This window comes from Lycium barbarum, chromosome 10, assembly GCF_019175385.1.
Source record: "Lycium barbarum isolate Lr01 chromosome 10, ASM1917538v2, whole genome shotgun sequence".
NCBI lineage: Eukaryota > Viridiplantae > Streptophyta > Magnoliopsida > Solanales > Solanaceae > Lycium > Lycium barbarum.
Genome location: NC_083346.1, coordinates 124,056,628 through 124,200,806, shown reverse-complemented (window position 1 = coordinate 124,200,806; position 144,179 = coordinate 124,056,628). Strand labels below are relative to the sequence as shown.

The 144,179-nt window shown below is 34.0% G+C and overlaps 13 protein-coding genes, 1 long non-coding RNA gene, 4 other non-coding genes and 1 pseudogene across 18 annotated transcripts; 10 read left to right on the top strand and 9 right to left on the bottom strand.

Annotated features, from left to right (window-relative positions):
- The first annotated feature begins 10,016 nt into the window (after positions 1-10,016).
- On the top strand, positions 10,017-20,522 carry LOC132614201 (ATP-dependent 6-phosphofructokinase 5, chloroplastic-like). Its single transcript, XM_060328599.1, has 13 exons — positions 10,017-10,474; positions 11,885-11,975; positions 14,948-15,021; positions 15,863-15,974; positions 16,087-16,182; positions 16,378-16,479; positions 16,592-16,666; positions 17,051-17,191; positions 17,819-17,935; positions 18,019-18,123; positions 18,915-18,995; positions 19,760-19,885; positions 19,999-20,522. The coding sequence occupies exons 1-13, from the start codon at positions 10,176-10,178 to the stop codon at positions 20,164-20,166; spliced, it is 1,587 nt and encodes a 528-aa protein (XP_060184582.1). The 5' UTR covers positions 10,017-10,175; the 3' UTR covers positions 20,167-20,522.
- A 773-nt stretch (positions 20,523-21,295) lies between these two features.
- On the bottom strand, positions 21,296-21,377 carry TRNAS-GCU (transfer RNA serine (anticodon GCU)). Its single transcript has one exon. It is a non-coding gene; the product is annotated as a tRNA-Ser (tRNA).
- Positions 21,378-22,735: 1,358 nt separating this feature from the next.
- LOC132613451 (protein PELPK2-like) lies at positions 22,736-23,062 on the bottom strand. Its single transcript, XM_060327473.1, has one exon. It carries the CDS (start codon positions 23,060-23,062, stop codon positions 22,736-22,738), a length of 327 nt encoding a protein of 108 aa, XP_060183456.1.
- Positions 23,063-24,550: 1,488 nt separating this feature from the next.
- On the bottom strand, positions 24,551-24,632 carry TRNAS-GCU (transfer RNA serine (anticodon GCU)). Its single transcript has one exon. It is a non-coding gene; the product is annotated as a tRNA-Ser (tRNA).
- Positions 24,633-28,030: 3,398 nt separating this feature from the next.
- Positions 28,031-28,375, bottom strand: LOC132613450 (protein PELPK2-like). The gene has a single exon (XM_060327472.1). The coding sequence runs from the start codon at positions 28,373-28,375 to the stop codon at positions 28,031-28,033; it is 345 nt and encodes a 114-aa protein (XP_060183455.1).
- A 9,997-nt stretch (positions 28,376-38,372) lies between these two features.
- LOC132613449 (protein PELPK1-like) lies at positions 38,373-38,762 on the bottom strand. Its single transcript, XM_060327471.1, has one exon. It carries the CDS (start codon positions 38,760-38,762, stop codon positions 38,373-38,375), a length of 390 nt encoding a protein of 129 aa, XP_060183454.1.
- Positions 38,763-43,364: 4,602 nt separating this feature from the next.
- Positions 43,365-43,754, bottom strand: LOC132613448 (protein PELPK1-like). Its single transcript, XM_060327470.1, has one exon. It carries the CDS (start codon positions 43,752-43,754, stop codon positions 43,365-43,367), a length of 390 nt encoding a protein of 129 aa, XP_060183453.1.
- A 554-nt stretch (positions 43,755-44,308) lies between these two features.
- Positions 44,309-44,698, top strand: LOC132613447 (protein PELPK1-like). The gene has a single exon (XM_060327469.1). The coding sequence runs from the start codon at positions 44,309-44,311 to the stop codon at positions 44,696-44,698; it is 390 nt and encodes a 129-aa protein (XP_060183452.1).
- Positions 44,699-48,267: 3,569 nt separating this feature from the next.
- LOC132614200 (uncharacterized) lies at positions 48,268-49,273 on the top strand. Its single transcript, XR_009572213.1, has 2 exons — positions 48,268-48,346; positions 48,963-49,273. It is a non-coding gene; the product is annotated as an uncharacterized LOC132614200 (long non-coding RNA).
- Positions 49,274-58,491: 9,218 nt separating this feature from the next.
- On the top strand, positions 58,492-58,881 carry LOC132613446 (protein PELPK1-like). The gene has a single exon (XM_060327468.1). The coding sequence runs from the start codon at positions 58,492-58,494 to the stop codon at positions 58,879-58,881; it is 390 nt and encodes a 129-aa protein (XP_060183451.1).
- Positions 58,882-67,227: 8,346 nt separating this feature from the next.
- Positions 67,228-67,554, top strand: LOC132613445 (protein PELPK2-like). Its single transcript, XM_060327467.1, has one exon. The coding sequence runs from the start codon at positions 67,228-67,230 to the stop codon at positions 67,552-67,554; it is 327 nt and encodes a 108-aa protein (XP_060183450.1).
- Positions 67,555-68,789: 1,235 nt separating this feature from the next.
- TRNAS-GCU (transfer RNA serine (anticodon GCU)) lies at positions 68,790-68,871 on the top strand. The gene has a single exon. It is a non-coding gene; the product is annotated as a tRNA-Ser (tRNA).
- Positions 68,872-70,483: 1,612 nt separating this feature from the next.
- LOC132613444 (protein PELPK2-like) lies at positions 70,484-70,750 on the top strand. Its single transcript, XM_060327465.1, has one exon. The coding sequence runs from the start codon at positions 70,484-70,486 to the stop codon at positions 70,748-70,750; it is 267 nt and encodes an 88-aa protein (XP_060183448.1).
- A 1,660-nt stretch (positions 70,751-72,410) lies between these two features.
- Positions 72,411-72,492, top strand: TRNAS-GCU (transfer RNA serine (anticodon GCU)). Its single transcript has one exon. It is a non-coding gene; the product is annotated as a tRNA-Ser (tRNA).
- Positions 72,493-73,884: 1,392 nt separating this feature from the next.
- Positions 73,885-74,169, top strand: LOC132613443 (protein PELPK2-like). The gene has a single exon (XM_060327464.1). The coding sequence runs from the start codon at positions 73,885-73,887 to the stop codon at positions 74,167-74,169; it is 285 nt and encodes a 94-aa protein (XP_060183447.1).
- Positions 74,170-74,658: 489 nt separating this feature from the next.
- LOC132615874 (transcription factor bHLH30-like) lies at positions 74,659-77,578 on the bottom strand. Its single transcript, XM_060330472.1, has 2 exons — positions 77,032-77,578; positions 74,659-75,501 (listed from the first exon to the last, which is right to left on the bottom strand). The coding sequence occupies exons 1-2, from the start codon at positions 77,287-77,289 to the stop codon at positions 74,989-74,991; spliced, it is 771 nt and encodes a 256-aa protein (XP_060186455.1). The 5' UTR covers positions 77,290-77,578; the 3' UTR covers positions 74,659-74,988.
- A 17,091-nt stretch (positions 77,579-94,669) lies between these two features.
- On the bottom strand, positions 94,670-100,943 carry LOC132614748 (very-long-chain (3R)-3-hydroxyacyl-CoA dehydratase PASTICCINO 2). The gene is made up of 10 exons (XM_060329274.1): positions 100,877-100,943; positions 100,666-100,753; positions 99,457-99,568; positions 98,278-98,296; positions 98,091-98,179; positions 97,958-98,011; positions 96,430-96,500; positions 95,721-95,802; positions 95,034-95,134; positions 94,670-94,867 (listed from the first exon to the last, which is right to left on the bottom strand). The coding sequence occupies exons 2-10, from the start codon at positions 100,734-100,736 to the stop codon at positions 94,801-94,803; spliced, it is 666 nt and encodes a 221-aa protein (XP_060185257.1). The 5' UTR covers positions 100,737-100,753; positions 100,877-100,943; the 3' UTR covers positions 94,670-94,800.
- Positions 100,944-104,175: 3,232 nt separating this feature from the next.
- On the top strand, positions 104,176-108,472 carry LOC132615632 (kinase-interacting protein 1-like). Its single transcript, XM_060330251.1, has 2 exons — positions 104,176-104,671; positions 105,678-108,472. The coding sequence occupies exons 1-2, from the start codon at positions 104,578-104,580 to the stop codon at positions 108,254-108,256; spliced, it is 2,673 nt and encodes an 890-aa protein (XP_060186234.1). The 5' UTR covers positions 104,176-104,577; the 3' UTR covers positions 108,257-108,472.
- Positions 108,473-112,748: 4,276 nt separating this feature from the next.
- LOC132615224 (cuscuta receptor 1-like) lies at positions 112,749-120,262 on the bottom strand (annotated as a pseudogene).
- Positions 120,263-144,179: the final 23,917 nt, after the last annotated feature.

The following is a 144,179-nucleotide window of genomic DNA, read 5'->3' as shown; positions in this document are numbered from 1 at the left end:
CTCGAGAATCTCCAAAATAGCCTGCAGATCTGGCCCTCTTGGGCGGCCTCCTGTCCCGATCTCTGCTGGAATAATCGGCCCTGTGTCGGTCCTCCATACCCAGGGCATAAGCCTGCAGTCGGGCAATATCCATGTATGTCTACAATGCCACCGCCATACAGCCATCAATCAAGTAGCGGTCTAACCCCATCACATATCTGTCCATCCGATCGGCCATATCTGCTACTATGGCAGGTGCGTACCGGGCCAAAGAATCAAACTCCATGTTATACTCACGGACGTTCCGACCCCTCTGCTGTAGATGCAAAAATCGGTCAACCCGCGCCCGCCGTAACTCTGGGGCAAAAAGTGGCGAGTGAAAGCAGTCACGAACTCGTCCCAAGTAGCTGGGGGAGCACCCTCACCCCTGGATAGCTCCCAGGACTCATACCAGTGAGCAGCAACATCCCGTAGCCTATGCGAAGCCAACTCCACAGACTCAGTCTTTGAAGCCCTGACCAAATCTAGTGAGCGTCGCAGCCCCCGATTAAAGTCATGGGGGTCCTCGTCGAGCTTAGACCCGAAAAACTCTGGAGGGCCACATGATAGGAACTCTCGAACCCTTAGGCTGTCACGCCTGTCGTCATCATCATCATCCCTCCGCCCGCTCCTGCGAGCCTGTCCCGCTACCAGAGTGGTCAATAACTGCACAGCCTCTCTCAGTGTCCTGTCCTCCGCCCCTGGCTGAGGAGCTGGAGGCTCGGGTGCGGGTACTCGGGCCCTTGGAGCTGCTGATAGACCTGCTCCAGGCTCCGCCGGTGGTGGTGTAGCGGATCCCTCTGAATGGGGCACAACCTCGGGCAAATCATAAACACGAGCTCGGGTAACTCGCTGTGCCTGACTAGTGCCTGCCATCCTTGCCTTGCCCTTCTGGGCCGCCGTTGCCTTCTTCGGAGGCATCACTGCAAACACAATAACGAATCAGATCAAAATCATCCTAGTAGCACAGCTCTAACGCACGATCTAAGATTCCAAAGAAAGGTAACACCCTAAATGCCCTGTAGCCTCCTGTTTATAGATGTGGTGCACAACACACCGATAAACAAGACTCTACGAGACACGGCCTGTAGACATTCCGAGGACAGACTGCTTTGATACCACTTTTGTCACGACCCAGCCCCGTGGGCCGCGACTGGCACCCTACTTGGGCACCCAGACCGATTCACATATCCCATTTATCAAATCCAAACTGAACTCGAATTTCATATTAGCCATTTTAAACATAATTTAAATCAGAACCTGTCTTAAGCGGTCGCACGTGTCATAATATCATATCAGAACAGAAAGGAGCGGCGGAATGTACATCGCCGGTCATATGTACAAATATAAACATAAGGGCCATTTTGGCCACCATAATAGACGAACCGCATTAAGACGCAAATCGGAAACAAACAAACACATATAGGACCCTCGACCCACATATATGACTACAGGCCCCTACAAATCCAAAACGAAGACATATGACGGGACAGGGCTGGTGCCACACACAGCATAACACCAGAAGGTTCAAATCTCCGTACATCCCCGAACACACATATCACTATAACGCATCACCAGCCATATCACAGCATAACTCCAAACGGAACCCGGCCCTATGGCGAGGTCTCGGGAACCGTAACACAGCATACGGCCGAATTTATCATAGTGCGCACAAATCATAACCGGCCCTGGAACCGGTGAACGAAGTCATAATAAGGGCACGAGAGGAGTCGTGAGCAAACAATGCAATTTATAAGTCGAAACACCTTTTGAAACTTGAAAATATCATATGCTAATTCATTAGTCAAATAGTTCGAATAATTTGTCAATACGGGGTTCGTTTCACAAAATATTTCCAACGTAGTATTTATGGTTCAAAATATACTTTAGAATATCGTGACAATCAAAACATTATTTTATGATAGCCAAATTCATAAACAAAAGTGTTTTGCCGACATTATACAAAAATGAGAATAATAGAGCAAACAAGGAAATCTCGATGCTAGCGGGCCCACCTCGGGTCAAGTCGAGGTGGCGAACCTAAATTACAGACATTTGGGGTCTATGGGATCATACATGGAGGATCCGAAGCGATCCGATTACATTTGCATAAGTTTCAGTCATTGATCACCTTTCAACCAAAATAAGAGCTTTAAGGTTCAATTCTACTGAATGAATAGTGCTCGCTTTCTAATTCGGATTTCAAGGAACAGAATTGCCCCCGGGGCTCCGATATCGACCTAGGATACTTAAGACATGCCAAAAGAAGGAATAGGGTAGCCTTACATACTTTATAAGCGGCTCACGCTCGCCAAAACTCAAATCCCGTTTCGCTCAGAATCTACAAATGGTCAAAGTTACCAATTAGGGATTTCAAGATTTCAAGAATTCATTTAACTATGTATTTGTCTACCGAAATTTCGGCAGCACTTCCCCTATACATATAACATCCCCGAGAATCATCTCGGCTCAAAATAGCAACAACAACAACCCAACAGCATCAACAACGTCAACAATCATCACAAAAAGGCATTATATCATCAATAGTCTACTTTCCTATATAAGGCGACAACTTCCATCCAAACTCCACAATATCAAACTAATATCAACATTATCATATTCATTTATTCATTCAAGGTTATTCAAACGTATTTCAATAGCGTTCCAAGCAATATATTCATGGATTCAAGTATGCCGCCAATTCCCACATTCTATCAGAAACTTCAACAAATGCGACAAACTACCAACTCGCATTGTTTTCATCCAAATTCATTAACAACGACCATAATTCACATTTAAAATCTTACTTCTATAATTATACAAAAATCATATGAAAATTACATAATCTCCCATATCGACATACAACCAACTTCAATGCCAATTCAACTCGTTAAACATTCATTTATGCCATAAATGCCACAACGACGCAACTAACAAACTAAACAAAATCAAATTCACCTCCCCTCCACCACACTATGGCTCACGGCCAAACACACCCTTCACACACACACACGCCATGCACAAACACACCACACTCCCATAAGCTTCATGCAACTCTAATCACCATAACATATATATTCATTCCATAACATAAAAACATAGAAATCTTACCTTTTTCTTAAAATTCCGATTTGCCGCAAACGTCGCTCTTTCGCCAAACTAATTGTATCACGTCGGAGAGCGTCTTGCACACACTACGAATACAAGAAGAACAAGATTTTTTTGATCACAATCAAAGGCTAGAGAATTATTTTTTTTCCTTCAAAAAGGGGTTCGACCGAGAGGGTTTTTTTTTAACTCCTTAAGGTTTGTGATTTTTTTCTTGAACATTCTAAGGATATAGATGAATATATAATATTGCTCCCTTAATATTTTATCACATGATTCTCACATGACTACTTAATCCATGGCTTGGGCTAGCCATGGATCATGGCCGGCCACCTTGGTGGCTTGGGCCCAAATTTTTCTCCAATTTTTCCTTGGCCCAATTCGTTGAAATCTCGTTTTGTAAATCCCGAAACTAATTTCCGAAATTCCAATTTTTGCCCTTGGACTTCCTCCATATTTCCACACCAATATTTTCATAAACGACATAGGCATATTAGCTAAAATCAAGATATTGCCTTATAACATACAAGTTCCAATTATTTTCAAGATTTCCAATTATGCGAAAACACGGGACATAACACTAAATCTGCAACATGTTCGGATATGAGGTTGTCTAGAACATGTTCAAAGAAAACAGATAAGTGGGAATCAAGAACAGATGTACGCATGTTTATTAGATATCCAAAGGGAACGAAAGGAGGTTTATTTACTGTCCTAAATGAAAATAAGGTAATTGTTAAAACAATTGCTAGATTTTGAGAAAAGGACTATTTAATAAACCAAGTTCCTAGAAGTAACTAGTTTTATAGGAACTGAGCAAAGAAATAGCAAATGAGTCATCTAAAATTCAGAAGATCAAGAACATTTAACCGACAAGCCAGGGTTGACGTTCCATTGCATTTAAGTAGTGGGAGAAACGTTAATAGACGTAAGGAAATTCACTATCTCTAAGTACTAGGAGTGATGTTGGGCAAATAACAATATATGAAGGCGTTAATATTTCAATATTGAAGGAAACATGCTTGATAGTGTGACTATAATAGTAGTAGTACTTAGTCGTAGTGGGAGAATAATAACCAAGATCGGTTCGGTGTATACTCTTGGGAGAATTTCATGATAGGATTCCTGAAAAGAAATACATTTTTTGGAGAATTTCATGATAGGATCCCTAAAGATCTTAGTATAGAACCGGTAAGTTACGACGAAGTACTACTAGACGAAGTTGCAACAGAAAACAACTTGGTAAATTATTTTTTGCAAAGAGCTTATTGGCTAAGACTTTTGGTAGTCGTGCAAAAGGAATACATATGAAAGTTGTAAATGCATGGTTAAAAGTCTAAGTGGGAGATTATTGGGGTATATACCATTAACCATGCGATTAGACATGGTATATTCTAACAATTGTCATGGTTAAAAGTCTAAGTGGGAGATTGTTGGGATATATACTATTAACCATGTGTTTGGATGTAGTATTTATTATAGAATAATTATTTATTCATTGTTTAATAAAGAATTAAATAGATCATGTACTAGTATGTGTATCCTTTACTTATATGGTAGATGATTTAGTGTATAGAGTTTAGCTTATACACGGAAGATTAAATCGTCGGTTCTTATAGGTATAAAATTTATGTTCACAATCTAAGATGGAAATTGGACAAAACCATTGGTGTGATTGTAGCACAAGATTAATATAATGTATCTTCATTATAGAAACGGTATAATTCCGTCTTCTTGTGCTAGTACATTTTGTATGTATTGAACGGACCAAGTAGAGATAAATGTTTTTGTACTGAATATATAAAACAAATTCGCTAGTTCATTAAATGTACTTATACTCTTAATCTTGATATAATTATTATGATCACTGTGATTTGTTCATTATTTTGATTTATTAAAAGGTACGACTCAATTGCGGGTCTATGTATTCCTGGTAAATTGGATAATGTCAAATTACATTTGTGAAATAATAATTAGTTGATAGAATCCATGTCTTGACTTTGAGATTGATGATACCCCTTTATGGATGCTTATAAGTCTCATGTTAAAACCCTGCAGGTGGATTTTGTATCCGTCACATGATATAAGTTTAAGCGGAAATATAAAGGATTCAATTAGTCAATGAAATAAATTGTCAGTAATTTAATTTAATTGATTGGTATCTGTAATCTTAACATGGGGAGTTAAATAAGATTTAATGAAAGATTTCGAAATTGAATTGAGAAGTGCAATTGCGATTTTTAGTGGAATAATTCGTAATTTATTATGGTAGGATTAATTCAGATTTTTTGAATTAATAGGAAGCCTCGTTAATTAAATTCGGCGGTCCCTGCTGTGCCCGAATAATAAAGAATTAAATGGAATATTATTTCTTGGTGGAAAATAAAGACCCAACAGGTTTTGAAAAAGCGAAAAGCCCTAAACTTGTAGTTATAAAATAGGGTTTTTATTCCATAAGGAGGCTAAGGGTTTTAGAAGTTTTCTTCAACTTTTTCCATAGAAATTCGCCCACACGAATTTAACAGATTCTGGTATTATTCGGGTTACACAGCAGAAGACTGCGGAACTGAAGGCTGACGATCTTGTGGATGGTGTGTGTTCGTGGTTGAAGATTCGATTCTTGGTCGCGGTCACGCTTCAAGAGATAAGTATCAATTTTATGTTTGATCAATATCTTTGATTATGTGTTGTCTATATTACATGCAAGTTCGATCCTGGCTATTTGCTTCCGCTGCTTATGCTTGTATTCCATCAATTCCTTGCATTACATACTTCGGATTAATTCAAGGAAATATTTGAATTTAGAGGGAAAATCAAAACTTTGCAATTACCTTCTATTGTATTACAGATATGCATTTTTTATTATTAATATATTATAAAATGACCGGATATTATAGATTTCCATGGAAAGGAATTGAGGGAGCACATATTCAGTAGGAATATTAGCATCTAAGGGATTTGATGAGATGATTAATATTCCTCTATTCTTCATCAATGTCTCCGGTTTGAGTCCTGAAATGGAATGATTCTTGTAGAAATGGAGTATTTTTTCATCGGAAATGCTTTAGCTCCTTAGTGAGGCTAACCGACCACAAATTCGGATTAATCAAGCATGTGAATTTCGAATCCTAGTTGGATGATTAGACAAAAAATAAAAATAAAAAATTCGTGGTTCAGTATAACTCTAATTTCACCTTAAAAAAACATAGCAAATTAAATCAATTTTCTAGTATGTAAACCTATTAAAACCAAACATATGGCAAATTTATCAGTTTATCCAGATAAACTATATATTGATTTCTCTGATGGTGTTAATTTATTATTTAATCTCCTTATCGAGAACGATATCTCTTAATGTCACATTCCTCGATTTTCTGCTTGAGTATTAAGGATAGTGCTTGGTTAATTTCTTAGCTTAAAAAGTAATTCCAGAAATCCTATTGAAGTTTTCATGAAACAACTTACCTCTTTGATAATTCAGTAGTCGCAATAGAGGAAAATTCAATGGGCTAAGTGTAAAAGTGAAAAGTTTCCCTTCTCAAATAGGAGGAAATTTCCTAAATGCATATGGCATGAAAATTAACGTAGAAAGTTTGTGACAAGAGTGTCCTTTGAAAAAAGAATAGGATAAATAAATTCTTCTTATATTAATACAGAAATTTTAGCTTTGATTTAGATTTTCTACAAATAAATTACTCATAGACAGAAAGTTGTTCTTCTGATTTACAAAACATCATTGAGTTCTATCATCAAGTTTTGAACATAAAAGTTCAATTGACCAATAAAAAGTGGACATAATTCTATAAAATAGATAATACATTTAAAAAATTATTCTACCAAACGTAAAAAAAAGACAAGCTACGAATACGATTAATGTCCCATGATCCGAGATAAAATGGCAAAGAGCTCTTATAATCGGCTATTCAGCTTCAATCGTTAATTTGAGTGTTTTTTTTTTTTTTTTTTTAGAATATAAGTTGTGACTCATGTCTGATTTTCGTTCTTTCTGCTGTAGTTGTTTAGCTACGATTAGATTAAAAAAAAAAGCATAGGCCTCGGGATTATATGCTAATTAAAAATGAATGTCACTTATAAACATTCAAGATTCTTATAATATTCGTGTATGTTAATACGTTATAACATGTCACTTACTTTATTCTTTATATAAATAATTTACACTTATCATAGGCAATTACATGTAATTATCTCTTTTCTGGCCTGATACTATAATTTTTTACACTCAGTATATAAAAGTAAAGCTTATTAAAACTTGGTTAAGAATACGAACAATAAATGGGATAAAAGAATAAACCTAACAAAAAAGGAGATTCGAATCTAAGGTTTGTGATTCCATTTGGAACACAACTATTTGGGTCAGCCACTTGTTAGTACTGTTCGACATGACATAGTGTGCAATAATAATGCAAACAGTACTGACTTGAAATAACACTATCTTTTTTTTTTTCTTTTTCGTTTGGGGTTTTAGAAAGAAATTAAGAATAAACTAATGAGGTCTAAAGCTATGAAAAGCGCATGAAATTCCGCTAATATTTTTCTAAACTAAAGTTGTCGACCTTTTCTTGATTGTGGAATTTGCTCTATTGTCCTCTCATGTTTCTTATCAAAATAAAATTAAGTTGACGAATGAAAAGTTAGAAAAGGAAGTAGAATATATAAAGTTGTTGAATATGACTTTTAAGTGGTAATAGAAAAGATTTATTATAAAAATGTTTGCTTTTACGACATCAAAAGCTATTTCTTTTAAATGATGGTGAGGAATAAGAATATGTATATCAACAATATATAGATAAGAATATTCCGGGGGCGGCTGAGCCATTGTTATAGTTACATATTCGGGAAAATTTAATTATTTTGGTTCAATCTTTATATTTATGCTAAAATAAATTTAATATGTATAAATAATTTATTCAGGACTCAGTTAATAAAATAATTATTATCCAAAACTTAAAATTTAAAAATTTTGGATTTACCTCTAAGAATAGACAAAAATGAATTTTGTATAAGCAATCCCTGCATATAATTTCTGTTTTATTAATCATTATATAACAATCTCTACAATATTGTTTAGTGTATAACAGTCCTTAAATTGCAATTATCCTATAATAATACAATTAAAATTTGCCCGCACTCGACGTTTACATCAAATCAATATATTTTACCATAGTTAAATAATAAATAAGGTGAACTGCACAATAATTAACCATACTTAGGTCATAAGCACATGTCATGTTATTATTGATTTAGTATAAACATCATCCCAAACAAATTACTCGATTACCTAATACTCTATACCTATATATTGCTCCATATTTGCCTAACCAGTTTGGAGATCTCACGAGCATCTTTCAAAAGTGAAGGAACCTTTCATCATCAACTAAAAATTAAAGTGGTAAAGTCCCATTAATTTATAGTAACCTTTTAATTTGTAGTAACTTTTTTAATGTATACTCTTTGGACGGCTGAAAGTCTGAAACCAAGAAAGGAAACAAGAAAAAAAGGTCAAACCCAAAAAAAAGAAAAAAGAAATCAAAAAAGTTGATCAGCGCTTGCGCTTTTCTCAGGATGGCTGCTAAATTCTCTACTGCTTCCGTCCATCAAGCCATAAATAAAATGTTATATCACGCCAAACTATTATAAGTGATATGTAATATCTAACTATTGAAATCAATCAACATAGGTAAATACTTATCAAATTATCTTTATCAAATTAGCGGACGTTCTTGGAGATCAAATACAACACAAGGAGGTCATCCTATTTTTGAGAAATAGACTACTAACAGCCCTTAAATTATGCAGTAAATTCAGGAGAGAAGAATTAAGGGATTAAACAGATCTTGTACCGACAATATTTATTAATAAAATCTCTGTTTCAACATAAAAAAGAAAATAAAAAATATTTTAAAAATTATGCAGCCACTAACAATTCCTTAAATTTTCAATTCTATAATTAAATATAAGTAAAATAGAAACAAAATGATATATTATCTCTTAGTTTTTCAAATTTAATAAATAAAACTAAATACCTATTCTTAATATAGAGAACAAATAAAAACGAACAAAAGAGTGTTTTAGACTAGGGGTGGGCGTTCGGTATTCGGTTCGGTATTTTTAAAGTTCGGATTCGGTAATTGACAGTAGATACCAAATACCAAACCGAAAAAGTTTGGTTCGGTCCGGTAAATCAAACTTCGATTCGGTAAATTTCGATACGGTATTCGGGATTTACCATTTAAGGAAACAAAGTATACAAAAGTTGAGGTACCATATAATTGAAACAGATTTGTATACTTCTAAACAACTCTTTACATTCCAACATATTTGAAGTTCAACGACGAAGCATATTCTACCAGAGAAACGTGCTTTTATATTCAAATTGAAGAAGCACAGTTTCGGGACAAGCAGAACGGAGGGGAAAACAAAGTGAAAAAGAAGGGCAGGGGACGGGAGGAAAAAGATAAAGATCTCCACAGCAACTGGATATGAAAATCATTCAAATGGAGGACAACACAAGGTCACAACCAGGAGTACAGAAATATAGTAAACACATTAGAGTGAATAATTCGGTATTCGGGAAATTACCGTACTAATGTCTCTTACCGATCCCGAACCCGAATACCATAATTTTTAAATTTTATTCTCGAATATCGTACCGAATATCAAATTATCGAAATTCTCGATTCAATTTGATAATTCGATTTTCGATAATTTATGTCCAGCCCTATTTTAGACCGTATTTAACTTTAGTAAGAACACGTAGGACGGCCTTTAAGAGGGTTGAAAACTGACCACCAGAAAGCCAACAAGAAAAAGGTCAAACTCCATGCACCAACCCCTCCTAAAACCCCCCAACCACCCCCCCCCCCCCCAAAAAAAAAAAAAAATGATCATTGTTTTGCTCGCAGGCTGGCTGCTACATTCTCCACTGTTCTAGTCTCTCTCTTCTTTGTTTCTCCGTCACTCTCTCCGATCTTTCCACCTCTCTCTCTATATATATATACACAGAGAAATCACACGCAGAGTTCATTTTAATGGAGTCACTTTCGCCGTCAATCGGACAGAAGGCAATTATTCTACCATCAACGACCGTTAACAGCGATAACGATTTCTTTTTCCGTTCCGTTAAGTTGAAAACTGTACGGAATTTTAACGGAATTAAAGTGCAAGCCAGTAACGGAGTATCTAAAATTGCTGAAGGAATTGATTTTAGTGATCCAGATTGGAAATTAAAATATCAAACAGAATTTGAAGCTCGTTTTAATATTCCTCATATTACTGATGTTTTTCCTGATGCCGTTTCGTATCCTTCCACTTTTTGTCTTAAAATGAGGTACTGTATTGTATACTACTGTTTTTTTTTTTTTTTTTTTTATCGTTTTTTATGTGTATTAACTGTGTGTTGTATTGCTAGTTGAATTGTTTATTTAGTGAAGACTTATAGAAAATTGTATTGCTGTCATGTCGTAAATGAGATGAGGTTGTTAGAAATAAGAGTATATTAGACCTCATATGTGGACGGCAGGGTATCTGGGGGCTCAAAGTGGATGAAGGGTATTTTTGTACTAATTCTAATAGTTCGGGGGTATTTTAGGCCCTTTTCCGGTGTAAAAATTATTGAAAAATGCTGAGGGAATTGATTTTAGTGATTCAGATTGGAAATTAAAATATCAAACAGAATTTGAAGCTCGTTTTAATATTCCTCATATTACTGATGTTTTTCCTGATTCTGTTTTATATCCTTCTACTTTTTGCCTTAAAAATAGGTACTGTATTGTATACAACTGTTTTTTTATTTTTTTATTTTTTATCGTTTTTTATGTGTATTAACTGTGTGTTGTAGGTTTATTTAGTGAAGAATTATAGAAACTTGTAGGAATTTAAATTTGATACGAGAATAATGAATTTTGTCTTCAACTTTAAAATGACAAATAGTTTGAGACAACTATTTTTAGAAATTACGACAACTAATTTGAGAAGAAGGAAGTACTCTTTTGTAAAGAGCTGTTTTTTTTTTTCTTTTGAATGTTTAGCGTAAGTTTCTCGTTTTTATGTGGATGAACTGTGTGTTGAATTACTAGTTGAACTGGAAATAGAAGTGAAATATTTAGATTTATTTACAGAAGTGTTTTTTTTTTTTTTTTTTTTTGTATGTGGATTAACTGCGTGTAATTGCTAGTTTACGTGGATCAGGAAGGTGCTATAATTGATATCCCGTTCATTTAATTTTACATTTGATTGAACATAAAGTTCAATACTTTAATTTGCTGCGGCCAGATTCACCTGATTTGGAAAGATTAAAAAAAGAGATTCCATTCAAGAGTGAAGGAACTATTTCAAAAGAAAAAGAGAAGAAAGAAAGAAAGTATTGTATATCAACGGTGAAATGTGTGTGGACCAAATATCGTATGAAAGTTTAAAATCTCGAATCATTCGATGAATTGTAAAGTTATATATAATTAGAATTGTGTCAGATATTCGGGATAGTATCATACAAATTGGAACGGAGGAGTGTCCAAGTCAGATTTGATTATTCTGCTGTTTTGTAGCATTAGTTACTTTTCTGTATTTACTACTAGTATTTGCTAGTTTAATTGCATATTTTGTTGGAATGCAGTTGGTCAGGTGGACTGGTAAATTATATGGAAAGAGATGCATTTTCTTAATAATGATGAAGATTTTGGACAGAAAAAGTTGTTTAAGGAGTAATTGTTCTAACTTTAGTGCATCATTCCTGTTACAGGACACCAGTATCTGAGGAGTTTGCAGAAGGTTACCCCTCAGATGAAAAATGGCATGGTTATATTAACAATAGTGACAGAGTACTTCTTAAAGTAAGTCCCTACTAATTTTGCATAGCTTTTGACCAATGAATTCAGTTTCCTGTTTGTTATGGTAGTAAAAAGTGTATTTTATGATGTCATATTGATCTATCGCTTCGTGCCAAAATGGGAAAATACGCCTTTCAGAAATCATGTGGGAGTTAATGAGATTCTTCTTGGAGGGGGGTGGGGGGTAGATTATGTGTACTTTGTATGGATTCTTCAAAATACACCAAATTTGCAAAAGCGCTATCCGACCATGTACTTATGAACAACCATTGGGGTATGTACAGAGATGGATCCAGGATTTGGAGGTTACGTGTGCCAACGTGCTTTGAACATAGATGTTGCTATTTACAAGGTCCAAATAGGGTAAATATTTGGTCGGTTTTATCAACTTTGGCTTCGGTTCTGGTATTTATCTTTTCAATTTATATCGACAATGGAACGAACGAAAAAGATGAAATAATTATGAAAACTTGGCGCAAAGGAAAAAACACTCAATGATATATGACATAAATATAAACAAACTAAATATAAAGAGGCCGAACAATTTCACATACATAATTTCAGTAATAGAGACAAAGTTATATGTGAAAAATCTCAATTCACAAAAACACAAAGTCTCAATTAAAGAGACCAAAGAAATCAAATGGGATTTCAGTCTAGTTTTCATGTCGTCTTAATTGCAACATGGTCTATTTTGTTAATTAAAATCTTCAACAAAATTTAAATATCATAGTTTAAACTATTTTTTTCATATGAATCCAAATGATTTAGATAATCGAACAAAGAGAAAGAAAAATTACTGCTGAGTTTCTGAAATTTTGACGCAGAGAAAAAAATCAACAAAAATAAAATTAAAAACTTTTAAAGCTAAGGTATCAGGCTGGTGTCATTTTAATAAATAAAGTATATTAATGTACTTGAAGATTATAGCTCCAGTGGCTTCATGGATGATGCTTTTGACTTTTACCAAGCGATTGTGGGTTCGAGTACGCCGGGCGTGAACCATCTTTCGCAAAAGAAACAAAAAACTCAGCATAAAAAAGTTCTTAAAATGTGTCGCCCTCTGGTATCGAACTCGCACGCGTGAGCCGAATCCTTGACCTTTCTCCAGTGGCACCAAGCGCGCTTATGTAACTGCAGGTGGCTGGAGTAACATTTAACACGTATATATATATATATATATATATATACAAATGAAATTTCAACCGAGGTGTCCGGGTGGCATGGCACTCCCAATCATCCACATAGATACGCCCCTGGGTACGTATCCTTGAATTAGTGCATGTAGCATTGGTAATCACCCCCTTATGTTTTGCTGGGGTAATGGGCTTTAGGTCAAAAGTCAGCATGCCTCCAACTACTTGATTATTGTCTTTAATTCAAAAGTGGAAAAGCTCTGGCTCGTCTTAATGTAGTTTTAAACTTGGTAGAGAAAACAAATATAGTCAAACCTCTCTATAACAGCATCATTGGGTCCGAAATTTTTGGCTGTTATACACCTATAACAACATTGACATTTAAATAATATTTTGTTATTATAGGCAAAAAAGATGCAAAAATCTAATTTTTCATTTTAATTGCCAAATTCTAAGCTTTATCACAGTTTGTATAACGAAGGAAAATCTTTTAATGATGAAAATCTCTCTCTCTCTCTCTCTCTATATATATATATATATATTCATATGATATTTTTTGTCATAAATAGTGTATTAAAGGATCAAATAGTTGGTCAAAATCTCTACACTTATTATTGGTAATCATAGAAATTCTAGTTTTATAAAGATGGTTAATTATTATATTATCAAAAAAAGAAGATAGCTGTTTTATGGGGGGTAATTTTACAAAGAGCATACTGTTATAAAGTTGGCTATTATTGTTATAGGTGAAATGCTGTTATAGAGAAGTAAAATATAACATAAAAAATCGGTTCCGAAAAAACTTGACTGTTATAGAGAGGTGCTGTTATATGCGGATGCCGTTATAGAGAGATGTGACTGCATAACCTTCTGGTAATTTGTCTCTTGTACTATGTTTTCTTTTTCTCCCTTGACATTGATAGATATATTAAATAGTCAGGCACTAGTATCCATCTTTAGTAGTCGGTACCTGTGCTAGTGGGACAGATTTACCAGGTACATGTGTTGGTAGGACAGATTTACTGGGTACATGTGCTGGTGGGAGATAGGAGGTACCTCGCGGAATTGGTCGAGGTGCACACATGATGGCCTTGACACCACAGTTATAAAAAATATATCTACCTTTAGTAGCCCTACAGTTAGGGGTGGGCGTGTTTAACTATTTGGCTCACTTTTATATCATGTCTTCGGTAGTGATTTCTCTCTTGACCGGGAAAAATACACCATGTCTCACGTGAGCTGAGGGTCTATCGGAAACAACCTCTCTACCGCACAAAGCTAGGGGTAAGGTCTGCGGACATCCTACCCTCTCCAGACCCCACTTGTGGGTATGTTATTGTTGTCGTCTCATGTGGATCAATTTTATGGAAGTAGGTAAGCAGTTCAAAAAGCTAAAAGATCTAGTTTTTAGATCACAAGTTTTTTTTTTTTCATCCGTTAGTTAAGAGTGTGAAGTATATTCCTTGCTGAAGATGATTCTATCTCACCGTTCCAGAATTGATGGCCTTTCACGTATCAATTATCAAGGATCAATTTATCTCAACTCATCTAAAATTTTGATCATTTAGATACTATTTGATAAAAAACTAAAGTGGCAACCTTTATGCGATTTCAAAATGGTAAAAAATATATTTGAATACCTTATTCAAATGTTGTTTGGCTCCCGGGAGGTGTAATAGGACTACCCTTGGAATGGACAAAGTAATTGAGAAAGTAAGCTATTTGTTTTTGTTATCTGCTGATGGAAACGTAAACTGTTGTTGTTTCTTGTTCTATTTCCTCCAAGGCCACTCATATTATTTAATTCTAGTTGACTCAAGTAAGCAATTTACATTTCAGGTAATTAATTATTCCTCCCCATCATCTGCTGGTGCTGAGTGCATTGATCCCAATTGTTCATGGGTAGAGCAATGGTAAAGTTCTTTAGCTTTTCTACATTAAAGAGTTGGAAGGATACAATTATATACCTGTTGAGGAAATGATACAAATTTAATTTTGTACTACTATCAGATTAATTTTGTACTACTATCAGTTTAACCACTCTCACCCCCTTTTATTCAGGCATAAGCCTTTCATAGTGCAATGTATGTCTATAGATTGGCAAAATGATTCTAGATTACTAAATAATCTTTCTGCATCTATGAGCTCCTGCTCCCAATTGTCACAAATTGAAGCCCTCTATCAATGTTGATTTTTCCACTATCCAGACAGTTCAACACCCAACTTGGCATTATCCATTTCCTTGCCATCTTCTAAGTTCGAGATTTCGTTTCTCATATCTGATAGAAATAAAACTAGAGAGTGCTCAAGGGTTTGGCCTAGTGCTCATGAAGTGGATTGAGAACTATGGGGTCTCAGGTTCAAATCCCAGCAAAGACAAAAACACTAGGTGATTTCTTCCCATCTGTCCAAGCCTTGGTGGACAGAATTACCTGGTACCTGCTGCGCAAGCTGGCCCCGACACCACAGTTACAAAAACTAAAAGAGTTCTTCAAATGATGAGGGGAGTGTTTGAATAAATTACAGGTTATCTATTACTGGAACTTGGGAAAGTTGTGATGTGAAACAGTGTTAGCTCCTTGTAAGTGTTTGTTTTGGTATAGAATTACTGAACATTGAGTAGACGAGTTTTGACTGCCTTATAAGAATTACGACTCAGGGTGTAGATACAATAATATTGTGCGAAGCATGATTCTTATTTTAAATTGGTAAGCCTTTAACATCTAGCATGAATATGGAACCAATTATTTTCAGGGTTCACCGTGCTGGTCCTCGAGAGAAAATATTTTTCAAGCCAGAAGAGGTGAAAGCAGCAATTGTAACTTGTGGTGGACTTTGCCCCGGGCTTAATGATGTTATTCGACAGGTATTAGCATATTGTTATTGTTTGGTTTTGATTCTTTGATTTCTGAGGGATGTAGTTATTACTGCTGCACTGGTGTTGTTCGTCATCTTCTCTTTGTTTTCACTGGTCGCAGATAGTCATAACCCTTGAGATATATGGAGTCAAGCAAATTGTGGGAATTCCTTTTGGATATCGTGGATTTTCAGAAAAAGATTTAGCTGAGATGCCAGTAAGTTACTTTAACTCTTCTTCACTGCCCAAACACTTCTTAAAATTTAAGTTCTGTTATTCAGAATGAAGTGCAAAAGCCTAACTTTAATCTCCACACGGTCATTACTGATAGGCTATTATTCTACAATGGATATATTTCTCTTTAGTGAGGTTAGGTGCTTTAGTGATTTTTGTCCACCTGCTTTATTCTTAGTTATCCAGGAAAGTGGTGCAAAATGTTCATCTTTCGGGGGGAAGCTTGCTGGGAGTATCACGTGGAGGACCTAAAGTTAGTGATATCGTGGACAGCATCCAGGTACTTAACTGATTTTCTTGTATTCAGCAAATGCATAACTTGCTTGGATCGTTGCATGACAAATGATTTTGCTAGGGTTTGTCTAAGTTTCACTTCTTTTACTAATTGTCAGGAAAGAGGAATCAACATGCTCTTTGTGCTGGGTGGAAATGGTACACATGCTGGTGCAAATGCAATTCATGATGAGGTTGTTATGCCTGACCTCTATATTCATATGGGTGCTCTTTTTAGACCAATATGCATTTTTGACTAATGTTCTCTGATTATTTGAGGTTAGGTGTATAGTTGGAGACTGTATAGCGAAGTGAATCGAGAATGTCGCTATTAGAAATGTAGAGTGAATTATTTTCAAAATAAGAAAAGTAGAGTGAATGTCCCTCTTCGATAGAAACTTATGCTTTGAATTTAAAGTTTTCCCTGTAATTGAAGAAAGAAAATGTTTCAGATGAGCATGAATATGCAACAGTCTAATAGTTTCCCCCGATGTTCTTCGTTGTTGAATGGTTAATAGCATTAAGTCTATCTGCTATTGTTCGAAAGTCTAATTTGATTTTGTCGACTGGATGTACAGTGCCGTAAAAGACGTATAAAGGTGGCTGTCGTTGGTGTGCCAAAAACTATAGACAACGATATTATGCTTATGGATAAGACATTTGGTTTTGATACTGCTGTTGAAGAAGCACAGAGAGCCATTAATTCTGCTTACATTGAGGTACTACTTTATGATCTACTACAATTTCATCCTTTCTTCCCGGATCTATTCTATGATAGGAAAAACTTTCTACTTTTATTAAATGACCTGCACCTTGCCCCTTCTTTTCCTATGCTTTGCTCCCTTCAATTTGCTGGACCTCCTTCTGACTTAATTCTCTTCTGAGAAGGAACTCCCAGACAATCTCGTATACTTCTCTTCTGTGAAGTTGTCTCAGTGTGGTTACGTTTTTCGTCATCTTCCAAATCTTGCAAGAACTCCTTGTTTGACAGAATCCTCTAACTTTTTTTTGTTCCCTTTTCTTTTTTGGGGAAGTTCCTGGTGATCAGTGACTAATGTTTGCCCTATTTTTTGGATCGAGTTTGTTTTTCAAGTATTTCTTATTTTGCCTCTATCTAAACTTACATCTTCAAAATTTTTCTCATGTTAAGGATTGATTTCCCGAAGATAAGTGCTCATTTACTTTTTCCTCAGCCGGAAACAGCCTCTCTACCCAGGTAGGGGTAAGGCTGCGTACATTAAGCCCTCCACAGACCCCACTATTGTGGGATTACACTAGGTTTGTTGTTGTTATACTTCTTCCATGCAATTTTCTTTAGATGAAGTTTCTTTTTCGCTCGTTTGCAGGCGCATAGTGCATATCATGGTATTGGAATTGTGAAGTTGATGGGCCGTAGTAGTGGGTTTATAGCTATGCAAGCATCCCTAGCTAGTGGACAAATAGACATATGCTTGATTCCAGAGGTATGACTGATATCTATCAGATGTTATGCAATGCTTTTCTGATGAGTTCCTCATTAAGATCGTATCTTATTTCCATATCTCAGGTTCCTTTTAATCTGCATGGCCCACATGGTGTATTGAGGCATCTAAAATATCTGCTCGAGACAAAGGGATCAGCTGTTATCTGTGCAGCAGAGGGAGCTGGGCAGGTTAGTTCCGTCATAATTATGTTTGTGGTGCATTGAGATGTACCATTAGATGAGATCTTTTTTAACTGAAAAGGTCCCCTAGGTTTGGGATAGGTTTATCTTCATCTCTATTATATTATGACGAGCACTTATGGTCCTTTTAAGTTTGCTAAACCTGAGATATTTTGCCCAGCTAACAGAAAATGAAAGCAATTTCTATGAAACTAACCAAGCTTGCATGTGGAAAGCGTCACAACTATATAGTCAAAGCGTGCGACAACAGTAAATAGCACTTCATAGTAACTTCCATCGGTGCTTCCTTTTCTTTCTTCACTTCTGCCTATCATCTGGAGTCTGGACCCTCTCCATAAACTGTGTGTTATAGTTGAAGGACTTCAAAGCTTCATATAATGGAGTTTTGTGGAAAAAGACCCCAGTCATGGTTGTCTTTTTACTATAGTCACACACTCTCTAGTGCAATTTGCATTTGCTTTGTAGGAATCCGTTTGCCTTTTCATTAAGAACTCAATATTAGGTGCAATAATTATTATCCTTGCCCATAAGTTATTCCCTCTGTTTTTTATTTATATTAGAAGATCTTCTTCTTCTTCTTTTTTTTTTTTAACTTTTCTTTCAGTTCAATGTTGTCACTCACTATACTAGACAACGCTCAAAAGGTTTTTAGTTGGATGTTTACAGTTTTTGGTTACTGATTGCAATTTATTGTTGCAAACTACAGTAAATGAAAGCAGATGGATTAGTTTCTGATTCTTTATAACACTTAACTGCATCTGACCCAATCTTCACTGCAGGATTTCCTTGAGAAAACCAATGCAAAAGATGCATCTGGAAATGCTGTACTCGGAGACATTGGTGTTTATTTGCAACAAGAGGTTAGTGATTGGCCAGCTTTACCTTTGTGGGATTGTTGCTTGATACACCTTAGCTATTTTTAATGCATGTTGGAGTGTACATCCTTTGTCATTCTGTGGATTTTCCTTCTGTATTGGCCTTCTTCATAAGAGAAGTTCCAGTTACTTCACCAAATCACTCGTAAGGGCTACCTGGTACTTTGTCCAATACGAGCCTTTTAGTTGGATGTAACTCCTAGTTTTACTATTTCTTGTGCGGTCCCATGTATTGCACATAAGAATCTTGAAACTCATGTTCTGGAGTTTCTAGAAAGAAAATTCTTAGCTGAATACAAATTCATCTAAGAATAACCTGTAATTGTGTATCAAACTGCTATAACTGGTGTCCTTGCTTGTTTCGATCGAAATGAGGTCATCTTCAGTCACTTTTAACTGCCGTCTCTTAGTATCTAATTTGTGGTCATCATCACTTTGTTGTTTTAAATCTGCTTATATGAGTGTCATAGCCGGTCCCAAGCTAGTATACAAGAGAAGCGTTGTGGTAGGTTGACTGCCAGTGTAAAAATAGCCAAATCAATATAAATCCGCTGGATGCTATCTGGAATAAGCTAATACAAACAGAGCATCTGTATAACCATCCCCAATTAATTTGTGAGGTTTAGTCGAGTGATTGTTTAAAGCACCGTACCTGGCAGTAGAAATTTCCTTACTCTATGAAGGCTCATGGCTCACTTTGTTATCGTTCTTATTATGAGAATTCATGATAATCTGCCTTCTTCCGACAGATTAAAAAGTACTTCAAGGAGATCGGAGGAGCTGATGTGAAATACATTGATCCTACTTACATGATCCGTGCATGCCGTGCAAATGCTTCAGATGGAATTTTGTGCACGGTACTTGGGCAAAATGCTGTAAGTCTCTCATGCTCATTTATTTATTAATTATGCTTCTGACTTGTGTTTTTTTGTGATTGAGACATTATTCAACCATTTATTTATTCGATTTGCACACTTCATTTTGACAGGTTCACGGTGCATTTGCTGGATATAGTGGTATCACAGTGGGTATATGCAATACTCATTATGTCTACTTTCCAATTCCAGAAGTCATCTCTAAACCCAGACTTGTCGACCCCAACAGCCGCATGTGGCATCGTTGCTTGACATCCACAGGCCAGCCAGATTTTCTTTGAATCAGGAGGCAACTTAATTTATACTTCAGATAGCTATCATAATGTAAATTAGAGAAGCAGGCAGCCAAATTGAAAAGGTTTACGGCTCCTGTTCCATTTGTTGAAGGAATAACACGGAAAAAAGGATTCCCCATTTTTTTGCTTGGTATACATTGTTTGATGCCATTTCAGAAAGGCGTATCTATAAACGAAGCTTTGACAGAGACTAAGGGTAGCATTATCATTTGTTCCTCACATTCTGTAAAGCTTCTCTAACGGTTAAAGAAATTCATTTTAATCCGAGCCCTTCTGTACCATTTGAACTTACTCCTGGACCAAATTAAGGTATACCATCAGTTATGTTCATTCATCTTTAATTCGCGACTTATTCTATGGAACTATTCAATAATTTATGACAGATTTGCATGTCCATTCAAGAACATAATGGGCATCGAATATGATTGTTGTATTCTTCAGATGTTGAGGTAAATTATCTGGTAACTTTTCCCGCTATACAGTAGGGATGAGTTCATTATCTTTTGGTAAATACACAATAGCATCTGAATATTATCTTAGTTTAGATTGGTCTGATGAATATTGATTCAAGTTCTAGTGCTTGCAAATTATTTGCCTTTTGGTTCGCGAAGGTGAGTTTTAGCTTTATGTTCATACTGTTCCAGGTTATGGTTTTTATACAAACATCATCCTTTCTACATGTTTCAAATTCACGTCTTGGAAGTTTCTGGCAAAGTTGCACTAGAAGTATCTTTTGGACGGGTTGGGTCGTGACACGTTCATTAACTTTATCTGTTTTAACTTGTTCAAATTTGATTGAATCCGATATATTTAAAACCACTGTTAATCCCTTAGATAGTTCTTCGATTTTCGCCTTCATTTCTCCTCCCTCCTGCATCCACTAGTAAACTAAAAGGTAACAGCAGAATGAAGGTATCACCATTAGAAAGGGCATTAAGAGTGGTCCAACACCAAGCATTTTGTTAATTGACAATGACTAATGTTGTTAATCAACATTGCCTTCGCTGAACGAAATTCCCAACGGGTTAAGAATAATAAATTTATACCAAGCATATTATGTTAAATCCGTAACAACAGACAAAGAAATCAGCTCTGATGAATGCAAAAAAGAAGTCGTCGCCTGAGAGATTCGAACTCTCGCGGGGAAACCCCATGTACTTAGCAGGCACACGCCTTAACCACTCGGCCAAAGCGACTTTGTTGATGGTAACAGGAAACAATCTCAGATAAGTCTGATATTCTTACTATTAAGTGTTTTTTTCCCATCTGATATTTGGTACCCACTTGGAGATCTGACTAATATTGATTCACCCCGGAATATTCTATGTTGGAGGTAAAATGTTCCCTACCAAAGACGATTTTATTCCAAGGCTCGAACACGAGACTTCTAGTTAAAAATGAAAGAATACCTACCATTCCATGAGAACTTTAAATTTGGTAGTAAGATACTCGTGTAGTTATCATTTCATAATTTGAAGAAATTGTTATCCAGTAAAAACGTACCCACACCGGGTGTTTACATCAAACCAATGAGTATATATAACATGTTTTTCAACTATCACTTAATCACGATTAATTAATGTATATATTCACTTCATTAAATCACTTAATCATGATAAATTGTATTAATTTGGTGTAAACACCCAATATGGATAAGTATTTACCTTGTTATTCCCTCAATCTAATTTATGTGGCACTTTGATTTTCAAGATTTAAATTTTGTAAACATGATACCAAAAATGAGTTAAAAGGCCTATACATTTCTAACGTTGAAGGGGTTTGTACATATATATTTAACTTTTTTTGTCTTTTTTTTTGCGCCGCTACAGTTTCTCTAATTATAAGCTCTCAGACCTCTATCACGTTTTACTAGAAGAAAAGGGTAAAATTATCTAATGGAGTAGTGTTTATTTGTAATGTCTGTTTTTATATCCAAAATGTTTGGCTTGCGATTGATTTTTATATCCAAAATGTTTGGCTTGCGATTGATATGCTCACCATTAATTTTTCCAAAAAGAAAAGAAAGAAACATCGTTCTGAGATACCAAACGTTGAAGACAAAATTTAAGTAGTAAAAGAGTGTTCTCTTAAGAGCTTAAATTTTAGATGAGTTAGTTGGATAATTCAATAAAGTATAGCAAGTAAAAGTTTCTGTATTCTAAGTCTCATTGTCATTCATCACCCATGATTAAAAGAATTTTCACGTGTTTGACTCATGAAAAAAATCAGATGTGTACTTGAGGGCGTGTTAAAAACTTTAATTAAACAAAAGTTTACTCTCTCTAATATTTTAAGCTTTTTCGTGAGATTGTCACACAATTTAAGAAAGAGCTTATCATCAACAAAATAGATAGAAATAATTAATAGCAACAAAGAAACTACATCAAACTCTGTTTCACAATCAAAACATAAAACACTCGGAAATTCAAAAGGCAACATATATCACTCTGAAAATAAACTCGAATACATCGGAAGAGCTGAATAGAAACGATAAATAGAACAATTAAGGTAAAACAACAACTACAAATATAGTAGGATGGAGTTGCAAGATTAATTAGTTGGATGGAGGAGGTGAAAGTGTAGGAATTGTGGGAATACTTGGAAGTGAGGGCATGTTGGGAATGGCAGGCATTGGTGGCAGTGTCATTTTTGGTACAGAGGGCAATGTAGGCAAAGATGTACCACTTGGCAATGGTGGCATTGTTGTAGGCAAGTTGGGAATATTTGGCAATTGTGGCATTGTTGGCTGAGGCAATGAGGGGATTGTAGGCAAGTTGGGAAGTTGCATTAGGCTACGAGCAGCATTACTTGTCGATATGCTTGATAAAGACAATAATGCTATGATCAAGAAAAGGATTGAGCAATTGCTGGAAGTAGCCATATTTTTTGTAATTTGCAAGATTGCTTTGTTCTCAAAGAAAAGGTGTGTTTTGACTTGAGTTGATGAGATTGATCATCACTAGAGGTTATATATAGGGGAAGTTCTAGAGGGCTACAAGGATTGGATGAGAAGTTGGGTTTGAAAGCATACGCTCTTTAATTAAATTATTGGTAGTTATAATTAAGTCAAAGAAGGTTTTTGAAAGTAGTTATGCATAGATGAAATTTGGATCAACCATATTTGTTGGAGTGGACAATTCATACAAATTGATCAAATCATTTCTTTGTATTCTTAAACTAATACTAATTCTCTATTGGTTGGTACCATGTCACTGGGATGGTACTCATGCAGGTGCAAAGCTAGCATTCTGCTTACCAGTTGGTAGAACCCAATAGCTTTGGTGCAATACCTTATAATTGTATTTTTGTTAAAAAAATCCATTTCATATATAAAAATAATTTATCAATAACCCAGTAACTTTCTCCGCCTTTGTACTCATGCCTAAAGATAGTTACAAAGAAAAGAAAAGAAAAGAAAACAACATAATGTAACGAATTGTTAACAAAAAAAGAATAGTGATCATACAGATTTTGTTCAACTAACTAAGAGATGTTTGCTTGCCTAATTATTGGTCAAATAACTAATAATCAGCTCAACTGTATTGTGCAGTCTTAACACTTTTCCGAAGAAATAATATGCTTGCTAGGGAGCTAAAAATAGTATTTCTACTGTATATACTAAACTCAAACGATCTATACCTCTTGATTAAGCAAATATTTGGGTTCTTTAACTTTTCGGAAGAAGTAAAACTGAAAATGAATGCGAATACGTCAGATTGGTACATTTGTGCTCGTGCTATACGGTCAAACCTCTCTATAACGGCATTGATTGTCCGAATATATTTTGGATACTATTGCAAAGTGCTATTATAGAGAACATTATAATATAACATAACTTAACATGAAAAATCAGTTCCAAAAAGAACTTGGCCGTTATAAAGAAATGTTGTTATAGAGAATGACCGTTACAAAAGAGGAACTATATAAATTATTTGGAGTACTTTTGCTCCTGTAAACTTCTCAGTTTAATTCCTTTCTTTAATCAATAAAAAGGGAACCAAGTTAGGGGAAGTTTTACTCCTATTTATTTACGACAACTACAAGTCTGATTATGTCCCAATGATATTCGTCTTCATTTCTCCACCCTCCTGCATCCACTAGTAAAAGTAGCAGTAGTAAGCTAAAAGGTAACATCAGAATGAAGGTATCACCATTAAAAAGGGCATTAAAACTAATCAAACATCAGGCATTGTTAACTGACAATGATTAATTAATGTTGTTAATCAACAATGCTTTCGTTGAATGATGTCCCAACGGGTTAGGTAATAATAATTTTATTAGCAAACTATGTCCTAAATTACAATCTTGCATCAGATTCCTTCCTTTTGAGCCGAGGTTCTAGCGGAATGTTATGAAAAAAAAAAAAAACCGTCGCCTGAGAGATTCGAACTCTCGCGGGGAAACCCCATGTACTTAGCAGGCACACGCCTTAACCACTCGGCCAAAGCGACTTGTTTATACATGGTAGATAAGATTCCTCAGTGTTACTTAATTCCATCCCATGCCCGGTACTTAATTTAGGATCTGACTAATCTAGTTGCTTCGGAAATTCCCAATGTGGGTAGAGGCTTCCCATCAATGACGACTCCTTTCACAGGATTCAAATTTGAGACCTTTGATTAACGAGGGAGGTGGTACTTAGCTCACCACAACCTTTGATAGTATACTCTTGTTATCATTTGAAAATTTGAATAAATTGTCGGCAAAGCTAGAAATTTTAGTTTATTAAATGAAGTTTTTAACAAAATATATATAATATTTGAGCCTAAGCTATTTGCCACAACCCGTAGTCATAATGCTGGCTCCACCCATGCTATTAAGAAGGGAAAAGAAAATAAAATCGTATGAATCATTCAAAAGCAAAGTGATAGCCGAAATGATTTAAAAGACAGCAGACGAAATAACTAGTAACAACAGAAAGTTTACATCAATTTCTGTTTTACAATCAAGGCATAAACACTCGGACAATTCAAAAGAGAGCATACATCACTCTAAAAATCAACTCGAATACATCGAAAAAGCTGAATAGCAATGATAGATAGAACAATTAAGCTAAAACAACAACTACTAATAGTAGAATAGAGCTAGGGGTGGCAAATGAACGGTTTGAGCTGAATTTGGGCGGGTCAGAATAGGCTGAATCAGCAGATGAGGCAATTTTGCCACCCCTAGATGGAGTTGCGCGAAAGATAATTAGTTGGATGGAGGAGGTGAAAGGGTAGGAATGGTTGGGATAGTTGGAATACTTGGAAGTGAAGGCATGTTAGGCAATGGTGGCAATGTTGTAGGCAAGTTTGGAATATTTGGAAATTGTGGCATTGTTGGCTGTGGCAACGACGGGATTGTAGGCAAGTTGGGAAGTTGCATTAGGCTACGAGCAGCATTACTTGTCGATATGCTTGAAAAGGACAATAATACTACGATCAAGAAAAGGATTGAGTAGTTGCTGGAAGCAGCCATTGTTATACAATTATTTGCTAGATTGCTTTGGTTTACAAGGAAATTAAGATGTGTTTTGACTTGAGTTGATGAGATTGATCATTACTAAAGGATATTTATAGGGGAAGTTCTTGAGGAACTACAAGGATTGGATAAGAAGTTGGATGTGAAAGCATACGCTCTTTAATTAAATTATTGGTAGTTATAATTAAGTGAAAGAGGTTTTCCGAAAGTACTTATGCATAGATGAAATTTGGATCAACCATATTTGGTGGACAATTCATACGATTAATTAAATCATTTCTTTGTATTTTTAAGCTAATACTATTCTCTATTGGTTGGTAGGATGACATTGGATGGTACTCATGTAGGTGGGATCTAGCATCCCGCTTACGGGTTGTCAGAACTCAATAGCTTTGGTGCAATACCTTGTAATTGTATTCTTGTTAAAAAAAATCCACTTCATATGTAAAAATAATTTATCAAAACTCCAGTAACTTTCTTTTTCTAGAATTAGAACCCATAAATTCAAAATCCTAACTCCACTTTTGTACTCATGCCTAAAGATAATTACAGAGAAAAGAAGACAACAAAATATAATGAATTGTTAAGAGAAAAAAGAATATTGATCACGCAGATTTTGTTCAACTACCTAGAAGATGTTTGCTTGCCTAATTATTAGTCAAATAACTAATAATCAGCTCAACAGTATTGTGGAGCACATTTCCATGTGTAATGTTAATGTGTCCTCTCCGAATAAATAATGTGCTGCTAGGGAGCTAAAAATAGTACTAGCATATACTAAACTCATACGAGCTATACCTCTTGATTAAGCAAATATTTGGGTTCTTTAGCTTTTAGGAAGAAGTAAAAACTGAATATGAATGAGAATATGTCAAATTGTACATTTGTGCTCATGCTATACAGTTAAACCTCTATAACGGCATCGTTTGTCGGGATAATTTTTTGAATGCTATAGCGAAATGCTGTTATAGAGAACGTTAATATAACATAACTTAACATGTAAGATTAGTTCCAAAAAGAACTTGGCTGCTATGGAAGATGACTGTTATAGAGAGGCCTAGTTGTATAAATCATTTGCTATACTTCTGCTACTGTAATCTCCTCAGTTTAACTCCTTCCTTTAAACAATCAAAAGGGAACCAAGTTAGGGGAAGTTTTACTCCTATTTATTTACAACATCTACAAGTCTGAGTATGTCCCAATGATAATTGTATCGTGAGAATTCATCAATGAATTGACTAGTTTTATGTTGGCTGCAGCCTATCCAAATTGTCCCCTTCACCCGAACTTCGGACAAGCAACACGAGCAAGCTCACCGGGAAGTTTTACTCCTATGCATGATCGTCTTTTTTTCACATGGACATAACGTTAGATTACAAGCCAAGATGATCATTCATTTTCAAGGAACGTGAATCCAATGCATGCGAAAAATGTACTGCTTTTCAATATAATTTGTAGAGGCAGAATAGAGCTGATCAGTTTCTTACTCGCCATGGCCTTATTTGGAGTTTTGTCTCATACATGATACATACATCCCAAAAATGGTTGAACAAGAATGGCTTACTTCTTTAAAGTGTCCTAGCTATAGTAAGTGAAGTAACAACAATCACTTGATGAAACTTTGTGACTGAATAATATGTCAAAAATATAGTAGCTTATTTTAGTCTAAGGAGATATCTAGGAAAAGGTGTAAGAAAGTTTGTAAATGAATGCAGTATAAGGAAAGATTAAAAATATTAGATTGGAAAGAACGTAGTTTGCATAAATATGTTATTATTTTGTATTATCTCTTTTTTAATTCTATATAATTACCTAATTAACGTGGCAATACTTCAAACGCAGATTATTTGTACGCAACTGGCAACTAAAAATTACCTTCTCAATGTATAATTTGTTTGCGGACTTCAACTGTTTTCACATATTTTTATAAGCCCTTTTGTTTTATTTCCTGTAACATATACGTCTTGAGTTTTCACTATCAACTCACTCTTATTCTCTAAATGAAATGCCAGTTGATTGCAAACAACAATAAAAATTTGGGAAGCTTTTTATACGATCTAGTTAAACAATGTGCCTTTACTCGATTGCTGTCACTGATAAGTAGATTTTCAAGGAAATTAAATTAGTGTAGTTTTTAATTAATGTATGTGATCCAATTTGTTAAAAATATGTATATCACGTTGATCTTTGCTTAATTGGAAAACATGCTGGACTAATACACATAATTCAATAATAGATGTATATAAAAATGATACAATACATTGCTAATAATCACTTAAAATATATCAAAGCGACAAAAGCAAAGAAAAAAAAAACATCACGCATGATACGTAGAGACCAATAGGGAAATCAACTAATAATACAGTGGGAACTGGGAGATATATAATTAGTTTGATGGAGGAGGTGAGAGTGTAGGCATGTTTGGAATTGTGGGAATAGTTGGAAGTGATGGCATGTTGGGCTGAGGAATATTGGTAGGCATTGGTGGCATGGTCATTTTTGGTACAGAGGGCAATGTAGGCAAAGAAGGCAATGGTGAATTAGCTGTTGGAAGTGTTGGCAAATTGGGAATATTGGGCAATTGTGGCATTGTTGGTTGAGGCAATGTTGGGATTGTAGGCAAGTTGGGAAGTTGCAGTAGGCCGCGAGCAGCATAACTTGTGGATATGCTTGATAAGGACAATAATGCTATGATCATGAAAAGAATTGAGCAGTTGCTGGAAGCAGCCATTGTGTCAATTTGCTCTAAAGTGCTTTGTTTCAGGGAAATGAAGTTTTAATGTAAGTAGGAAGTTCTGTTTTAATTTGAATGAGTTTGATCATTTACTAAGGGGTATATATAGTGAAAGTTGTTGAAAAACTAAGAAGATTGTGTGAGATGTTTGGTGTGGAAACATGAGAATTGTATTCTTGATTAGTTCACCTTCCTAAATGTTGGTTAATGAGGATGGACAAACTCTCTAAGTCAATAATATTCTGGAAGTAGTTTTTACACAGATGAAGTTTGGATCAACCATATTTGATGAAATATTAATTAATAAAACACTCAAAGAAACCAGTATTTACTAGTACTCATTATGTCCCAATATGTGTCGGAACTTTCTTTTTTAGTCTGTCAAAGGAAGATTGAAATATTTGTATATTTAGAAACAATTTGACTTCAAATTTTCAATAAGCGTAAGATGATTTATGGACATACAAATGTCTATGACTCGTTTTAGACTACATGCTCTAAATAATGTCACATAAGTTGGGACAGAACGATTAATAACTTTAGACAAAATATTCTATAGGCAAACCTCTCTATAACAACGTCGTTTGTCCATATATTTTTTATTATTATAGAGAACATATGATATAACATAATATAAAATTTTGATTCCAAAAGGCTTAATACCTAGATGGTCCCCCTAAACTTGGCATGTTTTATAAGATAAACATATAAACTTAAGAAGTGACCAAATAGACACTTAAACTTGTCAAAAGTGTACTTTTTAAATACATTTATATTGAAGACCCTGTGCGTGAGGTCGAAGTGTCATTTATGTTGCAAATAAATAAATAATAGTCCATGTAAGAAAACATAGGCCAACCACGTGTAATTTATTTCCATGTAGGCAAATAATAGTCCAAAGCCATTGTACACCTAATTTGTTCATTCCCACGATTTCCTCACTCTCTCGAACAGTGAACTGCTGCATTCCTCTTCCTTTTCATTATCAAATTCCTTGAGTTTTAACCACATCCCTCTAAATGTAAAGTCAAAACTCATCCAAACTTCAACAAAGATCGAGAGAAAATCATGATATTTGAAGACAAAGTATACTGATATTTTTTCGAGTGGTGCACACATAACATAACTGTTTTATTCATTAATAATAACATCAAACGTCTAAGAAAAAGCAAAAAATTCAAGCATATATTTCTTATTTATAAGAAAAAAAGAGAGCAACTTTTCACCCTTTTCAACATCATATTTAAATTTTATTCCTAAGAAAATCAAAAATATTTTGAACTTCTATTTCCTACGTGAGTACCTTTTAAAGACGAAATACTACAAAAAACATTTGAGAAAATTTAGAAAAAGTTTGAATAAGCTATTATATTAAATTACATTTTATTTTACCAAAATCTAATCAAGTTGAGTTAATAGTGTAGAAAGTATATCATTATACTGGATGAGATCTTACCTTATGTGTAAAGGTTAGAAACTAAGGAAACAATTACGCCCCACCCCCCCCCCCCCCCCCAAAAAAAAAAAAAAAAAACAGAAACAAGTACGCCAAAAAAAAAATTACTGTTATTTTGCTAACTCACCAATTTTGCAAAAGTTTCACGCGCTCCTTACAAAATACAAGACACGTGAATTGCCAGGATAGCAAATGTGTTTAAAAAATACATTTTGAATAAGTTTAAGTGTCTATCTAGTCACTTCATAAGTTTATATGTATATCTTACAAAACATGCCAAGTTTAGAGGGCTATCTAGGTATTAAAAAGAAATTTGGTCGTTCGATGAACTCTAGTTATAGAGGATGACTGTTATAGAGATGTCTGGCACATAATTTATGATATGATTTTCATTGGCTCGAATGCATTTATAGAGCCTATGATTCGTGGTGGAGCTCAACTTAGAGTCTATGATCTTCATTGGAGCTTATTCACCACATTTGGAGCGTTTCAAAGGGCCTCAAGTGTGTATTTCCACACTACACACTTGATGATGATCAATGATGAGAACCAAATCCCTACAAGCTTCATAGAGGTGGAATTCTACAAGGTTTGGGAGGTTGCTTGGTTAGGAGATTTAGAGCTTGAGGTCCTTGCCCGCAAGACTTGGAAGATAGCTTGGAGGGCTATTTGCGCAAAGGGCTATTTGTGCAAGTGATTACTTTGCGCAAGGAGGGTTATGCTTGCAAGAAGACCATTCATGCAAGGTCGATTAGAGAACCATCTATGCAAGGAGGGACGTGTTTGGCAATTGAAGGCCAATCCTTGATTTGAAGACTACACTAAGAAGACTAGCCAACCAAGGTCCTTAATTCATTAAGGGTAGCATTGTAATTGCTTATTAGTCTTTTTTGCTTAGCTTGTATCTATAACTTGTCTTTCATTTGATTAGGTAGATTTGGATGAATTATGTATTGAATACTCTAAATGAGTGATAGTTTGTTTGGCTTAATAACCTTTAAGATTTAGGATAGTTAATGGTGGATTCCATTGTTAGTTTTGAACCTTATTTCCCTTGATTTCATGAAGAGTTGTTCATTTGTGGATTCATTTAAACATCTCTTTCCTTGATTTCAAATAACTTATGTTCTATTGATTTAATCCAATTGAAAAAGTCTAGGTTTCATATACTTAGGTTTGTCCATAGATTCATTATCATTAGGATCTAGCTTTTATCCTCTATTTCTCATCCCCTTTTTCCTCAATTATCATCTCAATTTCTTGTTAGCCTTTAATTTCGCATTTTAGGTATTGATTTAGTGTTTTCCCTAAATCGATTCCTTATCATTTGATATCAAAGCTTAGGATAGAGTGTTCCCAATCTTAGGTTCATCTTATTTTGAAAATTTTAAAAAAAAATTGAGAAAATTTGAAAATTCCCAAAAAATTCAAAAATTTGGTTTGATGTTGGATTTGTTTGAAATTGAGTGTAGATTTGAGTTCCTTGCTATCAAATCTACTTAGATCTAAAGTTTTGGAGCATTTGGAGGTGTTTTGGGTCATTCACCATTGTTGAGTTTAAAGCTTTTGAAGAACTTAAAGAACAAGCAAATGAGTCTTCGATTTGTGGTGTTCAATTGGTCTCAATTTGGAGTGGGCTTTGTTCTCTAGGTTGAGGGGAGGCTAGATTCGATATCTGGGATCAATTGGAACTGAAATTGAAGGGGTTGATAATTTAAATGTTCATAGTGTTCTTGAGCTTCTTCATAAATTCATGAGGAAGAAGATGACAAAAGAAACCTTTTGATTCAAAATTTCAAGTACAAAAAGTGAAAAGGTATTTGTTGGGCCAAATTTAGCAAAACATATGATATAGTGGGCTCAAGGTACCTCAAATACAAGGAATATTCAGAAAAATCCGGCCCAAAGATCGAGGTACGAAATACAATACGACATCACTGAAGGATTTTTACGGACCGTAATTTATTTACGAACCGTATATTGAGGCGTAAATTGGTTCCAAAATTTAAGCTCACATACGGACCGTAAAATGCACTCATCAAATGCATTTTATGCTTCTGCTTGTACTGTCCCATTTTACGGACCGTAGATCAAAAACGTTCCGTCAATCTTGACCGTCAAATTGACCCCAAAAACTTGTCTACTGTTGCTGATTTACGGTGACAAAATACGGACCGTAAAGTGCACTCCTCAAATGTATTTTATGCTTACGCTTGTGGGACCGCGATGATCCTTTGCAAGATCATATAACATTCCATAAACAACCTGTATGCAAAGCCTCGGCCTCTAAATGTACCTGTATTTATTCGAAACTCCATTGCAAGTTTGTTCTTTAACCCGGTTTCACTTCATTTTCAGTTCTAAGTTTCATTAGGTATTTGTTCATCCTTTCTTGATCTCCAAGTCAATTATCACTAGTAATTAACCTTACTTAGTTGTTGATTAGTTCTTAAGTCCTATTTCTTTTTGTGCTAATTCTTTTTCAAGCTTTTCTCGTTTTAACCTCGTTAAAACTTCTTAGGCTTAAGTCCTTTAGTTTAATCGAGTCGTCCATCTTTCAATTAACAAGAATATATTCTTCCAAAAAGATTAGCAACCTTATGAATTGATTTGGATAAGCTATTCTTGGCCAACTTTGGAAGCAGCTTTAGGTTTGAGAGGTAAGCTTGAGTGCAAATACGAGTGACGTGAAAAACTTTACTACTAATCTTGTTTGCTCATTTTGTAGGTACAAGGAGAGAAGTCATAAGGAGGAGAATATATAAGGATGTCATCCAAAGCTTTGGAATCTTGTGGTTACAAATTGGAGAGCTATACTTCTAGCAATGGAGGGTATGACTACAATAGCGATGAAAGCTATGAAGGAGAAGATATGACTCATAGCGATGATGGTGAGCATCACTATGCTTACAATGATAGTGAAGATGATGGTGTTCATGGGTCGTGTGATGGTCTATATGATCATAACCAAGATGAAAGTGGACCTCACTACTCCGGGGGTGATTATGAGGCGAGTGATTCTCATGGATCTTATGAAGACAATGAAGGAGTAGAGAAATTTGATGACGAGTCCTATGGTGAAGACTAGAGGTATAAAGGGTCTCATGCTACACACCATGGATATGAAGGCGACTTTAGGTACATTCCTTCCTTACACTTACGTTATGAGCCAATTGATGGAGACTTGCATGAAATGGGAAGTTGTGATGAACGTGAGCCTTATGGTTATGTACTTTGTGGTGAATATGCTCGTGAGGATAGTGATTTTGAACATGAACCTTGTGAGGAATCCTCTTGTAGATATTCACATATATTGAATTGTGATACTTTCTATTGCGGGCAAAATGGTATAAGTGTGTGGGTTGAGCAAAGTTGAAATCGACCTAGGAGAAGAAAACAGTCTACATTTCCTACTTCACAAAAAACAATGAATCATTCTTCCCATCCTAATGAAAATGTGACGTGTTCCCAATATGGTTGTGATGTCGAAGATAGGAATGAAGTATTAATAGGTAGTGGAGGTAGAAGAGATGTAAGTTCTCAAGAGAGAAATGACCCGAAGAGGCGGACTCTTGAAACAAAGATGAATTTACTTGGTAGTGCGGGGTATGTCCTTGTGGTGGATGATAATAGCTATGGAAACTACCTTGCACCTTAAGTGGTTGAGACATTGGGCATTGAATGTGTAATGAGACGAGATCCTTATTATTAAGGAGGACATTTGGTTGATAGGAGTGCAAGAGTATTCTTTACCCATGGTAACTACCAAGAGGACATTTGGTATGATGTGCTCCCCCTAGATGATTTTCCCTTGTGTTTGGGAAATTCTTTTTTCTAAGAACATAAGGTTTCATATGGGAAAGAATGGTACAAATATGTAGCGAACAAACAAGGGAGACTTCTCTTTCCGCCCGTACTCCCTAATGAAGAAACAAGCGCAAGTGAATGTATCAAAGTGACGTTAGAGCATACACACCTCTTGAAGGAACGCTTACTCAAGGGGAAACGAATGAAGGAAAAGCCATCTAACCCTTGTGAAGCAAATGAGAAGATATAAGTGGAGGGTTTCCCTAACCCTTCCAAAGAAGTACTTAGCACTTGTCCCAACTCCTATGAAATTGAGAAAGAAAAGATTGAGAGGATTAAGGGAGTGAAAAGTGACAACTCTAGAGTGGAAAAAAGATAGGTTGTGAGGCATGATGTGATGGAGTTGTCACAACATCATTCTAGCTCTTGTAACTTTTCTTTATTCTCTAGTTGTTTGAAAAATGGTGCAGGTATTCTTGAAAGCAAATCGAATGATGAACCTCAAACTTTGAAAGTTCATGAGGTAGTTGAAGGCTTCCCGAAGGAGCAAATAGGCTCCAAAGTTGAATCTCATGGTAAGGGAAATACTTTGTGTGCAATTCAAGGTAAAATAGCTAAACTTAGACACTCCAAATGATGTGATTGATCATGCTGTTAAATTGAGTGTGAATAATAGCTTGTCCTTACATGAGCTTAATGAGCCTTTACCTTGTGACCATCTTAGTGAGTTTTCATTGATTGTTGACAATGTAGTTGATATGGGTGGTCCAACACTAGTTGATCCTATTGATGACCATCTTGATTCTTCTTGTGAGATCAATTTGTGTCCACCTAGTGTTGACCATTGTGATTTGCATGTTAGTACATTGTCACGTGATATGATAACTCACCCACTAGTTGATCCTAGCGATGACCGGATTGATTCTTCTAGCAAGATCAATTTGTGTCCAACTAGTGTGGATACTTGTTTTGATCGATTTGCTTGCCATGATAATCCACTATTTGAGGAACTTTGTGACGTGCTTAATGAACCTCAATTTAGTGATGGTATTGATGTAATTGATCATGCGAATAGTCATGTTAATGAAAATACTTTGGTAGATGACCTTTTCTTTTTGAGAATAAGATTGCATTCTTTGACTCTTCGTTGTTCATTGAATCTTTTTATTTTAAAGATAATGTCTTATTTGAAGTTGACATGACTTGTGGAAATGATGTACCTAGTAGGATGTATGGTAATGTTGAGCATTTAGTTCCCTTTGGAGGCTATAATGTGTTTTTTGTAACCCACTGTGGGATGACGATGAGCTTAGTCTTGATGACAAGCATGGGGTGGGTGAAGTTCTTGACACCATCCCCGATGACGAGGGATCCTTCTTGAGGGTTTGTGACCCACTTAATAGACCAATGTCGAATTTGAGAATGGCTTCCGAAAGTGAAGAGTGCTCTTTAAATAATAGGAGCAGTTTGAAGGGAAAAGAGCACCCTTCTTGGAAGGACTATGCTAGATATCCTAACCTAAGGGATGGGGAGATGCTACTTCTAGCTTGCCATAGGTTAGATAACCTTTTTCCTTGTGATGGAAGCCTTCCCTTGGAGGGAACTGACATGATAGTTGGGGAAGAATGTTTTGAAAAGAAGGTGAAACTTGTTTGCAGATTGTCACTTCTTCTATGAGTGCTCCAAATAGTAGTGGCTTGCTTGAACTTGTGCTTGAACCACATAACGAGTCTATACTTGAGGTCACTTTAGTTGAAGAAGTTGTTTTGTATGACCTATATCACCTATTTGCCTATGATAACACTCATGTTTGTATTGAGGGTGTATCCTTGATTGAGAGGGGTATTGCGGGGTGAATAGCTATTTCCTTAGCCATGTTTTTTGGATAACTTTTTCCTTCGACCCCGGTGCTAATTGTTGTGTATTGGTCATGGGACAGACTTTAGAGAGTTCTTATTTGCGAAATGAGGGTCCGATGTGTGATATGTTTTCTAGAATCACTGTAGCATTGCATGCTTATTATCTTAGGTCCATTGGTTTCCTTGTCTCACCCTTGTTTTGTGATCTTTGGAGGGGTCAAATTCTTGGTGCCCCATATGTGGAGTCTTTATTCACATTGATTATTGATGAGTGGTTATACCACAAGTTTGTGCATCTTTGGCATGTTGGTCTATTTGTTTGTGCTAACACTAACCCTTATGCTTTAAGGATCTTGCTTGTCGTTTTCTTCCCTTGGTTTTTACTAGGTTCGGATTCGAGGACGAATCCTTTTAAAGAAGGGGAGGATGATATGATTTTCATTGGCTCGAGTGCATTTATAGAGCCTATGATTCGTGGTGGAGCTCAACTTAGAGGCTATGATCTTCATTGGAGCTTATTCACCACATTTGGAGCGTTTCAAAGGGCCTCAAATGTGTATTTCCACACTACACACTTTATGATGATCAATGATGAGAGCCAAGTCTCTACAAGCTTCATAGATGTGGAATCCTACAAGGTTTGGGAGATTGCTTGGTTGGGAGATTTAGAGCTAGAGGTCTTTGCTCGCAAGACTTGGAAGATAGCTTGGGGGGACTATTTGCGCAAAGGGCTATTTGTGCAAGTGGTTACTTTGCGCAAGGAGGGTTATGCTTGCAAGAAGGTCATGCATGCAAGGTCGATTAGAGGGTCATCTATGCAAGGAGGGATGTGTTTGGTCATTGAAGGTCAATCCTTGATTTGAAGACTACACTAAGAAGACTAGCCAAACAAGGCCCTTACTTCATTAAGGATAGCATTGTAATTGCTTATTAGTCTTCTTTGCTTAGCTTGTATATATAACTTGTCTTTTATTTGATTAGGTAGATTTGGATAGATTATGTATTGAAGACTCTAAATGAGTGATAATTTTTTTGGCTTAATAACCTTTAAGATTTAGGATAGTTAATGGTGGATTCCATTGTTGGTTTTGAACCTTATTTCCCTTGATTTCATAAAGAGTTGTTTATTTGTGGATTTCAATTGAATATCTCTTGTTTTGATTTCAAATAGCTTGGGTTCTATTGATTGAATCCAATTGGAAGGATTTAGGTTTCATATATTCAGGTTTGTCCATAGATTCATTATCATTAAGTTTTAGCTTTTATCCTTTATTTCTCATCCCCTTTTTCTTCAATTCTCATTCCAATTTCTTATTATCCTTTAATTCCACGTTTTAGGTATTGGTTTGGTGTTTCCCCCAAATCTATTCGTATCATTTTATACTGGCAATGTCCTATGTTTCTGTTTCAAATTCATCTTACTAAACACATATATACACAAATGGGTCGAGTTTATTTCTCAGACAGTCACTCAAGTAACAGTTTTATTTCAAAAAGTCACTCAATTTTATTTTCTAACACAAAAGTCACTTAATTAATGGTAATTATCACATAAAGTCACTGAACTTTATTTTGTAATAAAAAAGTCACTCAACTATTGTCATTTCACCTACAAAGTCACTCACTTATTGTCATTTTACCTACAAAGTCACTCAACCAAAGCGATATTTCCAATTGCTATAGGTGACGTGAAATTCTTTTTAAGCCAAATTCTTAAAAAAATACTAGCTTAAAATAAATACATGATTTTGACCAAAGCTACTGGTTCGATCGAACCCGTAACTATACCCGCAACTATTGAAAATGAACACGGATATCATCAGATTTGCTCATTTGCTAATGCTATATCTGTATGATGAGATTCATCTACAATTAGTTAGTTTTATGCTAGCGGGCAGCCTATCAAAATCCTCCTTGTTTGTTTGGCCGACTTTGGCCAGACAATACGATCAAGCTCACCAGAGATTTTTACTCCTATGAATAGTCTTTATTTTTTCACACCTATAGTTAGATTACAAAATCAATAACGATCCTTCATTTTTTAGGAAGCTAAACTAATGCACGTGAAAATATATTGCTTTTCATTATAATTTGTAGAGGTGGAATTGAGCTGATTAGTTTCTTACTGGTCATGGTCTTACGTGGACTTTCTAGTAAAAATTAGGTGGGCTAGCCGCTTTCTGAACTAGACTAATATTTAAAATTTTGTCACCATATGTAATGGAATTGAAAAATACTCACTTTCTAATTTGGAAATAAAATTGAACAACTATAGCCTTAACTAAAACACGAAAAACTGTACGGGAGTTCGAAAACTCCCTTCATGTGAAACTCCAGGACCGTGTGATTTATTTGAACATTTAAGCTTAAATAAAATATAAACTTATTAGAGAAATAAATACGAATATATAAAATGCCATTTGATTGCGGAATAACGGTTATAAATTTTTAGGAGGCTTTATGTACGTAAACTCTAGTTAAACTTCTTTATTCGATTGCTTTCAGTTAAAGATTGAAATGATAAAGCTTATCTATTTTTCATTATTAAGTAGGACTTTCAAAGAAATTAGTTTCTACCTTGTGTATATTTATGATTCAATTTTTTCAAAATATGTATTGTATACATGGTTGATCATTTCTTATGAGTAAAATATGTCGGAGAAATACCAATAAATCAATAGTAGACATTGCATTTCGTTAACACAAATGACAATCAACGTATAGCACTCAGAAGAGTGTAAATGATACAATACATCATCAAGAGTCACATAAAAGATTAAAATGACAAAAGAAAAAATAATAAAAACCAAAAATCACGCGGTCTCTCAGTAGGGCAAGATAGGTAAAAATCTCGTGGTTGGAAGCCGCAAGATTAGTTGGATGGAGGTGGTGAAAGTGTAGGCATGTTTGGAATATTGGGAATGTTTGGAAGTGATGGCATTTTGGGCAGTGGAATATTGGCAGGCATTGGTGGCAGAGTCATCTTTGGTACAGAAGGCAATGTAGGCAAAGATGGCAATGGCGAATTAGCTGTTGGGAGTGTTGGCAAAGAAGCAGCACTTGGCAATGGTGGCAATGTGGCTGCTGTTGGCAAGTTGGGAATATTTGGCAACTGTGGCATTGTTGGTTGAGGCAATGACGGGATTGTAGGCATGTTAGGAAGTTGTAGTAGGCTACGAGCAGCATGGGTTGTAGCGATGCTTGATAAGGACAATAATCCTATGATCAAAAAGAGGGTTGAGCAATTCTTAGTAGCAGCCATTGTGTCAATTTGATAGAAAATGCTTTGCTTCAGGGAAATTAGTGAAGTTGATAATGGTAAGTTGGAAGAAGTTCTTTTTTAATTTGAGTGATTTTGATTATTTACTGAAGGGGTATATATATAGGGAAAGTTGTTGAAAAATCAGCAGGATTCTATGAGATGTTTGGTGTAGAAGCATGGCAACTTATTATTAGTTCACCTAGCTTCTTAGTCAGTTAGGAATTATATCCATGAAAACATATATAGCCAAGTCAATTAGAGTATGTAAAAATGATTTCTTTAATTAGTGCTGAAATATCGTTCACCAAATATGGTTGATCCAAACTTCATCTATGTATAACTACTTCCAGAGATCTTCTTGACTAAGAAGTTAGTTTATATTGTTCCTCAAAGCAACATTTAGGAAAGGTTAACTACCAACAAATTAATCCCTATGATTCCCTCAAAAACTTTGCCTATATATACACCTTTCAGCAATTATCAATCTCATCACAAGTACTCAATTTAAAACACAATATTCCTTGTAAAACAAAGCAATCTAGAGCAAATTGACAAAATGTCTGCTTCTAACAATTGTTCAATCCTCTTCGTTATCGTAGCATTATTGTCCTTATCAAGCATATCCACAAGTCATGCTGCTCGTAGCCTAATGCAACTTCCAACTAATTTCCTTTAAACCCTACATGATAATGAAGCTAATACAATAATTGAGCTTTATCATTTCGATCTTTAACTGAAAGCAATCAATCGAATAAAGAAGTTTAACTAGAGCTTGCGTATATAAAGCTTTCCAAAAATGTATAATTGTTGTTCCGCAATCAAATGTTACTTCGTTTAGAGAATTAAGAGTGGTTGACAGTTCAAACATGTTACAGAAAACATGAGAAAAGGGTTAAAAAGATTTAGTATGTGAACAGGGGCGGCTTAAGAAAGTTTGTGACCTAAAGCCAAACTTTAACGAAAGGCCCCAAATTCTTTTTAAAAACTTCATGTATATTTTGTATTTGAGTTCCAATAACCTTTTGAGATGAGTTTTAGTAGAATTGTAGAATAATAGAACATAATTCAAGAGCTTAAATAACTTGATATCACGCTATATATATATATATTGCTTCAATATAGTTATTACAATGCTTGAAACCTCAAAAAACATTCAAAAGAAATGTGCAGTATTTTTGTTTGACAGCTTTAATTTTTTATTTTTTTTTAGTAAATACCACTCCCGACTAAGCTTAACCGAAACTTGAACTTGGATAAATTAAGAAAGGCAGGAAGTATAAAAATCAATTGCAACACATATATCTGAAGAGAAAAGTTAAAAGGGGAACTTAAAACTCTTACCCCCTGTTTGGATGGTGGTTTCCCATGGTTCATTAATGTATGGTTTTGTATGAAACCATGTTTGTTTCCATTGTTCTTAAAATTATGTGGCATGGTGTTGTAAACCCGTGGTTCATCCCATGGTTATATAACCATGAAAAGTCCCAATTTTTGTAATCACGGACTTGGTGGTTTTTCCGTGGTTACATATTTCATTTCCCCATTATACCCCACCCTCCACCATCCACCCCCACCCTACCACTCACCCCCACCCTACCACTCACCCCCACTCCCACTCTCCACCATCCACCCCACCCCCACCCTACCACCCACCCCCACCCTTATCCCACAACCACCCATGTCACCCCACCTACCCCTCCACCACCCACTACCCCTCACCAACACCCAACCCCACCCTACCACCCACTACCCCCATCCTCATCCCACAACCAGCCACTACCCCTCACCATCACTACCCCCACCCTCAGCCCACCCACCCCTCCACCACCCCCACTCACTACCTACTTATTTTTTAAAGTTTCTATTTTATTCTCTACCTGGGTTTTATTAATATATATAAACTAATTTCTAATTAAGAGTTAAGGGCATTTTAGTAAACTTACAAGTTATTATACAGTACCATACAGTCAAACCAAATAATACAAATGTTATTAAACCACAACAAACGATACAGTCTATCCAAACATTGTGTTCATTAATACAGTACAATATAATAAAACATCATATTGTACCATACCATACTGTACATTAATGAACCACGGGAAACAACCATCCAAACAGAGGGTTAGGCGAACTAAGAAAGGAAGTTTAAGAGTTACTTTCCATTCTTTTATAAAAGAATTACTTTCCATTTTAAACACTCAATATTTCTTAAAACAAAAATTAACCTACTCCTTTTTTAACCTATAAGTAGGGGTGTACAAATCAAACCGACACACCGCACTAAACCGATAAACCGAGTCAAATCGAAAAAAAATCCGACTAGTGGTTTGGTTTGGTTTGGTTTTAGCTAAAAAAAAGTCAAACCAAACCAAACCAATCCGACATTACGTGTATTCAATCTTTAAAATATTTTATACATAAAAATATTTATTTGTAATGTAATTTGTAAATATTTCTAAAAAAAATTCATAGTTTTTTGTCTTTTATCATAATATTTTAAGCTTGAACTTAGAATTTTGAATGCCAATAAGTTTTATATCCCACGGATGTTAGTAACTCAAATAAAATTCAAATCAAAACCAACTCAACACTAATGTTAACAAAAGAAATTCAATTCTAATACTAGAAATGACAGTGATGTTGGATATCTATTCTTTAGTTTTGCATAATTGGTTTAGAGCGTAAAAATACATAGCTTAATTTTTTCTTTGTCATGTAATTAATACTTATTAGCCGTACTTATTTTAGCATAACTAGTATTTAGATTAAAGTCATTTTCTTTATGGCTTATTAATTAGCAATACTTATTTTAACTGATTTTATTATCTTTTTTGTTGAATATTTTAATACGATGTCATCACCCATCTCACATTTTGTGTTATTTTCTTAAGAAACACCTTAGTTATTTAGTTGTATCTTACTAGGACTAAAGAAATATTTGAAGTAAAAGTCATATGTTTTGTATGAAGACTTTTTCGAAAAAAAACCTGAACAACCCGAAAAAACCGAATAACCCGAGAAAACCCGAAGTTGAAAAATCCGAATTTTATTAGTTTGGTTTGGTTTATAAATTTAAAAACCCGACGCAATTGGTTTGGTTTGATATTTGAAAAATTCGAACCAACCCGATCCGTGTACACCCCTACCTATAAGTATGCTATTACCAAAATTAGGGGCCCAAAGCAGTTGCTTTATTTGCTTGGCCCATGGGCCGGCCCTGTATATGAAGATAATTGAACTCCGCAAAAACAGTTATACTTTGATAACGTCGTTGGTCGTAGACAAGTGGGGTTAATTTGACGTATCTTCACTAAATTTTACCTGGTGTAACAATAAAGTCACAATTTGTTTTTTTTTTTTTTTTAATATTAAAGTCACTAAACAATCTGCTAGTTGCCCAAAAAATTACAAACCATCGGAAATTCAAATTTCGTTTTGCCATGTGTACATGCCAATGTCATTGACATCTCTTTAGACTAATATTAGCTATAATTTGGGCATCTTTCAAGAAGTAAGAGGCCGTTTGGATTAGCCGAAAAAAGTGGTTTTTAAGCATAAGTGCTTAAAGTACTTTTAAGTGCTGAAAGTTATTTTATAAATAAACAGTTACGTGTTTGGATAAAAGTGCTTAAAGGGCTTTTAAAAGTAAGGATAGTATTGGAATTAACAGAAAATATAAGGGATAAAAGGGTAAAGTTGTTGGTCAAACCAGAATGTCTTTTGAGACAAAAAAAAAAAAAAAAGTTAGGATTGAGCAATTTCTTGATTTTGGCTTATTTTATAAATCAACAGTTGCATTGTACAGATTATTCATTGAATATACAAGGAAAATTTCTATATCTCCTCTTCAAGTTCTTTCAACTCTTGGTATCAATGACCATGAAGAAACTAATCAGGTTAACTGTGTACAAATTATATTTAAAAAGCAGTATAGTTCCATGTGCATTAGTTTACATTCCTAAAAATAAAAGTATGAATGGTCATTATTTGAACTACTATAACCTTAACTAAAACACGAAAAACTGTACCGGAGTTCGAAAACTCCCTTTATGTGAAACTTCAGGACCGTGCGACTTATTTGAACATTTAAGTTTTAAATTAAACTAAAAGTTGTTAGATAAATAAATACGAAAATATGAAATGCCATTTTATTGTGGAACATCAGTTATAAATTTTTGGGAGGCTTTATATACGTAAGCTCTAGTTAAACTTCTTTATTCGATTGCTTTCAGTTAAAGATTGAAATGATAAAGCTTATCTATTTTTCATTATTAAGTAGGACTTTCAAAGAAATTAGTTTCTGCCTTGTGTATATTTATGATTCAATTTTTTCAAAATATGTATTGTATACATGGTTGATCATTTCTTAGGAGTAAAATATGCTGGAGAAATACCAATAAATCAATAGTAGACATTGCATTTCGTTAACACAAATGACAATCAACGTATAGCACTCAGAAGAGTGTAAATGATACAATACATCATCAAGAATCACATAAAAGATTAAAATGACAAAAGAAAAAATAATAAAAACCAAAAATCACGCGGTCTCTCAGTAGGGCAAGATAGGTAAAAATCTCGTGGTTGGAAGCCGCAAGATTAGTTGGATGGAGGTGGTGAAAGTGTAGGCATGTTTGGAATATTGGGAATGTTTGGAAGTGATGGCATTTTGGGCAGTGGAATATTGGCAGGCATTGGTGGCAGAGTCATCTTTGGTACAGAAGGCAATGTAGGCAAAGATGGCAATGGCGAATTAGCTGTTGGGAGTGTTGGCAAAGAAGCAGCACTTGGCAATGGTGGCAATGTGGCTGCTGTTGGCAAGTTGGGAATATTTGGCAACTGTGGCATTGTTGGTTGAGGCAATGACGGGATTGTAGGCATGTTAGGAAGTTGTAGCAGGCTACGAGCAGCATGGGTTGTAGCGATGCTTGATAAGGACAATAATCCTATGATCAAAAAGAGGATTGAGCAATTCTTAGTAGCAGCCATTGTGTCAATTTGATAGAAAATGCTTTGCTTCAGGGAAATTAGTGAAGTTGATAATGGTAAGTTGGAAGAAGTTCTTTTTTAATTTGAGTGACTTTGATTATTTACTTAAGGGGTATATATATAGGGAAAGTTGTTGAAAAATCAGCAGGATTCTATGAGATGTTTGGTGTAGAAGCATGGCAAATTATTATTAGTTCACCTAGCTTCTTAGTCAGTTAGGAATTATATCCATGAAAACATATATAGCAGGTCAATTAGAGTATAAAAAATGATTTCTATAATTAGTGCTGAAATATTGTTCACCAAATATGGTTGATCCAAACTTCATCTATGTATAACTACTTCCAGAGATCCTCTTGACTAAGAAGGTGGTGTATATTGTTCCTCAAAGCAACATTTAGGGAAGGTTAACTACCAACAAATTAATCCCTATGATTCCCTCAAAAACTTTGCATATATATACACCCTTCAGCAATGATCAATCTCATCTCAAGTACTCAATTCGAAACACAATTTTCCTTGTAAAACAAAGCAATCTAGAGCAAATTGATACAATGGCTGCTTCTAACAATTGCTCAATCCTCTTCGTTATCGTAGCATTATTGTCCTTATCAAGCATATCAACAAGTCGTGCTGCTCGTAGCCTAATGCAACTTCCAAACTTGCCAAAAATCCCCTCATTGCCTCAACCAACAATGCCACAGTTGCCGAATATTCCAACCTTACCAATAGCAGCAACTTTGCCACCATTGCCAAGTGCAGCATCTTTGCCAACACTTCCAACCGCTAATTCGCCATTGCCATCTTTACCTACATTGCCTTCTGTACCAAAGATGACTCTGCCACCAATGCCTGCCAATATTCCACTACCCAAAATGCCATCACTTCCAAACATTCCCACACTTCCAAACATGCCTACACTTTCACCACCTCCATCCAACTAATCTTGCGTCTTCCAATCGAGTGATTTTTACCCATCGTACCCTACTGGTCTCTACCACATGTTTTTTTTTTTCCTTTTTTGTTTGTCATTTTAATCTTTTATGTGATTTTTTACAACGTATTATATCATTTATACTCTCTGAGTGCAATACATTGATTGTCATTTGTGTTAATGTAATGCAGTGTACGCTGCTATTGATTTATGTGTATTTGTCCAATACTCCATTTTATTGACAAAAAAAGAAGGATCAAAGGATATACATATTTTAAACAAATTGGTTTGTAGACATGCATGGGAAGAAACTAATCTCCTTTAAACCCCTACATGATAATGAAGCTCATATAATAATTAAGCTTTATCATTTCGATCTTTAACTGAAAGCAATCAATCGAATAAAGAAGTTTAACTAGAGCTTGCGTATATAAAGCTTTCCAAAAATGTATAATTGTTGTTCGGTAATCAAATGTCCGTTCATTTAGAGAATTAAGAGTGGTTGATAGTTCTAACATGTTAGAGAAAACATGAGAAAAGGGTTAAAAAGATTTAGTATGTGAATTTGACATATCTTAACTAAATTTTACCCTTTGTAACAATAAAGTCACAATGTTTTCTTTTTAATATTGAAGTCACTAAACTATGTGTTAGTTGGTCGGAACAAAATACAAACCATCGGAAATTCAAGTTTCCTTTTGCCATTGTGTACGTACCAATGTCATCAGCATCTCTATAGACCAATATTAGCTATAATTTGGTCATCTTTCAAGAAGTCAATCTTGTTCAACACTTTTGGTACGAATGACCATAAAGAAACTAATCAGCCCAATCGTGCCTTTACAAATTATATTTAAAAAGCAGTATATTTCATACACATACACTGACCAACCCCCATTACACCATCATTTTAACACCATAATCATCGAAGAAACCAAGACAAAAAAAAAAAAAAAAAAAACCGGTGCATTAAGTTCCCACTATGCGCAGGTTCAGGGAAGGTCGGACCACAAGGAAAGAGAAATTGGGAGAAGGCAATGGAAAAGGAATTCGTAGAGAAGTAAGAGCTCTTCCTATGGTGGTGAAAATGAGGCAGGCGGCTGTTATAGCTTCAGGGTTTAAGAGGGAGATTAATGCAGGGAGGGAAGGAATGTGGTTATTAAAATGGTTAATTTTAGTGCTGGTCGGCTAATATGTTTGAATTATATACTAAAGATTAGGGCTAATCTTTTTAAATGGGCTTGATGGGCGCTAATTATTTCATAAGACAGATGGGGAAGGTTTTAAATGCGCTAATTGTTTTGGCCATAATTTAAAGGTGACAGTCCTGCGTGGATATTTTTCTAGAAATGGGTCAAAAGTAGCTGATAGTTTAATATTAGCAATGGCGCAAGTTGGGTTGCAGGTGAGATTTGAATTGGGCTCACATTAAGTAAAACGTCAGAAATATGGCTATTTTCTCAATACTGAGTACTTTTTTTGGACGACTTACACAAATGACTATATTTTGGGGATTTTTTTCTTAGATATAGCTACATTTTTGCTAATTATATTTCGTAGTTACAGTAACATATATTCAAATTCGGCTGTATTCCAATTTGGATATATTTCGTTGTATTCATTCGTAGCTACTTTTACGCTGTATTCAACTTATTATATTTAAATTTGATTGTATTCAAATAGCAAAAATAATACAGGGATTCAGCTGTATTCAACGTATTGTATTAAAACTTTGTTGTTGTTGTTGTTGACAATGGAGAGATTTGTTGACGGAATTTTCAGAAAACACACAAGGTTTTGAGAAGGGATATGGTTGGAGATATTAGAATCGAGCTATGGCCGCCATTTTTGTGCTCCAATTTACCTGGACTGTAGCTTCGAATCTTCTCTTTTATGCATATAGCAACTGCTAATTCTACCTCTTTGAAGGATTGGGCTAAACCGAGGTTCTTTTTAGGAAAATTTACACGAGAGGAAGATGGAGGAAGAAAGACGTGGAGATGATAAAAGAGGGTGGATTTTGAATTAGTTATCTTGTGTAGTTCAAATATAATATTTAGCTAAAAGATGTAATTAAAATAAAGCGTAATTATTAAATATAAATATCTCTTATATGTTTTCTACACTATGTAAAATTCTCTACATTTATAAGTATTATCCGGTGCCAAAATGGCACGTTTTTGGACCTTGAAGACAAAAATGGTATGTCTTCTTTTTTTTTTATACCAAAAGGGGCTTTTCGTTGGTTATCCAACGAAATGTTAACCCCATTTAACATTTCCATCAAATATAAAAAAAAAATGTATTTCGTTACATCACTGGCGAAATATAATTATTTTTTTTTGTATTTCGCTAGGTTACTAGCGAAATGTAATTCATTTTTTCCTTTTTTTTTAAATCCACTTTTTCTTGTTTTTTGTTTTAATTTTCCTAAAATAAAATTATGAAAATATAAATTTTTTAGGAGACAAAAAAATCAATTTCCTAATTTATTGTTTAAGATATTTTAATTAACTAAAAAAATCCAATTTTTCATTTCTTTTCAAAAAGCAGGTTTAAAAAATGAGATTCATTTTTCCTGAATCCAAAAGAACCATTTTTCAAATTTAAAAAAAAAAAAAATTGCCAGTAATAAAATGCCATAATTTACATATTTTAAAAAAAAATGTTTGGAAACTTTAGGTTTAAGTGTTTTATTTTTTAAGGTTTTGGTTCAAGCGTGTTATTTTTTAATCAAGACATAAATTTATTTTGAATATAAATCTAATTCAATTAGATAAAAACATAGTTAAAAAATATAAGAGAAAGAGTAGTTGTAAATTGGTGAAAGAGTAGTTGTAAATTGGTGAAACTTTAAACAGTCATAACTTTGCGCTCGGATATCCGATTTATGCAATTTTTTTTTTTTTGATTTTGCATATTTTTTCGAGATCTAGCAGTGCAAACCGCCATAAGGCAGTTTGGCTGGGCCGATTTTCTAGAAAACCTCTTTTTTTCCTTTCAATTTTAATTTTCCCCCAAATTGACGAAAATTTTCAGTTTTCTTTACTCATAATATGATGATGCGCAATAGACTTCAACATAAAAATTTCGGAGTAATGTAGCTGTGAATGTCAATTTCACTTATGTGATTTTAATTTTTGAAAATAAAGCTGACTAATTTTCTCGACATATAAAGTTCTAAAATAACCTTACAAAAATATAGCACTTAAACCTAAAGTTTCCAAAACTACTGCAGTAAAATACTGCTTTATACAAAAAATAATCTGTAACGTAGTATTTTACTGTGTTATTGGACTTAACCGCGCCGTTACAGTTTAGTTTTCGAGAAAAGGATCAAAATAGTATATTACATTTAGGTTTGGACCTAAAACTATATATGTTTTCTTACAAGGAGCATTATGTTTGCATAAGTGGTATGCTTTTAGTCAACTCCCAAATATTTTGTTAAAAATTTAACAAAAAATGGTAAAAATGCTCCTGAACTATTAGAAAAGGTCTAAAAATACTCTTCATTCATCTATTTTGCTACGAATACCCCTCAATTCAACTTTTTGGCTCATTTATGCCCTTTGACTAACGGTCAATACTAAGGGATACGGATTTGTGAGTTTTTCCAACCCGTTAGACCAGGGTGCGGCACTTGAAGAAATGAATGGTAACTTAACTGTTAATCAAGTATTATGAATGTTGAGTCTCTTATTGTGCTTAAGGTACTGCAGCATAACCGATGAATTAAATGACAGAACTTGATCCTTCTCAAGAAAAGAAAAAAAAGAACTTGATGTGGTGGGTCTGTCACAGTTAAGTGATCAGCTTTTACCTACTTGAAGACCCATCACTCATAAATGACAGGGGTGGTAGCTTTCTGTTGGAACTAACAGTTTACTTGATATACCATCTGGTTGATGCCACTTTGATGTCTTTATATCAAATGATTCGGGCTGATATACAGAGTGCCCACTATTAGGTCACTTGATTTTGTATTTAAACGTGTAATCCCTGTCACCTCCCCCTCCCCTCTCCACGAAAAGGAAGGAATAGTGAAGGAAACAAGTGACAGAACTCTGTACTGAAAACAACATTTACGACTGCTTTTGAAGTCAGTTTAAGTACAGAAAAAATCAGTGAGAAAAGAACAACATCAACCAAACTTGTATGCGTGAATTTCATAAATCTGGTACATGAATGTCTGAATTGGAAGTAGTTTTATTTATTGAATTGGTGTAATATTATACCCAGATGCCTAATGTGGTAATCCATGCTCTTTGTAGGAAAGTATGTTGGAAACCGGCCGATTCAACTTCGCAAGAGTAAGTAGCAAACCAGGGATTGGTGGATGGGGAGAAACATAGTTGTTTTGGAAACTTGGGTTTTACAAGATATCTGAAGTTAACATACTGTCATTAATGTATCAGTAAATATCAAACCTAGTGTGGGTTTACTGAGGATGATTAAAGTCTAATCTTAGTTGGTGGTCCCTTTGCTTCCGTATTGTTGTGTTACCTGCTAGATTTACATGAACTTTGAAAGGTTGCGGCCATTTTGAGACAATTTCTATACATATGATGGTAGTTTTGCCTCTCATTATGTGCACTGGTTTGCGTTGAACGTAGCTAAACCTTTTCAATTGACCTTCTCTCATTGTCTTCCATGTGCACTACTTGCATTTTGCTTCTAATTTGATATTTTTAATCTTCCATATTAACATTCCTCCTATGAACATATTTTGTGGTTCCAAATTCACTTCTATTTGCTGTTGTTTCGGTCCGCTTAATGTGATGTACTCTTAATACGGAGTAAGTTGCTGTTTCCCAATATTCAATTGGGAAAGAAGTATATAATACTCCAATAAGAGTCTTTGAAATTAAAATTTGGGGTTAAATTCCCTAAATATATTGATACAATTAAATGAAAACCTTTTTAAAAGTTCATGAAGCACAAATACATTAAGCTTAAAAATTCATCCAGTGAAACTTGAAACGCCAATATTTACAATATGAATATGCTCAATCATTCCAATATGTTTTGTCTCAAATCTCAATTACTGTTAAGCACAGGTTCTTAGCAGTGCAAAGAGCCACATGAAAAAATGTCTACCCAAAAATAAATATTGTAGCTTGTGAATTATAGCATAATTTTTAAGCATTGTATTTGATGGATTATTTCTAATACTCAATCATTGAAAATTATGATGGTAAAGTATTATTAAAAAGATACTATGCAATATTTCCTGTCAAAATCATCAACAAGGATGACATTCAGCGACCTCCTCTTTTATTTAGAGGGAGGCAAGTAAGAACCTGTTTGGATGAGTTTATGGTTTTTGATTTATTTTTGTTATTTTGACTTAAAAATAAGTGTTTAAAAGCATTTTTTTTATTTTTACTCAAACACTATAAAAGTGCTTAAGAGCTATTTTGGCTTAAAAGCACCTAAAATAAGGCAATCGAAACAGGCTCTAAATTTATTAATTTTGGAACTCGGAAGATGCCTCAAGGAAATTGAGTTAATTATAGAAATAATTGCGGCCAATTACCCATAAGTGATCTAGTTTATCAAAATTAGCCCAACAATCCACTTCTTATCCTAAATATCCCTTCGCCAATCTAGTTTGCAACAAGACCACTGCTTCATACCTTTCTCTCACAGCTCGCCTCTCTTCTCTCTTCCTTTTCTTCTCTCTCTCACAACTTGATGTTAAGTTGTGTTATACTATAATGTTCTCTATAACATCCAAAAAATATCCAGACAAATGACAACGTTATAGAGAGGTTTGACTGTATTGGATGAACTCTAAATGTATCAATCTGGCAAATTCACATTCATTTTCAGTTTTTACTTCTTCCTAAAAGGTAAAGAACCCAAAACTTTGCTTAATCAAGATGTATAGTTCGTATGAGTTTAGCATGTTACTACTGTTTAGCTCCCTGGCAAGCATATTATTTCTTCGAAGATGTGTTAGACTGCACAATACAGTTGAGCTGATTATTAGTTACTTGACCAATAATTAGGCAAGCAATCATCTCCTAGTTAGTTGAACAAAATTGCATAAGTAGCCATCTCAAATCGTTTTAAGTTGAACACGTAAAGACAAATGCTGACGTGACACATAAATCTTCAAGATGTCTAGATTATCATATTGTAAGCTGGAGTGTTCAACTGACAAAGTGGAGACAAATTGAGGTGGGAACACCCAAAGTTGGAGGGTATACTTCTCAGCTGAGACAAAATTTACGGGTCTGTTTATGTATTATGCCTAATCAAATTTAAACATTTGTTCATGCTATACAGTCAAACCTCTCTATAATTGACATTCGTTATAATAATATTTCACTATAACAGCCTAATTTTCTTCGGAATCGATTTTCATGTTATATTTTACTTCTCTATAACAACTTTCTATCAATAACAGCAGTGACATTCATTAGAGCGGTACAATCTTTTTAAAATTATCTCTCTATAGCAGTCATGAAATTTTCTGACAAATGCTGCCATTATACAGAGGTTTGACAGTAGTCTCCTCAGTTTCATTTCTTTCTTTAAACAATGAAAAGGGAACCAAGTTTAGGGGTTTTTTACTCCTAGGCATAGTCTTCTTTTACATGAACCGATCCTTCGATTACAAAATCAATAATGATCATTCATACTTTATTTTTGAGGAATGTAAATCAAACCACATGGAAATATACTGCTTTTAAAATATAATGTAGAGGTAGGGTTGAGCTGGTTAGTTTATTTATGGTCATTCATACCAAAATTGTTGAACAAGATCGACTTACTTCTTGAAAGATGACCAAATTATAGCTAATATTAGTCAAAAAAGTTGCCGATGACATTGGCATGTACACAATGGCAAGTTTTTTCGGCCAACTAACACATAGTTTAGTGATTACTATTAAAAAAAAAAAAACGAACATTGTGACTTTATTGTTACAATAGGTGAAATTTAGTGAAGATATGTCAAGTTACCCCACTGGTCTACTACCAACGACATTGTCTAAGTATAACTGTTTTTGCGGAGTTTAATTATCTTCACATACTAGATCTTTTTAACCTTTTTCTCATGTTAGAACTGTCAACAACTCTTAATTCTCTAAATGAACTGCTATTTGATTGCGGAACCAACAATTATACATTTTTGGAAAGCTTTTTATACGCAAGCTCTAGAGCCCGTTTGGATTGTCTTATAAGCTGTTTTCAGCTTTTTTGAGTGTTTGGCTGGCCAGCTTAAAGCCATTTTGTGCTTAAAATAAGCCCAAAAAAATAATTGGACCTGTTTAACTTAGCTTATCTAAAGTAGCTTATAAACTGAAAATAACTTATAAGTCAAAAAAATAAAATTGGGTAACCCAATATGTTTTTATTTATTTTTTTGGCTTATAAGTTATTTCAAACTTATAAGCTGTTTTTTTTAAGCCCATCCAAACAGACTCCTAGTAAAACTTCTTTATTCTATTGATTGCTTTCAGTTAAAGATCGAAATGATAAAGCTTAATTAGCTTCATTATCACGTAGGGGTTTAAAGGATATTAGTTTCTCCCTATGCATGTCTACAAACCAATTTGTTTAAAATATGTATATCCGTTGATCCTTCTTTTTTTTTTGTCAATAAAATGGAGTATTGGACAAATACACATAAAACAATAGCAGAGTACACTGTATTACATTAACACAAATGACAATCAATGTGTTGCACTCAGAGAGTATAAATGATAAAGTAGGTCTGTCACAGTTAAGTGATCAGCTTTTACCTTCTTGAAGACCCATCACTCATAAATGACAGGGGTGGTAGCTTTCTGTTGGAACTAACAGTTTCCTTGATATACCATCTGGTTGATGCCACTTTGATGTCTTTATATCAAATGATTCGGGCTGATATACAGAGTGCCCACTATTAGGTCACTTGATTTTGTATTTAAACGTGTAATCCCTGTCATCTCCCCCTCTCCTCTCCACGAAAAAGAAGGAATAGTGAAGGAAACAAGTGACAGAAGTCTGTACTGAAAACAACATTTACGACTGCTTTTGAAGTCAGTTTAAGTACAGAAAAAATCAGTGAGAAAAGAACAACATCAACCAAACTTGTATGCGTGAATTTCATAAATCTGGTTTCTCGTGGAGTTCGCAAAGTGGGGGAATACATGAATGTCTGAAGTGGAAGTAGTTGTAGTTATTGAATTGGTGTAATATTATACCCAGATACCTAATGTGGTAATTCATGCTCTTTTCAGGGAAGGATGTTGGAAACTGGCTGATTAAACTTTGCAAGAGTAAGTAGCAAACCCTGGATTGGTGGATGGGGAGAAAGAAACTTGGGTTTTACAAGATATCTAAAGTTACATACTTTCATTAATATGTCAGTAAATATCTAACCTAGTGTGGGTTTACCGAGGATGATTAAAGTTTTAATCTTAGTTGGTGGTCCCTTTGCTTCCGTATTGTTATGTTATTTGCTAGATTTACATGAACTTTGAAAGGTTGCGGCCATTTTGAGACAATTTGTATATATAATATGATTGTAGGTTTGCGTCATTATGTGCATTGAACGAAGCTAAACCTTTTCAAAGCGACTTTATCTAATGGTCGTCCATGTGCACTACTTGCATTTTGCGTCTAATTTGATCATTTTTAATCTTCTATGGTTAGACTTCTATAGTAACATTCTTTCTATGAACATATTTTGTGGTTCCAAATCACTTCTATTTGACGTTGTTCCGGTCCGCTTTATGTGATGTACTATAAAACCATTTCTCCCTTTTAAAACTGTCTATTCGGAAAGGCCTTGCCTTTTCCAAAAATAAGAAATGACCGTTGGAATTTTTTTATTTCGTGAAATTTAATTTAAATTAATATTTTGCGCGGAAAATAATACTATTAGAAATGGAAGTGCTTTGCCTCACCTATGCGGGACAAATAGCCTGTTTGGCCAAGCTTATTTTTTTCCCAAAAGTACTTATTTTTTCAATAAGTGCTTATTTTAAAAAAAGCGAAGTGTTTGGCCAAGCTTTTAGGAGAAAATAAGTGCTTTTGGGGAGTAGCAGAAGCAGTTTTTCAGAAGCTAAAAAAAATAGCTTTTGCCCAAAAGCATTTTTTTGAAAAGTAATTTTGAGAAAAATACACTTAGAAGCACTTTTTAAAGCTTGGTCAAACACTAATTGCTTCTCAAAAGTACTTTTTAAATTAATTGGCCAAACACAAATTGCTTTTAGCCAAAAGTACTTTTTTAAAAAGTGCTTTTGAAAAAAAATACTTTTTAAAATAAGTTATTTTTATAAGCTTGGCCAAACCGGCTAAAAGTGCATTTGCACAAAGTGCCTTTGCACAAAAGAAATTCAAACAAATTTCATTTCCCTCCATTTTTATTTGGGGAAATAACAGAGATGTACATGTGAGACATCTAGTTTACCACCACCTTAGCCAAGATTTTCTATTTCACCCGCTTAGCCAGAGCTTTTGTTTAATCAAGCAAAAGAAGACCTCTTAGGTATACCGAACAACATAACAACTTTCATCTCCAGCAAGACAACAACACCGAAGCAACAACCATAATCCAAAAAAAAAAAAAAGGTTTACCCAACAACCACCACAAAACACCATAATTCACCTTCACGATTTACAATAATTAATGTGAAGAATCTCGAATAACAAGGGGAAAAAGGAAAATCCAGATATAGAAGAAGAGATAAAGAACCAATTATAAATCCATCACAAATTCATATCTATATACAATGTATAAATACATACATATAGTGTATAACTATAATATCGTATAAAGGTGCATATACACCTCTCATATATTGTTACATAGTGTATTTACGCTACCTCGTATTCTATAAAGGTGTATAAGCATTATATAAAAGATGAATATATAATGTATAATGGTGCATATATACACCTTTTATACATTTTCATACAATATATATATATATGCATCTCCCTAGAGGACTAATAAAATCCACTTTAACACCACTGTATTTCCACCCAGAGGCGAATCCAGGATTTTATGAGGATGAGTTCAGCATTGCTTTAAGATAAGATATAAATTTTTATGGGGACATCGACTTCCCGAGCAAAAGATAATTAATTACATTTTTTTAAGAAGTAAGTTGTTTTAAGAAGCAAATTTTTATGTCTCTCTTTGAATTTCCGGAGCTATATGCAAACTAACGGATGGACGGCTACTAGAACTTGGTTGTCCAATGTACAACTTAGTCACGTATTTATCCATTTTGATTCCTACAAATTTAAATAACTATTCAACTTAGTCACAAATTTATCCCTTACAAATTCATAATAAACTAGGGGAATCACACCCCTTTCACATTAAAATATAAGGTATCGCACCCTTCCAAATTTGTAATAACATAGAGGAATCACACCCCTTTCGCATTCAAAAATAAAGGAATCACACCCTTCCAAATTTGTAATAAAATAGAGGCATCACACCCCTTTCGCATTCAAAAATAAGGGAATCACACACTTCCAAATTTTTAATAAAATAGAGGAATCACACCCCTTTCGTATTCAAATATAAGGGAATCACACTCTTCCACATTTATAATAAATTAGAGGAATCACACTCCTTTCGCATTCAAAAGTATAGAGAAGTGTTCATTACCGTCCATCCAGTTCGAAATTTAGTGCAAATACGATCCAAGAGGTCCAAAACTTTACAGCCGCAGTGCAAATGGTACTTCTCCTTCGAAACAAAATGATGACTCCAACCTAAAAATGAAAATTTGTCAAATTCCTTAAAACTCATAAACCCCAAAATTCAAAAGAACCAAGAAAATAAGCTCTCAAAAGTCAAAACCCATAAACCCCAAAATTCAAAAACTCAAAAAAACCAATAAAATTCAGAAACCCAAATTCCAAAATCAATAAAAAGACCAAAAGGGTGTTCGAAATTCGAATTCAAGACTTACCGGACACCTTGTTGTTCTGAGATATTTTATTTTTGGGATTAGAGAATAATATTATAATAGAGAATAACTATGGAAATGGAGAATAGATTTTGCCTTTTGAAACTTGAGATTTTAATTTTACTTGATGGATTTTGGTGGGTTCATTGCTGGCTTGTAGCTTAGCTATCAACTATGGGTTTCTAAGTTTCTTGATTGTCATGACTCATGAGTTCATCGTTGCAGTGCAGCCATGGAGTTTTTTTTTTTTAAAAACTTTTTGGGACTTGGTATAATTAGAAATAAATGAAAGAAAAGTATATGATGCAATATGAAGTAAAAACACTTTTTTACTTGAGTAATAATATAAAAAGGAAGGAAAAAAGGTAGCTTTAGATAATAATAGCAAAAATTAAAAAAGCTGCCTGAGCTGGGGATTGAACTCGCAACCTTGAGAATACAAAGATAACCTTTAACGAACGCTCCACTCAGCCTATTATGACCATGTGTTCACTTAGTTAATATTAGATATATTTTCAAAATTATACACATAATATATCGAAATTAGTCGAGTGACCATGTGTTCACGTGATCCAAAATTTACACACAAATTCGCCCCTGTTTCCACTTGGTTATGCTAGAAACTTCAAATATTGAATGAAAGACAATAGTGAAGCAAAATTAGAACCCAATTGCATTTTTCAACTTCAGATCTCAAAACCTAAGACAATAGTGAAGATTACGGGCTTGAGATTCTAATCCTTTTAAGTTTTTGGGTTCTACATTAATAATTTGTACATATTGAATGAATTTCTTAAAATAAATCACATGTTTTTTACCAAAGCTACTGGTTCGGCCGAACTCATCACCTATACTCTAGCACCGCAGCTGCTGAAAATAAATGCGGAGATTTTCAGATTTGATCATTTCTCATGCTATATCTGTATGATGAGATTCATCTTCAAGTAGTTAGTTTTATACTAGCGGTCAGCCTATCAAAATTCTCCTTGTTTATTTGGCCAACTTCGGACAGACAATATGAGCAAGCACGAGGGAGTTTTACTCCTATGAATAGTCTTTATTTTTCACATGGGCCGATCCTTAGATTACGAAATCAATAACAATCCTCCATCTTTTAGGAAGGTAAACTAATGCACGTGAAAATATATTGCTTTTCGTTATAATTTGTAGAGGTGGAATTGAGCTGATTAGTTTCTTATTGGTGTCTTATGTTGACTTTCTAGTAAAAATTAGGTAGGCTAGCCACTTTTTGAACTAATATTTAAATTTTTATCACCAAATGAATTGTGATTAAAAAATACTCACTTCTTAATGCGGAGATAAATTTGAACTACTATAGCCTTAATTAAAACACGAGAAACTGTACTGGAGTTTGAAAACTCCCTTTATGTGAAACTCCAGGACCGTGCGATTTATTTGAACATTTAAGAATAAAATAAAATATAAACTTATTAGAGAAATAAATACGAAAATATATAAAATGTCATTTGATTGCGGAACAACGGTTATAAATTTTTGGGAGGCTTTATATACGTAAACTGTAGTTAAACTTCTTTATTCGATTGCTTTCAGTTAAAGATTGAATGATAAAGCTTATCTATTTTTCATTATTAAGTAGGACTTTCAAAGAAATTAGTTTCTCCCTTGTGTATATTTATGATTCAATTTGTTCAAAATATGCAATGTATACACGGTTGATCATTTCTTATGAGTAAAATATACTGGAGAAATACCGATAAATCAATAATAGACATTGCATTTCATTAACACAAATGACAATCAACGTATAGCACTCAAAACAGTGTAAATGATACAATACATCGTCAAGAATCACATAAAAGATTAAAATGACAAAAGAAAAAATAAGAAAACCAAAAATCGCGCGGTCTCTGAGTAGGGCAAGGTAGTAAAATAACACAGTTGGAAGCCGCAAGATTAGTTGGATGGAGGTGGTGAAAATGTAGGCATGTTTGGAATGATGGGAATTGTTGGAAGTGAAGGCATGTTGGGAAGTGGCATATTGGCAGGCATTGGTGGTAGAGTCATTTTCGGGACAACAGAGGGCAATGTAGGCAAAGAAGGCAATGGTGAATTAGCTGTTGGAAGTTTTGGCAAAGATGCAGCACTTGGCATTGGTGGCATTGTGGCTGCTGTTGGCAAGTTGGGAATATTCGGCAACTGTGGCATTGTTGGCTGAGGCAAGGACGGGATTGTAGGCAGGTTTGGAAGTTGCAGTAGGCTACGAGCAGCATGGCTCGTGGATATGCTTGACAAGGACAATAATGATATGATCAACAAAACAATTGAGCAGTTGCAGGAAGAAACCATTGTGTCAGTTTGATATAAGATGCTTTGTTTCAGGGAAATTAGTGAAGTTGATAATGGAAGTTGGAAGAAGTTCTTTTTTAATTTGAGTGACTTTAATTATTTACTTTAGGGGTATATATAGGGAAAGTTGTTGAAAAATCGCAGGATTCTATGAGATGTTTGGTGTAGAAGCATGACAACTTATTATTAGTTCACCTAGCTTCTTAGCCAGTTAGGAATTATATCCATGAAAACATATATAGCAAAGTCAATTAGAGTATAAAAAATGATTTCTATAATTAGTGCTGAAATATTGTTCACCAAATATGGTTGATCCAAACTTCATCTATGTATAACAACTTCCAGAGATCTTCTTGACTAAGAAGTTGGTGTATATTGTTCCTCAAAGCAACATTTAGGGAGGTTAACTACCAACAAATTAATCCCTATGATTCCCTCAAAAACTTTGCCTATATATACACCCTTCAGCAATGATCAATCTCATCTCAAGTACTCAATTCAAAACACAATTTTCCTTGTAAAACAAAGCAATCTAGAGCAAATTGATACAATGGCTGCTTCTAACAATTGCTCAATCCTCTTCATTATCGTAGCATTATTATCCTTATCAAGCATATCAACAAGTCGTGCTGCTCGTAGCCTAATGCAACTTCCAAACTTGCCAAAAATCCCCTCATTGCCTCAACCAACAATGCCACAGTTGCCTACTATTCCCAACTTACCAACAGCAGCAACTTTGCCACCATTGCCAAGTGCAGCATCTTTGCCAACACTTCCAACCTCTAATTCGCCATTGCCATCTTTGCCTACATTGCCTTCTGTACCAAAGATGACTCTGCCACCAATGCCTGCCAATATTCCACTCCCCAAAATGCCATCACTTCCAAACATTCCCAATATTCCAAACATGCCTACACTTTCACCACCTCCATCCAACTAATCTTGTGGCTTCCAATCGCGTGAATTTTACCCATCTTACCCTACTGGTTTCTACGGCGTGATTTTTTTTTATTTTTTTTTAAATTTGTCATTTTAATCTATTATGTGATTCTTTACAACGTATTGTATCATTTATACTCTCTGAGTGCAATACATTGATTGTCATTTGTGTTAATGTAATGGAGTGTACTCTGCTATTTATTTATGTGTATTTGTCCAATACTCCATTTTATTGACAAAAAAAGAAGGATCAACGGATATACATATTTTAAACAAATTGGTTTGTAGACATGCATAGGGAGAAACTAATATCCTTTAAACCCCTACGTAATAATGAAGTTAATATAATAATTAAGCTTTATCATTTTGATCTTTAATTGAAAGCAATCAATCGAATAAAGAAATTTAACTAGAGCTTGCATATATAAAGCTTTCCAAAAATGTATAATTGTTGTTCCACAATCAAATGGCAGTTCATTTAGAGAATTAATTAAGAGTAGGTTGACAGTTCAAACATGTCAGAAAACATGAGAAAAGGGTTAAAAAGATTTAGTATGTGAAGATAATTAAACTACGCAAAAACAATTATACTTTGACAATGTCGTTGGTAGTAGACCAATGGGGTTACTTTGACATATCTTCACTAATTTTTACCTGGTGTAACAATAAAGTCACAATTTGTTCTTTTTTTAATATTAACGTCACTAAACTAGCTGTTAGTTGCCCCAAAAAAGTACAAACCATCGGAAATTCAAATTTCGTTTTGCCATTGTGTACATGCCAATGTCATCGGCATCTCTTTAGACTAATATTAGCTATAATTTGGGCATCTTTCAAGAAGCAAGTCGATCTTGTTCTAACACTTTTGTTGGAGAAACCTCCTTCACTTTGTCTTCATCACACAAGCAACAATGGAGGATCGAAGGAAATGGTTGATGAGACAAAGAAAAAATACAAAGTCTTGGGGATTTCGTCTTTGGTTTTGTCGAAGAAGAACAATAAAGAAGAACAGATTGGGCCTTTGTCTAAACTAGCAACGGATGAAAGCATTGGGCCGTTCTCAAGTTATTGGGCCTCAACCGACACACTTCTATCATTTTTTTGCGCGGATTGCCCTTCTTTTGGGGTGGTCTTTAAATTTTGCCCCTCATATTTGTGATCTTTAAATTATGCCCCTCATATTGCTGGTCTTTAATTTTTGCCCTTCGCATTGCAACTCTGAGCGTTCACGCAGGAATCATGAGGTTCTGAGTTCGAACCCCCGCTCAAGCATAAATTAAAAAAAAAAATTGCAAGGCAAGGTTTGGGTAGCATGTATGCCTGACCCGGCATACACTTGTTAAGGAATTACCAAATTTATGTCGGACCTGGCATACTCATGCCTTATGGGTAGACTTGGCATAAGTATGCCGGGTCCGGCATAACTTTGGTAATTCCTTAACAAGTGTATGCCGGGTCAGGCATAAATTTGGTAATTCCTTAACAAGTGTATGCCGGGTCAGGCATACACGCTACCCAAACTTTGCCTTGCAATTTTTTTTTTAATTTATGCTTTAGCAGAAATATTCGGGGCAAAATTTAAAGACCACCCCAAAAGAAGGGCAATTCTGCGAATTCCCCACTCCTATCAGCAGAAATATAAAGGCCCATATGATGAGCATACATAGGATAGTTATTGTGTACATAGTTAAATGGCTTAATACATATGCGGCCCCCTAAACTTGCCTTTTTTTCATTTTGACACCTTAACTAAGCGTTGTTCCTTTTGAACCCCTGAACTCGTCCTCAAGTGTGTCTATCAAACCCCCTAAATCTGATTTTTGTTAGAATCAGAAATTAAATTGGGGAAATGAAGGTGGAGAAATATTTTAGACACGTGGTAAGCTATTCTTTAGGTCATGGATGTGTCGGTTTCTACTGGTTCTGCTTTTCCACTGCCAGCTTAATTAAGAGCTACTGTTATTTCCCCTCTCAATTACTGTTAATCTTAGCTAAAAGATGGCATAATTAAATTAGAATACATATTAGCATGTTGCTACATTGAAGATGGAATACTATGTAAGTCAAATTGTGTTTGATAGACACAATTGAGGACGAGTTCAAGAGTTTAATAGGAATAACACTTGGTTGAGGTGCCAAAATGAAAAAAAATGAGCAAGTTTAGGAGGCCGCAAATGCATTAAGCCTAGTTACATAGAAAACGACACTTTTGATTCCTTTGTGAATCGTACAAAATGATGATTATTTAGTTACATAGTATAGGAATTAGCATTTTAATCCCTAAAAATTTGTATAAATCAACAGTTGTATTGTACAGATTATTGATTGAATATACAAGGAAAATTTCTAAATCTCCTCTTTAAGTTCTTTCAACTCTATGAATGACCATGAAGAAACTAATCAGCTTAACTGTGCCTTTACAATTATATTTAAAAAAGCAGTATAGTTCCATGTGCATTAGTTTACATTCCTAAAAAATAAAGTATGAATGGTCATTATTTATTTTGTAATCGAAGGATCGGTCCATGTGAAAAGAAGACTATTCATAGGAGTAAAAAACCCTAAACTTGGTTCCCTTTTCATTGTTTAAAGAAAGGAATGAAACAGAGGAGACTACGGCAAAACCCCTCTATAATGGCAGCGTTTGTCCGAAAATTTCATGACTGCTATAGAGAGGTAATTTTATAGAGAGTGTACCGTTGTAATGAATGTCACTGCTGTTATAAAGAAGTAAACTATAACATGAAAAATCAGTTCTGGAGGAAATCAGGCCGTTATAGTAAAATGTTGTTATAACGAATGTCAATTATAGAGAGGTTTGACTGTATAGCATGTACAAATGTTTAAATTTGATTAGGCATAATATATAAACAGTGTCACACCCCTTTTTAACCCCGTAGAGTTAAATTTAGAAGTATGACGTATTGGAGATTCCTGTTTTTGTTTGTTTTGTTTAAGGAGTCGCCACCTAATTACTTATGGTGAATTAGGACACCTAAATTTATTAAAGTTATTTTTTAAAGTTAGCTTTGTTTAAGGTCTGCGAAACTTAAGATTCTGGATAAGGGTTCAATTAGTCTAAAGGGAAGGTATTAGGCACCCTTTAAGACCCATTAACAAATGGTTAACCGACCGGACTTATAATTAATTAGGCTAAGGGTAAATATAGTATTATAAATGTTTGGGAAAGTTTTTTAAAGTAAAAGGTAATAGTGTTATTAGAAATAAGACATGTAAAATAATAAGTTGTATAAAAAAATATGTCTATTGTTACTTTGTAAACACGACTTATAAATGTTATTAATTTTTAACGAAAGTGTAATAATAATGTTTAAAATAATACTTGTAGAAAACGTAGTGATTTGATAAGAGTTTAATTATACATAAACCAAAAGAAATGGGATGAGTGATGTTTATATATATATATGGAGAAAAATGACTAAAATTTAAAAGAGTTATTTAATAAAAGTTTTAAAGGTTGTTTAGACAAATATGAATTTCAAGTGTTGGAAAAAAACTAAAGTGAAAAAGTTATTCGTTGAATTAGTTTGCCTTTTATTCCTTAGATTAAGCTAATCATTAGTGTAGGATTGGTGATGTTTTAAGTTTCTAATAATAGTGAGCATAAATTATTATTCCTTTAGCCAAAGATGTAATCATGCTATCTTTAAAAAATCAATTATTCAAATAAATGTTATAGGTACTATAAATAGTTTTAAAAAATAGAAATGAATGTAATTTGTGGAATTAACTACCTATTACTAAACTGAACCCTTTAATGTCCCTAAGGTTCGATCTTAATTAACAAACAAAAATGTTAGTTATACAATACACATTAAATACACACAAAAATAAAATGGAAGAGTAGCTATAATATAAATGGGCTCAGCCCACTTTCCGAAACTGCTGTGGTTTGTTGACCATCTGTTGGGCCTCGGCCCAGACCCCTTTTTTTTTCTTCTTGTTTGGCTGTGAATTGGGTTGATAGGGAGAGAATTTCGTGTTGGGCTCTTAGCCCAATACCGAATGCGGAAGAAGGCGAGTCCCCTCGCACTCGTACGCGATATTCATGCATAAGAACAAAAGGAAAAGGATTAGCATATAATCAACGAATGAGATTTAAACATATAAAATTTAAACTCAACAAATCAAGATTATACTAGTCATCTACGACATATATATATATATATATATATATATATAATCACATGGTATATTTGCAACGGACAGCCACGTAAGATATAAAAAAAAGGTACAGGATAAGACGAGGGCATGACATGATGATAGCATGGTCTAAATTTAAACAAGGGCAGCTTATCAATCAGCCAAGTAAGGAATGATATACCCTATATAATCAGATATACCAATTTACATATTCAAACGTATGCATGACTGAATATAACCTGTATATGCAGGGGTAAATCTAAAACTTTCAACTAGTACTACTGCGTGAATTTGTATTTTTGATTCAAAATTATCATAAATATCAGGTCACAACTTCCAGGTAATGATGAACAAACGTCATCTATTTCTGTCAAACAACAATTGTCACCATATTTCACTAAGTCAAGTTTCCAAAATATCGCGACAAACAGGGGCAGGACAGAGGGGGGTTTATTCATTCAGTTAAAGGGGCTGGAAACAGAGTAATCGTGTAAGGTTCTGATGCTACTTCTATGAGGAACACACACAGAACAACAGTAAAAAAATGCTTAATCATGCATTCAATTTTTTGCAGTACTGACCCCTTAAACTCCAGTCTAGTATGGTCAGGTTTTTAGAAGCAGAATACCCACATTATATGAGTTCTAAAATAGTACATAAGTATATAAATAAAGGGACAACTGGATGTTCATGCTCACATATAAGTTCCAAGTCAATCATCCAGATTTTGATTTAAATTCTCAGGGTTAAACTCTGTCAATCACCTAATGCATACAAAGTTCATATTAACCTAAGTGGTTCCCTTTCTTCACTATTTCAGTAGAAAAGCTCAAACCTGGTACATATTAGGAGGATGTCTTAACTCCTTGAGACTTTTCCACCTTATTAGACTCAGATGCAGACACACCAAGATAAACTAATATGTTCTTTGAAACCAGTTAAGCCTTATTTAATCACATCCAAACAACCTAGTCACATTACAAGACTTTACAAGCAGGCCTCAGACTTTGCTAAATCTGGCCTAATCAAACTTTCCTTAGTCAGCTCAATAATAGTTCATACAAGTCAACATGACAAATGCAGTAGACAGATTCAGACTAAGACAATATATAAATCTCAGATCAGATTATTTAAGAACAAGAGAAGACCAAGTCTTATAAACCAAATTTCCTCATGAGCACCTCAATCTATCTAAACTGTGTCCCCAAAACTCCATGGTCAAAATACTTGAGCTGTTATGATTCTAAATAAGGTTATCACAACAGTCATCAGAGGTCTTTTAAATCATCAAGCATCACTGATCACCTTAAGAGTGCACACAAGCAAATAACATTTCACATAGACTCTTAGTTTAAGGACAGTTATGTCAAGACCTCACATGGTCTAAACCAGTACTCAAGCAATCATTCCGAGTCAATCATTTGAACAGCTAAGCCAGATTTCCACCTAAGTGTGATAGCAGACTAATCAACTTGATTTCCAGTGCATATTAAGACAAGAATTATATCTAAATATGTTAATGCCTATCATAATTCCATAACAGAACATGCTACATACATAACTAAATGTGAAATACAATTACCAGTTCAAAGCAGATTACATTCATGACAGGATATATTTTTTGAACAGATAGAGTAAAAGTGTATATCATATATATATTGAATGTATATCTTCTTCTTATCTTGATAATCCATTGTATATCCTATGTATATTCGGTTTAAATGCATCCTAAGTCCTGGAAATTTAGTCTTAAGCCATCCTAAATTACAATGTCCACCTTTCGGACTCACTTTAGCAATTACTATCCTATCCTAACAATATCCCAAAATATCAGAAAATAATGTGACGACAAAGAAACTACATAACATAAAAATAGCAGAACCAGCTAAAAAAATTTAACCAAAGCAGAAATTAAAGACTCGAAGTAATAAAGGTATCGAAGTTTACCTGTTTTGTGCGCAATGAACTGGGATGTCGAGGTCGTCGAATCTATGTTTCGAACAAGACGAACTCAAAATCAACTGAAGAAATTAAAGTTTTAAACAGAAAATGAAAGGCTAATAGAGTAATCGTTCGCTGTCTTTGTTGATTAAGATTGATGCTTTGGTAGGGATTTCGGTTCTAAATCTTCTCCGTTGATTCGGGTTTCTTGTTCCTAAAACAAATAAACCATTCAAGAGCCAAAAATCCCCCCAATCAGTGTTTTCCTCCCAAACACTGAATAATCCCCCAGAAACACTGAATTATTCTCTAAAGTTCTGAATCCCCTTTCTTTTGCGATCTTTCTTTTTTTTCAGTGGGTTTTGGTTCCAGATCCTTGTTTTTTTTCTTCTCTTCCTTTTTCGATCCCCCTTTTCTCTTCCTCCTCTCTCTTCTTATAGGTTTTGTTTCTTTTTGTGCCGAGGAAAGGGGGGAAGGAGGAGCGGGAGAGAGAGGGAACGAGGGAACAAGTGTGGGGAACAAGCGGGGAACAGGGAATAGTGGGTGAGGCGGCCAGGATTTGGTCGCGGAGGTGAGAGAAAAGAGAGAGGGGTGAGCGGCGGTGGTGGAAAGGGAAAGAGAGAGAGAGGGAGGCGGAAAAGAAGGGGAGAAAATGGAAAGGGAAAGGAAAGAAAGAGGGAGGGAATTAGGTTTTAGGGGGAATTGGACCGGGTCGGGTAAAATTGTGATGTGGGCTGGTCCGTTTATTTAGGGGTAATGGGCTGGTCCGTTTAGTATTTTAGTTGGGTTAAAATGTGGGTTGGGTATTTAAATGTGGGGTTGTTTAGTTGCGTAGGGAAATAATATTATATTTGTATTTTGGGCCATTAATTTGGCTGAAAAATATTGGTCCTTCCTCCGCTATTTAATTATTTTTTGGGATTCTAACTGGTATAATATATTATGTAATTAATAATTAATATGTAGAAGAAATAAATATTTTGCAAAAAATGTTGTCTTGTAATCAATTTAACGATTCCAAACCCGGAAAATGAAACGATGACTAACCGTTTAAAATCTGTGATAAAGTAATACTTATAATGTTAAAAGATAAAAGTAGCGAAAATAATAGTAGTGAAAATAAAGTACTTAGCTCGTCAGTAAATTTAGAAACCCCGGTTAAATTAAATAGGAGAGGGACAAAATTGGGTGTCAACAAACAGACCTCCAAATTTGGTCTCGGCTGACAAGTATGCCCTCTAACTTTGGGTGTGCACGCCTCAATTTGTCTCCACTTTGTCAGTTGAACACTCCAACTTACAAAATGATAATCTAGACACCTTCAAAATTTATGTGTCACATCAGCATTTGTGTTTACATGTTCAACTTAAAACGAGTTGAGGGGTACTTGTGCACACTCAAAGTTGGAGGATATACTTGCCAGCTGAGCCCAAATTTGAGAGCCTGCTGTTTATGTATTATGCCATTTGATTAATTCGCATTCATTTTTCAGAATTTTTTGACTTGTTCCTAAAAAGTAAAGAACCCAAGCATTTGCTTAATCAAGAGGAATATATAGTACTTATGAGTTCACTATGTTTAGCTCCCTAAGAATTAAGCATATTGTATTTCTTCCGAGGACATTAACACACACATGTAACTGTGTTAGATTAATACTGTTGAGCTGATTAGTTATTTGACAATCATATATTAGGCAAGCAAACATCGCCTAGGTAGTTGAACAACATCGGAAGGATCAATAGACAACAGTCCTATACAAGAAACTACTAGCAGATTTAAAAAGAGAAACAATAAACAATTACACGGGTGTGGTCGGATGGATGACATTCTTTCACCCGTAACCAAATGTTTCGGGCTCGAGTTCTGAAGAAGCCCTTGGTACGGAGCACTCACACTTAATGGGTCCTACGCGACATTAATTTGGATTAATTTGGTTACTGTGTTACTCAATTGTCCACAAAATATGGTTGATCCAAATTTTATCTATGCTAACTACTCTTAGAAAACTTATTGACTTAAAAGTTGGAGCATGGTCCTCAAACCAACATTCATGAAGATTAACTAACAATAGAGTAATTAGAAATTAGAGGTTATGCTTCTTCAGCCAACATCTCACCAAATCCTTCTACTCCCTCAAGAACTTTCCCTATATATACCCTTTAGTATGATCAATCTCATCAACTCAAGTCACAACATAACATTATTTCTTGTAAAAGAAAGCAATCTAGTTAATTATACAACAATGGCTGCTTCCAGCAATTGCTCAATCCTCTTCGTGATCATAGCATTATTGTCCTTATCAAGCATATCGACAAGTCATGCTGCTCGTAGCCTACTGCAACTTCCTAACTTGCCTACGATCCCATCATTGCCTCAGCCAACAATGCCACAATTGCCAAATATTCCCAACTTACCTACAGCAATGCCACCATTGCCAAGCGGTGCATCTTTGCCTACATTGCCCTCTGTACCGAAAATGACTCTGCCACCAATGCCTGCCATTCCCAACATGCCCTCACTTCCAAGTATTCCCACAATTCCTACACTTTCACCTCCTCCATCCAACTAATTATCTTTCATCTCCATTCTACTATATTAGTAGTTGTTGTTTTGCCTTAATTGGTGTAATGTTACATTTCAGCTTTTCCAATGTTTTCTAGTTTTTTTTCAGGGTGATGTATACTGTCTTTTGACTTCTCTGTGTGTTTATATCTTGATTGTGAAGCAGACTTTGATGTAATTTTTATATTGCTACTTGTTATTTCTGTCTACTGTCTTTTAAATCATTTTTCGTTATCACTTCGCTTTTGAATGATTCATACAGTTTTATTTTCATTATCCTTCTTAACAATGGGCGGAGCCAGCATCATGATTACGGGTTTAGCAAAATCCAGTAGCTTAGGCTCAAACTTTGCATTTGTGTTAAAAACTTCATTCAATATGTATAAATAATCTATTCATAACACATTATACAAAAGTTAATGTAATCCAGAACCCATAAACTAAAAATTTTGGCTTCACCAACACTTTATTCAAGTTATCAAATGATAACTATAAGATTATACTACCAAAGGTTGTGGTGGGGTAGGTACCCCTCCCTCGATACCTCCTTAATCAGAGGTCTCGAGTTTGAGCCATGTGAATGGGGTTGTTATTGATAAGAAGCACTACCCACATAGTGGAACTTTTGGGCCGAGATCCGAATTAGTCGACCCCGAATTAAGTATCGGACTGTAAACATGGTACAAAATAATACCACATATAATACTATGATTATTTTATCTAAAACCTCCTACCAAAGCTCTAAGTACTTTATGTTGAATATTCTTTTCCATTAGCTGGCTAGAAATTGCTAATACAATTAAAAATTTACTCGTGTCGGGAGCATACAATCTAGAAATGATAATAGGTAAAACAAAAACTAGGTATTTTGTTATAAAATAGATGGAAAAAAAATTAATATCACATTACTCACCAAACTTCAAATTAGATATCATTGCTTCTCGAAGATTTATCGATCATAGAAAAAGATACTCCTATGTGTTATTACCAAGGCAGAGCCAAGTGGTTATGAACCTCCTTTGACGAAAAGTTCCACTATATATGTAAGGTTAAAATCATTTTTTTTATGTATATGTAGTAGATGTTGAATCCCTTTAACTTCTTCGCGTGTTTACTTTTTTTATATTTTGAACCCTCTTAGGAAATTTTTTGACTCCGCCGATGAACACTAGATGGAGAAACGAACTTAAATGATAGTGAAGATTTAGTCAAATTATCAGAAACACCATTCAATATCATTAAGTCGCTTTGGCCGAGTGGTTAAGGCGTGTGCCTGCTAAGTACATGGGGTTTCCCCGCGAGAGTTCGAATCTCTCAGGCGACGATTTCTTTTTTCTTATTTTCATCTCTTCCTTTTGGAAGCCATACATAAAGAACGTTAAACAAATTTCTTGTTTTTTTTTTTTTTTTTTCGTTTGATTTGAAAAAGAATTCCTAAATATTAAATACTAATGAATCTTCACTTATATTACGTTTCATTCACAAATTTTATTGCAGCTTTTCCTAGACATCTCCTTAGACTAATAATCACTACTTCCTTCTTTCCAAGTTTACGTGACATAACTCTTATTCAATCTATTCTGAAAAATAACATAATTTAAAAGTTGAATAATTAGCTATCACGTTATATTGTATCTATAATTAGAAACTTTTAGAACACGCAAAATGTTATGTCATGTTTAAGACTATAACTTTCGAAAGTTGTTAGCTACCAACACAATATTATGATATAAAGATTCAAAATGCTACATTTCTTTGTGATTAAACTTCGTGTTAATTTAAATTCAAATTATGTCAAAATGATCACTATTGACTTTGTAATCTAGCAATGGGTCCCTGTGAAAAAAGACTGCATATAGGAGTAAACCTCCCCCTTAAACTTGGTTCCCTTTTGATTTTTTAAAGAAAAGAAAAAGAGGATATTAATATTACATGAACAAATATTAAAATCTGATATATATCCACATTCAAATTTCAGTTTTAACTTCTTTTTAAAAGGCGAAGAATCCAAACATTTGCTTAATATAGTAGGAATAATACTTCATATTACTGCTATGTTTAATTAGCTCCCCATGAAGCATATTGCACAATAGTGTAGCTCATTACTTATTTGACCATTCTTAATTAGGCAAGCACACATCTCCTAGGTAGTTGAACCAATTTAGAAGGATCAACTGAAAATTCTGTCCGAGAAACTATAAGCTAAAGAGCAAACCAAAGAAACAATAAACAAGTTACTCCTAGTCATTTCGTGGTTTATTAGACATGCTACCAGCACTATTAAAAAAACATATATTAGCTACGGACGAATTTTGTAAGTAGACAACAAAATTTGTCGTTAATTCTATTCGGCGATGGATTATCAAAAAATTCTATTAACTACGAGCGATTTAGGGAGAGATTAGCGACGAAGTTCGTAGGTAATTCTAAGTTTTTTTTTAGTTTTGTTAGTGACTCATGAGGACAATAGTATGAATCCTATATGTGCATGAAGACCGGTACAGGAGTACTATATCTTAATCCCATTATCACCAATCAATACAGAATAAAACTTAAAAAATACATTTAAATACAACTGATTTTATCAATTAGTGTTGTATGAATTGTCCACCAAATATGGTTGATCCACATTTCATCTGTGCATAACAACTTTCAGAATACCTCTCGACTTAAAGGTTCATACGTACATCTTCCATAAACCAACATTTAGGAAGGTGAACTAACAATAGAGTTGTCACGCCTCTACACCAATCATCTCACATCTCATACACTAATCCTGCTGGTATTTCAACAACTTTCCCTATATATATATATATATATATATATATATATATACATACACACACCCCTTTAGTAAATGATCAAACTCAAACTCAAATCAAAACACAACTTAATTTCCTTAGAATAAAGAGCAATTAATCTTGCAAATTAACACAATGGTTGCTTCCAACAATTGCTCAATCCTTTTCGTGATCATAGCATTATTGTCCTTATCAAGCATATCTACAAGTAATGCTGCTCGTAGCCTAATGCAACTTCCCAACTTGCCTACGATCCCATCATTGCCACAGCCAACAATGCCACAATTGCCAAATATTCCCAACTTGCCTACAACAATGCCACCAATGCCTGCCATTCCCAACATGCCCTCACTTCCAAATATTCCCACAGTTCCTACACTTTCACCTCCTCCATCCAACTAATTAATCTTTCATCTCCGTCCTACTATATTAGTAGTTGTTGTTTTACCTTAATTGGTGTATTGTTTCATTTCAGCTTCTCCAATGTTCTGGAGTTTATTTTTACTGTCTTTTATATTCTTTGTGTGCTTATGTCTTGATTGTGAAGCAGAGTTTGATGTAATTTTTCTATTGCTACTAGTTATTTCTGTCTACTGTCTTTTAAATCATTTTTGGTTATCACTTCGCTTTTGAATGGTTCATGCGGTTTTATTTTCGTTATCCTTCTTAACAGCATTGGCGGAGCCAACATTATGATTACGGGTTCAACAAAATTCACTAGCTTATAAGGCTCAAACTTTGTATTTATGTTAAAAACTTCATTCAATATATGTAAATAGTCTATTCATAACACATTAAACAAAAAATATTATAATCCATAACCCATATACTAAAAATTCTGGCTCCACCAACAGTTTATTCAAATTATCAAATAATAAATATAAGATTATACTACCAAAAGTTGTGGTGGGGTAAGTATTCCCTCCCTCGGTACCTCCTTAATCAAAGGTCTCGAGTTTGAGCTGGTGAATAGAGTCTCTATTGATAGGAAGCTCTACACACATAGTGGGACTTTTGAGCCGGGATCCGGATTAGTTGACCCCAAATTAAGTATCAGAGAGTAAACATGATATAAAATAATACCACATATAATACCATGACTATTTTATTTTAGACCTCCTACCAAACGAGCTCTAAGTACTTTATCTTTCTTGAATAGTCTTTTCCATTAGCTGGCTAGAAATTGCGAATACATTCAAGATTTACTCGTGTCAGGAACATACAATCTAGAATTGATAATAGGTAAAACAAAAACTACGTATTTTGTTATACCAACACAAAAAAGGAGAGTGCAAAAACAAGATTTAAACCGCTACTACCGTCATCCCAATTTTTCTAAGTAAAATGTGCATGTGACATCTAAATCGCATATTACGAATTAGATTTATAACTTCATCCGGATCAAAAAGAGTATCCACTTAGCCATTTGTACATCCCTTAAAAATGTGTCCACTTAGCCATTTGTACATCCCTTAAAAAATACTATCTCCTAAAAAAATAGGTAATTTGACTAAACTGTCCCTAATTAAATAAGTATTGAGATTTGATCACATAGCATGCGCTTAATAGGAGTAAATCTGAAAAATAAAATTAATTATTTCTTGATTTGATAAGTCGACACTCTTTTTGACTCAAGAAAGAAAATGCTAAGTGGACACTCTTTTTGATCCAGAGGGAGTATGATTTTAATATTTAATTAAGTGAAATATGTATAGGAATTACTATCACATTATTCAACGAATTTCAAATTATATATCATTGCTTCTCGAAGATTTATCGATTATAGAAAAAATTATGTGTTATTACTAGGGCAGATCCAAGTAGTTATGAACCCCCTTTGATGAAAAATTACACTATATATATGTAAGGTTAAAATCATTTTTTACGTATATGTAGTAGATGTTGAATCCCCTTGACTTCTTTGCGTGTTTACTTTATATATATATACATATGTTTTGAACACTCTGAGAGAAAATTCCAACTCCGCAACTGAACACTAGATGGAGAAAAGAACATAAATGATAATGATGATTTAGTTAAATCAGAAGCAGCACATCATTAAGTCGCTTTGGCCGAGTGGTTAAGGCGTGTGCCTGCTAAGTACATGGGGTTTCCCCGCGAGAGTTCGAATCTCTCAGGCGACGATTTCTTTTTATTATTTTAGTCTGTTGTTTTTGAATGCCAAAACATAAAGAACTGTTCAACAAATTTCTTTTTTTTGCTTTTTCTCGTTTGATTTGGAAAAAACTCTCAAAGACTTCCCAAATATTAAATACTTATATTGCGATTCATTTACAAAAAATTTATATCTTTTCCTAGACATCTCCTTAGACTAACAACCGCTACTCGCATCCCTCCGTTCCAGATTTATGTGACACGTTTTCTTTTTTAATCCGTTCTAAAAAAATGATAAACTTCAAAATTTGAAAACTTTTAGAGCACACAAATATGTTATGTCATGTTTAATGATTCAACTTTTGAAGATTGCATAGCTATTGGCACAAATGTCATGACATATTTTAGATCATAAAATTCAAAAGGCTTTATTTATTTCTAATTAAATTTCGTGACAATTCAAATTATTTCAAATAAGTTGAACGATCACTATTGATTTTGTAATCTAAATCGGTCCATGTGAAAAAAAAACGATTCATTTGAGTAAAAAAAACATTTGCTTAATCTTATAATGCTTGTACTATTAGTATTGCTGCTACTTTTAGCTCCTAAGAAGCATATTACAAAATATTGTTGAGCTAATTAGTTATTTGTCTTTCATTAATTACGCAAGCGCGCACATGTCCAAGGTAGTTGAACAAAATTGGAAGGATCAATAGACAAATTGCCCAATATAGGAGAAACTATTGGCAAAAATAATAAAAGCAAACAATATTAAGCAAGTTAATTATTTTCGTGGTTTGTTGGGCATGCTACTCAAGAGGACAATACTATGAGTCTATGATCCCGTATGTGCATGAAGAGCAGTTCAAGAGTACCATCCTAATCGACTGAAAATTGAGAAATTAGTTACAAATTTATCGCTAATATCGCTCGTAGCTAATATTAATTTTTGATAGTCTATGCTAAGCCATTTTCAATTAGGATTAGCGACGAATTTTGTTGTTTAACAACACAAGTTATCTGTCGCTAATTCCTATTTATTGTTTTAGTAATCCCATTAGTGCCAACTAATAGAGAATATTAGTATACAAAATATTTTAAGCGTTTGATTTCATCAATTTGTATAAATTGTCCACCAAATATGGTTGATCCAAACTTCACCTATGCATAACTACTTTCAGAAAAAAATTCTCAACTTATAAGTTTGTGCATGTTTCCTCAAACCAACATTATAGAAGATATATTACTAACAATAGAGTAGTTAGAATTTATAGCACATGTTTCCTCACCCAACATTTCACCAAATTCTAGTAGTCCCTCAAGAACTTCACCTATATATACCCTTTAGTAATGATCAATCTCATCAACTCAAGTCAAAACACAACTTACCTTAGAACAAAGAAATATAGCAAATTTAAATGGCTACTTCTAGCAACTGCTCAATCCTATTCTTGATAATAGCATTATTGTCCTTATCAAGCATATCCACAAGTCATGCTGCTCGTAGCCTAATGCAACTTCCCAACTTGCCTACAATCCCATCATTGCCAAAGCCAACAATGCCACAATTGCCAAATATTCCCAACTTGCCTACAACAATGCCACCAATGCCTTCGATGAATCCACTTCCCAACATGCCGTCACTTCCAAACATTCCCACAATTCCAAACATGCCTACACTTTCACCTCCTCCATCCAACTAATCTTGTGTGACATATTAGTTGTCTTAATTACCCTATTTGTCCGTTTTTCTTTCTTTTTTTCAACTTTAATTTCAATGTTTTGAGTGATTCTTATGGTGTATCGTATCATTTGTACTTTCTTGAGTATTACGCGTTGATTGTTTTAGTATCTTTTGAGGTTAATATAATGTGATGCAATACGTTTCTACTTCTTAACGCATTTATCTATTGCCCACTCTGTTTATTATAAGTTTTTGTTGTAAACATAAGGATGAAACATTTGTCGGATTTTGAATTGTGGCAATTCAAACTTCAAAAAATTCTTTAGTTTGAATTGTAGCAATTCAAATTCCATGAAACATGTGTAGTTCAAACACCAAAAGAATAAATCAGGAGAAAAAAGTGGAAAAGATCAAGAAGCGACTCTTTGCTGCTTTTTAAACAAAGAAAATAAGAGCAAATGTCTTTGTAAGAACACTATCTAACCATGAATAGTTTTGAAATGATAACTGAACATTAAAAAGCGGACTAAAATGTAGCCAGCTGACGCCATTTTTACTCATAAAACTCCATCTACATTAGGATTAAGTACAACTTAATTAAGTGCTACTCCAAAATCCAAGTAGGATAGGCAAAAACTCACTTAACTCAAATCCAAAGAAGAAAAAAGAATTATACAAAAACACTCAAAGAACAAGACAAACAAAACGACAAACAAACTCACAAAAAAGGAAACTAAAATTAACCCCTATTACCTTTTCTTTGCCACAATTAACATCATTCTGCACTCTCTCATCATAATGTCCACAAATCTTTGTCTCGCTAGAGTTGTCCAACTTTTCAAACATAATTCATTGGTCCCCCTAATAAACGAGGACGTTTGTTCCCCAACAAATCCTGGCCCATATTTTGTGGGCCAAAATTAGCCTTGTCCATAACCACTTTCAATGCTCTTCTCAATTGCACTAATAGCCCTTCTTTGCACCCACTTTCTAACATTTCTAGCCACAAAACACACTTAATTCTTCCTCCAACTGTTGACATTTCAGCTCTAACCACTTTCCCTTGTACAGTACTCAATGCCCTTCTTAAATCCATCATAATTTCTGGCCTGTCCTCACAACACATTGATGCTTTTATTATTAATGTTCCATCAGAATCACTACTATTATTGCAGTAACTTATGTTTAATTCGTCTGATTCACTTGGAAACATTAATTTCTTCACTAATGTTGTGTGATCATCGTCATTGTCGTCGTCGTCGGACATTGTTGTTACTCCTAGTTCTGATGTCGTCTTTTTTAGCTCTCTCACACACCTTACTGCCTCTGCTAGTAAAGATGCCTTGTCTGTCTGCCAATTTTGCACGACCAAAAATGAAGTTAGCTAATTTTCTCATTTATTTTTGAAGGTTGTTATGTAAAAGTTTGTTCGAGATATAGGCTGATCAGATATTTGAACTTTATGTGTTGGGTACGAAATATTACCACATTACATTTGAGTTACTGAATTGAAACAGATTATTAAAACTTGTTTAATCAGTAAGATTTAATTAATATATATACAGAGTCGGAACAAAAATTGAGTTCGGATATAACTTGTACACTACGTCGGCCATTGTGGAGACTCACGTGTAAAAGTGACTTTTTGAGCGTGAAAATGTGGTATTATTTCAAGCGAGACACAATCATTACGAAAATTATTCAATAGCAACACCTATAAGAGGTATTTGACTAAGCTGCATATTTCTCTTTTATAATAGAGTAATTAATGATCATGAGTCTTCTTGAAATAGTAAAGGCTGAATCAGGACAAAAATAGTATTAATATGTTCTTGGTTTGAAAGTGACTAATTAGTATTTTTGACAAAATTATTCGACTTAAGTGACTGATAAAAGGGATAAAAGGAAGTACTGATATGATCTAACTACATCAAACTAACATAGGATAGGAGCATATAACTTTTAGGGAAGAAAACAGCTAAATGAGCCAAAAACATCATAATGAATGAAGAACTTAACATTCTATCCTAAATTGCACCAAAAAGACTCCACTCTACAAACAACATATGAAACCTATCTATGACATGTTGTCTGGTGTGTAAGAGCAAAAAAGCAAAGAAACTATTAGGGTCTAGGGGCTTCATGATTGTTGAACTAAACACACATTATATTTTCAAGTTCACAAAATATTAAAGTAAGAAGCAGTATCGTCGAAGCCAAGAATTTCGTGAAGATGCTCATGATTTTATATAATGTGTACTATAAAAAGTAGTAATATTGGATCAACATACACTATAATTTTTTGGCGAAAAGTATTCAATTGACCTTCATGAATCTATATGACTGCAATGCATAGAGGTGCATAACAATTTTTAACCAGTTTTTAATAAAGGTAGTGGTGAAGTCAGAAATCCCATTAAGCCTGTGAAGTACTAATATTTAAGCTACATATATAGTATAATTTTTTTGGCAAAAAGTGTTCAACTGACCACCGCCCCTTGAGCATGTGTGCCTCTAATTCACTGTGCAAAGAGGTGGCAAAACCTAACCACAATTTATTAGGTCACTCAACATGTCTAAGCTTAAACGAATTGGATTTATGAGCCGCTTATTAACTTGATCCAACCCCTCCATTTTCCAGTTCTAAACTATGACGTATCATATATAGTTGCAATCAAGGGAGGAGCTGGGTAGGCTCCAGGAAAAATCATAGTGTATATACAAGATTAAAATTATTTTCTATGTATATATAGTAAATGTTGAATCCTCTTGGCTTCTTTGTGTATTTACTTCTTCATATTTTTTGAAACCCTTAGGTGAAAATCTTGGCTCCGCCACTGATTGCAATAATTTATGAGTCAAAAAAAAAAAAAAAACTTACTTTGACAGTGTTAGGAAGAAGGGTTCGTAGAGTAGCAAGATGGCCATTGATTCTTTTTCTTCTCCTTCTTTCAGCTTCACTATGACTCTTATTAGCTGCAATTGCTTTAGCTTCAGCCATTGATCTTGGACTAACACTTGAACTTTCCACATTATTAAACATTTCACCCGATGATGAGTTTATTATCCCATGAAGAAAATTATTGTATGAATCTGAACATGTGCTTCCTAGTTCATAAAAACTTGGAATTTGATACATCTTTTTTTTTAAAAGTTAAAGGTGGAATCTTGATGAGAAAAGGAAGAATATATGATGATGATATATGTAAAAAAGATTGTTGATTAAGAGGTTTTCTGAAAAATGTTCTGGAGATTCTTTGACAAATATTCTTCAGTCAAAATTTTGTTGATTTGACTGAAGTTTTTTTATCTTTTAACTTTGAGTTGGGTTTTTTTCCTTTACTAAATTTTGTGAGTTTTGTAGTGGTATGAGCAAGTGAGAAACTGAGATAACTTTGGTTTTTTATAGTAGTAGTAGTGTGTGTGTGTGTGGACTGTGGAGAAGCATAAAGCCGGAATTGTGAAATTTTTGACATGCTTTTTGACTCATTCAGAGTTTTTTTTGAGTAAACTGGATTAGATCAGAAAAAAAGTAAAAATAATATGTGTGCATATATTCATTCAACTGAGGAAAAAATCATTTAACATACTCACTTTTTGGCACTCTAGGGTTTAGTTTTCTCTCTTGCTGATTTCATTAGATAAAATTATTTTATTGAAAAGTGTTACGACTTACCGTTCTATTTTATGTAATGGTAAAAAGTATTACTTCTTATTTTAGGAGAAAAATAAGAAGCTTGAAGTCAAATTATTTCCAAAATAAAAAAATGTAGACAGGCTGTAAATAAAAAGATATCATATAAATGAACGAAAGGAGTATTAGTTTTCTACTATAAATCTCTATATACCAAATTAGTGTGCTGTAAGAAAAGTTTACACTTAAATGTAATTTGAAGTCATTAATCATGAGGAATAGTACATGAGTTTGACTGACTATTACTAACACGTAAACCAATACACACACACATTCCCTAATTCTCAGGTTTCCTTGTTTGGGTCTTTAAACCTCAGGATTTAAGGAAAACCTTTAGGTGGCGTTTGTTTGTTGTTTTTCAACTTATCTGTTTGAGCTTGCTCATATTGTCGGTCTCAAATTTGAATAAAAGAGGAGTTGCGATAAATTGAACCCAACTTTTTTTAGACTGAAACGTAATTATTGTTAGTGTTGTTTGTTGTTTCCCAGAAACAAATTCAGTTTCTGAGTTTTTTGAAAAAAGTCTTATGCCCCATTGCTCATGTAGTAGAATCTTTTACTGTTATTAGTAGGCGTTCGGACATCACTTGGTTGAGATTTAAAGGGAAAAATTAGTATTTGAAAAATGAAATTTGGCAATTGAATTTGTGTTTAAACTTGAAAACAGGACTGAAGTTTTGTGAACGAAAACAAAAACAAAAAAATGCTTTTCAATCTTCAAATTTTATATTTCAAGTTTGAAGTTGAAATAATGGACCAGATAAGTAAAAATACTGATTTAAAATATCTTCAAACCTTATTCATGGCCAAACGGCTCCTAGTATCCCATGCATCTAGAGATAATCCAGTTGGAACCAGAGGGTTGAAAAAAGTTACTCCCTCTATCTCAATTAATATGAGGGGTTCGGAGTACGAGGTTCAAAGCAGGTAATCTTTTACTCAATATCAAACATAGGTTCATCGAGTATGTTAACATAAAATTTGCATGTTTGAAAACTACATATAAAAAGAACTATAAGTCTATATAATTAGCAATTCACAATATATGGAAAGAGTTAAAAAAAAATTTAATTAAAAAAAAAAAATTGTCTGACTTCCCAAATAATAAAACCTTACATAAATTGGAACGGAGGGAGTATATATAATGAAACTTTACTGGTCACAACTGCAATGACTAAAGTGCAATTTGACTGCAAATAGTAATGTTTCCACTATCTATTGTAAGACAATTACTATAACTTTTCCTCAAACGAAAGAGAAATACGAAAGGGAGGGGAATTTTGGGGAATATTCTTGAATGAAAGGGGTCTGCCTTTTCGTTGAACAAAGTTTCTTGTTTAATTACAAATACAAATAACTATATTTGATGGTCTATTTGTTCCTTGTATATATGTGACAGCAATTGTGGCTGTACTTTATTTACTAGATCTAAGATTTTTTCAAAATATTTACAATGAATTGGAACAACTTTTATTTTCGCAGAGAATATGTATCCACTGGACTGATGTAGAATTGAAAATCATGAAAAGACTTAAAGTTACAAAATTTGAAATGTCAAAGTTTATTTGTCTAGGAAAAGGAGGTAATTCTTCATTTTACACAAACTTTTACAGTCATTATCCCCCCTTGACCATCTGTTAATGTAAAATAATTATTACTTTGACACCGCACAAAAGATTATACTGCACAAATAGAATAAAAATAAATTTCTAGTACTCTCTTTAAATCAACCATAGCATAAAAGAAGCATCGGTTTAAATTTCAAATGTGCCACGTCTGTATATATTCTTTTTTAATTCATTTGTTAAAATCTCTAATAGCCAAAATTTTCAATAAGAAAACTTAAAATATGAAAAAGTAAATATATATACAAAGCAGTCAAAGGAATTCAACACCTACTATCTCATAGAAAATAATTTTGACCTATATATAATATAATTTTTTGGACCAATGAACCCCTTTTCGATACCTAGTTCCATCCATGATTGTCACTCATGACTAGCACAATAATATATAACAAGTAGAATTAGTAAATCGAAAATTAATAATACTAGTAATATATTAATAATATGCATTAAATATATAACAACAGTAATAACATATTCGGTGAAATTTCACTATGTGAGGTCTGGATAAGGTAAAATATACGCAGGTCTTATCTCTACCTTGAAAAAAAGGAAGATTATTTTCAAAAGACTCTCGACTCAAGAGAAAGCATAGCAAAAAAGGTCATATAAAGACAAATAATTCAAAGCAGTATGAAAGTGAAATTAACGAAAACGAAAAAGTCAAGCAATTTGAAAAAAAAAATAGCTACTATAAATAAATAAGATTATCAAAATACAAATATATATGCATTAACATGTAATTAAATAAAACAAAATATATTATTATATGGATAAGCATGAGTAGCAGGAGTTGTTGAGGGTGTTGAAGATAGAACATAAAAGGGAGACAAAAAGATATAATATTATTTTTGGTTTCACAAAGATGTATGTACTTTTGACCTTTTACAGGGACAGAGAATTTCTTAATATTCAAAAGTGCAATCATTTTCCGGCGCAGTTGATTACGGTGATATGCCAGAGAATACTTGTACCCTTCTGGATTTGATGGAATTCAAATCAAACATTCTACTAGACTAGAATTTAACTCATATATATATATATGGGAAAAGGGGGCAAATATACCTTCCACTTTAATTTATTGGCTAGCTTTATTGTCTGTTAGCCAAAATAATCAAATATATCCCTTTCGTTATAAATATACTCCTATCATTAACAAAATTTTAAAAATATCCCTTATTTCTAATATATTTTCACATAAACAAGTCTAGTTATTGAATTGGGTGATATGGACGTCACATGACATTTAACTTATTCTATGTGGTGCCTACGTGACACTTTTTTAAAAAACAATCTGGAAAATTGATTTGTCTAAAAACAAATCTATTAAAAATGACTTTTATTAAAAATCTGTTTTTTTTTTTACTTTATAAAACCCTCTTCATAAAAAATAAAAAATAAAAACATATTCTGGAAAATTGGGAAAATGATTTTTTCTTAAAATCAGTTTTTCAGATTTTTCAAAATTAATCCAGATTTAAAAAAAAAAATACTTTACAGTTTTCTAGATTTAAAAAAATAATAATCATTTTCCAGATTTTTTAACTAAAATATCCAATCGAGAATATATTTTAAAAAAACGGGTTTTATTAAAACAAAAAAAAGTTTCAGATTTGTAAGAAAAGCCATTTTTTTCTAGATTTGTTTTAAAAAATATCAATTTTCTAGATTGTTTTTTAAAAAATTGTCACGTAGGCACCACATAAAATAAGTTAAATGTCATGTAGCGTCCATGTCACTCAATTCTAATGACTAGACTTGTTTATGTAGGCATATGTTAGAAATGAGGGGTATATTTGACTACTTTGACTAACGGAGGGCAAAGTTAGACAATAAACTAAAATAGAATGGTATATTTGACCCTTTTACCCTTTTCCCTATATGTATTCACTACTATTGTTCTATCAAGTTACTCAAACAAATAATTTATCTTATTTTTAAAGAGTTTAAGTTCTACTCCCTCTGCTTCAACTTTCAATTTATCTGAATTTTTTAGAATTATGAGAGTCAAACTTTATAATTTTGACCGTAAATTTTGACATAAATTTTTTAAGCTTGTAAAAATAAAATTTATACAGTTAGAAGCTACATAGAAAGTACTACTTTTTATGCTTTGTCCCAAAAAGGTTGTCCTCTTTTTTTTTTTAGTCTGTCCCAAAAAAATTGTTACCTTTCTATATTTAGAAACAATTTAACTTTATAGGATGATTTATAGCCACACAAATATCTAAGGCTTATTTTGAACCACACATTTTAAAAGTCTTTCTTTATTTATTAAACTTTGTGTCAAGTCAAAGGAGGACAATTTTTTTGGGATGGAGGGAGTATAAGTCATGATAATTTATAAATCAAATAATTTTAAAAAAATTATAAGAAAAACTTGATCAAGAACCACCTCCTAGACTTTCCAATAGTCAAAGGTTCACATAATTTGAAACAGATGGAGTATTTAATAAGTCTAAAAAATATTTATACAGACGTATTATAAGATAATTATAGATAAGTTTTTCTAAATAAGAATTAATGGTGACCTAGTAAACGCTGCCACTAGGGCTATAACAAATAAAAATACAATAGAAAATTATAGTTAAATATTACTCAGTCATCTAGTTTAGAAAATATGTACACGTTGTATAAGTAGAGTATACTTTCTACTAAATATATATATACTATACGTACCTGTACACACCACATACAGCCAAAAAGTACACCTTATACTAAATATACATATCTTATACATACTTATACATAACATATACAGCCGAAGTGTATAGGTAGTGTATACTTCGGCCATATTGATAAGCTAGTTGGCCGTTTCAATAAAAATTATACTCCGATTACATCATCTATTAGGTCATTCAACAAATATCGATGGGTAAATCTCTTAAAAATAAAGGTATATTGATCTTGAAAATAAAACATGCTATCTCTCATAACATATAAATATCACCTTATTACATTGTAAACATTTTCATACACTAATGATTATATAACTTATTAAATTTAAAGATGCTTGCCTAAAAATATCATTTGAATGACCTAATAATGGGTGTAACCATATATAAAACTTAAAACTCATTTCACAATCCACTCTTTATGAAGATTTACACATAATTATCTTTTGAGTAATTTGATGGCACAATTTTTTTATACTATCAGTTTTTAATTGTATGTTGAATCTCCGACTTCTATTGTATGCTTATCTTTATTACGCTCTATGTCTCAATTTATGTGATACCCTTTCTTTTTTAATTTGTCCCAAAAAGAATAAGAAAACTTCTCATTTTACTCTTAATGAAATAAACTACAGCCACACACATATCTATGAGTTATTTTAGATCATAAGTTTTAAAAGTCTTTCTTCCTTTCTTCATCCTCCATATCTAATTAAACTATATCACATAAATTAAAATGGAGAGATGTCTCAATAAAAATCTTGACTGCGTCACTCCTATCAAACTCAGTCTAGCCTCTTATACATTCCCTTGCTATTGTTTTTGTTTGGGGTCCCTAGACGAGAACCAAAGGTGAAAGAAGAAAAAAAAAGACAGCCTTTCTTTTTCAGTCTATTCCATTGTCTCTCCATTACTAAGGCCAAGGGTCCCAAAAAGATGAAAAAGAAGAACCTCTGCAACTGCTAGAATATCTACAGTGTCTGCTTGACCTCATATGGTTCAACACACATACAACAAGAAGATTCTTAGACCTATATAACATAACGTTGAAAAGTCGCTATTTTTTTCTATAAGCTCTAACGTTTTAATTCTACGAACCTTCATGCGTACATTAATATATGAAATATATGGATTATCCTACGAGTTAAAATAAACGGACTAAAGTTCCTTTTAAGCTTTGTTATTTGAACTATTCAAAAATATTGTATTGTTTTTGTGTCTGCTTTTTATCAGCCAAAAGTATTGTGTAAATTAAGAGGTGCAAGTGTATTCATGGTGGGATTTGGGGTGTTACATTGGTTGAGACGTGGTGTTGGCTTGAAAAAAAAAAAAAAACTTACATATGCTACTGAACTTAATGAGGGCAAAATCTGGTACTAATTAGATAAGTTGGGATTCTGTTAATGAGTAATGAAACGTATTGTGTAACGAGTGGCACATGTAATTCATTTCGTTAAGTTTCTTGATATAGTTGAGCCTTTTACCTTATAGTTACTCTTATAGTGACTAACTTAAAGAGGCATGCAAACGAGTACTTTACACTGTTGAGCTTGCACCATGCTCAAATTTTGCTTATAATCATATTATATATATATATATATATATATATATATATATATATATATATATATATATATATATATATATATATTTTTTTTTTTTTTTTTTTTTTTGGCAAATATAATCATAATCTTCTGGGACGTGAATTATATATTCTAGTATTAATTTAGAGCATGTTTGGATGAGCTTATTTTAAGCAGCTTATAAGTTATTTGCCCAACTTTTTTTTTTTTTTTTGCTTATAAGCTGCTTTAGATAAGTTAAGTCAAACGGACCAAATTATTTTTTTGAGCTTATTTTTAGCACAAAATGACTTTAAGTTGGCCAGCCAAATACTCAAAAAAACTGAAAACAGCTTATAAGCAACTTATAAGTCAATCCAAACGGGCTCTTAAAATGCACAAGTAGTTTACTTTTTAATCTCTTTATAGCCTGTTTGGCCAAGCTTCTAAAAACGGCTTCTTTTAAAAAGTATTTTTTTCAAAAGTACTTTTGGCTAAAGCAGTTTGTGTTTGGCCAATTAATTTAAAAAGTACTTTTGAGCAGCAATTAGTGTTTGGCCAAGCTTTTAAAAAGTGTTTCTATGTGTATTTTTCTCAAAAGTACTTTTCAAAAAAGTGCTTTTGAGCAAAAACTATTTTTTTAGCTTCTGAAAAACTGTTTCTGATACTCCTCAAAAGCACTTATTTTCTCCCAAGAGCTTGGCCAAACACCTCACTTTTTTTAAAATAAGCACTTATTGAAAAAATAAATACTTTTGGGGGGAAAATAAGTTTGGCCAAACAGGTTATAACTTATAATTACTCCTACTATTTGATTTGATCGATCACAACTTATTTTAGTTATAAGTTCATAATAAGCTGCAGTAAACGAGTACTTTACACTATAGAGCTCGCACCATGCTCAAACTTTGCTCATAATTTTAATTAATCTTTTGGGACGTGAAATCAGATAGTATTAATTTATAATTATGCATAAGCAGTTTACTTTTTCCACGTGATATTAAACAATAATAACTATGAATATAAGACCAAAGTAAGTAATTCCAAACAAGCACAGCTGGTGGATGGTCACTTATTAGTGCTGGTTAAACAGACAGCATCACATTTCAGCTTTATCCAACAGTCAAAGTCAAATGTTTCCAATAAATGCATTTTCATTTTCAAAGTGAAAAGCTTGAAACTTAAAATTGTAAAAGCTCTAACTTTAGAGATGGAAAAAAGATTAATCCGTGGTTTAAATTCATAATAATAGGAAAAAATAAACAAAAAGGAGCTAGGAACATCATGTCAACTAAACTTAAATAAAAGCTAACAAACATTTTCTTTTTGCAATATAAGAAAGAAAAAAAAAGTTACGTACACCATTAGATAGTTTATAAGGCAATAACATGTAAATCTCTACTATAAAAAATAACCTGTTATATATAGTATGTCAAAGTTACTGATGGTGTAAATAATCTTTAACACTTTCAATGCACATAACTTAACCATTTAAAATTACAAAGGATTTATGTTATGTACACTGCTAATCAGAAGCGAATCCAAGATTTCAAGAGGATATGAGTTCACAATTGCTTTTAAGATAACACATAAAATTCATAGTTACATCAACTTGACAAGCAAAAGATAATTAATTGCATTTTTTAATGAAGTAAGTTGTTTTATAATCACAATGACATAATAGAGATGCATAGCTACAAAAGAGGAAATGTCAGCTCATACAAAGAAAAAAATTGGAACTTCAAGAAATAAAGAAAAAAAAATTAATTAGAAATAATATAAAAATGGAAAATATTTTTTTGCCTGTTGTGTAATTAAAATTAAAGAAGAAAAGGGTTTAGAAATAATATAAAAGGGGAAAGTTACAGACTACTTTAGAAATAAAACAAAAATGTGTAGCACGTCAAATTCGATCCCTCGACTTTGAGGAATTAAACCCAGCCCTAACCAGTGCTCCACTCGACCCGGTTTGATCATGTGTTTCTTTAGTTAATATTAGATATATATATTTTCATAATTATACACATAATATATCAAATTTAATCGAGTGATCATGGGTTCACGTGACCCCATTTTTCTACATAAATTCGTCTTTGCTGCTAATATAATAAGTTTTTTACATCATCAGTGTGATTTAATCCATTTAGCAAGTTATTTATAGCATCCATTTAGGATACTAATGGTTACTGATCGGTGCTGTTAAATAAAGTTACCTGTCGTAACCTTTTGATTGATCCGGTTATTTACATATTTTTGCATCGTCGTGCGATACATAGATCTTAAATTCAATTTCAATTTTTTTTTATTAAGTATTATGATTAAAGGGCATCAAGAGCATTATAATACAAGTTTTAATTGAAGGAATAAATGGATCAGAATAAATGAGAGATAGAAAATGGAAGTTTCATTGCAAGAAAGTATAAAAATGACAAGAAAAAATTTCATATTTGGCAATAACTTAGTTTTATTGTTGGTAAATGAATTTTTTTGTTGCTAAAAAATTTAATTTTGTTGCCATAGTATTGATTATTGTTGCAAAAATTAATTTTGGTAACAAAAAAAAAAAGTTGTTGCACGCCTTTGGGAAAAGTCTATGCAACAAAAAAAAATTATTGCCAAAAGTACTTTTTGCAACAATAATCAATCTATCACAACAACAATAATTTTGTTATCAATTTTTTTTTTCTTGTAATTTTTTTTTTTTTTTCCGTATGGTGTTCAGTATTCGTTATTGGGCCCGATTAAATTCACATTCTTTCCTGGAGTCCATATTTAGGGGTAAAGTGCTCCATAATAAAGACAATTTTATATTTAGGACTTAAATTTGAGACCTCTAGTTAAGAATGAAAAAAAAAAAATATATTTTCAATCAAGAAGGTGTGAAAAAGAAGACATTATATTCTATGGTCGGTACAAAAGGTATATTTCACACGTTTAAAAAGCTGTGATAAAGAAAGGTGTAAGCAAAGACAAAACCAAGAATCTGGAAAGTCTAAGAAAAGGAATTGCATTTTTCTTTCTAAGGTATTGATAGAACTTTGATTTAATATACGTGTTCATCATTCTTCTAATCAGAAGTCAAACATGTTGAATATTTTAAGTACTCTGTCAGCTTAAAAAAAAAAGTCAGATTAATCAACTGCTATATTCGATTTTCTACTTTAACTAGATGGCCTAGGTTCGTGCTCTGCACGGATCCAACACTTTAGATTATAGTGTATTTATGTGTTTGTAATTGTCTTTGAATAGTGATTATATATATATATACGCTATATATTATGTTCAAAACACGATTAATATAACATTGTTGTTTATGCTCCGTATCTAAAACTTTATTATATTAGTGTTTGCTACGAATACAAAATCTGCACTTTTTTTTTTGACATTATTTGTTTTTTTAATATGGGATTCACTTTTTTTTTATATTGTTTGATTTTGTTAATATGGGGTCTACTTTTTTTTCCCCGAGAGTTTGGAGATAGTGGGTTCCGCTTTTTTTTTTTTTTAATGTTCACAACACAATTAATATAACATTGTAGTTTGTGCTCCGTATCTAAAACTTTATTATATTAGTGTTTGCTACGAATACAAAGTCTGCACGTTTTTTTTTTACATTATTTATTTTTTTAATATGGGATTCACTTTTTTTTATATTGCTTGATTTTGTTAATATGAGATCCACTTTTTTTTCCTCGTGAGTTTGGAGATGGTGGGTTCCACTTTTTTTACTTTTTTTTTTTTTAATATCGGCTGGTTTGTGTTTAATATGGGGACCACACCTTTTTTTAATATTGGTTGGTTTGTGTTTAATATGTGGGCCCACAATTAACATTATAGTTTGTGCTCCGTATCTAAAACTATATTATTAGTGTTTGCTACGAATACAAAGTCTGCAGGTTTTTTTTTTACATTGTTTATTGTTTTAATATGTGATTCACTTCTTTTTATATTGCTTGATTTTGTTAATATGGGTCCCAATTTTTTTTTCCCGTGAGTTTGGAGATGGTGGGTTTCACTTTTTTTACTTTTTTTTTAATATTCAAAACACGATTAATATAACATTGTAGTTTGTGCTCCGTATCTAAAACTTTATTATATTAGTGTTTGCTACGAATACAAAGTCTGCACATTTTTTTTTTTGACATTGTTTGTTTTTTTAATATGAAATTTACTTTTTTTTATATTGCTTGATTTTGTTAATATATGGTCTACTTTTTTTTTCTCCGTGAGTTTGGAGATGGTGGGTTCTACTTTTTTTACCTTTTTTTTTTTAATATTGGTTGGTTTGTGTTTAATATGTGGGCCCATAATTTTTTTTTTTGGGCCCACAAAAGGACGACGAAAAAGTGCCCTACTATGTTCAAAACACGATTAATATAACATTGTAATTTGTGCTCCGTATCTAAAACTTTATTATATTAGTGTTTGCTACAAATACAAAATCTGCACGTTTTTTTTTTTTTGACGTTGTTTATTTTTTTAATATGGTATTCAATTTTTTTATATTGCTTGATTTTGTTAATATGGGGTCCACTTTTTTTTCCCCTTGAGTTTGGAGATGGTGGGTTCCACTTATTTTACTTTTTTTTTTTAATGTTCAAAACACGATTAATATAACATTGTAGTTTGTGCTCCTTTTATAAAACTTTATTATTTCCCGGTGAGTTTGGAGATGGTGGGCTCCACTTTTTTACTTTTTTTTTTTAATATTGGTTGGTTTGTGTTTAATATGTGGGCCCACAATTAACATTATAGTTTGTGCTCCGTATCTAAAACTTTATTATTAGTATTTGCTACGAATACAAAGTCTGCAAGTTTTTTTTTTGACATTGTTTATTTTTTTAATATGAGATTCACTTTTTTTTTATATTGCTTGATTTTGTTAATATGGGGCCTAGTTTTTTTTCCCCGTGAGTTTGGAGATGGTGGGTTCCACTTTTTTTTTTTTAATATTCAAAACACGATTAATATAACATTGTAGTTTGTGCTCCGTATCTAAAACTTTATTATATTAGTGTTTGCTACGAATACAAAGTCTGCACGTTTTTTTTTTTTTGACATTGTTTGTTTTTTTAATATGGGATTTTTTTTTATATTGCTTGATTTTGTTAATATGGGGTCTACTTTTTTTTTCTCCGTGAGTTTGGAGATGGTCGGTTCTACTTTTTTTACCTCTTTTTTTTTTTTTTTTAATATTGGTTGGTTTGTGTTTAATGTGTGGGCTCACAATTTGTTTTTGGGCCCACAAACGGACGACGAAAAAGTGCCCTACTATGTTCAAAACACGATTAATATAACATTGTAGTTTATGCTCCGTATCTAAAACTTTATTATATTAGTGTTTGCTACGAATACAAAGTCTGCACGTTTTTTTTTTGACATTGTTTGTTTTTATAATATGAGATTCACTTTTTTTTTATATTGCCTAATTTTGTTAATATGAGGTCCACTTTTTTTCCCCGTGAATTTGGAGATAGTGGGTTCCACTTTTTTAACTTTTTTTTTAATGTTCAAAACACGATTAATATAACATTGTAATTTGTGCTCCGTATATAAAACTTTATTATATTAGTGTTTGCTACGAATACAAAGTCTGCACGTTTTTTTTTTTGACATTGTTTATTTTTTTAATATGGGATTCAATTTTTTTATATTGCTTGATTTTGTTAATATGGGGTCCACTTTTTTTTTCCCCTTGAGTTTGGAGATGGTGGGTTCCACTTATTTTACTTTTTTTTTTTTTTTAATATTGGTTGGTTTGTGTTTAATATGGGGACCACTTTTTTTTCCCCTTGAGTTTGGAGATGGTGGGTTCCACTTATTTTACTTTTTTTTTTTTTTTAATATTGGTTGGTTTGTGTTTAATATATGGGCCCACAATTAACATTATAGTTTGTGCTCCGTATCTAAAACTTTATTATATTAGTGTTTGCTACGAATACAAAGTCTGCACGTTTTGTTTTTTTTGCATTGTTTGTTTTTTTAATAAAGAATTCACTTTTTTTTATATTGCTTGATTTTGTTAATATGGGGCCCATTTTTTTTTCCCGTGAGTTTGGAGATGGCGGGTTCCACCTTTTTTTACTTTTTTTTTTAATGTTCAAAATACGATTAATATAACATTATTGTTTGTGCTCCGTATCTAAAACTTTATTATATTAGTGTTTGCTACGAATACAAAGTCTGCACGTTTTTTTTTACATTGTTTGTTTTTTAATATGGGATTCACTTTTTTTTATATTGCTTGATTTTGTTAATATGGGGTCCACTTTTTGTTTTCTCCATGAATTTGGAGATGGTGGGTTCCACTTTTTTTACTTTTTTTTTTTTTAATATTGGTTGGTTTGTGTTTAATATGGGACCACACTTTTTTTTTTAATATTGGATGGTTTTTGTTTAATATGTGGGCCCACAATTTTTTTGGGCCCACAAACGGACGATGAAAAAGTGCACCATCCGGTGCTTCTAATATTTAGTTTGGAGATGGTGGGTTCCACTTATTTTACTTTTTTTTTAATATTGATTGGTTTGTGTTTAATATATGGCCCACAATTAACATTGTAGTTTGTGCTCCGTATCTAAAACTTTATTATATTAGTGTTTGTTACGAATACAAAGTCTGCACGTTTTTTTTTTACATTGTTTGTTTTTTTAATATGGGATTCACTTTTTTTTATGTTGTTTGATTTTGTTAATATGGGGCCCACTTTTTTTTCCCCGTGAGTTTGGAGATGGCGGGTTCCACCTTTTTTTACTTTTTTTTTAATGTTCAAAACACGATTAATATAACATTATAGTTTGTGCTCCGTATCTAAAACTTTATTATATTAGTGTTTGCTACGAATACAAAGTCTGCACGTTTTATTTTTTGACATTGTTTGTTTTTTTAATATGGGATTCACTTTTTGTTATATTGCTTGATTTTGTTAATATGGGGTCCACTTTTTTTTTTCTCCGTGAATTTGGAGATTGTGGGTTCCACTTTTTTTTTTTTTTTTTTAATATTGGTTGGTTTGTGTTTAATATGGGGACCACACTTTTTTTTTTTAAATATTGGATGGTTTTTGTTTAATATGTGGGGCCATAATTTTTTTGGGCCCACAAACGGACGACGAAAAAGTGCACCATCCGGTGCTTCTAATATAGTAGAAAAATATGAACGCCAACAAAATCACGTATAAATTTTAACTTTATACATTAATAGTGTGAATTGTTTAGATAATCGATCAGGTCACCAACAAGTAGGAGTGTGCACACACTATAAAAAATTGAATAAATTGTGAAGATTGAAAGTTACAATTCCCGGAGATTTCAGCCTTCTTTAGCAAATGCCGGAAGTTAAAATCTCCATGAATTGTAACTTTTAACCTCCGCAAATTACCCATTTTTTGTAGTGACAAGTTGAATTTGTTCGATTTTTTTATTTAAAACCCAAACCAAGCTAAATATATCGTTTTTCTTAAATCGATAAACCAAGTCAAACCAATAAGAGTCAGCCTTTTTGGTTTGGTTCGGGAAAAGAAATGTGAATTAAGTCATGGCAGTATGCTAAAATACGGTTTAACCAAACTGTAAAAATAATGAAAATTCATAAAACGAATACTACATAGTAATATAATGAAAATGCATATGGTTTGATTTGGGCTTTTATTTGAGTTACTAAAGGGCAATTTGCAGGATTGTCTCTCAAATTGGTGGTCTTTAATTTTTGCCTCTCAAATTGGTGGTCTTTAATTTTTGCTTTGCTAAAAATTTTTTGGTTTTGGGTTCGAATTCCTGCTCAATAAAAAAAAATTTAAAAAATTCGCATGGTAGAGTTTTGCAAAATTCTGCCTTGCGAAAATCCCTTTTTTTTTTAGTGAGCTGGGGTTGAATCCAGAACCTCGGAGTATTAGAGGGAAAAAAATTAAAGACCACCAATTTTAAGGACAAAAATTAAACACCATCCCAAATGAAGGCTAATCCACGCAAAAAAAAGGTTACTAAATGGGGTCATTTGCACGATTGTCCTTCAAAGGCACCGGCCTTTAATTTTTGTCCCTCAAATTGGTGGTTTTTAATTTTTGTCATTCGCCTAATACCCTGAGGTCTTGGGTTTAAACCCCGGCTTAATTAAAAAAAAAGAATTTCACAAAGTAGAGTTTCTTAGCAAAATAGACCTATTATGGAAAAAGTTAGGCCTTAAGCCAGAGTTTTGCAAAATTTCAATTGAATAATATATATATATATATATATATATATATATTTGGAAAATTTACAGCCCATAACTAGTTCTAAGACTTATTTATTAGTAATAGCTACCTTTTTTTAAATTATTTTTGGTAGCTTAATTATTTATCAAATTACCATCTATAACTTATTTTTGTAACTGCAGTGTATTTCCCTAAAAATAAGGTACCTCTCTCCCACTTACCCACAATCTTCTTCTTTTTTTCAAATATTTTTCTCTCACCTATCAAATCTATTTTCTCCCTCACCCCTAGTTCTCTCTCCGTTCCATCTCCTAGATTTTCTCTCACCTATCAAATTTATTTTCTCCCTCACCCCTCTTTCCCACTTTGTTCCATCACCTACCCTAGATCTCATTTTCTCTTACAAATCAGAAGAATCCTACAGTAGTAGCAGCAGCCATGGTCGACGAAAAAAAGAGCTCTACAACAGTGAAGAACGGCGGAGTGCAGCTTTATTAACTAGTTCAATTGAAAGTCTTTGTTCATTATCTCTGAAAATCAACAACACTTTCTACTACTTGATTGTTCATGCGCAACACTCTCTTGACATCTCGTTCTTTGTAGCCCATACCCAAAAGTAAGGACAAAGCTTCATCTAGAATTTGAAGCTGCAAAAACTTGGCTTGAGCAGATGTCAAGGTTTTCTAGATTTTTCAATCTGACTACTATGATATGCCACCACTCCTTCTAGTAGCTCCAGCTTCAAATGTAAGGCAATCTTCGGATAACATCCTTCTTGTAGCAATCTGAGACGACTCGCTTCTTTCCCATGAAAACATCATTGATGAGAGTTGTGGAGCTTCATGCCCACCAAGTGTTTGATAAAATGTTTCAGTATAATTCAGTAAATTTCTGTGTATTAACAAACAATATATCTAATTTTCAGTATATTTCTGTGTATTTCAGTATATTATTTCGCTGTATTTCAACGTATTTTTGTTTTTGGTGTAAATATAGTGAATGTTCCAAATATAGAGCCTATTTTTACTACACTTTGTTTTCACGACTTTTGTATTTCGCTGTATTTCAATGTATTTCTGCATTTTGTATTTCTAATTTATGAAACAGTTTCTGATATATTTCATTGTATATACGCATACTACAACTCTATATTTCTTAGACAGTCAACCATATTTCATTATATTTCAGTGTATATTTTTCTGTATTTGGAAGTTTTTAGATCTTTAGTGGTTTTTGAATTAAAAAAGTTTTGATTGTGATAAAAGTTGAGAGAGATTCATAAGGTTTTATGGAAGAACAACCGTTATGCGTGATTTATGGAAGTTTTGAATTGAATCCCATAATTTTTTTTTTTTTTAAAACTGTTCCATAAATAGGGCCTGATTTTACTCTTCAGTGATTTGTGTGAAATATGATTGATTTAATTTGACTTACTATTTAAAAAGGAAAAGAATATTATGTTCCAAAAATATAGCCTATTTTTTCTCTAAGAATTTTTTTTTAAAAAATATGTTCCAAAAATAGAGCCTAAATTTACTCTAACGTGTTTTGTATTTCTCTGTATTTCAAAAATTCAAGATACAACTAAAATACAGCCAAAAGCAGCTACAAATTGTAAATTTTCAACTTATAGCTATAACTAGTTAGAAGCTATTAAAAGGTAGCTATTTGTGTAAGTCCTCCATTTTTTTTTTGCCTTAATGCAAATCTCTACCTTAAGGTAGAGTTTTGCCTTCAAGCATAAGACAAAACTCTGCCTTAATGAAGAGTTTAGCCACGCCTGAAGGCAAAACTCTACCTTAAGGCAGAGTTTGTTTGCCTGATCAGGTAGAGTTTGATCAGACAGAGTTTTAAACTTTGCCTTAAGGCAGAGTTTTTGACTAAGCGGAGATTCGAATTCAAAATTAAGGAATCTTTAGCAGAGAATAAAAACTAAAAGGCCACCAATTTGAGGGACAAAAATTAAAGAACAGTGTCTTTGACGGTGATAGGTATTCCGCACAAAAAAATGTACTAAAACAGTTGTCTAGCAAAAACTTTAGTGTAATATATGCTTCCTCTGTTTCAATTTATGTGAACCCATTTGACTGGACACGACATTTAAGAAAGAAGGAAGACTTTTGAAACTTGTGGTTCAAAATAAGTCTTGAATATTTGTGTGGCTGTAAATAATTCATAAAGTGAATTTGTTTTCAAATTAGGAAAAAAGTCATTCATTTTGATACGGACTAAAAAAGAAATAAGTTCACATAAATTGAAACAGAGAGAGTATAACACTTTGGCAATTTTGTCCAATTTTGCATTCTTTATTGTAGTACTAACCTTCCCGTCTTTGCTCATTTTTCTACTTTATCTACTCCCTCCGTCCCAACTTGTTTGACACTGATCGTAATTTTTTCATGTCTTCTAACTATTTTAAATTATTAATTATTGTGACTTGTAGTACCTTTTACGTAGTTTTCAAATATGAAAATTTTATTTCAAAAAATTTAAAAATTCTAAGTTCAAACACACGGTCAAAATTAAGAAGTTTAACTCTCGAAAAGCGGAAAGTGTCAAACATACTGGGACAGAGGGAGTACTACTTATCAACTATGTTGTGCAGACTCTTCAGTAATGTTGAAACGTGCATATCGGATCCTCCAAAAATAGTACATTTTCAGAGGATCTGACATGGGTGTTCAACATTTTTTAAGAGTCCGAGAAATATAGCTTATCAATCCCTTGTTTAATTCTAGTGAAAACTCACCAACTGTAAGTGATCCACTTGATTTTGAGCAGAGAAATGCAAATTGTTCTATTGTTTAAATTAATAAGAATAAATTGAACAGAGTACAATACATTGATTCAGATTAAATCACTAGCACAAATACAATCACCACCAGCTACATTTCGATCGAATCTACTCCTTTTTCGATTTGGAGAGAGCTTTCTTTCTCTGTCCAAGCATGTAACCATACATGTGGGGGCTGCCTGCAATTCCAAATATAGCAAAGTAATCAAAATCTAAATCAGAAAACATGGTCAGTGTCATGCCATATATTATCTTTGGATTTGTTCACATGGAAGGGTAAAAGGTTAACAAAAAGAGCGACGTTTAAGGCTTAGAAGAAGAGAATTGTAGCTGAAATATACTTGCCTGGGACATATATACCGAGTGCAACAAGTCCTGCATAATAGTAATCGAAAGAGTAGTTCCATTTGTTTGGCATCCTAAGAGAATACTTCCCAGATTCCTAGAAAAAAAATTAGTTAGATTAGAAGATAAACTATGCATATACAGTCAGACATCTCTATAGTAACATTTCTCTATAATGACCCAAGTTTTCGTGGGAGCAGATATTTCATGTTATGTTATATTATATGTTCTCTATAACAGCATTTCGCTATAGCAGCCAAAAGATATTTGGACAAACGACGCTGTTATAAAGTGGTTGGACTGTACACAGGACAATCAGAAGTGGTGGGAACAGCCCAATAAACTAGATATATATAGTTGCAGAAATTTATACACAAGTGTCTCCGAGATGCCATGATAAAAACTATAAAACAAATCTGTTTTGATCTCAAGACAGGAGGGGAACGGGGTGCTATTGGAAGGCTATGGATACAACAAAGTGTTTATACTACACAAAAGTGCATTTGTGATCATTACTCGTTTAGGCAACATTTCCACCTTATTTTGCAAAACCAAATATGACAGAAAATATTCAAAGGAAAAAAGCGCTTCTCAAACTCTTCAGAAACTTAATGATGTTTGTATACGACTTATTCTGTATGAGACTATGAGTCGAAAGAGAGACGTGTTGTTTTAGTAAGTACCTTGATGTAAGGCAGAGCGCTGTATATTAAACCAACTTCACTTGTGATGCCACTTGGATACAGCAACAAGAAGGTACTATACCTACACGAAGAAAATCAATACCCAAACTTCAGCTTTGAGGTGCAAATCAAACTAAAAAGAACCAGCCGGAGAAGGCAATTGCCACTACTAGAGAAGAGAAAATGGGCACGAATCTGATGGGTTGTCCATTCATATAAATTCGCATTTTAGTCCCATACATGATGCGCTTGTGAAACCATCTTAGTTACTTTTTCTTTTCTTTCACATTTCCTGTCACTTATTTTACATTCTGCTCTGTTCTTGATCATCTACAGTGGCGTTGTTTGTCCTCTCTATATAGCAATGCTGTCACCAGAAACTTAAATAAGGGAATTAAAAAAAAAAAAAAAAAAAAAAATCTTATGCCGAGGGATTCAACAACTTATATATATGCAAGAAAAAATATTTTTCTCCTATTTACACGGTTTAATTTTTCAGCGAAGGGGATTCAATAGAACCCCCTCTGCTTCCACCCCTGCTATATAGAAAAACACAATAATTAAGATAGCTTTTGATATTCCCATATATGATGCGCTTGTGATTTTTTTTTTTTTTTTTTGGCTCTAACGAAATGATAGTCTCTTTTGTGTGGTTATTTGATAAGAAACATATCTCATTTACAAGGCTCACAAAGTTAAAGGGTCATACCTTAGCCACAAGAGCCACGAAGGTGCAGAACCAAATGCCTCTTTTGTCCCAAAAAATGAATATCGGATGATCTGAAGTTTGAACAGAGAAGAAAATACCAATAATCAAGATGTTGCTTAACCATGAAATGATACAAACTATCAACACATTATTCGGATATGACTATGATCAGTTAAGCAGTCATGAAATGGCATTGTTAATAACAGAAGTGGCCCCTTGGTCGCAGAGAGAGATTAGTGAATAGAAAGAAAGGGATGGGTAACTTTGTTATATTAAGGTACTTAGGTGGACTATTTGGCCTCAGAAAAAATAAATGCATCAAGCAAGCCGTTACTTGATTATCTACTGTTATCCCTGGTATAGACTATATAGTATTTCTGAATAATTTAACGGTCATCCAGTTTAACAATTTCAGAGAGCATAGGGATGCTTTAATGGAAGTTGTTCCTTTCAACATTCATGTTGGCCCTTACCAATACAGAAAGAAAAAGCAAAAGACAAAGATAGTTAAGCTAGCTCGCTCATCTGTGAAATGACTCTCTACCCTCTGCTCTCTTCCCGTTTCTCCTATCTCTCTCTTTGAAACAATCTCTTGGTTGTCACTCTATTTGAAGAGACTGATTCTTTATCCCCATATGCCTCTCATTGAGAACAATTAGGACTTGCTTAAAAATAATTAAACTTGCTTAAGAATAATTAATCTTTAGACAGGATCCTCCGGAAGGATGATTGGAACGGTTAAATCTTACTTATCTCCCACCCTCCCTTCCCCACCAACCTTGCACTTGTTGCTAACCAATTCAGCCTCAGATCTTAAGAGACTTGAAGGTTCACTAGATTCCACAACATATACAGAAGATAAAGGCTAATATCTCTATTGTTGATAACACCAAATTAAACTAAGATTGCAAGCAAAAACAACCAAGCCATGAACTAAGATTGAGGGTAATTTATCAATCTTATAATCATGAACTGTCAAATCCTCCTAGAGGTAGAAATAAATGCATACAAGGTATAAAGAATCTATATCTTTTCATTTGCCCAATAAAGCTCGATATCATAATCATTTGAGTGTCAAATCATTGAGAAATCAATCTTAATGTAAACTTATAGTATAAGACTAGAAAAAATGAGCGGAAATATTAATGCTGATGGTTAATTTGAAGAAAAAAGGGTGTTACTCGGCTGCATACTACGACATGACATAAAAACTAAACAGCAATCTTTATCAAAAGAAAAGCATAAACAGAATCAAGGCACAGTTAATAATGTTTTCTCCATCTACATTCAGAGGTATCTTCGATCTTTTTTAATTGTTTAATAAGAGGCTTTCACTGCAACAAGGTGTGGTGGAAATAATGTGTAGAAAAGAGCATATCTGGTAAGAGAACTGATTTTTTTTCTTTTTGATTAATAAATTGATGCTCTAAGTATTGCAGTTATTTTCCGGAGACTTGAAAGCTCAAGTTACTATAAATAAACATCACAACATAGACAAAACTTGAAGCTTATAAATAAGTAAGCTTACCTCCGTTATAGACCAGCTAATCACCAGTGAACTAACAAGAATATGAGACCGGAGCTGCATCAACAAGCCAAGTTGTTAGTAAAAATACTTTTCTATTGTCATGTAGAAATTCGAGGAAAATTATCAAGCTAACCTCAGGGAAACTCCATAGAATACCCCAAGTTACATATAATCTTGAACCTATCTGTGGAAGAGTTGCTGATACTGGAGATCTTACCAAACCTAGTTAAAGGCGAATGAAAAAGAATAGATTATTACTATAGTTTAACCACAAAATCTTCTCTCTATGCTTATTTAGGCTTGGGATCAAGTAAACTTACCCACTAAACCATGAAGTATCTGTTCCGCCGTTCATGTGAAAAAAGAAAATTAACATGTTAGCATCCTGGTCACATTCATTTGATGATAGTAACACCATACAAACAAATATATTAAAATCACTGTTCAACATATATTAAGAAAATCCATTAGCATATCATAAGAGGATGGAGACAGCACAAACAACCAGCTGTACGTGAGTTGCAACTAGGACTTTATGCAATACCAGTAGCAGCAAAAACCAATGAAACATTCTAAAACTTCTTTAAAAATGAAAATACACATTAGAATTAAGTAATTATTATTAATCTTTAGAAGGAAAAGCAATTCATTAGATAGATCTCACAAAAGGAGGTACTCCCTCCGTCCCAAAATACATGTCATGTTTCGCTTCTCGAGAGTCAATTTGACTAATTTTTAGAGCTAAATCGGATTATATTAGTTAAACATTTTAAAATTAAAATTTAGATATTCGAAAACTATATGAAATGTACCCTAAGTTGCAAGTCTTATATAAATATGGTGAAAAAATACATCTTAAAATATTGGTCAAAGTTCATAGAGCAAAAATTTCGAGAGGCAAAAAGTGACAAGTATTTTGGGATAGAGGGAGTAGTATCATCTTTTAGAGTTTATTTTTCCACCAAGATTCTGTAGTTCATTATGTACACATTCAACCAAAAAATTCAGTGACAAAAAAAAGAAAGTATCTTTTGGGATTAAAAAAGAAAAAGATTTTAGCAACACTAAATTTAACTGAATGTTCTGCCCATACTAACTCATTCTAAGGATGATGGGAAAGGAGAGGTAAGAGTTTCAACTACCTCAACAACTTTCAGCTACTTTCCTTTACAAAAATTGCCACATTTGAACCAACATCTTTGAATATGAAGAGAGATCTAAATGGAGAAATTTCCTAATATAGATGTTCCTCATATCTCTTAAAGATTCAACCTTTTTAGGTAAACTGAATCATAAATGTAAATGACTAGAATTTCATTTGTCATCAACCACATCTATCAACTAATCATATACTATCATACCCAACATTTATACAGAAAAGAGCATTCCAACCCCCCTACCCCCACCCCCACTCCCCCCCCCCCCAAACCCCCCACACAAAAAAAAATCAGCTATTATTTTTATTTACATTATTAAAACATAGTCTTGGTGGGATTTACCTCTAAAATGGCGGCGGTTTGAGCTAAAAGAAGAGGCTTTTCGACAGCATCATAGACATGTTCATGCCCAGACTCTTTCAGAGTTTTCACAGCAAGATAAAATACTTGCAACCTGAAATTTCCAATTACCCAAATTAAAATTGAAAAAAAAAAAAAAAAGAGTAGAACAACAGAGAGATCTCAGATCTACAATCAACTTACAATGAAAAAAACAAAACAAATCAATCAACTATATTTCAGTCCCAAAAAGATTCATATCTTTGTAACCATAACCACTATATTCAAACCCATTTCATCAAAAGTTTAACTACACTCAGGTGCCAATGTAGCGCAAAACATAAATTTATGTGTCAAATTTCATTAAATTGCAATAAATGGTAGGTCTAAACCCATAATTTGAAAAAATACAATAGGTTCAATACTAAAAAACCTTAATCTTTAAAGTTTAAATATTTAATGCTAAGAACCTTAAAAATTAAATCTATAAAGTTAAAATCCGTAATGCTGAGAACCTTAAAAATTGAATCCATAAATTTATAAATTTTCAATGCCAAGAACCATACAAATTAAACCTATAAAGTTTAAATCTTTAATGCTAAAAACTTTAAAAATTGAAGCTTTAAAGTTTAAATCTTTAGTGCTAAGATCCTTAAAAAATAAATCCATAAAGTTTAAATCTTAAGATGACAAGAAAAAAAAATAGAGATGCAAGAAGATAGAAGAAACAAATAAGCGGTGGCTATTAAACTTTACCATCCAACGTATAACGGACCATAAATTTATGCGTAAAAACTTATTAAAAATGCAACAAATGATAGGTCAGAACCAAAATTTGAAAAATACAATGCCTTTAATGCTAAGAACCTTAAAAATTAAATCTTGAATCTTAAATCCGCCTTAAAAAATAGATATACAAGAAGATGGAAAGAAAAATAAGAGAGTGAATATTGAACTTTACCATCTAATATATTATGCGTAAAAAATTATTAAAATTGCAAAAAAGGGTAAGTCTTGAACCCATAATTTAAAAAATACATGGATTCAATACTAAGAACCTTGAAAATTGAATCTTTAATACTAACAACATTAAAAATTAAACTCATAAAGTTTAAATCATAAATCCGCCTTTATTAGCGTAACTTAAAAAAAAAAAAAAAAGGAGATGCAAGAAGATGGAAAGAAAAATAAGAGGTGGGTATTGAAGTTTACCATCCAAAAAAGACAGTCCAATTATAAAGAGTGAGGTAAATACGTCTAAGAGCCGATAAAACTCCAGCCATTGAAGAACACCAAGAAGCTTCAAAATTATGTAACACAGTTTAGAAGTAACAGAGAGAATAAAAACCCAATAAGGTATTTGAAGAAGACAGGTAAATATAATAATGAGTAATTAATCAGTGTAGGTGAGTAGATGAACTACATTCAGATCAACTGTCAAACGCTCAGCTGACACATTTTTTCATTCAAAATCAGGCAACCTTATTAATGTCGATGTGAAACAATGAGAAAACGACAAAGATGGTACTTTATGACCATGTACTTAACAATAACGGTCCTTTAAGTTTACTAAAAGTTACTCATTCCATTCAATTTAAATGTTTTAGGTTGATTGGATACTTGAGTTTAAAAAAATATGTGGAGACTTTTCAATTTTGTAGTTCTAAATGAAAGATGTGTGTAATGTACCAAAATATTTTTAGAATCTTGTAGTTTTAAACTTATCATGTATGGTGTTTGAATTGTCAACTTACTAATTATAGGTAGGAGACGCTTTTTTTGTGACAAACTTAAAAGGAAAATAAGACACTTAAATTGGATGAGAGAGAATGCACACTTTTAGTCTTTGTAAAAGATATTTACCGACCTATCTATTAGATCTGACGGAAATAATGAAAAAAAAAGTGACAAAACTATAAACACCTTAAAGTCCATCAAATTCTGAGAAATGCAACACAAAAAAATGCACTAGATGGTAAAATGACATGACAAATAGTAGAAATTACACTTCAAAAAATTGCATCAGATTCTAGAAATAAATTTAAAATTCCAAGAACTTAAAAAAATTCACCTATAAATGCGAGTTTGCGCTAATTTCATAATTTTTCAAAGTTCATGTCAAATATAACAGACATAGTTGGATAAATATTTGATAGAGGGTAAAGTGTTAACTTTTGAAAACTTAAAGAACCAAAATTATTAAGTACATACTTAAGGAACTATTTTGAAGTTATCCTCAAACATAAAGGACCGTTTTTGTCAATTTCTCGTAAACAAAGGACAACGTCGTATGATGTGGTCCGATCTAAGGCTGGCCAGTGGGCCGGGACAGCCCGATCCCGCCCCGCCCCGGCCCATCCCGAATCCCGACCCGGCCCACCCCGTTCCGTTGGGGAAATAAGGGATGGGGATTGGAGCTTGGCGGGCTCGAACTCGAGATGGGCCTAGAGCTTGTCCCGTGTGACCCGATCCCGCTAGGCCCGCTTCAGTCTCGACTCGCCCCGGCCCTTTACATTTTTAAAGGGTAAAATTAATTATGGGGTAAGAGAGGTTCGAACACATGACCTTAAAGCCCTCACCTGCGCTTTAACCACCTGGGCCACAATACCTTTTGCTAACCAAACTACATACAATAATAAAGTAGTTAACACATTTAAAAAAAAAAAAAAAATCTGTTTCAAAATAGTCATTGCACAAACGGCCATTTGCAATTATAGCCGTGTGGCAACGGCTATAATCCGTCACTTTGGCCCCCCAAACACTCACCAAAATCCCCCTACCCCCTTAATATTTAATTTTAACCCCTAAGTTAGTATATTTACATTTTAACCCAATTTCCAACTATAAATACCTTCTTTTCTTCTCATTTTTTTTCACAAAACTTCCTGCCATCTCTCTCTCTCTCTCTCTAATTCTAAATTGCAAACTAAATATTTATTTTTAGAGATTGGATTAGAGCGGAGCGTAGAAGGTGCGGTCAACCAGAGATCAATGAAGAAGATGACTACAATTACAACACAATCTTATCTGAGGGAGCAGGAAGTGACGTTGAAGACTTTAACCAACAAATCCCAATTCCGACTTAAGATCCTCAAGAGATTGTCAGAAAATTAGAAAAAGTGTGGTTGCGTATGTAGTTTTATTTAATGTCAATTCTACTTTGTGATTTTCAACTTTTGAACTACAAAACAAAGTTGCAATTTTGAAATTGTATTAGAAAAAAAAATCATATTTCTGATAAATAATAGAAAAGGCTGCCTTTGGGATGTTTTTTCACTGTCTTGTTCAATTATTTAAGTGTTTAGACATTCAAAAAAAATTAAACGTCCAAGAAAAAATTAAAAAAAATCCCCCCAAATCCCCCTTCCCGTCCCATCCCGTCCCCCCAAATCCTGTCCCCCCCCCCCGATAGTGGGATGGGACCATCTCCTATCCCCTAATCCCGTCCCCGTACGTCCCCCTAATCTCGATCCCGACCCACTCCACCATCCCCTAAATCCCCGTCCCCTAAATCCCGTCCCGTCCCGTCCCATCCCGTCCCACTGGTCAGCTCTAGTCCGATCTGGGGTACTAAAGAGAGTCGTCACAATCGAATTCTCAAGGACACTTATGGATATTGAAAATTCGAAATTGAGATGATTATTTCCTCATATAGCTAGTTAGGTAAATAATTTCTACTTTTAGATATCACTATTATAGCATGAAATGATTAACGCAAACCTCTATAATTTGAATACAATAGTAAAATATTATAAGAATTTATTATATTTTATTTTTTGATTTCTTTCTTATGAGGAAGAGGGCAGTGGAGTTGCATGTGAGGAAGGGCGTGTCTATTTTGGAAAATCAGTTCGGATTCATGTCGAAACGTTCAACTACAAAAGCTATTCATCTTGTTCGAAGGCTGGTGGAGCAGTACAGGGAGAGGAAGAAGAACCTACACATGGTGTTCATCGACCTAGAAAAGACATATGACAAAGTCCCGAGGGAGGTTTTATGGAAATGCTTGGAGACTAAAGGTGTGCCGATGACGTATACTAGAGCGATCAAGGACATGTACGATGGAGTCAAGGCCTTGGTGAGGACAGCGGGAGGAGACTGCATTTTCCAGTTGTGATGGGCTTCCATCAGGATCAACTCTCAACCTGTTTTTATTTGCCTTAGTGATGAATGAACTGACGTGAAAAATCAAGATGAGGTGCTGAGTGTGCCGCATGAATTGAAACGAATACACGGAAAATATTTTCTTGCATTAGTCGAATTAATTACCTTAAAAAGAAGCAGGTGTCATGATTCAAAAAACAGTTGGGACAGTTCATATTTTAAAGAGAATACAAGTGATAGATATAAAATTAGGCCAACCTCCAAAAAAATCACAACTAAAATATTTAACCAAATCTAGCTAAAATAAATAGAGACTTTAATGAGTTTTGATTTTGTCCGTCTATTTTTAATTTTATTTATGCATATAAAACACATGTAATATGACACACAAAGGCGGATCTAGGGCCCGAACACCCTCGGCAAAAAATTATACCGCATAAGGTATATTTTCATTTTTTTTATGTACATATATGAATTTTGAACACCCTCAATATATTTTTATTTTTCGAACCTCTTCAGTGATAATTCTAGATTCGTCCCGATGACACATATCTAATATTGTTGCAAGTAGCATTCAATACTTTCCTGCAAATAGATGGTGACTGTTATCAACTAATGTAAATAACAAAATCGACAAATACTTTCGTTATTAACTTTTTATTTTTGTCATTCTTCCTTTAGGGGAAAGGCAAGGCGTTTGGAACTAGTTGATACCATGTTCATGTATTTTTTATTTGCTAATTTGCTATGGCTATGACTTATTTTGAAGCTAAATTAGCTCTCAACCATAAACTAATAATTAATTATATTTAATCTCCCAATTAACAAGAACTCTTGAGTTTTTTTTTCTTTTTCTCTTTTAAGTTTCATTGTGCTTTCTCAATTCTCATGTTTGAAACTCTTCCTCTTTCCTAAGATATTTTTTTCTCTTTTGGGAAAAAAAAAAGAAGAGGAAGAGTTTCAACAATTATGTTAATTATTTAAAGAAGAGGAAGAAGAAAAAGATCAAGAATTGACAAGATGTTGCAAAGAGCTGCAAGCAATGCTTATTCATGGTGGGCAGCTAGTCACATTAGGACCAAACAATCCAAATGGCTTGAACAAAGCCTTCAAGGTATGGTTTTAACTAAAAAAAAAAGGGATTTTGGTCTTGAAAAATTCTTATGATTTTTTGTTCTTTTTTTGGTTGAAATTACAACATTGATTAAAAATGGCATAATATAAATTGTATCTTTGGATGTTGTTGAGAAGAAAGATGGGAAAGGCCGTTGAGAATTATGAGGTTTCAGGTTTTAATTTTATTAGAGGCATATTAGGTGATTTCTTTCTATATGTTCAAGTATTGGTGGACAGAGTTGTCCGATGCATGTACTGGTGGGAGGTAATAAATATCTCATGAAATTAATTGAGGTGTACGCAAGCTTACCCTAACACCACAGTTATAAAAAAAGAGGGGGGGGGGGGGGGGGGGGGGGGGGGGCGGGGGAAGGTTCATACTATCAAGTATAAATATGATATGTCATCACAAGGCTAGTAATAATATTCTTGCTTACACTTTGATGAAGTTTGCAAGATTTTGGCAATATATTTCCAGACTTTCTCTCCTGTTCATGTTCTTTTTTGCTTACATTGTAATGATTTTCATCCTCCATAATCTGTTTAATTTACAAACAGGCAGAAAAATGTTACCAAAGATCTCTAAATATCTGCTAGAATACACAATCTTATTACAATAATAATATGCACTAATGACTACGCCTCGATCATTCTCAAGCTAGTTGTGGTCGATTGTATGAATCCTCAAATATCATAAATGCTCTATTTAGGTCCATAGTACTTAAGGATTATCTAACACTAGGATTCTTTCAAAACTATGTTGCTCTGACTTTCCAAAAATGTTGCCGCATCCATGTTGGATCCTCCAAATAAGACACTATTTTTAGAGGATCCGACAGGCACCCGTCAGCATTTTCAAAGAGTCCCAGCAATAGTTTCAAAGTGATCAATGGTACTGTTGTGCATTTTCTTTTTCTCCTTGCATTTTCTCTTGCTTACAAATTCTCTTTGCTTGTTGAGTATGAAAACCAACAACTCCATTTACGTATATGTGGTGTTAACAGATATGCAAGGGAAAGTTGAAAGTGTGATTAAGCTCATTGAAGAGGATGGAGATTCATTTGCAAAAAGGGCAGAAATGTACTACAAGAAAAGACCAGAGCTGATAAACTTTGTGGAAGAATCCTATCGTGCCTATCGCGCATTGGCTGAACGATATGATCATTTATCGAAGGAACTTCAGACCGCCAACAACACCATTGCTACTATTTTCCCCGAACAGATTCAACTAGCAATGGAAGAGGAAGATGAATTTGGTGCCCCGAAAATGCCAAAAGATTTCACACAAATCCCACCAAGTGGATCAAAAGACTTGAAGTGTCTTATGTCAACTACCTCAAAACTAAGGGCAGGCAATAAATCATCCAAAACGGAAGATGTATCGAAATCTGGTTTGCAAAAAAGCGAGGCTATCGAAGAGATCGACAAGCTTCAAAAAGACATATTGGCCTTACAAACTGTGAAAGAGTTCGTACGGAGTTCCTACAAAAATGGACTTGAAAAGTACAGGGGAATGGAAAACCAAATCATGGAAAAACAGCAAAAGATATGTGAATTGGAGGACGAATTTGGCGAGGGTCTAGTTATTGAGGATGCCGAGGCTTGCACCTTGATGGCCGAAGCAGCATTACAATCCTGTCAAGAAACATTAACTCAGCTCCAAGAGAAACAGGATGTATATACACAAGAAGCACAAGGTGAATTGAAGAAAATCGAAGATTCTCGTAAGAAACTTAAGTCCTTTAGGCGTAAGTATCTTCGCAATAAAACTGACGAACCAAAGACAAATATCGTTAATATCCCAAACCAAATAGAGTTGTTGGACAAGATTGACAATCAAATTGATGCGAGCTCTAAGGGGTCTAACGAGTCGTTAACGATATCACAATTGGCTGAAAAAATCGATGAGCTTGTGAATAAGGTGATCAGCCTAGAAACAGAAGTTACATCTCAGACTCTTTTAATTGACAAATTAAGAAGAGAAGCTGATGAACTCCAAAAACAAGTTCAGTCTTTGGAAGACGATAAGGCAGTTCTGATGGATGATACACAGAATCTGAATTTTAGGGTAACAGCGATAGAAGCAAAGTTGCAAACTATTGAGATCCTCAACAAAGACGTCGTAAACCAAAACAGTAACCTTCGAACTCACTTTGCTGAAGCTCGTCTTAATATTGACCATTTATCTGATAAAATGAGTAGTGTCAAACCAGATGAGGAGCTCGATGGGACAGATTCATCGCTAAATGACGTGACTACCCTTGTTGAAATCAAGTTAAAAGAAGATCCCGTAAAACAAAAAGATCATCCTAGTACAATAAAAACAGAAGATAAGACAGTTCGCAAAGAGCAACATTCCATTCTAAGTGACAAAGGGGAAGTTAAGAAAACCACAAAGAAGCATGTCACATTTTTGCAGCCAACTCCAGCTGGAAAAGGCAACGAGCAAGTCTCGGATGAGTCCGGAAGTAGTGTTTATGAGACACAAACAGAGAAAGTTGCGGAGAAGGATGATGAACTTAACTGGCAACAGATGTTGTTGAGTGGATTGGATGATAAAGATAATATTCTCTTAAATGACTATAAAACAATTCTCAAGGATTATAAGGAAGTTACAAAGAAGCTGAATGATATGGAGAAGAAAGATAGAGAAACCGAACTTGACCTCACACTTCAGATAAGAGAGTTTAAATATGCTATCACAAAGAGGAATGAGGAGATACATAATCTACGTCGAAAATTGAGTCTTTTACAGCAAGGAAATACGTCCGAAAATAAAGAGCTGGAGGAAGAAAAATGCCTAGCATGTGATCCTTCATTTGCTCAAACCTTAAAACACAAGGATCTGCCAGAAAGGAAGGATGAGCATGATGAAGAAGACATCAAGACGATTGTGGTTGATCAACGTGCATCAGTATCGCAAATTGAGGGAAAACTCCGGGTGAGCATTAATGTAATATTAAACGAAAACTTGGATTTCTGGCTAAGATTCAGCTCAGCTTTCCATCAGATTCAAAAATTCAAGAATACAATCAATGACTTGCAGCGCGAAATATCCAAACTCAAAGACAAGGAAATGCAAGATAACAACAGCCCTAAAGTAGACACAAAGTCAGAAATCAGGCCAATATATAAACACATGAAGGAGATTCAGCATGAGCTGACATTGTGGTTATCACAAACCTTATCACTGAAAGATGAACTAGAGCTCAAGTTTTTCGCTTTGTGCAGCATTCAGGATGAAATCGCGAAAGCACTAAAGGAGAGAGTTGCATTAGACGAATTCGGATTCAGCAGCCATCAAGCTGCAAAGTTCCAAGGTGAAATTTTCAACATGAAACAAGAGAACAACAAGGTAAGAGAGGAACTGGAAGCTGGTGTTCGTCGTGTTACTATACTTCAAGTAGAAGTTGAGAAGACTATAACTCAGTTGGACCAAGAATTTGGAATTAATGGAAACCAATCACAACTGATGCACGCAGTGAGTAAATCGAGAATTCCTCTGCATTCATTCATCTTTGGAACTAAACCAAAGAAGCAAAAGCGTTCAGTTTTTTCGCGCATTAAAAGTTCTAGGTCCTGAGGACCTTTGTGTAGAGCTTTTATTCTTGATTTTCTTTTTTCTTCTTCCTTTGGTTTTTCCCCTTTTATTCCTTTTTCCCAGGTTATATATGGTATATGGAAGTTTGTTAATAGTCTAAACAAGGTATTATTCTCTACAAGCATTCTGACCGGTGTAAAGTTATGGTATAAAATTATGTTCGTGCTAGTCAAAGATAGTATAGAAATGTTAACTTCACGAGGATTGGGTTTCTAATACGCTAATTAGTATTTCTCAATTAGTTTTTGAGTAATTGAAATAGTTGGTGAAGAGTTTATGATCACAAATTAAAAAAAAAAAAAAAAAAGACAAGACTTGAGGCACAAATAATGGTATAGGACTATTAAACAGATGATTTAATATACTGAGTAATAGTTAGAGAATCAAACTTCCTTAAAGTTTCGAAGATCCTTCATCTAATCACATCATAAGTTATGGAAGTCTCTCGATTACACTCAACTATTATGATCTTTTTCACTAAGTTGTACCTCAGTAATTATACAAATAACCAAGGTATTATAGCACATTATGTGTAGAACATGTTTGATTAATTAACCTTAAGTGCCACAAGTAGATATAGACCCTCTCGGTTACCAATCCATTGGAAATGTAAAATTACCAAAACTAGATAAACAATACCACTACATACTAGTATTCTTCAGCAGTGCTAGTTTTGGCTTCATTTGTATTCTAATAAACCAACTCGATCGACCCTCAAACTCAGGTGCGGAACTAGAAGTTTAAATATAGGTTCGGCGGAAGTCAGTAGCTTTAGAACATATATTTGTATTAAGAAATTCACTAAATATGTACAAAAATCAAATTCAGAATTCAGTTACTGACACCTGACGTTGCTATCCTAAAACCAAAAAGTCCATAAAGTTCAAATCCTTACTCCGCCTCTGCTCAAACTTTCTCCAAAATGACATCCCATTGCCCCTGAGAAAAACTGGTCTTTTTCACTCCACTCTCATTTTCATCTCCCTCATAAACAACATAGATAAAGAAGAAAACGACGCTTCCAGCAATGGCAATAGCATAAAGAAACAGAGCAGCCGGTAAGCCTAAAATAGGCGAAAATTGACCGACAAATCCAAATATGATGGCTGAGTACAAGAACCATATAACAAGTCCTATAATGTCCTTTTTCAATGACTTTTCCTTTAATGGAAATCGACGATATATACACGAGCAGTATGCTAACAAGAAGAAGCTGAAATATACGAATAATACGAAAGTTAGAAGTGAATATTGCTCATGAATATATGCTCTGTAGATAGTCCCAAAAATGTTAAATGCCAACAAAAGGAAAATACATATCATTGATAGTGAAAAGCATTTTCTTGGGTTGTTGATGCTTCCATGGCTTGTTTTTCCGTGGCAGATCCAAAATATAGACTCGTGAATTTTGAGTTGATCAGAGAGTGGATTCTAAAATGTATATCTAACTCTATTTATATCTACTTGTTTTTCTCAACAATATATAGAATTCAATCAGAAGTAATACTAGATTATGTTGAACTCGTAAAGATGTGAACACGTGGTTAAAATCCGCCACTAGTTCCTTTTCGAGGTGATGTGACTTTGTGGAGTTATGTTGTTTGAGGTTCAGTATTGGGTTTTGTGGTTTATTTATAGCAATTTAATAGATTAGTAGGAATAACGAACAAACTGTCTTTGAATTACTTGGAAAAGACTCAAACATTGTTGATTGGAATCCAATGGAGTAGTAATTTCCTTGAAGGGTCGATCGACTTTAGTGGAAGCTGCCTAGCTTGGTCCTTTCTTGGTGAGCTATGAAGGTAGTTGTTGGGACGTGTATAACTAAATTGTATATTAGCAGCCGAAAAGAAAAGTAAGTTACCCGTTGAATATTTTTATTGATGGGGACGTTATGAGAAAAATCCTACTTGCTTAGCTTAAGACGGAAAAAATCACATCATATTAAAATGACTTAATACCTAGATGGACCCTTAAACTTGACATGTTTTGTAAGATAGGCATATAAACTTACAAGGTGACCAGATAGACACTTAAACTTACTCAAAGTGTATTTTTCAAGTTTTCCAGTTGTTTTGAAAACAAAAACTATATTTTTCAAACACTCACAATTTTCATCGCCAAACAAGCCCTAAATATATCACAAAATATTTTTTTTAAAATGCAAAAATAAGGCAAACGCATATACATGAGACTATAAATGTGCACTTAAACCAATAAATACTCGCTAATCGCAATTTTGCAGCTTTCAATTAACTCGTTTTTTTTTTACACTTGAATAATTAAAAAAAATAACTTTAACCAATAAAAATCCTTAAAAAAGGAAATTTCAAATTAAGAAAACTGTAAAGCCGAGAAGAAAATCCTTAAAAAAAAAAAAAACTTAATTTGAAATTTCTTTTTTTAAGGATTTTTATTGGTTAAAGTTATTGTTTTTTAATTATTCAAGTGTAAAAAAAAATTCCGAGTTAATTGAAAGCTGCAAAATTGCGATTAGCGAGTATTTATTGGTTTAAGTGCACATTTATAGTCTCATGTATATGCGTTTGCCTTATTTTTGCATTTTAAAAAAAATATTTTGTGATATATTTAGGGCTTGTTTGGCCATGAAAATTGTGAGTGTTTGAAAAATATAGTTTTTGTTTTCAAAACTACTGAAAAACTTGAAAAATACACTTTGAGTAAGTTTAAGTGTCTATCTGGTCACCTTATAAGTTTATATGCCTATCTTACAAAACATGCCAAGTTTAAGGGTCCATCTGGGTATTAAGCCTATTAAAATTATGGATTGTTTTAGCCCAAAAATAATTTCATTTTTTTAATTATACATCGGGGAGGAAAAGGAGAAATTGGGGAGAAAGATTATAAAATGGATAAAATTCCGTCAACAAAGTGGAAGTTTAGATAACCAACTAAAGTGAACCAGTAAAATTCCCATGAAGGTAGTTTCATTACTTTTCCTTTCTTGTTAATTTTAAGTTATAAGGTAATAACATAAAATTAAATGGTTTAATGATGAAGGATCATCTATATATAAACTTTACAAAATGAAAGATAAAGTGACTATTCAATCTAAAAGTTTAAGTTGTTAGATAATATTTATTTGTTTAATTATGATTTTAGCATGCTAATTTACATGTAGATTTGAGTGGTTTTCACATCACACATTTGATTATTTTCATAGATAATGATCAGAAATAATTTATGTATGCTTATTGTGCCACTCAAAAGACTTCTACCTTCTTTATAGAGCAACATAATTATATCACAGTCACTTGCTTTATCGGTTTTAATCTACATGACATAGTTTGTACTTTTATATGTGCACAAAGCTTAAGAAAAAAAAAAGGTTTCTTAAAACTATAGTCATAAACATGTCAACATATTTATGTGGCTATAAAACACGTCATGAAAGAACTTACCTCTAATGCTTTTGATCCAATATAAGAAGGTACCTTTTTTTAAACGGTCTAATAATGAAATAGTGCGTAAAAGGAAATGGAGAAACTACTTATTATAAAGAACTTAATTCTAATGCTTTTAAGTAATTTGCCGGTATAAAATGGGAAAACTTTACAAATAGCTACTTGTTTGTCCCAATTTACGCCGCATAGTTCGAATTTCGAGGGTTAAATTTTTTTATTTTGACTGTGAATTCGGACATATAATCTTTAAGTTTTATAAAACAAAATTTATATATTTGAAAACTACGTGAAAAATTTATAAGTCAAAATAATTAACAATTCAAAATATTTAAAAGGACTATGAAAGAATCGCAGTAAAAAAAAAAACTCATTTGGCTCTCGAAATTCTGAAATATGTCACATAAATTGAGACGCACGGAGTACTTTTTCACTCCATCTCATGTAATTGAAAAATAGTTATTATTTTGGAGCTTTAGACTCTATGAGTGAAATTTTATTCATATAAAACTTGAATCATAATAATGACTATTTTTCAAAAGACAAGGCCAAAAAGTTGTCAATTGACGGTTATTTTTACCCTCAAAATGGTCCTGTTTAAATGAATAGATCCAGGCCCAAACCCAGATTGCTTCAATTTGAACCCAATTGAAAGGGTTTTCTTTGCCCAAGCTAAACTTGATCTTCTTCTGCTTTTTTTTTTGTCAAACAAAACTGTATGTATTTCTCTACATTTATTTTCATTTTTTCATATCTTTGCAATAGTTTTAATTGTAAAAGCACTATTTTTTTTTGGTAATATGATTGTTACAAAAAGAAGCAATTAAAAAAAAAGGCTCCACTAATTAGCCCTGTTGTCCTTTTTTCTCTTTTATTTTTAAACATTTTTTAAAACTATGGAATATGCTATTTGGGGCTCCAAAATGGTTATTTTTGAATGATAAAATCTAAAAATTGTGAATTTTGGTTGACAGAGATGGCACTAAGAGGTGTTTCGCAACTAAAGAAACTGGTAGTCAGCTATTGCAATTGGGGTGGGAGTAGCAGAGGTATAAGGTAATAATGCTTAAGTTCTTATTCAATACTATTAACAAGTTAGGCAATGCATGTTATTTTTAATTCAACAAACAAACAGTCAATAAGAAATATTGCCGGCATTACTAATCTTAGCATAACTTGTCTTTGAACCAAACAACCCCTAAGAATGAGAACAACAATTACTTGAGGTTCCTCCACCATCTATTCTTGAGGGGTGTAACAACATTGTCTAGTAGAAAATAGTAAGAAGAGAACATCAAAACCTCAACAAGCCTAAACCATGCTGTTCTCCAATAAGGATTGAAGAGTGCTGCAGCTAATCCTATCAAGATCGCTCCATAAGACACAACAAAGCCGATGTAGAAATCATCCATATCCACAAAGACTGAAGAATCATCCTCCATATCCACAAAGCTTCCATTATTTGAGGTATTAGACGATTTAGTATCGCTACACTCGTTGTCTAATGGATCACCACAAAGCAAAGGATTCCCTTGATAGCTGCTTTTGTCGAAAGTTGAGAACTGAAGTTTAAATGGTGGTACTGCACCAGATAAATTATTGTATGCTACGCTAAATACTGCCAAAGAATGTAGCTCAAGTAGGCCAACAGGAATTCTCCCATTCAAGTTGTTGTAGGATAGGTCCAGACTCTCGGTTTCATGTAAATTGGAGAAGGTATTTGGGATTCTTCCAAAGATGAGGTTGTGCGATAGATTCAATGCATGTACTTTGCTCAAGTTCCCTAGCTCAATGGAATTTCACCTGTTAATCTGTTACTTGAGAGATCAATACCTGACATATAGTTTAGAATGCTTCCCTTGTAAATGTATGAGTTTCTTTTTGTTGAAAACTGGACCTGGGTTTCCATATCGATCAAATAGAAGTCACTTAGAAATCCATATGAATTGTGGTAGTGCCTTGTAGAACTTATCCAATCACTGAACTCTAGCCACGCTAATGTGCAAATTGAACCATACTGTGCACTTCTTGTTTCTACTTCGTTTTCCGCTTGTGTTAAGTTACCCAAACAAGGAAGGAGAGGACCATAAAGCTTATTAAAAGACAAATCCATGATAGATAACTTATTTAGCAGACAAATCTGAGTTGGAATTTCTCCTTCCAATAGGTTATTGTTGAGGAGAAGGAAGTTCAGATATGAAAGTGAGCCTATGGTGTGTGGGATATTTCCTGTAAAACTGTTGTGGCCAAGATCCAATGTTTTCAGAGAAGATATGTTGAAAAGTGAATCTTCAAGTTCACCACCCAATTGATTTTTGTCTAGATGGATGTGTTTAAGGGGTAAACCACTCACACAAGAAGGAACATTGCCTGAAAGTCTGTTTTCGGACAAAACTAAGACCTGAATGAGCTTCAAATTGCAAATCTCAACTGGAATCGAGCCTTCAAGATTATTTCTAGCCAAATCAAGCTGTAACAATCTTGTGTTATCTCTAATCCATCTCGGAATCTCTCCAGAGAAGTTATTGCCGCTAGCATCCAGTGCAATAAGAGGTTTGAGAAAAATGTTACTACGTAACAGTCCCTCAAACCTATTGTCATTCAAGTACAAGTAAAATAATATACTTGGTCTGACATTCTTTGAAAATATTTTCCCTGACAACTTGTTCTTTGACAGCCGGAGGTAAATCAGTCCTGGAGAACCAATTGCCAGATCGCTAGGAACTCCTCCGGACAAGAAATTGAGAGATAGGTCTAGCACAACTAAATTAAAGCCGCCAATATCAGAAGGTATAGGACCTTCAAGCAAATTTGTTGACATGTTCAGAATTTGAAGCATTGGGAAGGTTGAACTTATGTTTGTTGGAACATGTCCGCTTAGTTTGTTATTAGAGACATCAAGTTCCTTTAAACGGAGATGACTACTGGATGGCAACTTCAATGGTCCGATGAAAGCATTATCTCTAGCATAAAGTCCTGCAAGTCTGGTGTTATTCTCTAACAACCAAGTGGGAAAGTTTCCTTGTAAATGATTGTAGTCTATAGTGAGAACTCTCAAGTCATGCTGGTAATGGAGGAAAGAAGGCAATTTTTGAAGGTTTATGAATCCGTAAATAGCAAAAAGCTGCAACTGGAAATTTGGGACCCAATTCTTGAATTCGATGTCTGTAGTTATAGTATTAGACCCAACACTCAAGTAGGTAAGTTTTGAATGGTTTGCAAATTGATTGAATGATAGTGGAACTTCAAATTGGTTATGTGAAATATCCAAGTACTCTAGTGATGTGAGTATCTTCCAAAAAGGATATGAGGCTAGATTTCCAATGAAACGATTCTCAGAAAGATCAAGCCATCGAAGTGATGTCAAGTTTCCAATACATGAAGGCAGTGTTCCCTCAAAATTGTTGGCAGTGAATGACACCTCTTGAAGGTTTTTAAGTTCACACCAACCTATATTTCAAAGAGAAAAAGTTCAGATGACATTTGGCTAACAAAAATTTGTACAATAAGTATTTGTTATTGTAGTTTGTCTTAAATCTTGTGAATTCTAATTATGTCAGATTTACTTGTAAGTTTGAGAAACTCATTGACCTTTTAGGTTGGATAACTCAGCTCCTTGTAGACAAGGAGTAGGAATTGGTTGGATCTATATAAAGGTGTTGTAATTGAGGATTTTTTGCACGATTATTCTCGTTCAGAGTGAAAAGCTCTCTCTGCTTTTGCCCTGAGGATGTATCTCGTTAAATCTCTGAGTTATTTCTTCTTTTCTATTTGTGTTGGTGTGGTTGCAGGTCAGTTAACTCACGATCTTCCTTCCACAACAATAATGCATATATGAATAGAATCATGGTAATGTTTGAAAAAAAAAAAGAGTAACACTACCTTGCTTAGGGAGGCTGCCATTACCCCCACCAAAATCCATAGTCAGCACTTTAAGAGAAGTCATTTGTCCAATGCTTGAAAGAAAATTCTCATTTAAATAAGATCCCTCCAAGTGCAAGTACTCCAGTGTGCTCAAATTTCTCAACTCTTATATCAAAGAGTCAAAGACAAAGAAAAGAAAAAGAAAAAGAATCACCACACCAATATTAAAAAAAAAATAGTGATAGAAGTAATGTGGAGAGACTTTGAGTTAAGAGTTTACCATAAGTTAAGGCAGAAACAGTGAGATCACTATCTTCATAAGAAAGCCCCTTGAGAGATGAGAATGATTTTAAGGATTGTAAGATGTTGGTGGAGTTGGAACTAGAATTTCCAAGTCTTAAATTCCTTAGAGAACTCATTCTTTTACTACCTGTTTATTGGTGCATAGGAAGCAATATATCTTATTGTTAACATTAAATTTATCCTTTGTCACACAATAATAGAGAAATTCAATCTATTTACAAGGTAGACAATTATTGCATTTATCAAATAATCCAATAACAAGTACAATAACAATTCTTTGAAGTTAGTAATCCATGTACCTTTGGTAGTCACAAAGCCCTCAAAATTGTTCATCCGGAGATCTAGAAATTCCAAATTGCTCAAGGCAATTATATCTAGACAATTAAGTCAAAATAAATTATAAACACAACAAAAAAGAAGATACTTGAGATATTAATTGTATGGTTGATATCTTAATGAAGCAATATGTTTTTTCGGGACGTTTTCGAGTGTCCAGTACTCGCTTTGGGGTCGATTAATCGATATTAGCGCAATGGAGGAAGCGCCCCCTGCCAAGATTTTTTCATTGACAGGGATCATACTCGATACCTTTCATTAAGGGTCAAGGCAATCCTATCCGTCCCACCACAATCATTTTACGACGATGAAGCAATATGCATGTGATAAAGGGGTGAAACTTGGATGGTAAGAAGTTTAACGAACCATTCATTTCAATTTTTCCGTCAATGTCATTGTTATAGAGATCCAGATGCTTGAGAGATGGAAGATGCTTGAGAGATGAAAAGATGGTGGAATTGAAGTCATTGTCAAACAAATAGAGTCTCTCTAAATTCCTCAATCCAGTATGTGTACCAAGACCTGCATTGGTTTATGAAATTCATTATTAGCTAGGGACAAAAACAAAATATTTGAGCGTAACCATTCTCTTCTTTGTGGTTTTAGGAGGGAATATTTTCCAGAAACTAAGTATTTTTTTAATTGTTAGTGTTTGGTAAGTAGTAGAGAATATTATGCCAAGAATATTTATACTTAATCTAGGCAAACATTGTGAGGTGAGGGGATGGTGGATGTACTGTTGGGGATGGGGAGGAGATAATTAGCATCGAATATCACTTATGAAATTCATTTTCCTTACTCTGACCACATATGCTCGACTTTTAAGCAGGGGCGGAGCCAGCCCTTCGGGTGTGGGTTCGGCCGAACCCAGTAGCTTTTGTTCCAACCATATATTTGTATTAAAATTTTTGTCAAATATGTACAAATTATTAATTAAGAACCCAGTAACTTTAAAGAATTAGAACCCCGAACCCACAAGCTTCGAATCCTGGCTCCGCCTCTACTTTTAAGGAACTTTTGGGTTTTCCGCCCGCTGTCCGGTACATGTTTTAAGGATCCGACTAATTCATATTTGCATCGAGTAAGGCCCATTAAGGGGGGAAGCACTCCCTATCAAGTTTTTTTTTCTACATTCTCAGGACTCGAACTTGAAACTTCTAGTTAAGGGCGGAGGAAACCTATCTATCCGAACACAACCTTTTGATGGTGGCTTTTAAGAAATTTATTTTTCTAAACATAACAAGATTGAAAAATACTTATATTACTCCATACCAAGAAACACCCTTAGTCTTATTTGATCCACCGTCTTTACTCACTTCTTGTTTTTCTCTTTTATATAATTTTTTTAGTCATCTTGTAGTATAATCTCCAGGTTAAATTGTATACATATATTTGTATGGGAAAGGAGCTTACCCAGTGCAGAAAGGGCGTTGATGTCATTGATTTCATAACCTGTCAACGTGAGTACCCTTAAATTGCTCATGCCGGGACATTTCTCACTTCGGCCTTCATCTAAAAATAGAACTATTTCAAGTGAGTCCTAATATCATCCAACAATGGCCACAGTTCAAAAATACATCACAACAACCCTTATTATATGCGTATAAAAAAAAGGAAAGAGTATACTGCTATGATTAATTCGTATGTCCAGAAGAGGGTATGCAATTAGTCGCCGTGAGCTTAAGTTAGTCCAAAAACCATAATTTTTAGAAGTAAAAAAAGGGCGGCATCCATTGACGGAGCCAGGATTTCAAGCAAGGGAATTCAAAAATAGATATAGTACCATGATTTAAATTCTCACCCACAAACATAAAACTATTTTGGTGTTACCTTTTATCATTACTGTTAAAATTCTCGTTATGTAAGGTAATTCAACAATTTTTATATCTATACACGAAAAAAAGAAAGTAGTAGTATTTTGAACAATGTACCTATAGGCATAGAGCGATTTTTCAACGAAGGGAATTCAGTTGTATCCAGTTGTGTGCTCGGGACACGATTAAATCGTAGAACCTCAAGAGATGAAATCCAACACAGAGGTGTTAAAACATTTGGAAAGCGGAGATAATTTGACTGCAAATCGAGTACTTTCAGGTTGGTCAGACGTGACAATTTGTCGAACCCTGGATAATAAAATCACAAGTGACAAAAAAAAAACATGGTTAATGTGCATACATAGCTAGCGTTTGGACATATATTTGGTTGAAATTTGAAAAAGGAGTTTTTTAAGATAAGATGAAAAATATGTTTTTTGAAAGTTGAAAATGTTTTTGGACATGCATTTTACTGCTTGAAAAGAAGTTGAAGTTTTGTGTGTAGAAAACTTCAAAAGTAGTCTAAACCACTTTTTGAAACGTGAAAAACTCATATTCAAAAACTGCCCAAAAATTAGTCACTTTTTATAACCAAACAATGCTTTCAAAATATTTCTTGATAGAAATTTTTGAGGGAAGTCCTTTGGAAATATGAGATTTGCAACAGAATGTCCATCGAATAGCTTTCGATGAGACAATTTCCAACGGACTCCCTCGGAAATTTTCATCGAAAATTAGCTTGTGGTTTAGTCGCGAATCATGTGGTGCGATGGATGAAATTCCTTCTTCCTTAACTAGAGATTTCGGATTTGAGCTCTGAAAATAAATAAATTTTTAGTAGGGAATAAATGAACCCTATACAATGGGAATCTGAGTGAATTGAGCCAATGAGTTTCAGATCCCAGATGATTACAGAGAAAAAGAGAGATGAGGCAAAAAGAGATCAACCTTCATTTTTTGTCGACCCTATAATATAATTATCAGACAATATAAGAACTTCTAGTGATTTGAATGGAAGAAATAGAGTGGCATTAAAACTCCAACCATCCCCTGCTCCTTTCCTTACTGCTTCGAGATTGAGTTCAATCACTCGACCTGTTGCTAAGTTGCATTTTACCCAACGCCAAGAACAACAATCCAAAAAACCACTCTCATTATAGGCTGCCCAAAGGGCTAAGTCTCCACCATTTGAACTCATCATGTTTGCTTGTAACTCTAAGAGAGCATTTCTCTCTTCCTCCCAACACATGTCGGGCATAGTGGCGGAGCCAGTAATCCTAACAAAAGGGTATAAAAAATATTTAAATTTAAATGATGAAATACGATTAATTATCAAGGAGTAGGAGCGTTCAAAAGAATTAGAGGCTTAAAGCTAAATCATAACAAGAGGAACTATTATCTCTTGATTGATCTTATTTTTTCTACCTTTACAGCTTACTTTGTAAGTTCACTAGCAATATACTAATACAACACTAGCTATAGCAGTAATTAGTACAATGAATCAGGGGCCATAAGCTCCTATAGTACTAAGATATAAAAAAAACTTACTTCTTGAACGATGGATCAATTAAACAAGACGAGAAATAAGCTCCTATAGTACTAAGATATAAAAAAACTTACTTCTTGAACGATGGATCAATTAAACAAGACAAGAGAAATAGCTAATCTAGGAAAACTGGATTGAAATTGAAAAGTTAAGTCGTTAGAAATACAAAACAAGAAATAAATATACATAGAGGAAAAATCAAAATTGAAGAGTAAAATAAAGTTAAATATATCATAATTTACTTAGCCATTCAAATAATCTCCACCAAATCCAAAAGTGAGAGAAAAAAAAACCTTGAAACTTGATATTAATGATAATTATAGAAATTATATTTTATAATATACATAATTAGATTAGTACTTTTGGAGCCTTCAATCCTTGGAGGCTTAAACCTAAGCAATGCCTTCTATGCCCTTATCATTGAGCCAATAATATTAAGCAGATTTAACAGTTTCTATATAAACCAAAAGATTTGTTGTTAATCCATTTGTATAGTGTAACTTTTGAACGAAATGGGTTCAATTGAACCGATTCATAGACTTACCTCTGCCACTGATGGGCCATAACCACTGGATAAACCACCAACAACCAAAACTTAATATTCCTCATATCATTCATCCCCAGTAAAGTAGTGTCCATTTTTTGGACTATTTATAATTGTTCTTTCTTTTCTAAAACTATTGTTTGCTGATGTTGTAAACCTAGCTAGTAGAAGGTTTATATAGGACTTTAGGCACCTCTACATGTCAGTGCCTTTCCAACATGGCAACATGAAAATGAAAATAGTCATCATTTATGCAGTGACAAATGGGGCAAAATTTTGTTTGTTTAGATGACTTCATGACCAGGAGAGACAAGTTTAGAGACGAGCAAGTTGACTGGAATATCAATCTTTAGGGCTCGTTTGGTACGAGCGATAAGGTATAATTAATTCTGAAATTAAATTTGAGATGAATTTATCCCATAAGTTTATATTTTGTAAAAAAAGACCCGTATGTTGGTAGATATTTTTAACAATTACTCCCACCGACCATTTACTAAACTCATTAACTTCCACCAACCTTTATTTATGTCTACCAACCTCATTACTATTCATGTTAATTTTCGTTTTTATTGAACTAAAATTTGATTAATTGGTGTTGTATTTTTTAGAAAGGCCTTCTTGTAGCGTATTAATTTTGTTATGAACTATGACTTGCTCATTTGGTAAAATTATATAAGAATTGAGAATGTTTTAATAGTTTTCACAACTTGTGGGGTTTTTATGCCTATAAGAGAAAATATAACTTAAAATATCCGAATTGCATGTCTAAACATGATTTCAAACCATGTCCAAATGGCTCCTTAAACTAAAATTCGTAATTTTATTGTACAAGGTGTTAACACCAATTTAATAAATACATAACATGTGTTTGTACATAAATTTTTCTCAAAGGTGTTAACACCAAATTAATAAATATATAACATGTGTTTGTACATAAATTTTTCTCACTTAATAAATTTTATTTAGGATATGTTTTTAACTTATTAAATTATTTAACCATTGTATTATATGAATGAACCCGTAAGTAAAGTCAGTATTGAAACTTAACTATTTCCCCAAATTATATCTATCCGCACCTACTAAATAGGAAGAAAGAAAAAAAATTACAAGTTTAGAGACGAGCAGTAACAAATGGGGCAAAATTTCAAGAATGCAGTGATTGGGGCAAAATTTTGTTTGTTTAGATGACTTCACGACCAGGAAATGCAAGTTTAGAGACGAGCAAGTTGACTGGAATATCAATCCTTAGGGCTCGTTTGGTACGAGCGATAAAGGATAACTAATTCTAAAATTAAATTTGAGATGAGTTTATCCCATGTTTGGTTGGGATATGAATAATTACGAGATTAGTTATTCCCGGATTGTAATATTATTTTTATTCCTGTGGAAGGGTGGGATAACAATTCCCAAATAACTTGTTTCCCAACCAAACAAGCCCTTAAAGTGTGTCGGATTAGTCACCATCAGGTTAGTTATTTGTTTTTGTGAGCCGGTAATATATCCTATTTTGCAATATTATAAATTTCATATCTCAAGAGAACTTACCTATAAATATCTTTTGAATGACTAGATAATACAAAAAGTTTCTTACATTAACGATGTATATATTTATACGATATATACATAACTTAAAATTATTGTAGAAACACATAAATTTCAAATCCTGAATCTCCCTTCAATTTTCTACTTGCTGTGGTTGCCCAAGTCTATGGCAAAGTTGACAGCCATGCATTTATTTGTGTGGTTGATTTGCCTGAATTCCAAACGTGTACTTCTAATCAATTGAAAATATAAGCCTAAGTGATCTTTATGGCAAATTTGAAGGACACCTGTTACTTTAACTTTAGAAAGTGATAGCAATTATCAATCAATTCAAGTTTTTGTCCTACTTTGGATGACTTAGTCAAGTTGTGAACTAATCAAGTGAACTTACAATCTTAGTTTAAATTGTGTATGCATATTTTTTATCTCATTAATGTAATTTAATTTTTCTTTTATAGCAGATAACTTATTATTCATTATAAGTTATTAATCAATGCTTATCAAATAGACTAGCAAACTATGACCGTGCGATACACGGGGCCCAACATGATTAATTTGGTTACTCAATTTAGTTAGTATTTATGGTTTGTATATTTTGTAAAGGATACCGCGATTCTCCTAAGTGGATCTCCATTTTTTCTTTTCTTTTCGTCTTATTTTTCCCCTTAATTTCTCAATTGTTGTTAAAATTTATCTTATTTTGGTTATGTCTGTTGAGAATAGTCGGGCACAATAGTCGGACACAACTTGAATTTTATTATCTCAAAGTAAGGACCAGCTTCGGTCTTACAATTTCTTACACTATTTTTTTTTTCTTGCACTCACTCTAGCAACTCTCTTTGTTTCTCTCTACTATTTCTTACTAGCTCTCACACTTCTCACTTCTCACTTATCACTTGTTTCTTTATTGCTTGCTTGCTTAAAACTCAAATGACCACCTCTATTTATAGGTGGAGATGGAATGATCTAGTGAGAGAGATATTTACAACTTTTTCTAGAATATTCCTAAATATTTTTTTCTAGAATTACTTTAGAATTCTCATTCTAGAGTGCTCCTCCATATTCTCTACAGCTCCTTAATTATTCTAGATTCTTCACAAAATATCTTAGATATTAATTAAGTTGGTGATGAATTCTTAACACTCCCCCTCAGCACTGTTGACACCCAATTTTGTCCCTCTTTTATTTAATTTACCCGGGTTTTAAATTTACTGACGAGCTAAATACTTTATTTTTCACAATGTTTTATTGCTACTACTATTAATATCACAACTTTTATTTTTAAACATTATAAGCATTACTTTATCACAAATTTCAAACGGTTAGTCATCGTCTCGTTTTCGGGTTTGGAATCGTTAAATTAATTACAAGACAACACTTTGTAAAATATTTATTCTTTTACATATTAATCATTTATTGTCTTTACATAGTACATGTTGTATCAGTTATTAAATTAGAAGCCCAAAAATAATTAAATAACGGAGGAAGGACTAATATTTTTCAGCCAAATTAATGGCCCAAAATACAAATACAATATTATTTTTTTCATACCCAAATAATTAGCCCACATTTTAATACTCAACCCACATTATCAGCCCATATTTAAATTAATAGGCCAGCCCAAACGGACCAGCCCATTACCCAACCCGACCCGGTCCAACTTTCCCTTTTAACCTAAACCCTATCCTTTTCCCTTTTTTCCCTCACCCGCCTCCTTCGTCCTCTCTCTCTCATCTCTCTCGTTTCCTCCCTTCTCTCCCACTCCCTTTCGTCGTCTCCGCCTCCTTCCCTCCTCCATCTCCGCCGCACACCACCCCATCCCCTGTTCTCCTTCACTTTCCTCTCCCTTTCCTCACTTCCCTCCACGTTACCCCTGACACCCCTCTTTCATCGTCAACCTCCACCACACCCACGTTTCTCCTCTGACACCACCCCACACCACCTCCTTCTTCGTCTCTCTCCTCACGTTCTCCCCACACCCACGCCTCTGCCATCTTCCCTGACACTTCCACCACGCCTGTTCCCCGCTTCCTCTCTCTCATACGCTCTTCTTCCATTTAAAAAATCCCAATCGCAATCCTATAAAAGGAGGGGATTCAGTGTTTAGGAAGGAGGGGGCAAGAAACGGGGGTCAAGATCGAGAAATAAAATCTTGGATCCCCAAAACTCCTCCAACGTTCAAATCTCCCACAAGTCTTGACCAGATTTCTTTTTATAGCCTTGGTTTTTCTTTTAATTTTTCAAAATCCGGTCCGAACCCTACTCATACTTGAAGTTCTGGAGACAAACAGAATTTCCCTTTCCTTTAACGAGTATATTGTTTCCGTCGATATCGAAACTGTCGATTCGAAAGGTTTGTCAAATTTGAGTTCGTCGCGTTCGAAACATAGATTCGAGACGTCGATACCCGTTCACTGTACCACAAAAAGGTAATTCATTCCTCGTCTTAGTTTTATTCTAATAATTTAGTTCGTTTATGAGTTTTTCTTTTGTATGAGATTTTGAGCTAGTAGTAATTTCGTTAATTTAGGCAGTTTGTATGTTAGTGTAATTGAAGAGTTTCTGCTGGTAATTAGGTAGGGTTACGCGTGTTTTAATTCCCAATCAATCGTATCAAGAGGCTGGTAGTTGGCTTACTATATTGGTATGGGTTAATTGGAATTCTCTGTTAATCGACAATGTGGTAGCTGTTTGTTTAAATATGATGTGATTCATGCCAGTTGATCAGTTTAAGAGTCATGCCAGTTGTCCAAAATGATAGGATTAATGTCGAATGGTTAGTTTGAAGTTTGGTTAGTAAGGTTTAAATATTGTGTCTGCAGTAAGGTCTAAATACTGTGTCTGGGATGTTTTGAGTTTGTTTCATTGAGGTGATGTTATATTAATTGAATGAGGCTATTTGTTTTCTTTTTTTGAAAAAATCTGGAATTAATATTTGTAAGTGTTTGGTTCAGTTAAATGTGATCAGTGTGTATTATTTGATTCGTTTAAAGCAATACACTTGTTTGATATATGAAGCATTTTTTTGAGTGATATGTTCCCCTAAAGTAAGGTAAGGAGTCGTTTGTTAACTCTGAATGCTATTTCTGTGAAAATTGGATGTTTTGAGCTTGTTTTGGACTGCTGATCCCATCCAGTCCTCTTTTACTATCTAAACCAATAAGATTAGGGTTTAATTATTAACTAAGTGTTTGGATAACTTGAAAATATTGTTAGCATGTTTACAGTCTTGGTAGAAATGGTTTTGACTGAGTTGGGGATTGAAATTCTGAAAGTTGTAAGTATCCTTATTGTTTTAGAAGATAAGATTGAATGAGCATCATAACTTTCTGATTTGACTGAGTAGTCCAATAAATACTTTGGCATACAATTTGAAAGGATTTGAAGTCGAGAAGCTGTTAATAATAGGACTAATTGAAACATGTTATTTGATTTCATTTCATAAGGACTAAAAGACATAAAAATGAGTTTGTTTGGACATTCTAAGTGAACTATGGTCGCATACTATATTGAAGTCGAGAAGCTGTTAATAATAGGACTTATTGAAACATGTTATTTGATTTCATTTCATAAGGACTAAAAGACATAAAAGGAGTGTTGTGTTGGACTTTGTTATTACTGTTTTGAGTCATTAAGGCCTTTATAATATGAATCTCAAATGTATGTATTTGTACCCATGCCCATATCTGTTTCTGAGATTGTCTCTGATTCAGTTTGTTTGTATAGTGACTGCTATACGACTTATCTTGGCTATTTCCCTTCTGTTAGATGTGCTGCTTAACCATGTTGTTATTACAAACAAAAAATCAGTAGCCCTTCTCCTCTTTTCGCACCATTCTGATAAGGGATTCTAGTAATAGACTAGCACATTTTTTTCCTCTGAAGATATCTCCGGGGTAAAAGTTAACAGAAATCAGTGGCATTCTTTCTTTCAAAGTTTTCCCAAGGGCTGTTTGGTAGCAGCAGACATCAGTACTAATTTTTTTTTTCTTCTCTGAAAACTGCATGAACAACATGTTTATGTTTGGATTAAGTTCTGAGTATGTTGTTCTATGCAAGCATGATCTGTGGCCTGCTAAGTGACTAAGTCCAAGCATGATATTCATGTCCTATTTCTATAGATGATACTACTTGCTTGCCTGCTGTTAATCCTGAATTTATTTGCTTTTGAACTTGTCTATACTCTATGCAAAGTTTAGATGACTGACATACATGTTTCCCAAATCGCATGGAATCTGGTCTTATCACCTCCAAACTGCCTACTTTTAAGAAATGAAACTCTGTATGAATTTGTGCCTCTTTTTAGTTGTCCGTTTTGCCCAGCATGGCTTTGTATAAGCATATACTATCTGGTTCTCTCTCCCTGTCTGGTTTAAACTGATTTTGAGTTCTTTGAAACCCACCTTATTTGTTTGCTTATAATAGATACCATTATAGCATGGTGATATTGCTCACTTGTTATGATCTTCAAGAAACTTGTTGGGTATTTATTGGAGTACGGGACTCTGGATTAATATAGTTGTAAAGCATGTCTCCCAAATGTGTGCTATACTAGTTGCTTCTATGGCTATTTGTCCGAATCCAGCATAAGTCTTACCTTGTCCATTCTCTTATGATTCTGTGTGTGTTTAAGTGCCTTTATTCATTATATAGTAGTAGTGCTTGATAGTAGTGTGTAAATGTGGTCCTGTAAATCCTTATGAATTATACTTAAATATACACATAATATTCACAATCTACTGATCCTTTTTTAGTTTATGTTCTACATGTTTAACTTTATTCGTTGAATAGATACTAATTCTTTTTCTTTCGTTTTATGCATGACATCTCGCGTATGAGTCCAATCGGCTCGCCATCTCCTTCCGCATTCGGCGTTGGGCTGAAAGCCCGACAAAACCTCCCCTGCATCAGCCCAATCTGCAGTCATATGGAAAAACAAACTTCTGGGCCGAAGCCCAACAAAAACGGCCCACAGCAGTAATACAAAGAAATTTAATTGGGCCCAAGCCCTATAAACGCAAACAGTTCAGCAGTTGAGCCCATGAAAAATGGGCCAAACTCGTTTATTCTTCTACTCTCTTCCTTATTTTATGATTGTGTATTTCTCTCTGTTTTTGTATGACTAACATTTTATTTTGTTAACTTAGATAATTTCTAGTATATTAAGGATTGTAGTTTAATAATGGGTAGTTAATTCCACGAGTTTATATTCACTTCTAATTGTTTCAAAACTATTCATAGTATCTATAACATTTATTTGAATAATTGATTTTCAAAACAGCATGATTACATCTTTTGGCTAGGGGAATAATAATTTATGCTTAACAATTTAGAAATTTAAAACATCATAAACCTTACAATAACGTTAGCTCATTCTATGGAATAAAAAGGCGAACTAATTCGACAAAAACAACCTTTTCACTTAGTTCTTTTTTTTTCAACATTCAGAAATACGCATTGAAATACATATTTATCCAGAACAACTTTCAAAACTTTATTAAATAACTCTTTTTAAATTTTAGTCATTCCCTCCATATATAAACATTACATGTCCCGCTTTCTTTTAGTTTATTCTTGACTAAAACCCTTTTATGCAATTGCTATTTTCTACGAGCATTACTTTAAACAATGCTATTAAACTTTCGTCTTAAAACCTTGACGACATTTATAAGCCGTGTTTACAAAATAACATTAGAAATACTCTTTTATACAAATCATTATTTTTATACAAGTTTTATTTTAAATAGCATTCTCACATGGTTATCTACAACTTTAGTCATATTTACAAAGCTATTTTCTTTCCTATAATACTATATTTACACTTAGCCTAACTAATCATAAGTCCGGTCGGTTAACCATTGTTAATGGGTCTTAAAGGGTGCCTAATACCTTCCCTTTAGACTAATTGAACCCTTACCTAGAATCTTAAGTTTCGCAGATCTTAAACAGAGTTAACTTTAAGCATAACTTTAATAAATTTCAGGTGTCCTAATTCACCATAAATAATTAGGTGGCGACTCCTTAAAAACAACATATAGGAATCTCCAATATGTTGTACTCCGCTTCAACCCGGTTAAAATGGGGTGTAACAAGCACCAACTTAATTTGTTCTTTGTGTCCGTTGTGAGCGATTCCTGAAACTCTGCAGACATCATGATGTCCATGCCCTTTGGGAATATCTTCTTCCGTCGGATTACTTCAGTCCCTACTCTTTGAAGCTTCTTCAAAGGTAGTAGTCTCTTTGATATTGACCACCTCAGCTAACGATGCATCTATATACTTAGGGTTTGAATATTTTAGCCATGTAGACTTCCTTAGCTGTGGTTGTGGTGCTTCTTGGACTTCCTCTTGCAATACGTCTGGAGTTTCACAGGCTCCAGTTTGCCATGAACTCTTCTTTTCCTTTTGTGGAGATATCTCTTCTGTATGTGATTTATGCTTTTCACATAATTCTGATTTTGCCTTACTTGTTTGTCCTTCTTCTTCAAGTTTATGTTGCAGCTTTTGCTCCAATTCTCTTGAATTTGGTAGTGTGACTTCTTCGGACCACCATCATGATGCTTCATCAAATACCACATTTCTTGACACATATGTCCGATTTGTGGTAGGGTCACAACACCTCCATCCTTTTCTTTGTTCATCGTAGCCAACAAAGATGCAGCGAACAACTTTTTTACCAAACTTGCTGCGGAGATGATCTGGCACAAACACATAACACACACAACCGAATACTCGAAAGTGACCTATGGTAGGTATTATCCTATTGAGCTTCTCGAATGGTGAGGTAAACCCCAATCTTGCTTGTGGCAGCCTGTTAGTGATGTGGACAACAGTCTTCATGCATTCTGCCCAAAATCTTGTTGGTACATGCATACTATTAATCCGACCGGACTTATGTTAATTAGGCTAAATGTAAGTGTAATATTATAGAAAAGAAAATAGCTTTGTAAGTATTGCTAAGGTCATAGTAGAAATATGAACATGCTGTTTAAATAAGATTTGTGAAAAGGTTAATAGTTTGTATAAAAAGACTTTAGTTATAAATAAACCAAGGGAAGTATGAATTTGTACAACATTTTGTAAATATTTAGAGAAAGTAGGTTATGCTACCTAACAAATTTAAAAAGAGTTATTGTAAGATTAATATCGGTAAAGTTTAAAGTTTTACATTATTAAAATATGCCGAAATCGTCGAAAATCGGAAAGAGGATTTTAGTGTATAAAAGGGAATGATTCAAGTCTTCATTATTTTAAAATGTTTTGAAATCAACATGATTTGTTTGGAAAGTAGAGTTATTATTTTCTCTTGGCGTTCTTTCGGGAAATCATTCGTGTAGCCCAAAATGTTATAGATATCAACATTTAAACTCATTCTAAGTCTTAAACAAACCTACTTAATCCTTCAAACTAGAAATCCTACAAACCCCGCTAGGATTCCTCTAAGCTAAGAAAGAACAAGAATAAGATAAAGTGTTAGTCAATCCATACAAGTCAAATATACAAAAGGAATAGAGTAGAGAAAGTAGATCGGCCTAGCCCATTTAAAGACTGTGGTATTCAGCTCTTTTGCTATATGGGCTTGGCCTAAGAATTTTCTTTTATATGTTGCGGGTTGAGGATGACTCGAGAAGAAGATTTCGTTGGGCTTTGGCCCAACACCGAATGCGACAGATGATGAGTCCCGAATTAGGACTCCATTTTTTCTCCGATGTGTACATGTAAAGAAAAAGATAAAGATTAGTGACAAGGAAAATGTAAGCTAACAAATGAACTGTAAAAGTAGACAAAGAAGGACGTGCACTATTACAGTTTGCAAATCTTTTATAACAGAACCTTAATATAACCTCAGAAAAGACAAAGGAGAAAAAACATAGGGCAAACAAACCAAGGTCTAGACTGAGGAGTGTAACAATTAGGCAAACCATCACTAACATTACACTGAAATTGAACCCGCACCATCATAAACCGAATTAATATTCAAGTTGATAGAAATTTAAAGAAAGCAACCTTAAGAGAAGGAAAAGACATGGATAACTAACTACTTCCAATACGAGTTCAGTTCCAAAAGGGCACGTGCGACATGAGACAAATACTAATATCTGGAGCAGGATTATTCATTCAATTAGGGAGGCTGGAAATAGAAGCCAAAAAAAAAAAAACAGAATATCATTTGATAGCAGATAAACACATAAAGTTTCTTAGCACTGTTATTCTCGCCAACATATTCTATTGTTTTTCAAGAAACTAGCAGATTACAGGTATTTGTTGCATGCTTAAAAGGTTAAGAGTGTGGAATCACCAGAGAGTGTCAACATTTCCTCAACTAATCTAGCATCTAGATGTGTTCTGTTGGTAAGAACAGAAACATGGGATTGGAACTTGTTGAGGATGAAGAATAAAATACACGGCTGGCCGTACCAGACTCAAAACCAGCACAAAATTCTTTTTGTAAATGGAATTGGAGCTGAAATAAATGTGTGGCAGTTAAACAGACCATGATAGATCCACAAAAATGTGAGCTAAGCAGATAAGTATTTGAAATTAATATAAACACCAGTGAAGAAACCAACAGAGATGAGACTGGTCGAATTGCCTAAAGAACTAAGCCGTGATTTTGAGAGAATAGCAGTAAAAAAAAAGATGCAGTGAATAGCCAACCAAAGTAATAAAAGCAACAACAAGAGAGGAGTGACAACACAGGCAGTGATAATTAACAAGGGGACACAAGCGAGGAACAACAGACAAATTTAAAAGGAAATTATACAGCAACATAAAGGAAACATGAAGTAAACACGCAGAACATTGAGTATCCAAGGGAAGTAGCATTCAGGCAGTGTGAGCGTAGGGATGACATGCTTGCATTGATAGAAGGCATTTAACAGAAAGTTCGAAACGAAGTAAAAGTTAAGATTCAAATACCTACGTAGCTAGTTAAGCTTTAGCTTAAATCTTCCAATGATCACATTAGGCTATTTAATGCGCGACCGAGGCTAACTAAGGCACAATAGAGACACTGCCAAATACAGAATTACCGAAAATAGGGTACTAACATGAACATGCATTTTCAAGAGCAAAGAGGGACTTGACAGATTAAAGAATGATCTATTCTTATGTATCAAGTACAAATAACACAAATACCTTAACAGGAAAGGGAACAAGGAAGACCATGGTGCAAACAGCCATTTCTCATTTACACTTAAGCTATATCGACATTTGCAACATTCAGTTTTATAAATTATACAGAGAGGAGGTGCATTTGGAGGCATTTTGAAACTGTATACTTAATCTGTAATGCAGTACAAGAAACTCAAACGATACTCTTTACACAAGTAAATTGCATAAACCATACTTGTCATTTTTCTTACCCTTAAAGATACAGTGGCTTTACTGTTTTATACGACAGTCCCAAGATGAGGTTGATCTTTACAATTTCGAAGCCAAAAGGTCAAGAGTCTCTTACGATATCTATTTTAATTATTCATATTTTAGCCAAAACACAGGATAGACATCATAACCTAAATAACGTCGACCGCATAAGTCAAACTACTGGGTACAAATTCATATCTTGTATTCAAACATCATCAACAATCGGAAAACGAACATTCACAATTTCATGATATTTAACACACAAAAAAGATCCGAGGAAAATCCAACAGCCTCAACGCATCATGAACACGTCAGAAACCTTAGATTAGAAATAAAAGGGAACGCACTGACCTCTTGTTGGTGCAGTGAACAGGGCGTCGGGTCTCCGGTCTACACTCGATCTTAAAGTAACAAGCCGAAAGAGTAAAACGACTTGATTTTCAAGTGGGTGTTCCCAAGTATAGCGATTGAAAAATGTAAAATAATTAGGAGTGGTTAAAGTGGCTGTCAAAGAACTGAAACAGAACAGAATTCGAACGAATTCCAGATTTAGAGTAGTAATCAAAGATAGAAAAATGTTGAATGTCGTCAAAAAATCCCCCTTTTCGGCTGAGCACTTAGAGACGTATTTATAGGTGTCGAACACTAGGGTTTTGAGCAAGCGGGAACTTGAAAAATCAAAATTCAAAAATCGAGTCAAAGCTTCAGCCAATCTGAACGTTGGAATCAACCACCGAACCTTCTTTATCATGATTCGACCGGGAAGGGCAATTGACTGCAACCTTTTTCGGCCATTTCAATTGGAATTTGGTTATTCACCATGTACGAGGATCCCCGCTAAGCATCCATGGCTGAATGGTTAAAGCACCCAACTCATAATAGGCGAATTCGTTTAGCCGGAAGGAATTAGTCTCCACTAGCGTCATTCGAAGAACAATCTTTCACGTGATTCAGATTCGAGTGGCTAAACTCTCTCTGATTTTTTGGCGATTGTCGTGTCTTGAAGCAAAAAAAAGGGAGGTTTCCCTTTCAACAACAGAATGAGCAGATAAAGCAAGCCTAGGGACGATTTTTGCACGGAAATGGAAAGGCAAAGATCTGTGAGGGCGAAAGGGGACTGGGCTTTGGTCGAAAATGGAAGGGAGAGGAGAGTGAGGAGGAGAGAGGCGGCTGTTCTTTTGCTTTGTTTAGGGATTAGGTTTAGAATAAGGCTGATGAAATGAAAGGAAAAGTGGGCCGGATCGGGTCGGGTAATGGGTATGGGCTGGTCTGGTCGTTGGGCTGATTGGGTAAAACGAGTGGGCTGCTCCTTTTGTATTGGGCTGGCCGAATTAGGCCTTAGCCCATATGTTTTCAAAGTTAATCACGGACTGAATTAATGTCTTGGGCTTCTAATTTAACAACTAGTACAATATATATTATGTGAAAACAAATAATAATTAGTATGTAGAAAGTAAAAGATTTAATAAAGTAAAATTAATTTAACGAGCACAAATCCTAAAATGAAACGATGACGAACCATTTAAAATTTGTGATAAAGTAATAATAGTAATGTTGATAGTAGAATAGTGAAGATGAAAGTAACGATATCAATAGTAGTAGAAATAAAATACTTAGCTCGTTAATAAATTTAGAAGCCCAAGGAAATAGATTAGAATAAAGGAGAGACAAAATTGAGTGTCAATAATGTGCCCGCGCTTCGCGCGATGATAAACATCACCATAATGAATTAATGACAGAACGACTTTATATAAATATAGTCAACACAATATGGGTAAATTTCTCCATACATGTATATAAAACTTAATTCTATAAAATGATAAAAATAAACACAAGAAGCAGCATGACTACTTTCCCAAAGCCTTTTTAGCGCCCCATTTGAAGTTACTGATATATACCTTTCACTTCTTAAAATAAGGATAAATTGGCTAATCCTTCTTGAACTATTTATAGGTTAAAATTTTATTTTTAAAAGCCGTAAAAAAGGTTCGGGAATTTTACTACACAATTTATGGTTAATCTAAGAAATTTAGAGTTTTTAGGGAATTTCACAAGCCCACGAAAAGTAACACATATCCACCCCTTTGTCTTTTGGAATTTTTATATTCTCCACTTCGAAACTCATTCTCAAATTCCCGAAAGTAATAAACACATTAGCAAAATAAGATTAAGCGCTTGCAAGAAATTATTGAAATTGCAACACGATGGACAATGTTTTAAATGAATCTCTACTATTATTTTGGCTTAGCAGAGGTGGTGTAGAATATATTGTTAGTTTGGCTTTGCAGAGGTGTTATAGCATATCCCGAGAATGCGTTCTTCTGTTTTTTTCATTTTGTTTTTCGTTCGTCCTTCTCCAATTGGTGAAACCGTAGAAAGACTGTAATACTGAACATAAAATATATCTACCAGCTTACTTTCCGAAATGCAGAAAGATAGGAAGGCTAAAAGTGATTTAGAAAATTCAAATATTGTAAGGAAGATTGTATATAACAACATAAACTTGCCTAAAAATGCGTCTTTGTTTCTTATTAATAGAATATTTTCCTCAATGTTTTCCATTCAAGACTTAGAATATATACAGTATACATTGCCTATAATTAGGCTTAATCTAGGGCTACTAAATAGGCAACTAAATATATACAATACTAAAAACAATAACAGAATAAATATTTACATATATAGCTTAACACACCCCCGCAGTCGAAGCGGGAAGTTGACGGACACTGAGACTGTTCCGAAAATCTTCAAACAGAACACGCGGAAGACCCTAAGTAAAAATATCCGCGATTTGATATCGTGATGGAACATGAAGAACTCGAACCTGTCCACGGGCAACCTTTTCCCGTACAAAGTGAATATCCATCTCAATATGCTTGGTACGTTGATGTTGCACCGGATTACCCGATAAATAAATTGCACTAACATTGTCACAATAAACAATTGTAGCCTTTTGAATCGGACAATGTAGCTCCAATAGCAAATTTCGCAACCAACAGGATTCAGATACTGCATTTGCTACACCGCGATACTCGGCCTCAGCACTCGACCGAGAAAGAGTAGGTTGTCTTTTGGAAGACCAAGAAATCAAATTATCACCCAAAAATACACAATAACCAAAGGTAGAACGTCTTGTTTCCGGGAAACCACCCCAATTAGCATCAGTATAAGATACAAGAGATGATATCGAAGATGAATAGAGATGAAGGCCATGATTAAGCGTACCTTGAAGGTACCGGATAATGCGCTTTAGAGCTTGCATATGGTCAACTCTCGGATCATGCATATGTAAGCACACTTGTTGAACAGCATAGAAATATCCGGTCGGGTGAATGTAAGATACTGGAGAGCCCCGACAAGACTCCTATAAAGAGTGGGATCCTCATAGGTAGCACTAGAAGTAGCACTAACCTTTTTCTTTGTGTTAACAGGAGTAGGAGATGACTTGCATGAGGCCATTCCGGCCCGCTCAATTATTTGTTTGGCATACTTACGCTGTGAAAGAAACATACCACCCTTATGTCGGGACACGGCATTGCCAAGAAAATAATTCAAAGAAGATCTTTCATAGCAAATTCCTAGCTAAGAAGACCTATTATAGACACACAGAGAGCATTAGAAGAAGTAGTCAGGATTATATCATCAACATACAACAAGATATAAGCCATGTCAGTCCCCTTGCGATAAATAAACAATGAGTTATCGCATTTGCTATTTGAGAAACCAAGAGAAATGACATAGTCAACAAACCGTTTATACCATGCACGGGGTGCCTGCTTAAGACCATATAATGACTTTCGCAAAAGACATACATAATATGGATGGTTACGATCCCGATAACCCAATGGTTGATGCATATACACTGTTTCTTGTAGCTCACCATGAAGAAAAGCATTTTTCACATCCAACTGATGAATTGGCCATGCTTTTGAAAGAGAGAGAGAAAGAACCGTACGAATCGTAGCCGGTTTCACCACCGGGCTAAACGTTTCTCCACAATCAATGCCAACCTGCTGAGTTTTCCCATCACCTACAAGACGGGCTTTATTCCTCTCAAAAACACTATTAGATTTTTCTTTATGAGCAAAAATCCACATAGAACGAATAACATTAACATCAGGAGGACGGGGCACCAACTCCTACGTCTTATTTTTAATGAGAGCATCATATTCATCATCCATGGCCTTTTTTCAACTTGGGTCACGAAGGGCCTCGACCGGGTTACGGGGAAAGGGAGAACGAGTAACCGAATCATGTAGAGCATATTTTTTATTTGGCTTAAAAATGCCCATTTGACTTCGAGTTACCATGGACGACCGAATTGTGTGGGATGAAGTAGATGTTGGCTGTTGGTTCACTGATGCATGTAGAGGAGTAGTATTTAGAGAGATAGGGGAGCTGGTTTGGCTTGTTGAGGAAGGAGAAACGGTGGAATCTGGGCTCAATGGAGGAGGTGAGTTGGTGGGATCTTGGCCACCAAGTTGACTTTGGGCCATTTATTCAGGCTGTTGGGAGGACTGGTGACCGTCCAAGGCATTGGATTGATTTCGTATGTGATGAAGAGTATAAGGAGAAATGTTATCACACAAAAAAATCATAAGCATTAGAAGAAGGGGTATGCAACTTTGCAAATGGGAAAACATGCTCATCAAATAACACATGACGAAAAATAATAATTTTATTAGAAGATAAATCATAACATTTGTAGCCACGATGATTCGAAGGATAACCCAAAAATACACGTGGAGTAGACCGGGGTTGCAATTTATTGATAGTAGTTGACGGAATTAAGGGATAACACAAGCAACCAAATACCCGAATGTGAGAATATGAGGGAACCCTTTGGTATAGAATTTGTAGAGGAGATAGATTTCCCAAAAGCTTGCTCGGAAGAATATTAAGAAGATACGTAGCCATTTGTAAAGCATGATTCCAATAAGAGGGAGGAAGGGATGCATGATCAAGAAGAGTACGAGTGATATTATTTATAGTCCGAATTTTCCGTTCGGCTTTACCATTTTGAGACGAAGTATGAGGGCAAGAAAGACGGAAGGACATGCCATTAGTTTTACAAAAATCCCAAAAAAGACCATTGTCAAACTCCCTCCCGTTGTCACATTGCACATTTTTGATATTACGTTCAAATTGGGTGAGTATGTGGGCTTTAAAAATTAAGAATTTCTCAAACACATCCGATTTTCTAGCCAACGGAAAAGTCCACAAATAGTTAGAATAATCATCCAATAATAAAACATAATATCGATGTCCCATAGAACTCAAAATAGGTGATGTCCAAATATCACTATGAATAATATCAAAAGGCATAGAAGTTCTTGAATTTGAAGAACCAAATGGCAACTTAATATATTTTCCGAAAACACAGGATTGACAAATACTAGAACTAGAATCCCGATTACAATCAATGCTTTTATTGAGCCTAAGAACATCTAAGATAGGAGCACCCGGATGACCCAATTGATCATGCCAAAGTTTAGGAGAGATGGCTGCAAAGGTTGAGTGGAGAGCTTGATTGTTGATAGAAGTGGTAAGAGGATAAAGGTCACCCCGGCTATCACACCTCATTATTGGCATCCCCGTCCAAAAATCCTTCACAGAAAACCCAAAAGGATCAAACTCAACAGTCACATTATTATCAGTAGTGAATTTTCTAACTGAAATGAGATTTTTGATAATTTTGGGAGTATGAAAAACATTATTTAGGGATAAGGGAGGACTAAGGGAAGGCAAGCAAGTATGACCATAACCACGAATTGGAATAGAATGACCATTACCGACAATAATACCACTATTATGATTGCTCACATCAAAATAAGACGAGAAATTACCATTAGAGGATGTCATATAAGAAGTAGCTCCAGTGTCCATATACCATGACGGATCGAGTGGATTGAGAGACATAGTATGCATTGTCGCTTCAATGTTTGTAGGAGAGTAGAAAGCGGACTGACCATTCGGGTTTGCCACAAACGCCCCCTGAGGACGCGGCCCAAGGATCCCAGGCTGCTCCTGCTGTTTCTGGACTGCTGTACCACGAGCCCACCCTTGTGTTGGATACGGGCAAGGAGGGACTGCCCACGGTGACATCTGTCACGCCCCGAACCATGGCCTGGACGTAACACGACACTCGGTGCCTGACTGCATGTGACCGAGAGAACCACATGACTTGTTGAATCATCGTGATGCATAACATAAGCGGAATATAACGTGAATGCATGATGAGCCTTTTTAAAACGTATTAAGTCATAATACTTAATAAAGTACTTGTTTAAACATGAGTGAGCCCAAATGGCTATACGACTCCAAATGTCTGACATAACATAACTGACTTTTCTAGTCTATGAAACCTCTATCATGAGTCTGACTGGAAAACATAATTACTGGGACAAGGCCCCCAGCATACCTTTAGATGCAAAACTAAATAAAGAAATAAAATGTCTAAACCCCGAATGAGATGGGGCTCACCAATAAGCTGGTACGAGCAAATCCTAATGATCAGAAGCGTCGTCCTGTAAATCCGTACCTGCATCGTGAAATACAGGCCCCCGGGAAATAAAAAGGGGACGTCAGCACATTGAATGTACTGGTATGTAAAGCAACCGAAAGAAGCAACATGGGACATGGAATAACATGATAAGAACTGAAACTGAAAACTTGGACATGAACATGAGCATGAGCATGAGCATGAGTACATATATATATATATATATATATATATATATATATATATATATGTCACACCCCCTTTTAACCGGGATCGATTTAGGAAGTATGACGTATTGGTGATTCCTGTTTATTTTGTTTTATTTTAAGGAGTCGCCACCTAATTAATTTAACGGTGAATTAGGACACCAAGATGTTAACTAAGGTAAAGTTAAAACTAAACCTCAATTAATAGTCTGCTTAACCAGGATGATTCTAGGTAAGGGCTCTATATTATCCTAAAGGGAAGGGGTTAGGCATCCTTTACAATCCGTTAAATTACGGTTATCCGCCAACTTAGGTTAATTAATTGAGAGTAAAATATAATGTTTAAATTTAAAAATGGAAAATAGTATTAGTGGAAATAAGATTTACAGAAAATATAATATAAAAGAAAACTTAAAATGCCATTTTTTTAAAAATAGGACTGATAAATATTGCTAAGACTTTAAATGAAATGCTATTTAGAAATAAAACTTATAAAAGATAGTTTGCATAAAAGAGGATTTTAGATGCAATTTAAATAAAGCTTAAAATGTTGCTAAGGCTTTATATGAAAGTAATAATGATGTCGTTTGAAATAATACTTGTAGAAAATATGATGTATTGCATAAAAGAAGATTTTAAAGGCTATTTAAAATAAAAACTTGGACATGCTAAACCCTTGAATGAAAATGTAATAATGTTCTTGAAAATAAGACTTGCAGAAATATAACAATTTGCATATAAGTGACGTTTTAGTAACTTTGAAACAAGATTATGTTATGTGAATATGGCGGTGTAGAAAATCTAGACTTAAATAGAATGCAAAGAAAGTAAGTTTTCTTCCTCTTTATTTAACTATATTTGGCTAAAATATGTATAATTGGGTGGCTCTTAAAAGTGTGTTCATAAAATATACTTTAATTTTATATTTGCATATTAGTCACGTTTTGAAATTTCTAGGATAGTGAGAATAAAAGATGATTCTTTTAACTCGATATATATAGTCATGCTATTTTGCAAATAAATTATGCTAAATAAAATAAATATTAGACATTATAAAATAGTTTTAACATGAAAAAAAAGAATAAAATTTATGGAACTGATTGTTAGTCTTCCTTAAAACTAACTACCCATTACCAAAACTAAACCTACTAATTCATTAGGATTTATCTAAACTAAGAAAACAAAACAAACAAAAAGTTAGTTGCATAATACAAATTAAATGCACAAAATAAAATAAAAGAGGTAAATAAATATCGAATGGGCCAGCCCATTTTTTTTTACTGCTGGGAACTGTCCACGCTATTGGGCCTTGGCCCAGAATTTTCATTTTTTCTTTCTTTTGGGTTTTTGCTGCAGATTGGGCTGGGCGGAGATGGTTTTGTTGGGCTTTTAGCCCAACTCCGAATATGGCAGAAGAACGAGTCCCTCGGACTCGTATGCGGTGATCATGCAAAAAAACGAAAGGAAAAGGATTAATATCTAATCAATGAAAAAGTTATGTATATAAAAAAAAATGTAAACTTAAGGCGATTCAATAGATTATGTACATATTGTGTATATTCAAGTATACTTCATGTATACATTTCACATATAGGAATACCTACTGCACATGAATTCAGAAATAAACATAACCCACATTTGAATGAAACTGGATTGTACATGGAATCTGACAACGCATGTTTCACTCCCACGATGATGCACATAAATATAGACCAAGTATATTCACCATATTCAACCATTTGAATAATTTAAATAGGGCATTTTGCATATATGGCACAGGCAGAGTTTTAAAGAAATGCACTAGCAACACACAGCGGGTACTGAGTCTAAACATGGTAGATTTGCAGCACAATATCATTCCTGCCAATAGCTAATAATTATGCTTGACTAAAATACAAAGGGGTAATTATTCTTTTCTCTCCAAAATACAGATTTTCAGCCCAGCAGTACCAGTTCCAATCTCAGTCAACATAGCGCATTATTTGAACACAATATTTAATATATCATGGGGTATTCCAACAGAAACATGAACTATACCAGATGTAACTTGGACCGAACACGACACTTAGGCAAATATCCTTAGAAGGGTTCTAAGCCAATATTCAATCTAAATTCGAGCAAGACAGAACAGTAGATCCTAAAGGACCAGACAATCACTATGCAATCGCTAACCGATTCACGACACACAAACAAATTTTAAATGCAATTACTGTTTTCTAATCCCCTTTTCTTGTTTCTAAAATTTCATACACTCAATGAAACATCATTCACGCAAATTTCACATTAGGCAGAGATTTCCCAAACTCGAGGGTCAAAAGGGAATTCATTCGAGCATTGACATAACATGCCAAACAAATAAAAGATTTCATACCAAACCTGGTAATTCGAAACAGGGATAAGATGATGACAGAAGGGGGAACAAGAAAGTAGAAGTAACACTCTCTCTTTTCATTTTAAGTGTATGAAATGATGACTGACTTTTGACCTGCTAAAGCCGCACCAGAACAGGGAATGCATTTGTAATCATTATTCAGGCAAAATGGTTCTATGAGGAGGTATTAACACAAGTGACACTCCTCCTCCTACGCTTGTTTATTTTTTTTAGTTTCAAGACATGTGTTAACAATGGTTTAAAATATATATATATTTTTTTTTATAGAAAACTCTAATACTAAACGAACTGGTTAGCAACCTCACAATGGCAGAATGATTGAAGAGTAGCAAGTTCAACAATAAAATTCAGACGATTTAATCAGGGATGGATAACTTTATAAACTGATGGAGAAGGAACAGTTTAGTGGTCCGTTAAGCATCCCAAAGAGCAGATTCAACGAAGTGGTAGCAAAAATCATTTCATTTCTTAGGTAATTGTCACAACTTAGTCAAGTTTTAACATATCAGGCAAGGTTTAGACGAGCACATAAAACAACTTCATGCCCTGACGAAATATCCAAATTTTACCAGCTACAATCTAATATCTAGTTTCATTTTATCATTTCAACAGTTTTAAACATTAATATCCGGCAGCAAGTTTATCAAGACTAATCTAGGACTTATCATATAGTTCTGAGATCTCAAACAAGAAAAGAAACTTAACCAAACAAAGTTTATTACTTACAATCAACCATATGGATTATTATTTAACCATTCCACCATTCCAGCAAAATTAAGAAGGGTAAGGAAGGCTATTCAACCCAAAGTCACAATAAACAAAAAATACACCACCACGTAAAAACAAACCCAATAACGGTACATAAAAAATAGCTTGCGCTTAAAACTGTAAAGTAAACATGCTTGAGAGACGGAGTGTCATAGTGATCATTGTATTTGAAAATGATTTATGAAGAGGTGTCATAAACTTGAAATTACTCAGCTCTAATACTTATGATGTGTGATCAACTGATGACCAGACTGCAATTTGTGACACACGAGGAAAGAAAACTGGAACTAAACATAGATAAAAATGCATGTTCAAGCTTGTACACTAAGACCAATCTCAGAAGTGGGAGGCAGCTGATGGCACAATGTAACACCAAAAGGGAATCTGTAGGGTTTAAGTTCATTTACTACTTAAATGTAATCATTAACTGACCACCTCAAAGTGGCTGAACATGGGAATTGCAAACACAGATTTCAAAGAAAAGAATTGTACTTAAACCAAAGTGCACTTAATTCTAATTTCGAAAATGGGAGCAACAGTCTACTCAACTAGCAAAGCTAACGTAACAACAATTCAGGAACATTTCTTGACTCCAGCAACCCACCACAGACGAGTCATTTTTGTAGGTCGAACACTTAAGTTTCAGCTCACTCTAACTTAATTTAAACTGGCACAGACATATCTCAGGCAACCAATACATTTAATCATGGTGTCAAATAGGAAAAGTTTTATGCATTACCCAATGTATATTTAGCCATAATGATCAAATCCAACATTCAATAATCCAGATTTGACATAAACGATTAATAGGCTGACCAATCATAACAAATTTTAACCACATGGGCAGGATTGGTAGACTTCTGGATCATAACTGAATATAAAACTCATTAGATGTCATAGCAGTGAACCAACAAACCCAGATTTAGAATACAAGCGAGGATTAACATCACTCTTCTAAACAGTATGTAGAAGCAAATAGAATAGGCATGATAATGGTCCTTATTAGATCCTGATCAGATGAGATTCAGACTAACTAATCATGGAAAAAGGCTAATGCACACAAACACGATTAACAGGTCGCCTAATTTAAATCAACACATGATTAATCCAATGACATACCAGTCGACAAATGTAAACTTAAAGCACCAGGTTAATCTAAACTTGCATATAAAGTTAACACCATCACAGAACTGAACTAAACAGGGACTAAATATGCTTAATACGACTAAAATAACTGCTAACGAAATTGAAATACAACTAAGCAAACAAACCACCTAAAACAGTTTCAAACGCTCAAACGAATACTAAAATAACTTAAAGGAAAGAAGATACCTTCTCCGAGTGCAGCGAAGTGGGGCGAAGGTTTCGATATCTACACTCGAACACTTTGAAATTCGAACTTGCGTATGCTCGGATTAAGAGCGACCCAGAGGCAAGTAAAAAAAAAAATGATTTAATGTTCTCGGTTCGACGTTTAGAATTTTCTTATGACTACTGAAAACTTGATATATATATATATATATATATATATATATATATATATATATATATATATTTGGAGAATTTTAGGGTTTCAAGATCTTTAATTTTCAGGGGGTTTCTACGGCTAAAAGAAAACGGATTCTTGGAGGAATTTTATGAAACGAACAAAGATCCTCTGTTCTTGAGGGATTTCACGCATCCAAAAATCCTGCCCTAAACTAGACGATTCAATCCCATTTTATAGGGCTTTTTGAATCCAAAAAAAACTATGATAAAAGGAATGGAGGGAGAAGAGGAGCGGGGAACAGAGCATGGTGGGGAACAGAGGGAAGTGGGAGCGGGTGTAGGCGTGGTGGGGAAAGGGGAAGAGGAGCGGCGGTGGTGGGGGATGAAGATGATGAAGGAAACGGCGGTGGTGGGGGACAAGGGTGAGTGGGGAGCGGAGAAGAAGGAAGGAAAGGGGGAAGTGGGAGCGGCGGCGAGAGGCGGGAAAGGAAGATGAGAGGGAGCGGCGGTGGAGTATAAGTGAAGATGAGGGAAAAATGAGAAGGGGAAACCTAAAGGGTTTCCCTTAAGCAAGATTGGGCCGGACCCGGTTCTTTTTGGACTGGGTCCATTTTTGGACTGAGTATTGAAAGAATGGGCTAGAATTAAAAACATAGACTGGTTTTAAAAAATTGAGATAAAAGATATGGGCTAGTCCAAAAGATATTAGGGATTAATCGGACTTTAATTTTGGGTCCGGTAAGTCAAAATACAGACCGAGTGCAAGAAATAGTTTGGCTTCTAAATTTGAATAAGAGACCTATTTAAATAACTTGTGTTAAAATATTGCTCAACATGAAATATGCAAACATTAATGCTCAGATAAAAAATGGCGTTTGTAATAGTCGTGCAATAATATTTCGAAAATCCACAGTAAGATAAATACTATTATTTAATTATGCAAAGATAAATGCGATGCGTGTGCGTAAGCTGGTAAAATACTGAAATGATAAAAATTGTGAACTGTAATAATAATAATAATAATAATAATAATAATAATAATAATAATAATAATAATAATAATAAGTAACTGTAATATAATAATGAAACGCCGATATTGATAAGAGACTAATAATTATAGTAAAAAATAAATATATATATTTTAATTTTTCTAAAAATATTAAAAGCGTAAATAGGTATTTCGGAGGAGAGGCGGCACAAAATTGGGTGTCAACAATATATATATATATATATAACATGAGTAAAACATGATAAGTAGGGAGAGCATTTCATAAACCGACACATGATATCACCACGTGGATACGTGGAGTCTGGTTTGGACCAGCAGAGCCCCTATACCTTGCCAGGGTATAAGGTAGTAATGTACCTGATGGAACCATTCAGTGTGAAATTAAGGTATCGTCCTAACTAGGCGGAGCGATCCTTGTCCTATGGTGGCTACATAGTTTCAGGCTATCTGAGCCTTCTCGGTAATTCGTGCAACTCCCAAAAACATGAACATAATATAGTTGGCTAAGAAGCCCATGACTTTCGTGAATTTACTTGTATTTGTCTTGAAATCATGATTTCACGAAATAACTTGTAAACATGGTTTCATGAAATAGCTTGTAAACATGTTCTTGATTTATGAGTGATACAATGGTTCATAATCATATATTTGTAGTTGACTTGAAAACATGTTTATAACTTACAAAATAAACTCATGCAGTTTCATATGAACATAATGAGAACACATGAGGAAGAATTCATGATTCATGGATTATGCTAGGATTCCTAATATCAATAATGGAAGATTAGGAATACAATAACGAA

What these genes read in the sequence shown, in the direction of transcription:
- LOC132613450 (XM_060327472.1), bottom strand. Translation starts at nt 28,375, where the DNA reads ATGGCTGCTTCCAGCAACTGCTCAATTCTTTTCATGATCATAGCATTA.
- LOC132613444 (XM_060327465.1), top strand. Translation starts at nt 70,484, where the DNA reads ATGGTTGCTTCCAACAATTGCTCAATCCTTTTCGTGATCATAGCATTA.
- LOC132613451 (XM_060327473.1), bottom strand. Translation starts at nt 23,062, where the DNA reads ATGGCTACTTCCAGCAATTGCTCAATCCTTTTCTTGATCATAGCATTA.
- LOC132613445 (XM_060327467.1), top strand. Translation starts at nt 67,228, where the DNA reads ATGGCTGCTTCCAGCAATTGCTCAATCCTCTTCGTGATCATAGCATTA.
- LOC132613446 (XM_060327468.1), top strand. Translation starts at nt 58,492, where the DNA reads ATGGCTGCTTCTAACAATTGCTCAATCCTCTTCATTATCGTAGCATTA.
- LOC132615874 (XM_060330472.1), bottom strand. Translation starts at nt 77,289, where the DNA reads ATGTATCAAATTCCAAGTTTTTATGAACTAGGAAGCACATGTTCAGAT. An exon ending in TTCTTCCTAACACTGTCAAA is followed by an intron (nt 75,502 to 77,031) that starts GTAAGTTTTTTT and finishes CAAAATTGGCAG; the next exon opens with ACAGACAAGGCATCTTTACT.
- LOC132613449 (XM_060327471.1), bottom strand. Translation starts at nt 38,762, where the DNA reads ATGGCTGCTACTAAGAATTGCTCAACCCTCTTTTTGATCATAGGATTA.
- LOC132615632 (XM_060330251.1), top strand. Translation starts at nt 104,578, where the DNA reads ATGTTGCAAAGAGCTGCAAGCAATGCTTATTCATGGTGGGCAGCTAGT. An exon ending in GCTTGAACAAAGCCTTCAAG is followed by an intron (nt 104,672 to 105,677) that starts GTATGGTTTTAA and finishes TGGTGTTAACAG; the next exon opens with ATATGCAAGGGAAAGTTGAA.
- LOC132614201 (XM_060328599.1), top strand. Translation starts at nt 10,176, where the DNA reads ATGGAGTCACTTTCGCCGTCAATCGGACAGAAGGCAATTATTCTACCA. An exon ending in AAGATTTAGCTGAGATGCCA is followed by an intron (nt 16,183 to 16,377) that starts GTAAGTTACTTT and finishes CTTTATTCTTAG; the next exon opens with TTATCCAGGAAAGTGGTGCA. An exon ending in CAAATGCAATTCATGATGAG is followed by an intron (nt 16,667 to 17,050) that starts GTTGTTATGCCT and finishes CTGGATGTACAG; the next exon opens with TGCCGTAAAAGACGTATAAA.
- LOC132613447 (XM_060327469.1), top strand. Translation starts at nt 44,309, where the DNA reads ATGGCTGCTTCTAACAATTGCTCAATCCTCTTCGTTATCGTAGCATTA.
- LOC132613443 (XM_060327464.1), top strand. Translation starts at nt 73,885, where the DNA reads ATGGCTACTTCTAGCAACTGCTCAATCCTATTCTTGATAATAGCATTA.
- LOC132613448 (XM_060327470.1), bottom strand. Translation starts at nt 43,754, where the DNA reads ATGGCTGCTACTAAGAATTGCTCAATCCTCTTTTTGATCATAGGATTA.
- LOC132614748 (XM_060329274.1), bottom strand. Translation starts at nt 100,736, where the DNA reads ATGGCTGGAGTTTTATCGGCTCTTAGACGTATTTACCTCACTCTTTAT. An exon ending in TGGACTGTCTTTTTTGGATG is followed by an intron (nt 99,569 to 100,665) that starts GTAAACTTCAAT and finishes TGGAAATTTCAG; the next exon opens with GTTGCAAGTATTTTATCTTG. An exon ending in TTCTATGGAGTTTCCCTGAG is followed by an intron (nt 98,012 to 98,090) that starts GTTAGCTTGATA and finishes TTGTTGATGCAG; the next exon opens with CTCCGGTCTCATATTCTTGT.